At 33.9% G+C, this 141,574-nt stretch overlaps 14 protein-coding genes and 1 long non-coding RNA gene across 18 annotated transcripts in view; 3 read left to right on the top strand and 12 right to left on the bottom strand.

The window, feature by feature from the left end:
* Positions 1 to 8,077: 8,077 nt before the first annotated feature.
* Positions 8,078 to 11,953, bottom strand: LOC131179173 (beta-glucosidase 18-like). Its single transcript, XM_058145245.1, has 12 exons — positions 11,732 to 11,953; positions 11,184 to 11,253; positions 10,932 to 10,990; positions 10,310 to 10,385; positions 10,139 to 10,213; positions 9,965 to 10,052; positions 9,538 to 9,790; positions 9,296 to 9,411; positions 8,947 to 9,199; positions 8,734 to 8,836; positions 8,502 to 8,604; positions 8,078 to 8,413 (listed from the first exon to the last, which is right to left on the bottom strand). Exons 1-12 carry the CDS (start codon positions 11,867 to 11,869, stop codon positions 8,200 to 8,202), a joined length of 1,548 nt encoding a protein of 515 aa, XP_058001228.1. The 5' UTR covers positions 11,870 to 11,953; the 3' UTR covers positions 8,078 to 8,199.
* Positions 11,954 to 14,279: 2,326 nt separating this feature from the next.
* LOC110641338 (beta-glucosidase 18) lies at positions 14,280 to 23,619 on the bottom strand. 2 transcript variants are annotated; one of them, XM_058145246.1, is made up of 12 exons: positions 23,393 to 23,619; positions 22,231 to 22,300; positions 21,740 to 21,798; positions 21,070 to 21,145; positions 20,895 to 20,984; positions 20,712 to 20,799; positions 15,714 to 15,966; positions 15,508 to 15,623; positions 15,146 to 15,398; positions 14,952 to 15,054; positions 14,700 to 14,802; positions 14,280 to 14,604 (listed from the first exon to the last, which is right to left on the bottom strand). In XM_058145246.1, exons 1-12 carry the CDS (start codon positions 23,516 to 23,518, stop codon positions 14,418 to 14,420), a joined length of 1,524 nt encoding a protein of 507 aa, XP_058001229.1. In that variant the 5' UTR covers positions 23,519 to 23,619; the 3' UTR covers positions 14,280 to 14,417. The 2 variants fall into 2 exon arrangements, with proteins under 2 accessions (XP_058001229.1, XP_021648715.1); XM_021793023.2 differs by having other exon boundaries at positions 20,895 to 20,969; positions 23,393 to 23,618.
* Positions 23,620 to 27,599: 3,980 nt separating this feature from the next.
* Positions 27,600 to 28,463, bottom strand: LOC131179372 (uncharacterized mitochondrial protein AtMg00810-like). Its single transcript, XM_058146193.1, has one exon. The coding sequence runs from the start codon at positions 28,455 to 28,457 to the stop codon at positions 27,600 to 27,602; it is 858 nt and encodes a 285-aa protein (XP_058002176.1). The 5' UTR covers positions 28,458 to 28,463.
* A 9,254-nt stretch (positions 28,464 to 37,717) lies between these two features.
* LOC131179175 (uncharacterized) lies at positions 37,718 to 38,662 on the top strand. Its single transcript, XR_009148160.1, has 2 exons — positions 37,718 to 37,890; positions 38,465 to 38,662. It is a non-coding gene; the product is annotated as an uncharacterized LOC131179175 (long non-coding RNA).
* Positions 38,663 to 51,311: 12,649 nt separating this feature from the next.
* Positions 51,312 to 61,171, bottom strand: LOC110641347 (glutathione reductase, cytosolic). Its single transcript, XM_021793031.2, has 17 exons — positions 60,925 to 61,171; positions 60,326 to 60,485; positions 59,699 to 59,763; positions 59,213 to 59,282; positions 58,564 to 58,635; positions 57,858 to 58,061; positions 56,887 to 56,960; positions 56,708 to 56,791; positions 55,847 to 55,934; positions 55,607 to 55,688; positions 54,544 to 54,617; positions 53,804 to 53,911; positions 53,610 to 53,674; positions 53,087 to 53,200; positions 52,585 to 52,684; positions 51,875 to 51,928; positions 51,312 to 51,703 (listed from the first exon to the last, which is right to left on the bottom strand). Exons 2-17 carry the CDS (start codon positions 60,464 to 60,466, stop codon positions 51,608 to 51,610), a joined length of 1,491 nt encoding a protein of 496 aa, XP_021648723.2. The 5' UTR covers positions 60,467 to 60,485; positions 60,925 to 61,171; the 3' UTR covers positions 51,312 to 51,607.
* Positions 61,172 to 63,585: 2,414 nt separating this feature from the next.
* LOC110641341 (uncharacterized) lies at positions 63,586 to 79,918 on the bottom strand. The gene is made up of 19 exons (XM_021793029.2): positions 79,788 to 79,918; positions 78,610 to 79,449; positions 77,573 to 77,683; positions 77,409 to 77,465; positions 77,236 to 77,312; positions 77,042 to 77,141; positions 76,536 to 76,609; positions 76,268 to 76,368; positions 76,076 to 76,179; positions 75,009 to 75,062; positions 74,857 to 74,912; positions 74,734 to 74,772; positions 72,579 to 72,720; positions 71,294 to 71,478; positions 68,624 to 68,691; positions 66,993 to 67,065; positions 66,426 to 66,487; positions 64,879 to 66,127; positions 63,586 to 64,210 (listed from the first exon to the last, which is right to left on the bottom strand). Exons 2-19 carry the CDS (start codon positions 78,688 to 78,690, stop codon positions 63,952 to 63,954), a joined length of 2,892 nt encoding a protein of 963 aa, XP_021648721.2. The 5' UTR covers positions 78,691 to 79,449; positions 79,788 to 79,918; the 3' UTR covers positions 63,586 to 63,951.
* A 2,942-nt stretch (positions 79,919 to 82,860) lies between these two features.
* LOC110641340 (uncharacterized) lies at positions 82,861 to 86,336 on the bottom strand. The gene is made up of 6 exons (XM_021793028.2): positions 86,102 to 86,336; positions 85,844 to 85,964; positions 84,965 to 85,274; positions 83,327 to 83,452; positions 83,028 to 83,168; positions 82,861 to 82,926 (listed from the first exon to the last, which is right to left on the bottom strand). Exons 1-5 carry the CDS (start codon positions 86,179 to 86,181, stop codon positions 83,056 to 83,058), a joined length of 750 nt encoding a protein of 249 aa, XP_021648720.2. The 5' UTR covers positions 86,182 to 86,336; the 3' UTR covers positions 82,861 to 82,926; positions 83,028 to 83,055.
* Positions 86,337 to 88,467: 2,131 nt separating this feature from the next.
* On the bottom strand, positions 88,468 to 92,421 carry LOC110641349 (putative vesicle-associated membrane protein 726). The gene is made up of 6 exons (XM_021793033.2): positions 92,258 to 92,421; positions 91,814 to 92,039; positions 89,679 to 89,820; positions 89,472 to 89,592; positions 89,207 to 89,269; positions 88,468 to 88,936 (listed from the first exon to the last, which is right to left on the bottom strand). The coding sequence occupies exons 2-6, from the start codon at positions 92,001 to 92,003 to the stop codon at positions 88,793 to 88,795; spliced, it is 660 nt and encodes a 219-aa protein (XP_021648725.1). The 5' UTR covers positions 92,004 to 92,039; positions 92,258 to 92,421; the 3' UTR covers positions 88,468 to 88,792.
* A 5,740-nt stretch (positions 92,422 to 98,161) lies between these two features.
* Positions 98,162 to 101,009, bottom strand: LOC110641334 (protein SULFUR DEFICIENCY-INDUCED 2). Its single transcript, XM_021793016.2, has 4 exons — positions 100,744 to 101,009; positions 99,420 to 99,632; positions 99,012 to 99,167; positions 98,162 to 98,803 (listed from the first exon to the last, which is right to left on the bottom strand). The coding sequence occupies exons 1-4, from the start codon at positions 100,861 to 100,863 to the stop codon at positions 98,396 to 98,398; spliced, it is 897 nt and encodes a 298-aa protein (XP_021648708.2). The 5' UTR covers positions 100,864 to 101,009; the 3' UTR covers positions 98,162 to 98,395.
* Positions 101,010 to 102,567: 1,558 nt separating this feature from the next.
* LOC110641348 (uncharacterized) lies at positions 102,568 to 107,616 on the bottom strand. The gene is made up of 10 exons (XM_021793032.2): positions 107,453 to 107,616; positions 107,240 to 107,360; positions 106,464 to 106,563; positions 106,032 to 106,175; positions 105,553 to 105,611; positions 105,324 to 105,391; positions 105,181 to 105,232; positions 104,177 to 104,347; positions 103,455 to 104,054; positions 102,568 to 102,895 (listed from the first exon to the last, which is right to left on the bottom strand). The coding sequence occupies exons 1-10, from the start codon at positions 107,458 to 107,460 to the stop codon at positions 102,680 to 102,682; spliced, it is 1,539 nt and encodes a 512-aa protein (XP_021648724.2). The 5' UTR covers positions 107,461 to 107,616; the 3' UTR covers positions 102,568 to 102,679.
* Positions 107,617 to 108,955: 1,339 nt separating this feature from the next.
* Positions 108,956 to 112,935, top strand: LOC110641343 (uncharacterized). The gene is made up of 4 exons (XM_021793030.2): positions 108,956 to 108,986; positions 109,185 to 109,818; positions 110,235 to 110,313; positions 112,761 to 112,935. The coding sequence occupies exons 1-3, from the start codon at positions 108,956 to 108,958 to the stop codon at positions 110,293 to 110,295; spliced, it is 726 nt and encodes a 241-aa protein (XP_021648722.2). The 3' UTR covers positions 110,296 to 110,313; positions 112,761 to 112,935.
* Positions 112,936 to 113,202: 267 nt separating this feature from the next.
* Positions 113,203 to 119,500, bottom strand: LOC110641339 (uncharacterized). 2 transcript variants are annotated; one of them, XM_021793025.2, is made up of 3 exons: positions 118,849 to 118,992; positions 116,835 to 118,557; positions 113,203 to 113,915 (listed from the first exon to the last, which is right to left on the bottom strand). In XM_021793025.2, exons 2-3 carry the CDS (start codon positions 118,446 to 118,448, stop codon positions 113,574 to 113,576), a joined length of 1,956 nt encoding a protein of 651 aa, XP_021648717.2. In that variant the 5' UTR covers positions 118,449 to 118,557; positions 118,849 to 118,992; the 3' UTR covers positions 113,203 to 113,573. The 2 variants fall into 2 exon arrangements, with proteins under 2 accessions (XP_021648717.2, XP_021648716.2); XM_021793024.2 differs by having other exon boundaries at positions 116,835 to 119,500.
* A 4,885-nt stretch (positions 119,501 to 124,385) lies between these two features.
* LOC110641350 (chalcone synthase 1) lies at positions 124,386 to 125,999 on the bottom strand. Its single transcript, XM_021793037.2, has 2 exons — positions 125,707 to 125,999; positions 124,386 to 125,591 (listed from the first exon to the last, which is right to left on the bottom strand). The coding sequence occupies exons 1-2, from the start codon at positions 125,882 to 125,884 to the stop codon at positions 124,600 to 124,602; spliced, it is 1,170 nt and encodes a 389-aa protein (XP_021648729.1). The 5' UTR covers positions 125,885 to 125,999; the 3' UTR covers positions 124,386 to 124,599.
* Positions 126,000 to 129,459: 3,460 nt separating this feature from the next.
* On the top strand, positions 129,460 to 137,825 carry LOC110641351 (uncharacterized). Of its 2 annotated transcripts, XM_021793038.2 has the most exons (9): positions 129,460 to 129,721; positions 131,115 to 132,131; positions 132,481 to 133,114; positions 133,229 to 133,315; positions 133,835 to 134,059; positions 134,702 to 134,802; positions 136,830 to 136,926; positions 137,057 to 137,155; positions 137,248 to 137,825. In XM_021793038.2, the coding sequence occupies exons 2-9, from the start codon at positions 131,122 to 131,124 to the stop codon at positions 137,308 to 137,310; spliced, it is 2,316 nt and encodes a 771-aa protein (XP_021648730.2). In that variant the 5' UTR covers positions 129,460 to 129,721; positions 131,115 to 131,121; the 3' UTR covers positions 137,311 to 137,825. The 2 variants fall into 2 exon arrangements, with proteins under 2 accessions (XP_021648730.2, XP_021648732.2); XM_021793040.2 differs by lacking the exons at positions 136,830 to 136,926; positions 137,057 to 137,155; positions 137,248 to 137,825 and adding an exon at positions 134,960 to 135,448 and having other exon boundaries at positions 129,485 to 129,721.
* Positions 137,826 to 139,260: 1,435 nt separating this feature from the next.
* LOC110641352 (3-ketoacyl-CoA thiolase 2, peroxisomal) overlaps positions 139,261 to 141,574 on the bottom strand; it is a 3,396-nt gene continuing 1,082 nt past the window's right edge. Inside the window, exons 5-14 of the mRNA XM_021793041.2 lie at positions 141,390 to 141,488; positions 141,229 to 141,296; positions 141,025 to 141,132; positions 140,871 to 140,948; positions 140,609 to 140,741; positions 140,425 to 140,521; positions 140,075 to 140,198; positions 139,846 to 139,954; positions 139,582 to 139,665; positions 139,261 to 139,482 (exon numbers count right to left, since the gene is read on the bottom strand). Coding sequence (XP_021648733.2) covers positions 139,373 to 139,482; positions 139,582 to 139,665; positions 139,846 to 139,954; positions 140,075 to 140,198; positions 140,425 to 140,521; positions 140,609 to 140,741; positions 140,871 to 140,948; positions 141,025 to 141,132; positions 141,229 to 141,296; positions 141,390 to 141,488 — 1,010 coding nt within the window. The 3' untranslated portion in view covers positions 139,261 to 139,372. The remainder of the gene's footprint in view (positions 139,483 to 139,581; positions 139,666 to 139,845; positions 139,955 to 140,074; positions 140,199 to 140,424; positions 140,522 to 140,608; positions 140,742 to 140,870; positions 140,949 to 141,024; positions 141,133 to 141,228; positions 141,297 to 141,389; positions 141,489 to 141,574) is intronic.

Below are 141,574 nucleotides of genomic sequence, written 5' to 3'. Positions count from 1 at the left end.
AATTAACCCAAAATTAACAAGTATAAAGGAGTAATTAAATAACTAATGAAATTAACTAAAATTAACTAATAAAAGAATAAAATAACTATAAAATCTAACCTAATTGTGTAATGGCCCGGCCCACTAGTAATATTGTCCGCTCTGGGCCGAAGTCCTCACAGTTTTAAAACGCGTCACTAGGAGTTACGAACCGCCAACTTATAAACCCAGCATCTCTCCCGTGTTTTGCTGATGTGGGATTTGCCTAGGGTGTTGCAATCCACCCCCCTTATGGGACTCAGCGTCCTCGCTGAGGTTTGCCCCACCATCGCCCAAGGTTGCACGTGGAGCTGCTCTGATACCACAAATGTAATGGCCCGGCCCACTGGTGATATTGTCCTCTCTGGGCCGAAGCCCTCACAGTTTTAAAACACTTCACTAGGAGTTACGAACCGCCAACTTATAAACCCAGCATCTCTCCCGTGTTTTGCCGATGTGGGATTTGCCTAGGGTGTTACAAAATGACTATATGAAATGCATATGTCAAATATTGCCAAACTCAAATCTTTGTTTGTCCTCAAGCAAATTTTGAAATACAATGCAACTTTAGGATGCCTTGTCCAAAGAATCATGAAAATCACCTATTAGAGCAATCTAACTCACCTCTAGTCATACCAACAATCCATATACCCATCCTTCAAGATGCAAAGACTTTAATGCTTACTCAAGCCTTCACCGCTTAGCCTCAAGTCAATTAATCATTTAAAAATCTCAAAACAACTAATAAAAAAAAGAAAGTCATGCTAAAAAAGAACTCCAAAATAATTAATAGTCAAAGTGCCTCTATATAGAATGATGGAACTTGATGAATGGATGAATAAATTCTCAATCCCATAAGCACACTTTCTATCCCTATCTCCACTAATGTAGCAAGTACAATTACGAGATCAAAAGACTTTTAGGGGTATAATGGGGCTATAAGGCTCAAAATGAGGCTAACAAGAAAAAAGGGTAAAAAGGATTTAAAAATATGAGAATATTTTCAATCTTGAAAACATAAGGTACACTTCTTTTTTTTTTCTTTTTTTTCTTTCATATTTAACTTTTTTTTAAAGAGGAGAGAAAAACACAATGAGAATTTTCAAGTGCTAGCATATTTTACAAAGTGCATAGATTGAAGGGATTACTTTAACACTTTAATATTTTTATTTTGTATCTTCTTTTTATGACCGTCTCTAAAAATATCACCCCCAAACTCATTTTTTTTAATACTTGGGTAGATTTCCTCCAATTTGAATAATAACAATGAAAAGCCCATGGATACTAGCACTTTTATAGAAGATAGGCATCTCTTTGTCTCTTTTTCTTCTTCTTCTTTTTTTTTTGGATAGTGTACTAAATATTATGCATAATTATTCTCATGAAAAGGTTGGTAGTATTTGGTTCATTGGCTAAATAGCAATAAGGGTTTTCAAGAAAATTTAGATATAATGTAGGCTCAAAGGAATTTGCAAAGGTTAATTTTATTGAAGAGAAAAGGCAAAAGATTTAAAATGAGAAGGTTTAAGTCAAATAATGCTTAATCATCTCTTTGTTTAAGTACAAACTAATATTTCGCCTTGAAAGGTTTAGAAAGTTTATTCTAGGATTGGTGAGACATCACTTGACTACCTTTTGTCATAGCTCTCTCTAAACACTCAAATCTCTAAATAACTAATTGGGTGGCTCTTTGGCTAAGAAGATATAGGCAAAGGTAAATATTTCAAAACTTTGCAGCTCTTCGAAACTTTCAATCCTCAATCCCAACTAGAGGTAGGCTAAATCACTATACTAAGCAACTCTCATTACTCAAAGGACTTGGCAAAAATTTTATTTCATGAATGCATGATTTGTAAAAATGAGCAATGTATTAACTAAATATAAGAAATCTATACACAAATTTTCTATATGGTTGCTATATGAAGTATGGTATATATGTATGTGCATGTAAAATATTTACAATATGAATGTATGATGTATGTATTGTATGAAATGAAATACACTTAGACTGAAATGCTAATTTTTTAAAAATCTTATAAACAAACCCAAACTCAAAGCAGACGTTGTCCTCAATGTTAAAATAAATGCCAAGATGGGATAGAATGCAAGGAGTTGGTGCATGAAAGTGCAACAAATTTGTGAAATATAAGTAAGTACTAAAATAAATAATTCTAGAAAATGAGCCGAAAAAGCTTACTTATAATTGCAAGAATTGAAAATGTATCGTATAAATGGAATGGAAAATTATAAAGGTTTACCTTGAATGAAGAATGGAGAATTTGGAGGTAATTAAAATCTAAAAATATCCCTCAACACTATTAAAGAGAACAAACATCATAGAAAAAGTGGTGCTACGCAGGTTAGATTGCATACGCTGTGCAGGAGTTACTGTAACAGAATTTGCTCTGTGAATAATATTTTCTGCAGAATTAGTCCTGCAATAGTAAAACTACATAAGCTGCGCACTAGGTTGTGCAGTTTTCAGCAGAATGAACAAAAAGCATAAACAGTGCTGCAAACTTAAAAATGCATTCCAAAATAGCTGCTAGTGCCAAAATCTCAATTGAAATGAAAAATATAAGTTGCTTGAACTTTATTAAAACCAAAATTAAGACTAAACATGAACAAATAAACTATTTGTGCAAAGTAATAGCACCAAATTCTATTGTGTATGTGAACAATATAATTTCTGTAGAATTACACTGTAAATAGTAAATTCTACAGAATTCTCAGCTTTTTTATGAAGCAAACATCATTAACACATTAAAAATCATCTAAAAAAAATGTCAGCATACTCTCATTGAAAATATACACTGCAAAACCTAAAAAAAAATTCTCCAAATAAGAATTTGCTATAAGACATATCCATCTTCAAAAGCCAAATTCAAGCCCAACACATCAAAGTAAAAATTCACACGCTAACTCAATTCTCAATTCCACAATTAATCAAGCATTTAATTCTTTAATCCAAGCACAACCTCTCACATGAAATTAACATCAAGGAAATAAATTTATTACATCACCTCAACCACTTATCAGAATGAAAAGCAAAAGATGAACTTCTTTAAATGTTGTCCTTCTTGGCAATTTGACAAAATATGCTCAATCTACAATTTTGTATTTTCCATCTTATAAGCATTTGTGCAAGATAAAATGAGATAATTATCAAAAATTGAATTTAGGGGTGATTAAAAACAAAGCAAATAAAATAAAATTAATCAAAACAAAACAAAAGAACTTAGGATGTCTCCCAAGAGTGCAAAGTTAAGGTCATTAGCTTGACCCTTGTCATGTTTCATGGTGACTGAAATTGGAAATTGTTGCCTTTATTCCCAACAGGTGCTTCAATGAATATATACTTCATCTTCTTTCCATCACATGAGAAGATCTCTGTTGCTTTGTTTAAAAATCCAACCATTTCTTTCAAGAACATAACTTAAAGGGCCCCTACATTAGGCATGTCAATAAACTCATAAGAAATGGATTAAACTTCATAAATTTCATTAAGTTGGGACTAACTTAGTTCAATTTCATAAAATAACTCAAATATTACATCTCTATCTCCAAAAAAGAAAACTACTCACTATCCATGTTTATTACAAGAGATTTTGTGTAGAAGAAGAAATAAAATATGAAAAGTAAACTTAAAACTGAAAAATCCGATGTTTAGTATAAAGAATATGGTGAAGAAGAGCAAAAGTCCCAGCTGGTGCATGAAAAATTGTGTTCTTCCTCTTTTTGTTTCTCTCCTTTTCTCTTTCTCTTCTTGTTCTTCTCTTCGCAAAAAGTGATGTAAGGAGGCTTAAATACCTCTTGACAAAAACCCTAAGATAGCATAAAAATGGTTTGAGACGAAGTCACTGCACGTATGAGAAGATTTACTTCTTCAGCCAATTAATGAGGAAGTGCATAGCTTGAACAATACCTGCACAACATCTTGTGCAGAGTCAAATCTAGAAAGGATGAGTGAAAACGGGTTTGCATAGCCATGCAATCCCTGTGCATATTTTGGCAAGCTATAGAGGTTTTTCATGATATTGCATAGGCAGGTGCATAGGCTGTGTAGGAGACTGTGCAGGCTTCGGTAGATCTCCATTTGTCTTTCGTGATAGTGCACAAGCAGATGCACAGGCTATGCGACATCCGGTTCAACTTTCGACAAGTTTTAGCTATTTTTTGAGCTCTCACATAGACAAGTGCACAGCTTGTACAACTTTCGACAGGTTTGCAATTTCTCTATTTTTGTGGATGCGGATTGCACAGGCTGTATACCATCATGTGCAACTTTCGGCAACTCACAAAATTTCTGCTAATTTCTGCATACAAGTTGCACAGACAGTGTAGTATGTTGTGCAAATTTCAGTAGCCTTTAAAATTTTCAAATTTTAGGCTTCATTTTTAGCACTTTTGGACTTAGAATTTACTCTTTACTTGCACAATTACCTTTTTGATCTCTCAAAAACATCATTTTATCTACAAAATAAAAACAAAATTACAAATTAACCCAAAATTAACAAGTATGAATGATTAATTAAATAACTAATGAAATTAACTAGAATTAACTAATAACAGAATAAAATAACTATAAAATCTAACCTAAATGACTACATGAAATGCATATGTCAATTTCAGAGTTGGGTTATAATGTTTTAAATTAATCTGTATATTTGGATGAATTTTATTCAGATTTATAACATTTATGAGTTTTGATTCATTCCTTGTGTACTTTATTGGCTTGCCTAGTATTGGATCCAATTGGGTATAGTTTTTAATCTTTGGTTGAAGGAAGGTGAAAATCATTTATAGATAATCATGGTTTTGAACTTAATTATCTAGTGTTAGAGATGAACGAGGGATTGAGAGGATTTATTGGTTGATTAAAGTTCCTAATAAGTTTTGGGTAAATCAAATATTGTATAAGAGTAAGGTTTAGTTTTCTTAAAACACTCTTTGGTTTGCTCGAGAAAGAAATCAAAGGAGATTATAATTAGCTACCTTCAAACCATGAATTTTTTTAAAAATCGAATGAACCTAACCAAATCTCATTTGGTTTAAAGCATGAACCCTAACTCTAGAATCACTTTTACTATTAATTGACCTCTGTTCTTATGTACCCATTGCTAGTTTAGTAAAATTTTACTTAGTTTAAGAATTTATTTATATTAACCATTGCTTATTTTCTTTATTTTCTATTTAAATTATTATATTTAGTTAATTTAGTTCTTCTGTAAATCTTCATTAATCTAAATAATCAAAACACAATAATTTAGTACCTAAATATAATTCCTCATGAGAACGATGCTCTTTAATTATTTTATTTTTTATTCATTTTATTTACAAATTGTTAATTTTATCATTACTTCATTTAATAGTATTTAATTACTTATAAAATAAATTTATTTTAATAAAAATAAAATAATCACAAATTGTCTCACTAGGATAAATGATAAGTTAGTTACTTTTTTGCTTTAAAAAAAGTTAGTTACATATTAATATTTTTTGGAGAAAAGAGACAGCTCGAGCTAATTGACAAACATATTTCTCTGAAATAAGATACATGTATATACCATCTTAATTATAATAATTTTGCAATTAAATTAAATTAAATTAAATAATCTTGGAGAATTAATGTAAGGAAGATGTAGGAAATTGGACTATATGTATATATATGAATAGATAAAAAAGATTACTATAATTCTGTCGTCTGGGGATCAATAAAACCAACGTTATTTATTTTTACCATTAAGAGAATAAAATAGAGAAACTCTCGTGCATGGCTGTATTTTCGTTTTTTTTAAGCTAAGAATTCAGTGGGAAGGAAATATGGATGTTATTTTTGTGGCTTTGAATTTTGGGATATATTTTTTCATAGATCCAAATTATGATCTGACCTAAAAGTTTCGTGTTGCGACTCGATTGGGATAAAAAATGAGATCTGTGTGACTCAATTGGAATAAAAAATTAGATCTGTGATGATAGCAAATAGCACAGACAGATAGGCCCGGGCCTGAAGCCCACTATTGATCCCCTTGGGGGTGCGGGCAATGCCCCCGCGGTATGAACCACTATAAATATTGTAATATTCTACCTTTTTATCATAGAGTAGTGAGATATTCAGGTAAAATACTAGGGTTAAAGTTTGAGAGTTTTGATTGATTGTATTTTACTCGTTTTATCACAGTGAAACTTTTTCTCTTGTATTGCCCGTGGACGTAGACCTTATGGTTGAACCACATTAAATCCTTTGTTATTCTTCTTCTCTTTTCAATACTGTGTGATTGTGGGATTTGTGTGTGTGCCTTAGATTTGCGTGCTTGTCATAACAATGGAGTTTGACATGATATAGTTAATGAGTTTGACAAACCACCAGCTCATAACATTCAGTCTGATATTTTTTTCTTTTATTATCATTAATCATTAAAAAAAATACCAATATGAGGCTCTCAAATTTTATTCATATTTATCTAATAATATAGAAAATTATAATTGAAATATTAACTGAGCATACTACAAAAAAAAAAAAAAATTGTAAATTACATGCTAATTAATTAACTGATGCAGAATGAACACCATTTCCGAGTTTCTCACTTTCTGCTCAATATGCCAAACACCAGATATACTCTTCTTGACTCTGATGTCAAATAGGACTAAGTCGAAAGGTAATTTATGAATCTTTTTGCAGCTAGAAGTGGTGCAGGATCGCATTAAGCCATTCGTGAATGGATTATTTGCAGATTTATATTATTACCTATGGCTGTTTACGTTGTTGTGAAAACCATTCTCTGATTATTATGTGGCATTGAGTATGGTGGCAGCTCAGGTATCCGAAAGCATCGGTAGCTGATGCTTAGCCAAGAAAATGCAAGAAAGTTACTGGTTGATGCAAAGTCGTTTTAGGCAATGCAGGTACTGAAATGTGTAACAATGATGATTATACAACAGATTTTTAGTTGGCGGTATAATCGATTGTCATATTTTGCAATTGTTGAATATATAATTACGTTTCGTTCATGATTTGTATTGGATTTTTATGGCGTTACAATGCGACTAGTGGAGGTCAAGAACACTTTACCCAATGGATTTTACAACTGGAGATCAATGAATGAAAGGGACTATGTTTCCATCACGTATCACAAACACTGCATTGTCAAATGCAGCTACTTTAGGCCACATAGCAGAAGATGCCTGGGTATAGCATTATGACAAGAGGGGAGCATACACAATTGAATCAGCCTATTCCCTTTTATGATTAAAAAAGAAGGTGAAGCCAATAACTTGAACCCATGTCCTTTTAAGACAGCACATGATAAATTTTGGAAATCAATTTGGAGACCAAAGGCGCAGCCAAAGATTAAAACTTAGCTGCAAAGAATCTGCTTCCAACAAAGAATAACAATTAATCACATCAGAAGATGGATTGGATTCAAGAGCTCAGCCTGCTACAGGATGCATGTCCTCCAGCACAGACAGAGCCCTACCAGATAGTAAGTGGCAACCTCCTCCTCAAGGATCACTCAAATTCAATTCTGATACTGCATCAAATCATAAGTCACAATCAGTATGCTATGTTGCACTCCGCAGAATCACAGAAGTGAAATTATACAATGCAAGACAGCAAGCAGTAATAGCACTTCTCCCCTGGTAGGAGAAACACTAGCCCTGCTAGAATCCATTAGCCTTGCTCAGGATATGGGACTACAGAAACTTATCCTAAACTTTGTGCGAATCTCTCGCGAGGAAACATGATGTCTATTGGGAAATTGACGCCTTGGTGAAACACATTCATAGACAGATTGAGTTATTCCAGGCCTGTGTCTTCAGCTTGCTCAAAAGAACTGCAAATACGATTGCAGATTGTATAGCAAAGCAGTGTTTTTAGGCTTTTCTTGTAACATTCCAGTTATAATCCTCTGTTGTTGAGAAAACTTTTGATTTTGGATTCGCTCGGGAATGTAATATTATTACGATTTGTTCAAAAAACAAAAATCATTAGATTGCAAATGCGCAGAATAAACAACTTAAATAAATACAAATATTTATATAAGAACGCTGTTCTAGATTGCAACTGCAAAATGTAATATTATTATTCTTTATTCAAAAATATTTTTCGGATTGCAAATGCTACAGTGTAAACAACTTAAAATAAATATAAATATTTATACATGTGAAAACTGTTCTAGATTACAAATGCACAATGTTCTGTTGCCATTCTTGGGGATGATGAAGAGCTTCATTTTTCAGGAAATGCTGGAACCATTTGGCTGATCTTTTTGGTGTTCTCTGCATTGTTGTGCGGTCTACATGAACCAACCCAAAGCTTATGGTATATCCATATGTCCATTCAAAGTTATCTATCAGAGACCAATGGAAGTAGCCCCTCACATCTGCTCCATTCCTGTGATCATTATTAACCTTTATAAGATCACCAAGTCACCTTAAAAAAGAAAGGAGAAATATTGATAGGCAAGGATAAATGAATCTACCTCATTGCAGAAACTAGAGAAGTGAGGTAACCCTCCATGTATTCCACCCTGTTCGTGTCATTGAGCATATCTTCAATGTTTCTACTGCTAGGTTGTGCATATCCTACAATTAGCATGTATATGTTATCATTAGACTGAATTTCAAATATCTGTTTGATAGTTGCAAGATTACACAAATTTAAGTCAGCAGAAGATAACAAAATGGTAATTGCAATTTAATTTTCTGATATACCGTTTTCTGTGATGAACATGGGCGTGTTGTTGTATCTATCTTTGAAATACGCGATTGTCTTCTCCATGCTATTTGGAACAACATAGAACGTAGGCATTGCTGTCTGTAAAGACCCAAAAAGAAAACGAAAAATGAAGAAGCAATGTTAAGTACTGTTTTTAATTATCATCTGCTTTAATTGCTATTTAGATAGTTAGCTTCTGCATATCTTACCGGCTCTCCTATAAGAACTCCATCTTTTGTTCCAGTTCCATAAGTAAAGGTGTCTTTGAGTAAATCATCATGATAATTGCATGGTGAAAGCAGACAATCCTTTGCATAGAGAGTGCTATAATGGTTGATTCCAATGAAATCCAATTTGTTTGCCAGTTTCCTCTTGTCCTCCATCGAAAATGCTGGTAGCCTTAGACCTACAATTTGTCGCATCTCTGGTGGGTACTCTCCATACATAATGGGATCCATAAACCTATACACCAAAAAAAAATTGCATTAATAGGCTCATCTAAGACCAAGCGACATCTTTATATGATAAACCTTGAATTACGAGTAATTAATTACTTACCAAGCAGCAATGAAACCTAGAGCTCGTTGAGCGGCCACACGATCAACTGGAATGTCTCTTAGTGGCTCATACCAGTAGATATGTAACACAATGCCAATCTTCCCTCCTTGTTTTTCCTATTTCAAGTAATAAATATTAAGCAAACATGACAAGGGAAAGAATTAACTCTTTGTTGGTTATTTGATGATATGCTATTGTATATAATTGTTGGTTATTTGATGATATGCTATTGTGTATAATACCTGATACTTTTTTCTGTAAATTTCAGTAGCTGTGGCATGAGCTAGTATCATATTATGAGCAGCGATGTAAGGTTCTAATTCAGAGTCTCCGGCTTTGCACTTGCCTACAGGGTAAGAGCATCGGTTTGGTGGCCATATTCCACTGTAGTACCCATATTGGGCCACCATATTAGCTTCATTGAGTGTAATCCAATGTTTCACTCTGTCTCCAAATGCCTCGAAGCAGATATCTGCGAAGTACCCGAAATCATCCCTGTAACAAGATTAAGATGGTAGAGTAGATGTTAATTTTTCTTTTTAATAGTGGTAGCAACTTACATTCTTTAACTAAAATTACAAATATGATATTTACTATGCAACAAGATCCATATTTATAACTTTCGCCTTATGAATGAAGACTCGCTATATAATAAGGTAAAGAACTTACTGCATTTGAGGACTTAGCCAAGCGCCATATCGATCTTCTAGTTCTTGAGGAACATCAAAATGGTGCAATGTAACAAATGGTTCTATTCCTGCATAATTAAGGCGTCATAATATTAGAAAAAAATAATAACAACCTAGGTGCCAAAGTATTATAACGTGATTCGATGTATTTTACCTTTAAGCAAGAGAGCATTAATAAGCTTATTGTAAAATGCAATACCCTCCGAATTGATCTCTCCAAATCTACCCTCTGTGATTAAAATTAAAATTAATTAAAATATGAAAAATTGAATTAAAAAGAAAACTTATATATAATGCAAAGAAAAAAAAATTGTATAAAACATACTTGGAAGGATTCTGACCCATGAAATCGAGAATCTGTACGAATTTACTCCAAGAGAATGCATCAACTCTATGTCATCCTATCACAGAGCAACCATAATGTATAATATTTTGAATATTTTATTGTAAGTATATCATAAAGTTGAGTAAAAGTTTGGCTGTAAAGTGGGAAAAAATCTCTTGTTATTTTTCCCATTTAAAATCAGTTTGATTTGGACTGTTTTTCATTAGTAAATAAGTGAGCTGAAAAATAGACTTTTTTTTTTAATTTCAACAAATTTATTTTAAAAAACCTTAATTTTTAAAAACACAAATTCACATGTTTTATTATTTTATAAAAATTATAACTTTTATTGCTTAATTATTTAATAATTTTATCCCCCAACTATGAACAGAATCAAAGTTATTTAATTTAGCTCTGTTACTGTGATTGACAGGAACTTTAAGAGCTCCAAATAGTGGAAGAATATCAAATTTCAAGGTTGCTTATAGCTTGATTAATTAATCATCTGTCAACAATGATGGGTTATGGAAAAAAGAAAAAAAAAAAAACAATGATGGGTTCCCACAAATTCTTTAACATATTATATTGTTAGTCGTCTAAATTCAAGGAAATTATCAATTACCAAAAATTGATGATAGTGATCATCAGCTGTATTCCCATTGCTTCCATCCTTAATTTCTCCTGATAAAAACAGCAGTCACATTTATCCTCAATTAGTTAATTACCTTACATGGAAAGAAATTAATTAATCTAAATTAAGCATAAACGCAAATGAAATTTGAGCAACAGCGAACTAGATAAAGTTAATTATATGTCATGAAATTTCTTAGCCTCCAGTCATAAATAAATAAATAAGAAGAATTAATATTTGTACCAGGAGATAAGTGGGTGAATACATCCCAATTGCTGAGGCCTTTGTTGGCTTCCAAGTATGCTCCTTCAATCTGCATGAATAAACAGATAAATTAATAATTATTTGTTTTATTAGCTGACGCACATCAAACAGAATTCTTTTTTCAATCATAGGATCTAAATTGCAAGTGAAGGTGACGAGCAAGTCCTCAATGTGAAGGCTGCATCAGCATTATATAGGTGTATGTCGTTCAGAAGTAACAAGAATGGCTAGATATACACATATGATCAAAAGAAAAGAGGCAAACCGATGAGAGACAAAAGTGATGAATATATAGAATAAAAAGATAGAAAATACACCATTTAAATATGGATCAATTGATAAGAAGCTGAAAACTTAATTATTATTTTTACATAAAATTCCATTTCAGAACAGTTGCATAGGTGTAAAATATAGACCAAACGCAAATTGTGCTGCCGTTTTGTAAGGTTGTAATATATATATATATATATATATATATATATATATATATATATATATAAAAGAGAAGCATACATATACATAGCTACCTGATAAGAAGAAGTAGCAGTCCCAAAGAAAAAAGAAGAAGGGAATTGGCTACGGTTCAAACATGAACACCCACTTATCATCAATGATAGGAAGAGAACTAAAACTGAACACACTTTCTTCATCCTCCTCCTTATCATTCACCACTGATATTCTTTTTAAGTTTTCTTGTTCTGCACAGCTAATAACTAACACAGAGGTTTGGGTTGTGTTATCGCTGGGATCGATCTTCCCTTTATATAGAGAACTGGGTGGCATTTTTGTAAATTTTTGGTTACTGGTTGTTGGATCTTGCACATTAATTTTTGGTCAAATATAATACATATTTATATTTCTTAACAATGAGGAATATATATTTCTTTTGTGGTTTACTTTTATGATTTAAAATTTCATCAATAAAATATAGAGAAAATTTTCCTGTCAACAAAAAATTCTTCTACATTAAATGGAAACGTGCATGCTGAATAGTCATATGAGACAGGACAATTTCCAGGAAGCATCGATCATGCATGCATGGGACGCCTAAACTGGAACTGAAGTTTCTGAGCAATTAAGCAATGAGCTGAAACTAGCGAACTTTATATAATTATTGATAAATCAATTTTAAGAAAAGAATTCAAATAAATTCTCACACAGCTCTATTTGAAAAGAAATCAACTTTATTTGATAAATTAATACAATTCTTTTCATTTAGAGTTTTGAAAATACGAAGAACAAGAAATATTAATGGGTCTACATTATCTTATTTTTATATAAAAAAATAATTTTAATTTATTGAAATCAAAATCAATTGGGCTGCACCAGTTTAACAGTCTTCCTCCAGAATATTGTTGTATGGTCTGATTTTGCATAACATATGTGGGGTTGCGTACCCTAGAATGTGTAAAGTTTAGGCTGGTTTGTTTTGTTTCTTTAAAGAAAATAAAAAGTCGGAACATCGTTTTATATAATTTAATTAATATATTTTTGAGGTGCCATAGAATCTAAATTAAACTACTTTGGACTAACAGGGAAGACTAGTATTCTATGAAACAGGAATTCATGGCTCAGAAAAAATGGCATAGTTGTAAACGTAGAATTGAACAAGTCTCCTAAAATCATCACATGCCATAGAATCTAAGGCAATAATTATACAGTACCTAACATAGGTGACCCTACTAAAATTAATTAATACAGTCCCCTTTTAAATTATGGAGTAACCAACTTAATTAAAATAATCTTAGGATGAGAAGATAACATATGATTTTTTAATGTAATAAAAAATTTTATTTAAATTTGATATATTATTGACTTAAGATATAAATATATGAAACTCACTTATTTAATAAATATGTCTCATTATAAATTTTATATCTTAAATTTATGATAGAGAAAATTCTGAGCAATAAAGTATTGCACCTAATTTACTTGTAAAAAAATTATCAAGGAGAAAAATGCTGAATGGTCATATTTCGTGGAAGCGTCGATCATGCATGCATGGTATGACCAAACTGCTACTGAAGTTTCTAAGCAATTAAGAATGAACTAAAACTAATCAACTTTATATAATTACTAAAGAATTAATAATTAAAAGAAATGGCCACATACATATAAAATATGGTTCAATTAAGACGGCCCAAGAAATATGGTCTGACAAATTATTTACAAAATAAGGTTTATTTTATAAAAATGATAAAATAATCACAAATGACAAGTTAGTTAAATTTTTGCCCAAAAAAAAAAGTAGTTACATTTTCATATTGCCAGTAACCTGGGATATAGCCTAAAAAGCAAAGGGTTTTCATATTCCAAAAGCATTGGTGAGGCGGATGATAACATTTTATCGCATCAGAAGATGGATTCAAGAGTTCAGCCTAAAATTGTATGTAAGTCTTCCAACACAGACACAGAGCCCTACCCCTAGCAGCAATTCAAGAAATAGTAAGTGGCAACCTCCCCCTTAAGGATCACTTAAATTCAATTCTGATACTGCAGCAAATCATAAGTCACAATCAGTACGCTATGTTGCGCTCTGCAGAATCACAAAAGTGAAATTATACAATGCACGACAGCAAGCAGTAATAGTACTTCTCCCCTGGTAGGAGAAACACTAGCCCTGCTAGAATCCATTAGCATTACTCAGGATATGGGACTACAGAAACTTATCATAGACTCTGAAACTTTGTTCAAATCTCTCATGAGGAAACATGATTTGTATTGGGAAATTGACGCCTTAGTGAAACACATTCATTGACGGATTGAATCAATATTCAGTGAAACACATTCATAGACGGATTGAATCAATATTCCAGTCCCTGTGTCTTCAATTTGATCAAAGCAACTGCAATTATGATTGCAGATTGGATGGCAAAGCAGTGTTTTTAGCCTTTCCTTGAAATATTCTAGTTATAATCATCTGTTGATGAAATTTTTGATTTTGGATTCTCTTGGGAATGTAATGTTATTATGCTTTGTTAAAAAAAAAAAAAAAAATTCAGATTGCAAATGCCACAATAAACAACTTAAATAAATAGAAATATTTAATATGCGAACACTGTTCTAGATTACAAATGAACAATGTAATATGTTGTGTTTTATTTCAAAAAAAATATTTCAGATTGCAAATGCCACAAATAAACAACTTAAATAAATATAAATAATTATATATATGAAAACTGTTCTAGATTACAAATGCACAATGTTCTGTTGCTATTCTTGGGCATGAAGAGCTTCATTTTTCAGGAAATGCTGGAACCATTTGGCTGATCTTTTCGGGGTCCTCTGCATTGTTGTGCGATCTACATGAACCAACCCAAAGCTTATGGTGTATCCATATGTCCACTCAAAGTTATCTATCAAAGACCAATGGAAGTAGCCCCGCACATCTGCTCCGTTCCTGTAATTATTATTAACCTCTATTAGATCATCAACTCACCTTAAAAAAGACAGAAATTTTCAAGAATATTGATAGGCAATGAAATGTAAATCTACCTCATTGCAGAAACTAGAGAAGTGAGGTAACCCTCCATGTATTCCACCCTGTTTGTGTCGTTCAGCATATCTTCAATGTTTCTACTGCTAGGTTGTGCATATCCTGCAAGTAATATGTATATTATCATGATACTGAATTTCTAATCTTTGTTTGATAGCTGCTAGATTAAACACATATTTTTTAGATTATACAAATATTTAAGTTTGCAGAAGACAAGAAAATGGTAATTGGAATTTAATTTACTGATATACCATTCTCTGTGATGAACATGGGTGTGTTGTTGTATCTATCTTTGAAGTACATGATTGTTTTCTCCATACTATCTGGAACAACATAGAATGTAGGCATTGCTGTCTGCAAGGACCCAAAAAGAAAAAGAGAAAAAGCAATGTTAATATCATCCGTTTTAATTGTTATTTAGATAGTGAGATTTTGTTTATCTTACTGGCTCTCCTATAAGAACGCCATCTTTCTCTCCAGTTCCGTAAGTAAAGGTATCTTTAAGTAAATCATCATGATAATTGCAAGATGAAAGTAGGCAATCCTTTGCATAGAGAGTGCTATAATGATTGATTCCAATGAAGTCCAATTTGTTCGCTAGTTTCCTCTTGTCCTCCTCTGAAAATGCTGGTAGCCTTAGACCTACAATTTGTTGCATCTCCGGTGGGTACTCTCCATACATAATGGGATCCATAAACCTACACACAAAAAAAAAAAGATAATAAATGCATTAATAGGTTAATCTAAGACCAAGCAACATCTTTATAGGATAAACCTTGAATTATGAGTAATTAATTAATTAATTACCAAGCGGCAATGAAACCTAGAGCTCGTTGTGCAGCAACACGATCAACTGGAATATCTCTTAGTGGCTCATACCAGTAGATATGTAATACAATGCCAATCTTTCCTCCTTGTTTTTCCTATTTCAAGTAATAAAAATTAAGCAGACATGACAAGGAAATAAATTCTCTTTTATTGGTTATTTGATGATATGCTGATATATGTAATACCTGATATTTCTTTCTGTAAATTTCAGTTGCTGTAGCATGAGCCAGTATCATATTATGAGCAGCAATGTAAGGTTCTAATTCAGAGTCTCCAGCTTTGCATTTGTTTGCAGGGTAAGAGCATCGGTTTGGTGGCCATATTCCACTATAGTACCCATATTGGGCCACCATGTTAGCTTCATTGAGTGTAATCCAATGTTTGACCCTATCTCCAAATGCCTCGAAGCAGATATCTGCAAAGTACCCAAAATCATCCCTGCATCAAGATTAAAATGGTAGATTAAATGTTAATATTGCTTTTTAATAAGGGTAGCAACTTCCGATCAATGCTAAACATATAATATTATTCTATAACTATGTTAGAAGAAAGAATACAAGTAATGAAGGAAAGGATTGTGTATTTGTCTGTGTCTCATTTACAGAGATATTACATCTATTTATACATGAGAATATGAACTAATTTGGACAACAATAATAATTGCTATAATTATGCTACACAAATCTCCTATAATCATGCTGATTGCTGTAATTATGTTACACAAATCTCCTATAATCATGCTGATTGCTGTAATTATGCTAACACCCCCCCTCAAACTCAAGGTGGTAGCACAGGTGCCAACTTGAGTTTGCTTAAGAGATCCTGAAAGCGTGAGGATGCGTTTTGGTGAATATATCAAGGTTTGACAGAGGAGACAGGAATCAAACATATGGTGCCATGAGCAACATGATGACGTACAAAATGACAATCAATTTCGATGTGTTTGGTACGCTCATGAAATACATCATTATGAGAAATCTGTATGGCACTTCTATTATCGCAATGAAGTATTGTGGCAGAAGAATGAGTGACACCCAAATCAGTTAATAACCACCGTAACCAAAGTAATTCAGATGTAGCATCAGCAAGAGCACGATATTCAGATTCTGTGCTAGAACGTGCAACAACAGTTTGCTTTTTGCTACGCCAAGAGATAAGAGAATTACCCAAGAAGAAACAATAACCAGTTGTAGAGCGACGATCTGTCAGATCACCAGCCCAATCAGCATCAGAGTAGCCAGATAATACTAGGGAGGAGGTAGAAAAAAAGTGCAAACCATGAAAAAGAGTGCTTTTGATATAACGAAGGATTCTGGCACTGCAGAAATGAGTTGAGCGAGGAGCGGACATAAACCGGTGACCAGTGAACAAAGATATGAAATATCGTGTCGAGTAATCGTGAGATAAACAAGACTCCCGACAAGTCGCCGATATAAAGTAGGATCATCAAGAGGAGTGCCATCAAGAGGTGTAAGTTTGCAATTGAGCTCCAATGGGGTTGATAATCGTTTTGCTATCGATGATGCCCGCCGAGAAAGTAAGTCGGATGCATACTTGGCTTGAGATAGATAATAGCCATCGTAATTTTGAGAAACTTCAAGACCCAAAAATAGCCGAGAGAACCTGTGTCTTTCATTTCAAAATGTTGATTGAGATAATGTTGTAACTCTAAAATACCGGATGAATCATCTCCTGTTATTATCATATCATCAACATAAAGCGTGAGAAGAACAATACCACCGCTATTCGACGAGTGAATAATGCGTAATCATGTGGACTAGAGAGAAAACCAAGTTGAGTAAGAGTGGAACTAAATTTGGCAAACCAGCCACAGGAGCTTGTTTTAATCCATATAAGGCTCCAAGTTTGCAAACCTTATGAGGAGAATGATAACCGGAGGAGGATGCATATAAACCTCTTCTGTTAAATCACCATGAAGAAAAGCATTTTTAACATCCATCCGAAAAGTTTCCATTTACGAACTACAGCAATAGCTAAGAGACTGCGAATAGATGTTAATCGGGCCACTGGAGCAAAAGTTTCTCCATAGTCGATACCATACTCTTGAGTGTACCCTTTGGCTACTAAGCGAGCTTTGTAGCATTCAATAGTTCTATCAGAACGGGTCTTGATTTTGTAAATCCATTTGCAATCAATCAGGGTCTTGTTTGGTGGAAGATCAACTAAATCCCAAGTATGAGTTTTCTCTAAAGCCCAAGTTCGCTACCATAGCTTGTCGCCAAAGAGGGTCGTGATTGCCTCACGATAAGAATGAGGCTCATGAAGGGTTGCAATAGTAGAGTAACAATGAAAATCGAAAGATAATGAGGAGTTTCTCTTACACGGTAGAACGACGAAGAGTAGTGCTAGGAGGAGATGCAGCGCAGTAATCGATCAACAATCAGTGCTTGATTCAACGAGGTGTGTAGTTGGGCTAATATTGAGCACATCACAATCACTGGATCAGACTTGGAAACAAATTTCTTTGGAGGAGTCGGTGAAAAATAGAGAGTCGATGATGAGTGATGAAAATTGAAAAGAGAATAGAATATATAAATGTCCCAAAAGGTAACATGACGAGAGATGTATAACTTATTAGAAATAGGATCCCAACAACGATACCCTTTGTGTTCAATGCCATAACCAAAAAAACAACATAGACGAGCACAAGGTTCTAATTTGGTATGTTCATGAGGTTATAAAAGAACAAAAGAAACACATCCAAAAGGTTTAAGGATGGAATAGTCAGGAGGTTGTCCAAACAACTTTTCAAAAGGAGATAAATTATGAAGAACCAAGGTAGGAAGACGATTAATAACATAAACAGATGAAAAGTCGCTTCTCCCAAAATTTTTCTCGACATGAGGCGTAAAGAAGAAGAGTACGCATGAATCAAGAATATGGCGATGCTTGCGTTCGGCTCGCCCATTCTGTTGAGAGGTGTGAGGACAAGAACGTTGAACAACGGTGCCTTGTTGACTAAGAAACTGAAGTAAAGAAGAATCCCGATATTCCATGGCATTGTCTGTTCGAAGAATTTTAATGTCACAAGAGAATTGAGTTTTAATCATTTTTGCAAATGTGATGTAAATTTGTGATAACTCAGATCGATGTTTCAAAAAATATATCCAAGTAAACCGAGAATAATCATCAATAAATATTACAAAATAACGAAAACCATTTACTGAAGAAATAGGAGAAGGACCCCAAATGTCAGAATGAATTAAACCAAAAGGAGTGTCTGAAGTAGTATTATTATGAGAAAAAGATAATGCAGGTTGTTTTGCAAGCTGACAATTTAAACAATTAAATGACTCAAACTTAGTAGATCCTAATAATCCACGAGAAATTAAAGGTTGAATTTTACTGGTAGAAGCATGACCAAGACGAAGATGCCATTGGTGAATGGAGGAATTAGGGATTGTAGCTGCAGACACAAATCTCTGAGGAAGATGTAAAGATGTAAGCTCAAATAATCGACCCACTCTGCGACCCTCCCCAAGAATCTGTCCCGTTTGTGGATCCTGTACCTGGACACCATGGTGAGAAAAAATAACATTTAGTCCTCTTTCACACAACTGACCAACAGAAATAAGATTGAGTGCCAAATTAGGGATATAATAGGTGTCAGGGAGATGAAGATTTGAGGTAGACACATGACCAGTATGTGTGATGTTCATTTTAGTACCATTTGCAGTATGGATTGGTGGTAAGGAAGATACAGGTTTTGCAGAAGACAAGAATTTAAGATTAGTGGTCATATGATTACAACATGCAGAGTCAAAAAGCCAATAAGAATTACCCGGAGTGGCAGACATGGCAGCAGGAGAATTAGAAGAGATAACCTGTTTGAATAGTGCCTCAAGATCACTCATGGTGATGGCAGTAGAGCCCTCAGTAGCAGCAACAGCAGTGACAGAGGAAGATCCAGGCTTTGAGACATTCTTGAATTTAGAATGCCCTCCTTTTGATCTTGGAGGGCGTGTGGGACAATGTTCAAGAATATGACCGTAACCATGACAATATCTGCATTTTATGGTAGGACAATATGCAAAAGCATGACCAATTTGATTACAATTCTTACAGAGTTGATTGCCAGATTTCTGATGTGAGGATCGAGTAGTTGCAAGCGACTTCAAATTGAGGAGTTTTATCCAAACCGAGACGAGTCTCTTCAAAAATAATCTCTTGAATAGCAGTTTCCAATGATGGGAGTGGATTTCGATGTAGCGAGGGCCTTTCGAGCGGCCTCATATTACGATCGAAGAGCCATTAGAACTTGAATGAGATGAAGATGATCTTCACGATTTTGGCACGAGATATTTGATTCCAAATAGGTTGGACACGGGCAAGAAAATCATTCCGCAGTTGACTGCTTCTTGTTTGATTATGAAGAGTAGTCCTGGCCCGATAATAGTGGGCAAGTCCGGTGGTGCGATATCGATTAGCCAAAAATCCCGATTTCTTTTGCGAGTCATAATTAGCAAACCGGATGTGGATGGGCGAGGCAGGTATTGCGAAACCGGTGATGATCGATGATTTTACTATCCCAATCCTCAAGACGGTCGACAAATTTTGCATCGATTTCATCGTTCTCTCTTGTCGGTAGCGATGATATCTCCGGTAACAATACGCCAAAGCTTGCGACCTATCAAAAAACTTTTCATTCCTTGAACCCAAAGATTATAGTTAGAACCAGTCAGAACTGTTGCAATAGGTTTTGAAATATCAGATTTCTCCATTGATAACAAGATGAGGAGAAAAAAAAATGGTATAATAATAGGTATGAAAGAATGAACCAGAACAGGTTGTAGAGAGAGCAGAGAGACCCCAAAAAAACTAGAAATAAAAGCTTTATGGCTCTGATACCATGTTAGAAGAAAGAATACAAGTAATGAAGGAAAGGATTGTGTATTTGTCTGTGTCTCATTTACAGAGATATTACATCTATTTATACATGAGAATATGAACTAATTTGGACAACAATAATAATTGCTATAATTATGCTACACAAATCTCCTATAATCATGCTGATTGCTGTAATTATGTTACACAAATCTCCTATAATCATGCTGATTGCTGTAATTATGCTAACAAACTAAATTACAAATATGATAACAAGATGACTCTCCCTATTCATAACTTTGACCATATAAATGATGGCTCATGCTAAAGAAACTTACTGCATTTGAGGACTTAGCCAAGCGCCATAACGATCTTCTAGCTCTTGAGGAACATCAAAATGGTGCAATGTAACAAATGGTTCTATTCCTACATAATTGATGAGGTAAAATATAAGAAAGAAGAAAAATCTTAAACCTTCACTCAAGTCGCAAAGAATCATAACATGGGTCAATGTGTTTTACCTCTGAGCAAAAGAGCATCAATAAGCTTGTTGTAAAATGCAATTCCCTCAGAATTGACTTCTCCAAATCTACCCTCTATGATTAAAATTACAATTAATTAAAACATGAAGAAATGAATAAAAAAGAAAACCCTTATACATAATTCAAAGGTAAAAGAAATTTTTATGGAACATACTTGGAAGGATTCTGACCCATGAAATAGAGAATCTGTATGAATTTACTCCAAGGGAATGCATCAACTCTATATCTTCCTGTTGCAATACAATCATAATTTATAATTTTATTGTAAATATATCATAAAATTCAGCAAATGTTCGGTTGTAAATGTGGGCCAAAAAAATCTCTTATTATTTTCCCTTTCAAAATCAGTTGGGTTTGGACTATTGGCCTGTCTATTCCAACTTAACCTGACCAAAAATTCTATTATCATAAAAATGTGTCAAGATGAAAATTAGATTTCATTAAAAAAAATGAAATTTTTTTTAAAAAAAAGATGAAATTAAAGATTTTCAAAAAATTATTTTCAGCTAGTGAATATACATATTTTTAAAATTTTCAACAGATTTATTTTAAAAAATCATAATTTTTCCAAACACAAATTTACATATTTTATTATTATTATATAAAATTGCTTAATTATTTAATGAATTTACCTCCAACTACGAACAGAATCAAAGTTAATTAATTTAGCTCTGTTCTGTTGATTGATAAGAACTTTCAAAACTCTAATTGATGGAAGAATATAAAATTTCAAGATTCCTATGGGAATCTTTGGTGGGACAGTTATAGCTCAAACTAATCATCTATCAATAATTCATATTATTGGGCATCTAATTATCAATTACCAAAAATAGATGATAGTGATCATCGGCTGTATCCCCATTGCTCCTATCCTTAATTTCTCCTGAAAACAAAAGCAATCACATTTATCTTTAATAAGACAACAATAGAGGCAAAAAAAAAATGCATTTTTGTTATTATTTAGCAAATTAACAAATTTTATTATTAAAAATCATTATGAATTTTTTAAAAATACCTTTAAATAAAATGGGTATTTATATAATTTGAGAAAATCATGTAATTTACTGAGGCAAAAAAATCAGTCACAAAAGGGAAAAAGCTATTTCTTATCTCCAATTATTAAATCGTTTTAATAGAAAAAATAAAAATTGAAATCTTAGGATAGGACTGAGTCTCTAATCTCATGTGAAAAGAAATTAATTAATCTAAATGAAAATTTGACCAACAGCAAATTAGATAAAGTTAATTATACGCCAAGAAATTATTCCTTGGACTCTACTAATAAATAAATAAATTAGAATAATAATATTCGTACCAGGAGACATGTGGGTGAATACGTCCCAATTGCTGAGGCCTTTGTTGGCTTCCAAGTAGGCTCCTTCAATCTGCACGAATAAACAGACAAATTAATCGTCATATCAGACGACGCAATCATCCAGATTTACTTCAATATAGGACCTAAATCGCAGGTGAAGGCGACGAGAAAGTCCAAAAAGTTGCTTCTGCATCTATTTGACCCTTCCCAAACTGACCCCACAAATTAATTTAACTCCCCTTTCACGTTATGCATTTTAGGTTGAATGTGTGGGAGACGTACGTTGTTATCAAGTTTAGTAAATATATCTGTTAAAATTTTGCTATTTTTTAAAGTTGTTCATAAAATTTTATTTTGCTAATCGAAATAAAAATTTATTAATTTATAAATGGGAAATATTGTCTGCATTGTGAGAATTTGCTCTGCAAGGGTTAGAAATTTAATTACAATATAAAAAAAAACTTAAAATTTAAAATGAAATAATCTTTTGGTTGCAAAAATTACTGAAATTTTTGTTTGATTAGAAAATTGCTTTAAATTTTTTGAGCTCCATAAAATTACTTTTTTTTAATGAGAAGATTATTTTATTGATATTAAATTTTAACAAATTATTAGATACATCTGGTGTATGTGTACCTTTACTAATAAAACAGTAGGTTTCATCTTTTTATTTTTGTTGTGTAATTATTTTTATATGAGTATGCGATATACTATTTTTTAGTACACCAGATGTACTCAATAATTCTACAAAATACAATCAAAAGCTGCCAGATACAATGAAATAAGCACACAAATAAAATTAATTAATGCTATAAAAGCGAACTCAAAATTTTTACCATATTTAAAATTAATTTTATGATATTTTATAATAAGAATAATTTAACCAATAGAGATATTTGTATAGATAATTATATGTGAATTGTGAGTTGAATATATACAACATATATGGCTAGCTAGATACAGTTTCTTAAAGAAGAAACAAATGTAGGGACAATGGCGTTAAAAGAAGTTTTCTGCATATTGAAAAGAGATTATCAGCAAGCCAGAAAGGAATGCAAGTGAAGTAAGATGAATGGCTGCTGGATATACATTTATGAAAAAAGGCAAACAGCTGAATTACAGAAGGTGATGGATAATTGGATAAATATATATATATAGTTACCTGATAAGAAGAAGTAGCAGTCCCGAACAAAAAAGATGAAGGGAATTGGCTACGGTCCAAACATGAACACCCATTTATCATCATCAATGATAGGAAGAGAACTAAAACAGGACAGACTTTCTTCATCTTTCTTACTGATTTTCTTTTTAAGTTTTCTTCTTCTTCTGCGCAGCTAATAACTAGCAGAGAGGTGAACTTCCTTCTTAATTGGTGTGTTCTCGCTGGGATCGATCTTCCCTTTATATAGAAAACTCATTGGCACTTTTTTCATTTTTTTATTTCTAGTTGGATATTGCACATTAATTTTTGGTCAAATATAATATATATGCACACATAATCAAAGTTGCCGGTCAAGACCCTGCCAAGTCCACGGCAAATGGATTAGATTAAAATAAAATGGATTATTCACACCATTTTAGATGTCAATTAAAGTTTATATTTAATTAATTAATATGTTATGATATGACTTAAATTTTAGGTATATTTTTATGAGTTCAAATTATAATCTTATCCAAAATGTTTACGGGAACTCAAATAAATCATTTTATAAGATTTATGACTGTAGCAAAGTGCACGTATCTATATTTTATTTATTTCGACAAAATATAAAAATTTAAGTAAATATACTTACATTAGGGTTTAGAGAATTCTAACAATGGTAACTTATAATTCTTTTAGACCTCTTCATAAAATATCTCATATTAATGAAAAATTATAAAATAATCATGTGTAGAATGCTCTATATGAAATAATAAGTTAATAAAATATTAACAAATATATATAAATAGGTCTCATTAAATAATAACTGTTTGATAATAAATTTTTTAGAAAATAATTACTAATTATTTTAAATATTTATCTATATTTTTGTTATTCTATGTAAATGGTCTACTGAAATCGATTAAATAACACGTGTCATTATACAATTTGCTATGGGTAACACTTTTTCTTTCTTTTGTCGTGATCTTCCTATCTCAGCACATCTCTGGCTATTACAACCGCCAAAGGAATGGTAGTTTTGAGTTGCTATTTTTCATGCAAGTGCAAGATTTTTTTTTTTTAATACAATTGATTGTTTTTTAATTAAACCTTCATGATAAAAGGGTTTTGAATAATAATAATAATAATAATAATAATAATAATAACCACATAAAAAATAATGGAGATTTGATCTTTACAGGGGACAACCTAGTTAACTCCAGCAATTGCACATGCTGAAACCAGAAATTGACCAGACAGGTTGACAAGATTTTTCATAAATCAAATGTTCTTTTTCTTTTTTTTTTTTTCCTATCTGTTTTGTAGTTATCATATATAAATAAGAGCCATGTGTCATCTTCATCCAATAGTATATATCCGAACACAGATCAGCGTGTACTGGTTATAACTCATATTTTCTTTTTCCACCACGTATATGAGTCATCTCGATCATGTTAGGACTTGTTGACGTTACATCCAATTGATATTAAGTTGTGTAACCAAAAGGTATATATCTTCATCCTCAGGTTATCAAACTTACTATCTATGAATTGTAATTTAATAATATTATAGTCATTTTAAGAATTATAAGATCTCGAATTTATAAATGTGCATTATCCCTTATATTAACATTAAACAAGATTACAGCTATTTTTGAAATTTATTGTTTTGTCATTCTCTAGCTATTTCTATATCAATATATATATATATATATCTTAATCGGTCTTTCTTTCTTTCAATACACGTATATGTCAATTGGCAAAAAGGGAAAGGAAAATTTTGACAAGCAAACAATTGCTACACGACTTAATTTTATTTTCACCTTTTGTTTCCCTCTCAAGGGCACACGTTGCTGTAACTGTCAGTATCACCTTATTATTTGCTAATTGCTATTCGATTCTCTTCCCAATCTGCATCAAAAATTACATGTTGTATACTAATTTTCTAACAAGGCATTTCATTATTATACACTAACACGTTATTAGAATTGGTAGCAATCATTAACTCAAGGTTTGTGTTGGATTTAAAAGCATATTGTAGTTCCTGTTTGTTGATTATTAGTTGTAGTAAAGATTAAAAAGGCATAGAACTTTGAGGAATAAAGATTTGAGTATCATAAGAATATATTTCAAAAGAGTTGGAATTCTTTTAAAAAGTATGTAATCGCCACATGATGGAGAAAAAAGGAAAAGTTATCATTCAACGATGGTGGCCTCTATTGATCAACGTTTGAAAGGGATGTGATCTAAAGCTAAGGAAGACGTATATATGTGAAACTCTTAATAAAACCAAGGCAAGACCTTCACATAGATTTCACATCCACAGGACAATCCATACCATGATCGGAGAAATCAGGCATAAAAAAGAAAACAAAATTTCAAATTTTTGATTGGGACATGACTTGCTTTCATAGGAAAATATAAGTGAAAAAAATGAATTAGTAGTCATTAAATTTAGATTTTAATTAATAAAGTGAATTTTTATTTTTACTTTTTTTGCATAATTAAGGGTGTTTATATATAAACTATAAGGTAATTTTATTAAAATAAAATCTATGTATTTAACCAATAAAAAAATATTATGTATTTATATATGAGATTTATTATAATTTGAATTAAAATAATATATATTAATTGGTTTAATATATGCACTCTGGCATAGATAAAGCTTGCTTGAGAAGAAGAGAAAAATAAAACAGCAAGAAAGAGAAAGGCATGTTGGATTAAAACAGAACAATCAATTAATGAAGTTTAAAAAACACTTAATCAAATAAAAAAATATAAAAAGGAGCATGAAAGAGAAAGGTCCGTTGTTTTTGAAACAGAACAACCAATTAATGATTTTTTTTTTTTTTTTAAATGCATCCACAAGGAAACAACAATGACAAGGAACCGCAAGCAAAAGAGAGAGAGAGAGAGGATTGTTGTACTAAAACAGAACAGCCAATTATTTATGTTTAGAAGTTATTTCATCTAACGATGAAATAAAATAGAAGTTGTCTATTTTAACTATTTACTTTAAAATGTGAAAATATGTTCTGATTAAAATTCAAATATAATATTGCATAATTAATTTAAAAAAAAAACTTGGTTACTATTAAATTAAAATAAATTTATTGATATAAAATGCAAAAAATAATAGAATAATTAATATAAAATACTTGGAGAACGGAAAGAAAATGCATAAACTCTCTTTGGGCAATAGATATCTAAATATTTTATTGTTGTTTAGAAATAATCTGATTGGTATTTCTACCCTATAATGTGTAAAAAGATTTTGAATTCAAATATCCTCAACCACTTATCATGTTTCACAACTTTGAATTGCATTTCTCCTGGTGCGGCCATGAGACTCAGGGAAAATGAAGAGCTGTCTTGTTTTACTATCCTCCAAAAACATATAAATTATATTTTAATCAATAAAGTATAGAGAAAATCTAAATCTGCCTGTGAATTGAATTAATTTTTCGTATTAGGTGAAAACATTTTGAATAGCCATATATATGAGATAGGAAGATTTCGTAGAAGCATCGTAGTCTGCCCAAACTGGGTCCGAAATTTCTGGGCAAATTAGAATTTTCCTGCTCTGAAACTAAATTAACTTTATATAATTAGACGACTTCAATAGATAACAAAGTGAAGAAGATGTAATTTTATTAATGTTAAACCTCAATAATACAATTGACAGTATACATTCAGCTTAAATAAAAAGAATAATAACAGAGGTTGCTGAAAAAGAGGAGAAAAATAATGAAGACTATCACTTGGAAGGGAACGAATTACCCAAAGAATCTCAACCACAAAGACTCATTCAAATATACAATATTTACAGAATTCACCTTATCACTCCTTTACTCAAGCCTAAAAACACGGCATCCTTATTTCTCCTGAGAGGCGGACTCGTCCTTATTACTCCTTGAGTTAATATCCCCCCTCAAACTATGTCCAGGGTGGAGACATAGTTTGCGTCGAAATTGTGCTAGGCGAGCCTTTGTCATGGACTTCGTAAATATATCAAGATTTGATATCTTTGAGGAATGTATCTTGTGATCATAACCCCTTGAGCAACACGCTCTCTAACATAGTGATAGTCAAGAGCAACATGCTTCATGCGTGAATGTAATCTGGATTGGTATTAAATGTAGAGCACTAAGAGTATCACCATATAAAATAGGCAACGCTTGGGATAGATTTGCAAGTCCTGTAAGAGATATCCAAGCCAAGTAAGCTCAGTGCGGTGTGAGCCATGGAACGATACTCGGCCTCGGTGCTAGAACGCGCATAGCGATGTGTTGTTTCTTGGCACACCAGGAAATGATATTGCAACCAAGAAAAGTACAGTAGCCTGTAGTAGACCGTCGTGTGGTTGGACATCCGGCCCAGTCTGCATCAGAAAATGCACTAAGAACAAGTGAGGTATCTTTTTTAAAAAATAAGCCAAAATGTATTGTTCCTTTGAGATATCGTAATATACGACGAACATATTTTAAGTGAGACAAAGTTGGACTGTGCATGAATTGAGAAATATAGTTGACACTATAGGACAAATCCGGTCGGGTTAGTGTCAAATACTGTAACGAACCCACAAGCCCTCGAAAGAAGGTGGGATCAGCTACTGGTGTCGGGTCTGTAACAGCATCGTGTCGCTGAACAAGTGGAGTGGGCATCGGTTGACAATCCACCATCTGAGCTCTTTCCAAAATTGAATAGGCATAACGGGTTTGATTCAATTGTAACCCAGAGTCAGTTGATTGAATTTGAATGCCTAGAAAATGATGCAATGGCCCAAGGTCTTTCATGGAAAACTCCTTGCTTAAGACCTGCAAAAAATTCTGAACTAGAGCCATAGACGATCCTGTTAACAACATATCATCCACGTAAATTAATAAAACCAATACACCTGTCGATGTATGCATGACAAACAAGGATGGATCAGCTAAACTGCAAAAAAAACCATAATCAATTAAAAACATACTCAACCTATTAAACCAGGCTCTCGGAGCCTGTTTTAAACCATACAATGCTCGCTGTAATTTGCAAACATGATTAGGATAATTAGGATCTTTCATTCCAGGTGGCTGATCCATATATAAATCTTCATTATAAATCCATGCAAAAATGCATTTTCACGTCTAATTGGCGAATTGGCCAATTTTTCACTAAAGCCACGAAAGAACTAAGCGTATGGTTCTGGTTTAATAACAGGAGTAGGTTTGATGTAATCAACACCATCTAGTTGATGAAACCCCTTGGCAACTAGTCTAGCTTTCAATCTATCCAAATGCCCATCAGAATTTATTTTAGCTTTAAAAACCCACTTACACCCTATTATATTTACATGCGCTGGTCTAGGAACAAGTTCCCAAGTGTGGTTTGACTGTAAAGCTTGATACTCCTCTATCATAGCCTGTTTCCAACCTGGATGTGCAAGAGCACTCTTAACAGTTTTAGGCTCAGGAGGTATATCAGGAGATATAGACACATGTAAAGCATACTTTGGGTTTGGCTTAACTATTCCGGACTGTGACCTGGTGACCATCGAATGTCGAGGCTGCAATGCTTCGTCCTGAACTTGTTCAGCTGATATTTCAGCCAAAGATGATGAACAGACTTCAGGAAGCAACTCTTCTTGATCCGTATGAACTGTTGGTAGACTGATTACAGTACCATCAATCATAGAAGTACCAGGTACATGAGTATTAGTTGGAGATGACAAAAACACCGAGTCTGATTCAATTGCAGCAACTTGTTTACCAACAACGTCCTCTGCTGCTAAGGAATTTTGAACTGTGTCTTCAACTCTATTTGACAAAAACAATGGAGGTGGAGACAGCTGCTCCTGTTCAGCCTGTTCTAGATGCATCCCGTCATCTTGAACAGCATCAGAGTGTGAATGATGAGCTGCTAGTGGAGACTCACTTGTAGGATCAAATTCTGTTTCATGATCTCCTATAGTCCGATTGTCATGTGTTCTTTGGTATAGGAACGGTAATACATCCGGACTGCACTTTCTTCAGAACTTAGTGGAAAATCAGTAATCTCAGCAGATGGTAACCAAGAATCCATAAGCTTGTCAACAAACATTTTATTAGGAGATGCAGATTTATACGGAAAAACATTTTCATCAAAGCTCACATGTCGAGATATTATTATTTTCTTAGTTTTGGGATTGAAACATTTGTAACCTTTGTGTTTTTCACTATACCCTATAAAAACACATAAACAAGACTTAGGATCAAACTTATGACCTCTTGTGTCCCATATATATGGAAAACACTTAGAACCAAAGACACGTAGGGAGCTATAATCAAAATGAGTTCCATGCAATTTAAAATATGGTGTTTCATTCCCTAGCACGTAGTAGGCAACCTATTTATTAAAAAAGCAGCGGTTGAAAAGCATCGACCCACATAGACAATGGCACATGACTATGATACATCATCGTCAATCCTAATTCACGAATAAAACGGTGTCGTCGTTCGACAGCACCTGTTTGCTCGGGTGTATGAGGACACGACACTTGATGTTTAATACCTTGTGAAAGAAAATGTGAAGATAAAGCATTATTCAAAAACTCACCTCCTCCATCGGAATGGAAAACCTTGATGGTCTTCCCAAATTGTCTTAGCACAAACTGTTCAAAAGCTTTATAAGCAACAAAGAAATCCGATTTTTTCTTTAGTGGTATAAGCCAAGAGTATTTAGAGTAATCATCTACCAAGCAAGCATAATATTTAAATTTGGCAAAAGATAAAACAGGGGCTGGTCCCCATAAATCACAATGAACTTTTTCAAATACAGTGGTACTTTTATTGGAAGACAAACTAAATGGAAATTTGCTCAATTTGCCTAATTGGCAACTATCACATAAAAATTTAGAATGCAAGGAACCTTTAACATCAATAAGGTTCTTATTAAACAAAATAGAAATCGCAGAAGGTTAAGGGTGTCCTAATCGTTGATGCCATATGTCCATTGCTCCGGACCTAAATCGATTGGAAAAATATGCTTTGATTCCCGACAAGATATAAAGGTTATTTTTCCGTGGCCCTTGTAGCGATGCCCTGTCGTCATCGATCCTTAATGAAATAGAAACATTAGAAAATTCACAATTCACAGGATAATCATCTGTTAATTGGCCTACATAAAGTAAATTCTTTTTTAGAGCAGGAACAGAAAAGACATTTGAAAGTGATAATTTTTGCTTCTGTTCTATAGACGTCATTCCAACACCATCGATGGATAGAAACGTTCCATCGATGGTTATGGAATAAGGTCCATAATAGTCAGTAAGTTTATGGAATAGATTTTTGTTACCTGTCATATGATTCGATGCACCAGAGTCTGCAACCCAGTCAGTATCTACAACATCAGTATCCAATGTGAGTGCCGAAAGAGCTTGAGCAGGGCTGCTTTGTTTTTCTTGTGGAATCCACAGCAAATCTTCGCGATGTGACTATCTCTCATTGCGGTATTGACACTTCGTTCTTATACACTGCTCACCGTGGTGTCATTCTTCTACGACCAGCCGGGGGAGGTCGCCTTTGGGAAGAATACGACTCTTTGTTTGGAAAAGGGTTTTGCGTTTGCTGGTCTTGAAAACCACTCCCTTGGGAATTAAATCTAGGACGCCGATTCGAGGAATTACTGGATGAATTCGTTGATTTCCATAAAAGCCACATGCGAAATTTGATCAAGACCAGATTCGCTACGTGGAAAACCACACTCGTCATTGGTCTAAATTCTTAAGTTGAGAGACCAGTTCATTAAAATTGGGTCGCGATGGTTTAAGCATCGTCGTAGTAAACGCTTCGCATCTTGGGTCCTGCATCGTAAGGAGACAAAAGACTTTTTCTTCATCGGGTACTTTTTTCCCGATAGCGGCTAAACTGTCGCAGAGTTCTTTAAACAACGCAGATGTTGATGATGGACCGATTTTCATCTTTGCGAAAATAGGTCAATTGTCGCCTGAGGGTAAATTCCTCTCTTGAGAATCTTGTGCATATGCATCTTTTAATGCACTCCAAACAAGATGAATCGTTTCTAGTCCGATGACAAGTCCGAGTGATTCCTCACTAAGGGTGCCATAGATCCACCCACGAAGTAATCTATCGACTTTTGCCACGCCTTGAAGATGTCGATTGCTTTGTGGTTGATAGTTTTACGGAATTGGATTGGGAGGGTAGCAATTTCGATCTTCAGAAAGCCATTAACCAAATGATCCGACAATTCCTGACTTTCAGCTAAACTCAAAAGTTGTTCTCTCCACAGAGGATAGTTTGATTGTTTGAGCTTTAAGGTAACAAAATTGGCTACATTCAGAGAAGAAGCCATGGTGAGCAGATCGTTGAGGCTCTGATACCAAGATAACAAAGTGAAAAAGATGTAATTTTATTAATGTGAAACCTCAATAATACAATTGACAGTATACATTCAGCTTAAATAAAAAGAATAATAACAGAGGTTGCTGAAAAAGAGGAGAAAAATAATGAAGACTATCACTTGGAAGGGAACGAATTACCCAAAGAATCTCAACCACAAAGACTCATTCAAATATACAATATTTACAGAATTCACCTTATCACTCCTTTACTCAAGCCTAAAAACACGGCATCCTTATTTCTCCTGAGAGGCGGACTCGTCCTTATTACTCCTTGAGTTAATAATCCCATGACTTTTATTTCCTATTAAATTTTTGTGTATATATGTTTCGTGATTATCTTGGACAACTAAAAGCTATGTGTCATCTTAATCCTTAACTTGCAAGACTCAGACCATTTTCAATTACATATTTTCTTAATTAAATAAATTTTTTAAAGTTATCTATATTCATATATATATATGTTAGACCTTTCAAATATTTTGTGTATTTTTTCTCAAAGTCATCTAACATATATATATATACAGCCATTGACCCTTTGCCCGGAAATATTTTCTTTGACGTCCATTCTCTGCAAACTAGTCTTTCTTTTTTTTGCCCATTTTATTTTTTTTTTTTTTTGGTCGTTCAAAATTATAAAAGAATTGATGACTGAAAAATAATAAATGAAGCCTTGACGTGCAATTGATTCTTGCATCAATACCAACCCAGCTATTGTCTTCTAATGGCCACACAAATAAAACATGGTTTAATTACGACGGCGTAAGGGATATGGTCTCGCAATATTTAACTTTCAAGCCAAGTGAGTCAAGAAATTCCCTCGATCGTATTCGAGTCTTAATTTGTGATTATTATTATTATTATTATTATTATTATTATTATTATTATTATTTTAAATTAAATATATTATCCTTTTATTTTTATATATTAAAAGAACTTTTAAAATAAAAATGATAGTACCAATGATCACAAATTGTTTTATTTTTTTATATATAAAGAACTTTTAGTAATTAATTACTTATAAAATAAATTTATTTTATTAAAAATAAAATAATTACAAATTGTCTCAATAGAATAAATGACAAGTTAGTATCTTTTTTGCTTTAAAAAAAAAAGTTAGTTACATATTAATATTTTTTTTAGAGATCTAAAACAAAATTAATACATGATGAGCCAATTGACAAACATATTTCTTTGAAATAAGATACATGCATCTTCTGATAATTTTTTAATTTAATTTAATTAAATAAGATAATCTTTGAATGAATTAATTAATGTAAGGAAAACCTAGGAAATTGGACCATGATTCTGTCGTTAGTGGTGATTAAGATTGAACAGGTCGTCCAACAATTAAAGTATATATCCAACCTTATTTGTTTTTCCTATTAAGAGAATAAATTAAAGAATCGATCCCTTGCATAGCTGTGCTTTTGTTTTTTAAGCTGAGAATTCTATTTGAAGGAAACATGGAGTTTCATGTTATAAATTTAAGGGATAGTTTATAGAATTTTATAATGTTGAACCAACTTATTTAATAAACTTATTAAAATTACAGTTAACAGCTAATAGAAATTTAAATAACTATATATTTAAAATATGTACATATTCATTAATTCTTTATCATATGTATATACATTAAAAAAATAATTATATATATTTAAAAGATATATTTTTAATTTTATATTTTTAAAATAAAAATATAGAAACTAACTAATATATTTTTCAAAAATAAAAATATTAAGTAGTTAATTTTATTAAAATATATAAACTAAATAATAATTTTTTAAAATCTGATTGCAAATCTGATTTTCTGTTATTATCATTAATCATTTGAAAAAACAAACAATATCAGGGCTCTCAAATTTTATTCATAATTTATATTGAGTTAGTAATTTATCTCATAATATAAAAAATTATAATTCAAATATTAACACTTCTTTTTTTTTTCAAAACTTATTAAAAAATTATTATTAAAATTTTAAATTATGCGTATTGTAACTGAATCGTAGTTAGTTATCGTAATGGTAACTAAATGAATTAAATTGAATTTTAAAAAAATGATAGTAAATTAGAATAGAGTCTTGAAGTTTTATTTAATTAGTAAAATAATTTATTAATTTAAAATTTATAATTAAATGCTTTTTATTTAAATATATTTTATATTTATTTTTAATTAAAAATTTAAATAAAAATAAATAAAATATAACAAATTAACGTCATTGAAGGTGCGCTCAAATCACATCGATCAAAACTTTTTTTTTTTCTCAGTTTTCAGAATACATCTTCTTTATTCATCTTCCAATAATTACTAACATCAGTGACTGACAACTTATCTCTGAATACAAAGTCCTAGTGTAGCTTGCATTGCAGGACACCTCAAGTGACATATTATTCCAAGTTCCACCGAATAGTATAAAAGTTGGTGTTTAGGATCCACCACTTGCATATATCATCCTCTTGTGCTCAATTTAGGCATGTGGCTATCCATCATATTTAACTGGTCAACAATCTAATCATCTTTTCCAAGAAGTTCTAGCAATCTAATCGCTTTTCTTCGAGAAGTTCTAGCAGCGGACCATTGCCTTTGGTTGTGCCAGTGCTTGCTTCATTCTTGCTATTTATGCTTGAGATTTTTCTTTTAGAAAGTGCTTTTGGAATGGCTTAAACAGAATGGATCTTTTAGTGTCCTGTGCAGATTCATGTTTTAGGGGTAAGTGTGATAAGCCAAAACTGAGAAGAAGTGCCTGGCTTGGATTCTTAGGACCAAGAAGCACCCTTGTTGGTTTTTCTTGTTATTTATCTTCAAGAAATCATGAAATAATGCATCAACGTTATAGTTTCTATCTTTTTTCTACGTAATCATTAAGAGAAGTTATTATTATTGGCATATTCTGTAAGCCTAGAATGGGGCATCTGGCCGAAGGTCAAGAATCAGAATTCAAAGGCCATTTGGATAGATAGGGCAAAAGTTTTCACCTATTGACAATTATATTCAAATGTATCTGGCCTTTAAAATTAGAAGCAATTGTATCAAAAACTTATGATCTTATGATTTATTTCGTTAACCACACATTGACTATAAATTTTTTTTTTCTCCTTTTTATTATCAATCACTGCTCTAAGTGGACAAAATTCAAAATCCTAATTTTGAGATTTTGGCTATAATTATTTCCAATCTTAAAAGTTTAAAGGTTTGGATATCTGATTAAATTAGAATATAATTGTCAATTGTCGATACCATATTTTGGCCGACCCCAAAAATCAATAGATTTTGAAATCAAGCCCCAACACCAAGTCTCCATTCGTTTCCAATCTCTATTTGCTAGTCAATCACATTTTCGATCTCTCTTCAAAAGGAATCAACCAATACAAAGTCTCCATATCATTTAAATTCTTACCGATCTCTCAAATCAGTTACCAAGTCTCTTTGCCAGTCAATCACACATCCGATCTCTCGTCAAACGAAATTGAATCAACATTAGGTCTTCATGCCATCCGATCCCACTTTCATAAATATTGTAGATAGTTGTTCAATAAAGTTAAGATTTTAATCCGGCTTAATGGTGCTTCCGATCTTAAGTGTTCAGATCAGGTTTCCAATTTTAATAATCTTAAGTTTCGTTCAGTGCTTGTTCTCGGTTTAGGCCGATCTCATGTTTACAATGTTTTACCGATCTCTCATACATAGATTAAATAATTGCTTTCAAGTTATTCTAATATGTTCAGACAATCAGGCGTTTGTGCAACTTAGATACTTTCCGATCTCATCCAGTCATTGAACAAAAAGGAACTACATTTCATTTCAAATTAAAAATATATACAAGTCACTCGGCTGGAGGATCACCCCCAGCCTGTTCTACATTTTGTTCACCCCCTCTATCACCTTCAGCCTCCTCCTCGCTATCCTCTTCGTCTTGGGGAGCCAGGTCCACCATCCAGGAAAAGTCATCTTCGGGATAACCCTTCTTGAGCTCGACCAAAAGGTCCCCATGGGCGTTCACATAAGCACCGGCCTCCCTTGTCACTGCCTCTTCTTCTTTTGCTTTGAGTTCATCAGTGAGGCGAGCGACATCAGTGGCTCGGAGCGCCCGAACCTCTTCAAAAACATGAGCTTGCTCGGCCAATTTATCCTCGTAGAATTTCATCCGCCCCTCAATTTCAGCTATGTAGTTTTGGGCGGATGAAAGTTGGGATCGGAGGGAAGCTGCTTCCTGACCCACCTTCTCGATCTCCTGCCTCATACGGTGAGCCTTCTCTCGAACAATGTGTTGATTCACCAAACTCTCCACGCTCAGGCTCATAGTCCGGGTCAGGATATCATCGAGACTGTTCGGGGTCAGCCTATCCTGATCCTCCTGAAGGCAGATGGAGGCCCCCAAGACCTTAGCCAAGCCTGGATTCTCTCGAACCGTGCGGTTCTTCTCCAGCGAGTGGATTAGGACTTGAGCTCCTCGGGAAAGGGTCCTCACAGGAGGTTGGGAAGGACCCCCTTTCGCACTTGAAGCGACCGTTGGAGGTGGCGGCTCTTCATGTCGCGGAGGAGACCGAACCACTTCTACTTCAGGGATCAGCGGTCCCGAGGGTCCGGACGAGCCTCCCTGTGTCTCCCTTGGATCGTGCCTTGGCGTCTGAGAGGCCTCGGCCCGCTTCATCTCCCGCACTTTCCTAGAGACCTCTCTCTTTCGCTTTCGGCTCTCCTTGGAAGCCTCGCTGCTCGCCATACCTGCGCAAAGGAAAAGTCAGTGAGTTCGCTAAGGCCCAGAGATCAGAGATATGGAAAATACCGAAGCTGAGGTCAGAGAGCTGATGTAACAACCCAGAAAAAAAAAATACAGAACTTAAAAAAAAAACGCAGCAGCCCCATCCCCCCAATTCTCTCTCCCCGACTCCACTCTCCCCCTCACTTTCTCCCTCCCATTTTCCTCCGACCGACCAGCACCAGTGCCGGCGAGGTACCGCCGGCCTTCCCCCGTGCCGGAACAACTACCAGGCGGCGGCAGCAGCGAGCAGGAGACAGCAGAAAGAGAAAGAAGGAGAGAGGAAAGAGAGGAGAGAGGGAAAGCGCATGACTGGGGGCCCGACTTCGCGGCGTCGCCCCGGCCGACTCCGGCGGCCATTTCCGGTGATTCCAAGTGTCATGGACTCCCAAGATGATGAACTTTCAGATGAGACCAGTGGCACCCCGTTTGGTGGCCGGAGGAAAGAGAACCGGCGAGGGAAAGTTGGAAGAAAATCATATGGGTTTCTCGGTTTCCGATCACTTTTCCGGTGATCCGACCGTCGGATCGGAAATCCGAGGCCACCAATGGACTCAGGACGACGAGATCTTCGAGATAGGACTGGTCCCACTCTGATCGGACACTGTTTGAAAAAGGCGATAATCGAACGGTCCAGATCGCTCAGTGAGATTTTCAAACTTTTTCGATTTCTAAAATTTAAAAATAATTTTATGATAATTATTAACAAATTTTAGACTTAATTTAGGTGCGATCGGATTGAGGATAGCTCACCGGCGTCGGGACTGCATTTTCAGCCAGATCCGGCTGCCCGACGGCCAGTCTCAGAACGTGGTCAATATTACAGTCAATCCTAACATTTTCAGACGTTCTGGATGCGTTCCAGGTGTCAGAATTGGCATAGGTAAACCCGAACTCTAAGTTGCTCATTTTCGACTAATATCGATTTAGAATAAAATTCATAAAATATTCGTGGATGATCTAAAAATTATAATTCCTTTTGCAATAGTCTTATAATATTATTAAGGACCGCGGGGCAAAATTTTAAAATTTTTAGAGCTTGTTTGAGTGGATTTTTGCAAAATATCAATTATAGGGACTAAAATGTAATTTTTAAAATTTTGAGTATTGTCTGATTTGAGGGCCCAGGAGGGGCCATGTGATATTGATGAGATGTGATTGTGGAAATTAAGAATTTAGAAGTATTATTTGAGCCTTTTTGCAGGTTTGGTAGGTCCCAGGTATAGGGGAAACTCTGCCGGATTTCCGGCATGAATTAGGCTGTCTATTGCCTCTTTAGAGTTTTATCTTAACTTAGTACTAATAAATTTATAATTTAATTATTAGGTGATCGAGGTCAGCTATTTTTCTGCATCCAGCAGCCACAATAGTCATCGGTGTACTGTGAGTAAAATATTAATTTTAATCGTAATTTCGATATTATTATATGTTCAAGCATGCCCATGCATCACTTATATGCATATATCTATGTAGATAAACTTTAGGCACGATTTATGTTGCATTCATAACTGTGAAAGTGCCATGTATGTTGTTGTGGTAATTTGGAGCAGTGTGCGTGCGTTGGCGTGCGTGTGATGTGGTGTGGACTATGGATAGAACGGGTAGACACGGCTTGAGATCTTCGCTGGGACCCGGTCCTTCGGGGTAGACACGGCTTGAGTTCTTCGCTGGGACCCCGATTTGGTTATTAAGTGGAAGTCCGAGCTGAGTTCTTCGCTGGCACAGTTGGAATTAAGAGAGCTGTATAGGGGATCAGCTCCCATATATATTATGATTGATGTTACTGGGTGTGTGAGTGCTCCAAATTACCTTTTTGATGTTATGATGTGAAATTATTGTTGATGTTGCATTTCACTCCACAGGGTGCATTAGTTTTAGATAGTTATAGAGATTATGGTTAAAATTGATATTTTACTCTCTGAGTCGAACGCTCACTCCTGTTCAATATTTTTTCTAGGCCACAGGAGGAGTTATTTTACAGAGCAACCTGTTTTCTTCCTCGCAGGTTTAACGTCGGTTATTTAATTATTTTACTATCTTTTCTAAATTTAAAATCTAGAACTCCGCATGTGTTAGTAATAGTGTGGGCCTTGTTAGAAATTGTGTTAATTTAAATTTTTGAGATTAATAAATGAAGATTTGTATGGTATTTAAACAGTTTGTAAATGAGGTAACAGGGTTGAGCTGGGCTCCCCTAATTTTAGTTTTCTAAAAATTTCTGGGCTAAGTCGGCCTGAAATGAAATTATAACAGTTTAATTTAAATTATCTTATATGCATATTGGGTCTAAATTGTGGGCCTGGTTATGGATTGAGGAATAGTTAGGCTTACTACGGGCCTCGGGGGCTTTAAGCTGGTCCAGGTTCTAGTGCCGGTCCGGCCCCTAGGTTGGGTCGTGACAAAGTTGGTATCAAAGCTTAGGCTCTAGATTCATGGGAAATAAAATACTTGGGAGTGTAAAAGGAGTCTTGTTAGGATGTTACATGCGGAGTATAGGATTCTGTTTTATCTTTTCTGTAATTCTTTGTTTCTAGATTCTGCGTTATACCTCGGGGAATATAAAAGTGCCTCAATCAGTGTCTTGATTTTTGTAGAGTACATAGAAATGTGAAATAGAGTTAGTAGACATGTGAGGTCCATCATGAGGATATGTATTCCAAGAAATGCTATGTTTCTGTCTGTATGGGTTTAAATGGTGTGCCCATTTCGTGTAAGGCACGAGTACATAAAGGTGAGTCTTGAAAGTACAGTTGCCCTAGATAAGGATGAGGATACCATAGCTAGCAGTCATCAGTAGATGGCCCAGTCAGAATAAGTTTGTGATAATAAAAGATTCAGGAGAGATAAGAAATTAGGAGACCTAGTCTGTCAGGACGTATCGTAGTAACTATACAATGTTCTCGATGTCTGCTCTGTAAGCTGCAGATTACAGTACCGACATGAGATTATTGTGTAGAGCTGCGTGCATCCCCGTGGTGCTCCATAATGAGGGTGTTTACGGATGGCTTCTGTTTTGGTACAGTTATGCCAGAACAGAGTTCTATATCTGCAGAGGAGTTGGGGAACTCCTAGTTAGGGGTCTAGAGTTAGAATATTGAAAAGTCACAGTTGGGTGATAACTAGAGTCAGTGACTTAGTTACTCTAGCATGAGCTAGAGTTACATCTAGAGTTGCCATCAGACCAGAGGTTTCGGATTAGTTGCAAAGTAAACGTGACACTTATAAAGTGAGATCATCTAGTCTTCAGTATGGAATTTTGGATCGTTTTTGTAGTACGATAGACGTTTTGCTTAGAGTTTAGTGAGAATAGTATACCTTGTGTGTATCAGTATGGAATAAAGTACAATCCTACTACCTAGAGAAGGTCGAAATTATGAATTGATGATTTACAGAGCTATGATATGATAAAAAAGACATTAATTTGACATGGTTTTGGGCAAGGTGGTAAATGTAGTATCTTTGTTGCAGCAAGTTAGGGTATAGTCCTATCTTTTCAGAAGGGATCGAAAGTTATTACTAATAATGGTGACCAACAAAATAGTGCCCCAGATGGGACTGTAGAGTGTGGTAGAGAGAAGTTGGCTCGGGTATCCTGCAGAGGATACAAGTTTCATTATAGGAATCATATATAATCAGATCACAAGGGATGTAAATCCTTTAAATTGGATGACGGGTTTGGGTGCCCGGAACCTTAAGTTTTGGTTAATTGAGTAAACATGGATAATAATAATAATAACAAATAAATAAAATTACTGCAGAATCAGTTCTCGATGTGGTAAGGGTATTATATAAGCTAAATGATAAGAATAGAAATCATACGATAAAGGTATGACTGCAATTTTCTGAGTTCCTTTCTAACTTCATATTATTCAAAACAATAGTATAATCTAATTATAACAGTATTAAGAGAAATAAATTAGCAAAGATAAATTGTAGAAGGCCAATGGATAGAGAAAGTGCAGAATGAAGGCTTGGACAATTGGTGCCAGATGCAATATAATCTAAATGCCAGTAGAAGTACTAGCTAGAGTGGTCAAAGGACCAAATCTGAGTAGCACAGATATGTGATAACGCGGTAGAGACTCTGAAAGATATAGTTAGCAAGTACAGCTGTCATGTTAGGAAGAAGGATGGAACCAGGGATAGAATAGTCAAGTTCTATTTTGGGTAAGACAAAGGAAATAAATGAAAGGACAACCTAAAGAACGCATAATAAAAGGAATAAAGTTAAGATATAGGGTAGGCTAAGTGTTATTCTTGGCAAGGTGGATGACAAGGACGGAGAACCCAAAATGGGACCATATTAGTGGGAATAGTGATAGAGGTGTGGAATCTAGTAATGTGATACTCATAGCATGATGTAGTTGAGATTGTGACAAGGGCTAAAATATAGAGCTTGGAGTTACATGATTGGATCATACTTTATTTATTCCCTATTTCTAAAGTGAAGTGGATAGTAATGGGGCAAGATTCTTTTAACTTGTTAACAGTATCAAGAAGATTAGGCGAGGAATACAATAATAATGAGCAAAAAGTAGACGGTGTGCGATGATATTGCGGACTATCTAATTAGGCAGAGAAAAAGAAGTTAGTAAGTAGTAAGTTGAATAAAAGTTAATCTAAAGGATCGAATAGGTATGATGAGTGGAAAGAATGATAGGTAATGACACAGAGGCTTTAGGTTAGACTTTTGAGATAGTGAAAAGGTAGTTGAGGTTCATTATAAATGTCAGGCAAACATTTTTAGTGTGACAAACAGAATCACTTTGTAGTGAAGCAATAACGACAGAACAACAGTAACGGTAGAACGAGAAGTGACAAGTCTGGGTGGTTATAAATCACTAGAAAGTTCAAGCATCAAATTATTGACCATAGATAAGGGTAGAATTAGTGTTGGAAGAATCTATTAGTAAGAGAAATCTTTCAGGAATCAACAAAAGTTAAGGGCACAATATAAACGATGATAGATATGAATCATAGGTCGAGTATAAGTAAAGTTAATAAATTATAAAATATTATATCAGGAAGGACAATGGTACGGTAAAGGAGTTCATGCAGATGATGCATTAAGGGTAGAGCACAATTGTGCTAGGAGATGATGAAATTTGAAGAGAAAGACTAAGAAACATAGGTTAAACATTATTATATAGACAATCGAACGTAGTTGAATATAAGAGAATATTTTTCTTTCTTTTCAAGTTTAGCTCATGTTTTTTATTCTAGAGCGTTATATAAGGAACAGAGAATGAGGCAAGGAGACCTAGTTATTTGAGATTTTGATAGGCACCAATTCATATACAATTTTTTGATATGAGAATGACAGTAAGTACGTACCTAGTGTTAAGTATGAAAGGATGATCAGAATAGTGACAGGAGTCAAATGGAGTTAGCTACCAAGGCTTGCAACCGTTTTAAACTATGAGCTAGAGGAAGTACTATTTATGGATGAGTTTCAATAGATGAAATTGTTTCTAATGGAAAAAGTTGAGGCTGAAGTTTGGAAAGCTATAGGCAGTATATGTGATTATATTAAGGAGAATGAACACATGAAGTATTTTGTTTAGAATTAAGGCATGGCACATATTTTCCACAGCCGTGTTAATTCAGATGGAACTTATAGTTTATGGGGCTCCTATTCATCCAGGATAAGCAATATCCTACTAAGGCTGGTAGGGAATGATAATGTTCTGATAGTTAAGTTGGAAAAAGGGGATACAAGAAAAATTTTCTATGGTTAATTATAAGTGTTTCAAAAGGTGAAGAATGTGCTGGTAGGAGAAAATCGTAAGGTTAGAATTCCTGAAGTAATAGAACTAATAATCAAGATAAGACTTAAGAAATAAAATGAAAGTTAAAGTTGATGATGGGATGGACATTCTTGAAGGAAAAGGTGTAAGGATGAGATAGGATTAAAATTAAGGAATAAGTACAGCAGGTTGAAAAGATATCAACAATACCAAAAATAGGAAAGGGGAAGTGGATAAGATGCAAAGGACAGGAAGAAAGCTCGATATGGCCAGTTATAATGATGAGGATAAGGAGGAATAGGTATGCTAGGAACACACTAAGGGATGTTTAAAATAAGTTATTATGAGATGATAGATTAAAGGAGTAGTGGAGCCTCGATCTGAGTGCCAATGTGTCAGAAGTAGGCCACATACTAAGAAGCTAAAGGAAGAAGCCTAGATATTTCCATTCCAGAGAAGGAGTGAGAATCGATAAAGTCGCATGGATTGAGTTGTCAGAGAATATAAAAACTTTTGTTACCTAGAAGGAGAGACCCAGTTCACTTTCCAATATTGATAAATGATACACTTGGCCCTTGGAGGAGACTCTACCTAACTAGTTGCATAAGATGGATAGAGGTTGGTCTAAGTACCTTAGTAATGACACAAAAGAGATTGAAAAATTTGAAGTATCATGGGAGTGAAAAGATTTATAGGTATTGATCACCGAGGTCATAAGAAGAGTGAAAATCTCGAACAAGATGCATAGGTGCTAATCATTGAGGTCAAAGGACAAGTAAAGATTTAGAATAAGATGCCTAGATTAGGTACTACAGGAAAGCTACTCATAGGATACCATGGAATAAGGAACATAAGTTATGCCATTGGGGAAACAGAGATTATTGAAACAAAGAAATGAGAACTGAAATCACCAAGAGACATGTTGGGGCGTAATAAAAGTGAGGTAAGCACCAAAGTTGATTGAAGTTATGAGACATCAAGTCAAGAACAGTGAAGTGTAGCAAATACTTGGAAATGTCAGAAAAAATGGTCAATGAATAATTATAAAATAAAAGCCCTCTAGAAAGGGATGATGACAAATAGGACACTATAGTAGAATCAGAGAGCGGTAAATGTCATATATAATATACAAAGAGTTTGAAGAATAAATGTTTTACCAATCTCTGCATAGCTGGAGGGGTAATGATTGCACTTGTTCCGATAATCTTCTTTTCCATATCTCTTGTTTCTTCGAAAATTCGAGGACGAATTTTTCTTAAGAGGGGAAGAATGTAACAACCCAGAAAAAAAAAAATACAGAACTTAAAAAAAAAAATGCAGCAGCACCCCCCCCCCCCATTCTCTCTCCCTGACTCCACTCTCCCCCTCACTTTCTCCCTCCCATTTTCCTCCGGCCGGCCAGCACCAGTGCCGACGAGGTACCGCCGGCCAGCACCAGTGCCGGCGAGGTACCGCTGGCCTTCCCCCGTGCCGGAACAACTACCAGGCGGCAGCAGTAGCGAGCAGGAGACAGCAGAAAGAGAAAGAAGGAGAGAGGAAAGAGAGGAGAGAGGGAAAGCGCATGACCAGGGGCCCGACTTCGCGGCGTCGCCCCGGCTGACTCCGGCGGCCATTTCCGGTGATTCCAAGTGTCATGGACTCCCAAGATGATGAACTTTCAGATGAGACCAGTGGCACCCCTTTTGGTGGCCGGAGGAAAGAGAACCGGCGAGGGAAAGTTGGAAGAAAATCATATGGGTTTCTCTGTTTCCGATCACTTTTCCGGTGATCCGACCGTCGGATCGGAAATCCGAGGCCACCAATGGACTCAGGACCACGAGATCTTCGAGATAGGACTGGTCCCACTCCGATCGGACACTGTTTGAAAAAGGCGATAATCGAACGGTCCAGATCGCTTGGTGAGATTTTCGAACTTTTTCGATTTCTAAAATTTAAAAATAATTTTATGATAATTATTAACAAATTTTAGACTTAATTTAGGTGCGATCAGATCGAGGATAGCTCACCGGCGTCGGGACTGCATTTTCAGTCAGATCCGGCTGCCCGACGGCCAGTCTCAGAACATGGTCAATATTACAGTCAATCCTAGCATTTTCAGATGTTCTGGACGCGTTCCAGGTGTCAGAATTGGCATAGGTAAACCCGAACTCTAAGTTGCTTATTTTCGACTAATATCGATTTAGAATAAAATTCATAAAATATTCGTGGATGATCTAAAAATTATATTTCCTTTTGCAATAGTCTTATAATATTATTAAGGACCGCGGGGCAAAATTTTAAAATTTTTAGAGCTTGTTTGAGTGGATTTTTGCAAAATATCAATTATAGGGACTAAAATGTAATTTTTAAAATTTTGAGTATTGTTTGATTTGGAGGGCCCAGGAGGGGCCATGTGATATTGATGAGATGTGATTGTGGAAATTAAGAATTTAGAAGTGTTATTTGAGCCTTTTTGCAGGTTGGGTAGGTCCCAGGTATAGGGGAAACTCTGCCGGATTTCCGGCATGAATTAGGCTGTCTATTGCCTCTTTAGAGTTTTATCTTAACTTAGTACTAATAAATTTATAATTTAATTATTAGGTGATCGAGGTCAGCTATTTTTCTGCATCCAAAGAAATGCAATAGTCATCGGTGTACTGTGAGTAAAATATTAATTTTAATCGTAATTTCGATATTATTATATGTTCAAGCATGCCCATGCATCACTTATATGCATATATCTATGTAGATAAACTTTAGGCACGATTTATGTTGCATTCATAACTGTGAAAGTGCCATGTATGTTGTTGTGGTAATTTGGAGCAGTGTGCGTGCGTTGGCGTGCGTGTGATGTGGTGTGGACTATGGATAGGACGGGTAGACACGGCTTGAGATCTTCGCTGGGACCCGGTCCTTCGGGGTAGACACGGCTTGAGTTCTTCGCTGGGACCCCGATTTGGTTATTAAGTGGAAGTCCGAGCTGAGTTCTTCGCTGGCACAGTTGGAATTAAGAGAGTCAGATAGGGATCACCCCATATATATTATGATTGATGTTACTGGGTGTGTGAGTGCTCCAAATTACCTTTTTGATGTTATGATGTGAAATTATTGTTGATGTTGCATTTCACTCCACAGGGTGCATTAGTTTTAGATAGTTATAGAGATTATGGTTAAAATTGATATTTTACTCTCTGAGTCGAACGCTCACTCCTGTTCAATATTTTTTCTAGGCCACAGGAGGAGTCATTTTACAGAGCAACCTGTTTTCTTCCTCGCAGGTTTAACGTCGGTTATTTAATTGTTTTACTATCTTTTCTAAATTTAAAATCTAGAACTCCGCATGTGTTAGTAATAGTGTGGGCCTTGTTAGAAATTGTGTTAATTTAAATTTTTGAGATTAATAAATGAAGATTTGTATGGTATTTAAACAATTTGTAAATGAGGTAACAGGGTTGAGCTGGGCTCCCCTAATTTTAGTTTTGTAAAAATTTATGGGCTAAGTCGGCCTGAAATGAAATTATAACAGTTTAATTTAAATTATCTTATATGCATATTGGGTCTAAATTGTGGGCCTGGTTATGGATTGAGGAATAGTTAGGCTTACTACGGGCCTCGGGGGCTTTAAGCTGGCCCAGGTCCTAGTGCCGGTCCGGCCCATAGGTTGGGTCGTGATAGCTGAAGCCTGCGTTCTTCGCTGGTAATCAGCTGCATTGTCCAATGATGCAATTCGGCCGTCACCGCATCTAAACAGGAGAACTTCTGAGTGGCCGCCTGATCTTTCAACTCCATCACCATTATGCCCTCCTCCCTATTCAGGGTGATGCGCTTCGGAAGTAATGGGCCCTGATGCAGCCAGCTACGCGGGAAACCCTCAAAACCGCTCGGAACCTTGCTCCTCAGAATGAAAAAGCAATTCTTCCAATTCTTCAGGGAGGAGGGCAGGTCAGTAAAGAGCCCACAATGCAGCTTTGCCTGAAAGAACCAATACTCGTCGTCCTTTCGACGAGTTAGCCTATGCAGCTCGGCGAACACCTTCGCTGTCGGACGGAGCCCCTTAGCTCGGCAGAGGCCCCTGAAGGCTACCAGGATCCGCCATGAGTTCGGGTGTACTTGGGCTATGCATACTTGGTGGAATTTCAGGACTTCCTTGAAGAAATCATCAAGAGGAAACCGCAGCCCGGCTTTCAGTTGCTCTTCGTATACCATGATCATATCATTTTCTTCCAAGAAGTGATCGGCTCGGAGATCACCATGACACCTAATAAGTTCGGATGAATCGGTCCAAAGGTTATATTCTTGGCTAAACGACTGCAGATCGGTTTCTTGGAGGATTGACGGCAGCTCGTCCATGGGAAGGCTTTCTCTCCCTGAAGAATGCGTTTGCCTCGAGGATCCCACTTGACCACGGGATGGAATGGAGGATGTTGGAGGTTCGGATCACTCACTTGGTCCGACCACCTCAACTTCATCTCACGACCACGAGACGTGAACGGAAGGGGGGCTCGCCACTCTCTGACCCTCGACGCCGCTCATTTTCAAAGAAAAGAGAAAATTTAAACTAAAAAAAGGATCAAAACCCTTACCGGAGTGTGATAGGTGTCGGAAGAACTTGAGAAAATGAGAGAATTCTGGAATTGCTCGCGAGATGCTGAAAATGACATAAGGGAGCAACTGGCTGACCCATCCCCTATTTATACCCGTCTGGGCATTTAATGCTCACAGTGTCCCAAGCAGCATATCGGTTAGTGGGATTCGCCAGCCTTTTCTGACACGTCTCACGAATATTCTGAAAACTCCATAATTAAATAAGGAGAGATCGGCTAGTTCAAAATCGGCAGATTAAGGTAGATGTTTGGAGTTTCGGATCGACTAAGGGCTATTCAGTCAGGAATCGGATCGGATAAACACATCAGATATCGGAAAATAACCAATGCAATAATAATAAAATGATAATTGTCAAAATAAAATTTTATTTCCAAAAGGTTAGATTACATCATTTGGGCGATCCCCAAGAGACCGGATTACATTAAAGATCATATTACATCATTTGGGCGATCTCTAGAGATCCGATTACATTAAAGGTCAGATTACACCATTTGGGCGATATCTAGAGATCGGCAGTACATCCTATCTAGTGAAGGCCTATGTCAAAGCCTAGTCTCGTGGCTGAATCAAAAGATGTGTCTGATCAGGAGGCCGGTCATCGACATCGGATAGATGTACAGCTCAGATGGGGGGACTATGACTCTCATAAGGATAAGAGAGGTCATCGTCAATGTTATCGCTCGGAACCGAGCCGCTGTCGGGACACCCAATGTGGTGAGAAGCCAAATGAACTTCAAAGGGCAGTCACTAATAATAGGAGGGAAATTAGCAGTCTTCTCACCCGAAATCAATTCGCCGATTATATCGGTCGACCGACTCGAGATTGACACAATCGATACTCTCGATTTGGATTGGTATATTAGTCTGGTTCTCTCACTGTCATCAAATATGGCCATAGTAGTTTTCCGATCACCAGGGTCGTAAACTTTCAGTCGATAAATAAAGTAAACAGTCGGAAAAAGATCAAAAGCAGCCGCCATGGCCGGGATCGTTGCCGGAGCGGCTAGAATAGGAAAAGTGAGAAGCGGGAGGAGACAATGAAATGCAGAAGAATGTCTCATTGAAGGTATATATATAGAGAAGGTATGAGCATTTATTGCTAGCAGAAAACGAAGCGTACGCCTCGGAAATCGAAGGAATAAATGCTTTGACTGAACAGGCCCGGATAAAGGAGAAGACTTTGGAGTGGGAAAGATCGGGAGAGAGGGCCCGGCATGAGAGATCGGAAAAGGATCATATTAGAAAGATCGGAAGGGAGGGGAGATCGGAAAGCAAAGAGAATAAGACAGCTTCCAATAACTGTCGTCATAATCAGAGCCGAGGTGGTTAAAGCGTTGCAGACAAGATCAAATCTCCACCGCACGCCTCATTTGCAGAATCGCCCACATTACTGACAGGCACCAGGACGTGTCATGGCAGTCCTGTACATCTCGATCTCCACCATTGATCTTACTTGTAAGGATAGGCCCGGAGCCCTTGGATCAAAGAAGATGGCGACAAGACCGGCATTTTTTATTCCCAGCCCTCGGATCGCCCTTGACAAGAAATTTTGAGCCGTCAGATTAGAAAAGAGAAAGGACAAATATTCAGAAAAAGATCTCAGTCGTTCATTTTGATTCTCTTTAATTCTCAAGCATCAGATCATGTCCTTTAAAATCCAAACCCTCCATCTCCCTCAAAGAAAATCCTGACCCTTCATTGAGAGCACCCGTTCCCTATAAATACCTGCATGAAAACTGTTGAAAAAAAAAAGAGAACGAAGAAGAGGGTGGTGAATATAGTGGAAATGCTCTGAAACTTAATTCAGTTTTGCTACTCTGCTATTTTTAAGCTTTCGAAAATAGAAAAAACTTCAGAAACCAGTTTTCTAAAGTATTTTCTTTTGAAGGGGTATTGAATACTGAACTCTCTATTTTCAGTTCGTTTAGTACTCTGTGATACCCTCTCTTAGTTTCAGTTCTGTCTTCATTTCTACTTTCATTTTCCAAGCTCAATCTCATTCAAACTTAGTTGTTGTCATTTCGGTTTGACTGCATTTTAACCTGGTACTTTTCATTCCAAGGCGAACATTAATCCTCAGGCTATCAGCGCATAGCTCTACCATATTTTGTGGCTCCATAGTTAGTTCTATAGATTTGATTTCCTGCAGGTAAGTGTCTATACCACTGCCTTATCAAGTGCTCATTTTATTTTATTCATTTTCTTTGTGTTCATGTCCGTAATTTTCGCCAAGATTATGTTACGTTAAAAACCCCACGAAGGTGGTTATCCTCTTGAGTTTACTTTATGTTCATCCGCTCCTGTCATTTACTTTTTTTCTTTAGCCTTTATTACCTTCAAATGTAGGTGTTTTGGTCCCGAGTAACGTATAGGTAGTTTGGTGAAATGTTAGTAGTTGTATCTTAACACGAAAGTTTATTCAAAATAATAAAAGTTTGGATAATAAATCAGAAGAAAATTATGAAGTCGAACCACCAGACTAGCTCAGGAAATAATTTGGTATAGTGGGGGATCGAGGTAAGATCGGGTCCCCGATTAGTGAACGGAAGAGATCAGACATCGCCCACCAAAAGTGCTAGTAAGGTGATCACAAAGGAGATCGGAAAATTCAGTCTAGCATCCTTCCCTTAGCTATAAGGTACCAATGGATTAAGAGAAAGCCTTGTTCGGCTTCCCGGTGTCTTCGGATGCCAAGTCTTAGGTTCTTATGATAAGTAATTGTAATCAAATTTTAAGAAGGTCGGAAAAGTCCCTACCCGGCTCTCATTCAAACAAAAAGAAATCGGAGAAGAGTTCTTATCCGATTCTCAATCAAAAATTTTAATAAATATTTAAAAGAGATCGGAGGAGAGTTCTTATCCGATTTTCAATCAAAATTTTAATAAATATTTAAAAGAGATCGGAGGAGAGTTCTTATCCGATTCTCAATCCCAATTGTAATCAAATATTTAAAAGAGATCGGAGGAGAGTTCTTATCCGCTTCTCAATCAAAGTTTTTAATAAATATTTAAAAGAGATCGGAGGAGAGTTCTTGTCCGATTCTCAAATCAAATATACAGAGATCGGAGGAGAGTTCTTATCCGATTCTCAAATCAAATATAAAGAGATCGGAGGAGAGTTCTTATCCGATTCTCAAATCAAATTTTAACAAATACGCAAAGTAATCCCATGAATGAAAACCGCTACGCGACATCAATTCACTAAGGTCGTCTCATTTACTTATGTATCTGGGTAACCCGAAAATAGTGAAAAATTAAATGTTCCCTTTTATCAAAGGGATCAACATCTTTATCCTAAACCAAACCCCCCCCCCCCCTAACTATCGATTTTGATTTATGAAGAGCATAATGTTAAATCTGCTTGCCCTCATAGAGGGACGAGATGGGGTGCCTAACACTTTCCCCGCCCGTATACGGACCCCGAACCTAGAATCTCTTTCTTTGAAGTGGTTTCTTTTAATTTATTTTCACAAATGGTTTCCTTTAATTTCCCTCAAAATTAAAGTGGCGACTCCTCACTCTTTCCCACTTCGGTGAGTGTTCGTCCAGGCGACCGCAAAATAACTTGCGACACCAATTAGCAAAAATTTTTTTGCCTTTTCTGTCCCAAATAACTGGCAATTAGGGTCTGGAACTTGAGAAATGTTGTTCCTGATCATATTTTTAACTCATTAGTCTATATTGATGGGAACAATTTCTAGCCAAGCATCATGAATGCAGCCATCTGTTCATAGTTTCTTTTTCCTGGAATTGTGAAACCACGGCTTATTTTCAAGATTCACCAACTTTTCATGTGCTATAGACATTTTTGGAGCAGCAGTCGTACTTAAGTCCATGTTTAATGCTATACTCGTGTGTGCTAAAATAGAGACGCAGCAAAAGTTGTTGTCTGTTGTTCTTTTGATATTGTTGAGAGTGTCAATTGATTACGATACTGTTTAAGACAATCCATATATGTAGTGACATTATTACTTTTTCACTCTCCTGCTTACATATTCCTAACATAATCTGCTTGTTCAAATGAGTGCTGCGTGAGTTGTCAAGATTAACAGATAATATTCAAATAACAGATAATATCTGAGACATTACAAGTTTTAGAGCGGGTTCGAAGTATCAAGTACTTATGGGGTGCATACTAAGAAGCATATTGGTAAAGATTTGACTGCCATGAGCAATCTAATGGTTGTTTTATCTTTTTCCCTCTAGAATTCTGTGTTTTGGCTGCCACTGATCCAAGCTAATCCCTGAATATCCCACCAGGCGGTCCTGGCACCAGCAGCCACCTTCTGCCTGGTAACCGCACTGGAATGTGTTTTGGGCCTAATAGGTTTTCGTCAGTTAATACCCTGCCTGCAAGGACACCAGGCCCTTCAGTATCTTCACATTTCAGCATCTCTTGGGCCTTTATTTTTTTTAAAAAGAAAAAATCATCCTTCGCGACAGCGATAATCTTCCCCTAAAAACAATAGTTTGATACATCTGATGGATTAATCAAAATTTATTGTATATACGAGATCATATTGCTAGAAATAGTGTTGCCATTGGCTAACGTAACCACATCTGAGGATAATGGATGCTAATCCCAATAACAGTATTATTTTAAGAAACAAAATTACACTGTTTCCAACATCTGAAATGCTTTTAATATAAATATTATACAAGACTGCAGCTATTACTGGACTGCACATCAGCATTCTAATCATCTGCCTGATTTTTTATTGTATAAGTGAAACATTCAACCTAGGTTTCTCTCTTCCCATCATGATTTTTTTATAGGTTTGTCTTTGGTTTGCTTCCTGCAGTAATGCGCCTGGTCAATGATCGCATTGTCACGAATTCCTCGGCAGTAGAAGGGTGTATTCCCACCTGTGGGAAAAAGGTGAAAAAACATCCTTAGTCATTCGGGTTAGGGGAAAAACACCAGAGATTGCAAAAAAAATGAGATTCAAGTCTCTGGAAATTCCCTAGAAAAAGTGATGTCGTCACCATAACTATTTTTAAACCGTCACATGATAGCTCTATAAAAGAAGCGCTTACCGTGCTGTCCAATTGGGCCTTTGTTGCTCCGCACTTCAATGCAACAGCAATTCCCTGCAACAAACACAATGCAGAAGCAACAATAAATAAACTAAGCAAGGGGACCTAAAAGACGGAAAGCTCAATTACAAGGTGTCTGCCTGGACACCAGGTTTGTAGCTGATAATTGAGCACTTCAGTGGCTCAAATGATTTTTTTTTCCCTTTGATCATCCATGACTCTGTTAAGAACACCAAAGAAATATAGATGCCATGGCATGACATGAAAGGTCATTCCATATTGTGCTGCGCATGGAACTTCCGCCTCATTCCAAAGAAACCTAATCCAAAAACTACATAAAATGAATGGCAAACTAAAATTGCCACTAGTGTAGAGCCCGTCAATAGGTTTAATGCAAGCATATATAGGCAAATCATAATTGCTAAATTGTGCTCTACTTGCCTACAACAAATGTAAAAACAATTATTTGCTGTGGAGAAGAAAACTAATTGCAAGTTTTCATTGATCTAAAAAATTATATATTGTTAAATAACAATACTTGGATTATCCCAGGAATGGCTTCAACAGGAAGTCATTACCATTGCAAAGTTGAACAACTTGAAAAATCGCCAAAAAGGAAAAAGAAAACTCTATATAGCATGCACAAGATAATTTATCAGAAGAACCATCCATGAAACAAAAGAATAAAAAGAGGGGGGAAGATAAAGTACCTGTATAATTTCAGGAGCATCAGGCCCACACATTGAAGCGCCAAGAACTTTATCCGTCTCAGCATCAACAACAAGCTTCATCACTGTCTTCTCTTGCCGTCTAGAACCAAAGATAGAGTAAATGAAAATGGTGTTGAGAAACAAGTACTTGAAGATATATCTAGAATATGTAACACAAAATGAGAGACGTAAAGTTCAAAATTAACTGAAGCAATACTAGTCTGGATTAGAAAGAACATTCTAACTATCAAATTTGGATCTGTCAATGACAAATAGATAAGATATTAATAATTTCTCTTCAAGATCATCACATATTCAGATACAAAAACTAAAAGCCAGCCACATTTCCAAGTGAAGAGTTCTTCACTTAACAGCTCTAATTCTTTCATATTTGTTAGTGTATGCAACATTCTTTGAGTTTCATACTAATGGTTAGTTATTCTTTCATAGTATTATAACATATTTGGTTAAAAAAAAAAAGTTTTCAATTGATTGCACATACCCAGAGATAGTATTCTTCATAGGATTGAAGGTTGAAGTGAAAACCAATATATCATTTTTTGCTTGCTCTATTGCCTGCTCTTCACTGAGGCCTACTACAGACAAAGGTGGTATGCTGTAAAGAAGAAAATCACACATTAATGAATGGCTATAAGATAAAATGATTAACTAATCAACACAAGCGAGGTGCAGTCTGCACATACAGATATTATCATTCTCCTCGCTCACAATGTCAGTATCAGCAAAAACAAGGCTTATATATCAAGGATCCATGCATGGAAGCTCATAAGTCATAATTGGGCAAAAGACCACAAATGCAACATCAGATATTCTGATGCATGCCCAAGGTCTAAACAAAATCTATGAGTAGGACTTACTATTCTGGGTCCTTTGAAAAAGTTCAGTAACTACAACCATCTATCCAGTTTCTAATAATTCCATTTAACCAATGCAATAATTATCAAAAGTTCAAACAGAAATTTACAGGGACAAAGAAGAGCCCATATGTTACGAAAAATTGTTACCTAAATACAGCACTTGGTACATCCCTATAATCTGGTTTGCAAGGTTGCCCACCAAAAACAGTTTTCTGCATGCAATACAAACATAGGACCCTTGAACATCTGACAATTTATTTTAGCCGTATGAACTAGGAAGCAAAATAAATCCAATGGGTATTTAATTAAGAAATGAAAAGAAATCTCTATGGAACACATACTGCAAAGCATGTTCCCTCCATTAAGGCCACAGGGGTAAGATTCATTCGGTTTGTGACATCACCAACAGCCCATATGCTAGGTATGTTGGTGCGTGAGTACTCATCAACCTGAACAAGAAACCAAATGAGATAAGAGATGCAATAACATGTAGAAATGCAAAGCATATTGTATTGGAAATGGTGCATGTGCAACTTTGCAATGCCATATGGTGTACAGTAACTTGCAAATAGAGTAAAAAAAAATCCATTAGAAAAAATGATGACAACAATAAACATAACCAACAAAAATGATCTCCATGCAGCTGGATAACTTTATCAGTTGCTTCCAATACCACAACTGAATCAAGTTTCCGTGTATAAGCACAGGACCGCATCAAAGGTCTCATGCTTTTGCTAAAAAGTTTAAAATCAGGGTAGTGATCAATGTGGTTGTGATATCTATCTGCAAAATCGTTTAATAACTCACAGAACCTCCACAGGTTCACCATTCATGGGCATCCAGCACACACGTATATCATAACTACAATATGATCAAAACATTCATAAGCCTTTCACATACACTTCCCACTTTGTTGCAGAACAAAAGATTTCAACAGCTCATCCATTGAGAAAAAAAATCTATCCTTAGGAAGCCAAAACAAATTAAAGACATGACTAGAGTCTAGAAGACAAAAGCTAGTGTTGAAATTTACATCTCTTGATGTGTACTCTATCATAAATAGAAATCAAATCCTACTGACCTTAATAGCTCCAGTACTATCAAGCTCCACGCCTGCAGTCTCCAAATTTAACCTCTTTGTATAGGGTGCCCGACCTGTAACAAATTAAAGAACACTGCCACAATAACAACAATATACAAGAGGAGAGATGGGAATGGGGGGAAGGGACCCTGCAACATTGCAATAATAATATGTATGAATAAACATCTAGGGGCAATGTTGGCATGCAGTACTGAAACTATTCCATGTAAGTGTTGATCACATTATTAATTAACACATTCATAGCTCCTCAATATTATAACTGGGATTCCTTAAAAAACTCTATAGATCAGAGGGATATTTCTTGTGATCATTTCAGTCTAGAATGTTCATTCACAAACATGGAGGAGAAAGGGTATGAAATTTGGGGATGAGAGGCTTACTTTTTCTCTCCTTTTTTATCAACGATGAGAGGGCCAAAGATTATCATAGAGAAAAAGAAGAAATGGAACTATATATTGAAAATTATAAATGTAGAGATTCAAGTATCAATAGTGAAGAGAAATTACAGCAAGGCAGACGAATGGAGATTGAATTAGGGAGAAGAGAAAGAGGAAAAGGGCGGTTTTCTTTTTTTTTTTTTTGGGGTGTGTGGGTGGTGGTGAGGGCAGGGGCGCACAGGTGGAGGCCCTGCTGGTGTTTAAAAGGGTGTCAAAGAAAAAGAAGGAAATAAAATATAAGATCTCTTCAAAAACTGATGCCAATGAGGGATTTTTTTTTTAATTATTTTTTACATTTTCATTCCTTTTATATTATTTACTATTCCTTATAATTTTTGACGTATTACCTTTTTATAGTCTGCTAATGAACCCACCTATGATAAAACAAATTCAGCCCAATTTGTTCTAATTCTTGGGGCAGTTTTGCCCTTTTTTATCCACCAGGCCCCATTTGTCACACTCTGGCAAACTTATGATTTAAGGTCCAATCTTAGAATATTATTTTGTAGCTACCAAGGGCAGATAAAAATATTATTTAACAATATTGCCTGAACTCAATTTAAAAACCGTGATAATGAATGCAATTTAACAGGAAATGCTATTACCAGTAGCAAAAAGCACAACATCTGCCAAGAACTCTTCTCCATGATCTGTAGAAACTTTTATGCCATCCTCAGTTTTAATTAACTGTATTTACAGGTAATGTGATTAGCACAAGGTCAATTACAAATCAAACAATATAAATTGAAAAATACAAGAAAATATTGCATGATGCAGAAACAAATAGTATAAAATTAAAAGTAACGCATGTGACATCAACGACAAACCCTACAAACTGCAAGTACCTGCGTCAAAGTTGTCCTGGGGTGCAAATTTATTCCCCTGCCCTCCAGATTTCTTGCAACCACTGCCCTCATTTCATCATCAAAACCTCTGCATAGATAATTGTAGATAAAATGGCCGATTCAGACATTAAAGTGAAATATAAAAAAGCCAGAAAAAGGTCCTCATTTACAAGTATCAAAAAAATCAGACAAGCAACATACTTGAATGCCCAATCACTGTACATGATATGAATAAACAAAATTGCCTAGCTTCCAACTATCACACACAGGCAATAGAACACTTTTTGGCAAGCTAAAACAACATTGATCAGGGGATGCAAAGCATAATTGTCAGATACACAGAAAGAAGGTATACTTGGTCAACATATTTTTTACACTGTTAACTTCCAAGAAAACAAAGTGTAGGCTGTATCTGTATCCTTACGCCCACATTTATATGCAATCTCCATTATTATGCTACATTATGGTTTACCATCAATTATTAACATCAGAAATGGCCTAAAAGTAAAAATTAGGCATCCCAGGATTTAAATATTGCTATGAGAACTCAAAAAATGCTCAAGCTTCAGAGCAAAGGCATTTATCTTTTCTTGTCAATATTGTCAGTAACAGGAAATTGGGATTGGTCCAAATGTCCAATTCCACAATGGACTCCAAATGTCCACTTGCAGGGCAGTACTCAAAACTCAAGTTTCATCAGCATTACCTCTAAAATTACTTTTCCTATGTAGACTTGCTTAAAAAGAAATTAAGAGAGTACATGATGAATAATCAAAAGGTAGCAAATTGGAAGATTGAATTTGAAAATCAAGCCCCTTGAACATTCAAATAAATAATGCAACACACAGCCTTAATTATAACCTTAACGGAAGCTCCTTTCTGAAAACTAGGTCCACAGTGGCACCCATGCCACGCCATATTGAAGCAAACTCAACGGCAATGTACCTAAACAAGAAGAGGAAATAACCATCCAATATCATGCACATGATAAGCAAACAAAAAAAAAAATAGACACCATAGATTAAGAAGCAGAGTTTTACCCTCCACCAAGCACCACAGCACGCTTGGGCATATCTTCCAGACTCAATGCCTCATCAGAGGTTATAGCCAGCTCCTTGGTAATCAAGGAAACAATAAGACAAGCAAGCAAGAAAGGAAGAAAGAAAAGCAGAAAATAAATGCATCTTAAAAACCATGACATTAGAAACAGGTCGAATACAGTGATTAGTTTTTTACTATTAAGCAAAATTAATTTTGATTGAGTTCGTTCACCAGTAACAACTAAATTCAACATGTATCCAACCAAATAAACTAAAGATTGGGTGCTTACTAAATCATGAAACCAAAATTTCAAATTTCAAGTGAACCTGCTGCTCTACCACTATAATCAACTACTTTTTGGGCCCACCACCCATGTTTAAAACCAAGGTCAGTTGGTCAAATTAATAGAACACCATAATGAAACTACTTGTTATTCTAATAGGAAGAATTTAAGGGAGATAGAATGAGGCTTCCAATCATATGCGTATACTCATGACACATATGTGCACACAGATTGATTTAGGAATTTGAATCAGTAAGTTCACTTCTTTTTAAGTTTGCATCCAACTGCAAAGTGCCTATAAAAGAAAAATATGGTTGCCAATTTGTAATTTTATGGTATGAACCACAAAAATGGTACAGCCATATAATGCTTGTAAACCAAGACATGTGACTTTATAACTCCCTGCATACTTCATCAGATTTTCCCTGACAATTTTTAAAAGATCCTCTTAGTTGCCACCCTTTTACTTTTTTACTAATTCAAGTTAGAAACATATAAGCAAACAACAAGTGCATAGGTTAAAATCTGATATAATATAAACAAAAATTACAATAAGTTTTTGCAAAGTAATATAGACCAGAATAATAATTATAGGCAAAACCATTAACTACAATTTGGTTGCATGGTCACAGAAAACCCAACAAGCATCAGTTTCCAATAGTACATGAAGAGAACCAAGAAATCAACCTGCCCAGGAATATTAGGACGTTGAGCTCTATTTCCAGTTGAAATCAGTATGTGCTTTGCCGAATAGCTCAATTTAGTGCCATCTAATTGTGTCACCTCAACTTCATTAGGCCCAACAACCTTTCCCTCTCCTTCAAGCAGCTTAACCCCAGCATTAGACAGCAACCGCTTGTAAATTCCATTTAACCTGGTTATTTCATCTGTCTGCAATTTTGACAAGCAGAAAAGATAAACAAAATATACAAAAGCATTCACTATTCACTAACCTATTTTAATTTTATTAGCAAAAATTGGCACAAAGAGACCAGTGATTCACTATTACAGAGAAAAATCCTAAGAGAGAGTACAAAATAAATCCAAGGCTGTAAAAAATTAGAATTCCCCCAAACAGAAATATTAAAGCCCATGAGAAAATATGCATGCTAACCGTTATTTACAAAGATTTGTCCACCTGGAACCCCATAATCCACACTTTTTTATAGATAAGCTGAGACTAGAAATTACCACAAAATTCAAACTTAGAGCCTAAGTTTGTACCAATAAGCAACCAGTATTTTCATCAAGGAATTAACACCCATGTTTTCATTTGATTTTCTTCCAAAATTAGTTGCCAATTGAATGAAAGGAAAAATAGCACTAGAAAGTGATCATAGAAGATTCTGATAATAATGAAAACAAAACATCCAAAACATTAAAATCCACCTACCTTCTTCTGCAATAGCTTTTTCCAGTTGAACTCCACTTTTTCATTTATTTCCCACCCATAATTCCTGGCATCCTACAAAATCAAAATTGTAAATCCATTTAACATTCAGTCATTCCATAAGCATACAAGAAAATAAAAATAGTCCACAGCTCAAAAATACAAATAAAAGCACACGACAGTAGATCAATTCAACATAGAAGCCAAATTAGATTTCTTTATCTCCTAAAAGTCCATCCACACAAGGACAATGTTATAGGATAGATGGAGGGATAATAAAAGAGGGTGAAAAAAATTCTGCTAATTATGTGTTTGAATTATTTTAATCAAGAATATTTTCCCCTTCCTTTGAGAATGGCAAAGCCTAAAGTCCAAAAACAAAACTGGAAGAATCAATTAAACATCTAGGAAATTTCAAATGCAACATGTAAAACTTCAATCACCAAGCTAACTTAATACCTTTAAAAATTAAACAAATAGTGAATTTCAACATTATTTAACATTCAAAGCATATCAAAATGCAGTCCAATGTCTACAAGCATTCAAATAATCACAAAGGCTCTCAAAGAGAAAAGCTGACAATTTAATGAGACTTTCAACCAAACATTCAGCAAACTCAAGCATATGGTTCTAATAAATTTCATCATCTCACCTCAATATCACCTCCAAATGATGCTCCATACACTAGAATCTTCTTTGGAACACAACCACGAAGAACACATCTTCAGAAGCAAAATGCAGTAAGAACCAAAGAACGTGAGCAATTATGGTTTCAGAGAATTCAACTACAGTAAAATCCAGGATTAATTTAATATCAAACATTCAGCAAAAACTGAATATGTGCTTGAAATTTTAATAATTAATAAGATGCTTCATATAACATTAACACAAAATATCTGTAGCATGCTCACAGAATCATAGCACGTCTCTTAGCATCATATAACATTATACAACATAACAGTAGCATGTTTCATTTGCTCAAAATTCATCAACTTCCACAGCATGCAAAATATTTCTATCAACATTCTTGTTATCTTACTCTAAGAAACTGTATTTAGCAAATTTGAAACCCTTTTGTATAGTATTCTTCACATTCACTTGTGATATATATTTCAATTTTTAATTTCAATGAACTTACGTTCCACCAACTCCTCCAACTACTTCTGAGCTGATTGGATGAAAAGGAAGCTCACAAATCGCAACCTTGAAACATAGCATGAAAACAATTAATGGTCAAATAACCATTTAATACTTTGGCAAGAAAAGGAATGAAAACATTGAGCTAAACAACAATTAAAGTATGAAAGCTTCACAGTAAGGTCACAACATGAGCTAAAACATTTATTGTATCATTGCAAAAAGTAACATTCCTGTTTTTTGCCAAAAAAATTTTTTTTGGGGCACTGATTCAAAACCGGTTTGTTTTTCAAAATATCATCATTACATAATGACTTGTATATAAAGGTGAATCGATACCCCTAAGTGAAAAATGGAAATAGAAACGATGAAATTGAACAAAATTCGCGAAGCTGTCTTCATTATTGTGAATTGTGCTGCAATTGGTGCATGCTGGTGTGTCCATGTGCGAGCACACGCATTCTCATTCATGAAATTAGTACCTATTTGTTCTCTTCATAAATAGTTATTAAGCTTCTCAATAGAATAAACCAGCTAGGATTTGATTTCCCCATCCACATGGAAATCAACATGAACTTTCCCCTCTTTTTTCCATAACCACAGCGTTAAATGCTCAAATATAACATACCTTAGCTCCATAGTTAGCTGAAAACCTAGAAGCACGAACACCGCCACTTCCAGCTCCAATTACAAACAAATCAAAATCATAGTGGGACTCTTGTTCATTAGACTGATTCAGCTCTCCATCAATAAGCATCTTCCTCGCCATGATTGTAAAATAAATCGAACTGGATCCACATAAAAACAAAAACTTTATCACCAAACAATTAAGAAAAAGCAGCAATTATATATAAAAAAAAAATTGCATAAATTTAATGCTCATTTCGCTTAAAAAGGTGCATAGGTAATCTAATGCTTGTTTCGCTTTGGCTATAATAATTGCCAGTAAGAACGATTAAATAAAATAAACCGGGTCCCCAGCAAAGTATTATCGATCAAAACACGCCACAACTGTGTTTAAATTTCCCAGAAAACCGAGGGAAAAAAATTAAAAAAAAAAAATTAAAAACACAGCCGTGGAGCACTAGCAGTGGTTGAGTTAAAAGAATCGAAAAAAAAAACACAGTAGAGAAGATGAAGATTTCGATTCAGATTCATTTCTTCCATTTTCTCATTAAGCAAAAGAAGAGTGGGGAAAAAATTGAAAAAAAAAAAAAAAGATCGCACCGTTGAGTAAACTAGTCTGCTTCTTTGGAGACGGATCAGGTGAAGAGAAGAGGGGAGATTTAGGGTTTACGTGAAGAAAAGAAAGATATATTAATGGTTTGTACTTTGTAGTTTATACACCATCAACATGGCGATCGGAGACCAGTGGTCAGAGTACAGCGGGAGATTACAAGTTAGCTGTCAAGAAAGAGGGCAGATATGTAAAGAAGTGGAAGGTTAAAATTTTAATCTATATTTAATATGTAATGCACGCGGACCTCATATGAGCAATTGTTCGTTCTTCAAGGGTCTTTCTCCACATTTTTCTTTTCACTATAAGATTACGTAGGCAGGCACGCCGTCCCCTAAATATATAATTATTTTATTTGATTAATCTCTTAATCTAAATACCTCTTTTAAACTTTTTTATTTTAATTTTTATAATAAATTATATAATCTAAATAAAGTTATATTATATATTGTTAGGTTTTTTTTTAATAATATTTGTATTTTATATTATTGTGACTATTATAATAAATTTCTTTATATACTATGAAATGTTTACATAGAGAGTATTACAATGATTTATTTCATTTTATTTTTATTTTTTATTAATTAATTAAATATAAATATCTAAAAAATTATAAATAAAATTAGTGAAGTTCAACAATTAAATATTCTCTCAATTGAAATATAAATTTTTATTATTTTTTATTCACATTAAACATTACAATTAGTACATTGTGAATTTTATGGCAACTAAATATGAGAAGTTTTTAAATTTTGTGATTCATAAAAGCAAGCTTTATTCTTCATATATAAATTTTGATATGTTTTTTCTAACTTTATATATATATATATTCCTTTTCAAGTACAATAATAAAAGAGGCATAATACCTAAAAAAAAATCTAATTGTTATATTTCCATATTTACCATTAACCTTTAAAAGTGATTGCTTGCAAATAATAATAAAGAAATTCTAAAAGTCATGAGTTAATCATATATGCTTTTTTTTCTTCTTGCATTTGTTCCTTAATAAAAATTCAGGCATAGTTTAATTATATATATTTTTCCTTTTCCCTTAAAAAATTATTTTGAATTATAATTTAATTATATAAAGTTATAAATTTATATAAATATACTCTCGCTTAAAAAACGAACACTAATCTAATTAATATTAATATAAAACATATTTAACTTAACTTATAAAAATTAAGTATTTATAAGCTAATTTAAATTTATAAGTATTTAAAATTTTAATCAATTTCGTATTTAGTTAAAGTACTTATAAGTGATTAATAAATAATTAATGTGTAAATAAAAAATAATTTATAAGTATATTTATTATTAAAATAATAAAAAATAATATTAAATAAAATTCATAATAAAATTTTAAAAATTAAATAAAAATAATATAATAAAATACTTATTAAATTTATTTATAAACATCAAAATAAAAGGCTAAATATTTTTTAACTTGTAAGATTAAAAATTATTATAAACAAACAAGTCAATTTATTTTTTAAAGTTTATAAACCAATTTGATTAATTTATAAATTAAAATAAACACCCTTTAAATATAATAATCCAAATTCTAATATTAATGGTTAAATAATAAAAACTCTCGATGCCATATTATTTGTCTCATGTTTAAAAAATAAATAAAATTAATTTCTGGCTTTTTTCCAAGTGCTCTTCTTCCTTCACCCTCTTATTTTAGTGATTAAAATAACCAAAAGATTATTATGCCCATTTTACTATTCATGAATTTTTAAATTTCCAATGAATTTTTTATTGTTCTATATGTTATTTTTATGCACATCAAGGTTCTTTAATAATTTCTCCAAGGTCTCGAAGAATCTAAACACGTGCTGGACAAAGACATTGAAACTGTTTCGAAATTAAAAGGCTCAATGATAAATAAATGAACCAGGTTCGTTATTAAAGAGTTCCCCAAATTTGATTGTATCTTCCAACGAACATTCATAGTCGACACTCGACGTGACAAAGAGTTGAACTTCTAGCAAATCTACCCTTCTCTTTTCTAATTATAATTTCTGTTTCTAACATCCCCCACCTCCACCGTGGTTCTCTATCTGACACGTCAAAATCCAATGTTCATATACACCACTCATTATACAATTTGCAAAAACTGCAGCAAATGTAAGAAAAGGACCACAGGATATCTCGCTGCCCATAATGAAGAAAAGCACATAACAAGAAACCTCCAACCTTAGGCACCCTTTTAGGACCACCCCATCTATCATCCTTTACATCATTAAAGCTGGGTGACCCAAACAATAATTCCACGCGAAGTCACATTCAGTTGTGAGTAGTGACCTTCAAATCCTCTATCCTCGAGGATTTGTCAAAGATGAAAAATCAACATGCATTATCAGCATCAGCAGCGGCTTAGAGAGGCACCCCTTTTTACAACTCATTTGGGGCTGAGAATTGAGAAAAAGCATTTATAATTATGATTCTCTCCTTATACAAGCAGTATGTAACAGTAGCAATGGCTTTTTTCGAGAATCCCTCCTTTGATGAGGTCTTTACGCTGATATAAAATCAAGATTTCAAAACCATCCGATGACAACAACACAAACTAAACAATGCTCAAAATTATCCCTTTCTATGTTTAACAATAATTGAATGTCCTAAATAAATATTTGCAAGTATAATTGTACCAGGTCATCTAAACTATGGCAATTAATTTATAGACGACCTCATTCTTTCAAAACCAGGACCTCAAAGTCCTACAGATAATTAAAATATTCATCCTTTGTAATAAATAAGAAAATTAAAAATATGATTTTCATAGAAAGAATTATACAACAAATTCTATTCAATGACAAAGAAAGACCCATCAATGCCATGTAATTAAATTGACTACTAAATTACAGCCTGGCTTTTTATTGCCCCTCTTAAGAAAGAGACTTCTCCCAGAATCTCTCCCAGCTTTCTTCATATGGTAGAGAGTTTGGGAAGCTATAAAAAATTCAGTGAACATTTTTCTTTAAAGAGATGAGGGAACTTACAGTTCATAATTAGCACGCACAGTGGAACACAGAAGCTCCAAAGCACTTGGCTTTAGTTGCAATCTTTCTAACTCCTGTTTCATAAAGAGCAAATCTTGTGCTAGGAGACAAGAGAAGTCTGTCCATTATATTGATCTTTGGGGCCTCAAGGATAGCCTTAGGCAGCGATAATGCCCATTGCATGCCCCAGATTGCAAGTGGCCTCATGTAAATAAGGGAACGGAAGTGTCCACCAGTGGTCCATGCCTCTGGTGTCTGGAACCAGTATCTGTATTTGGAAGAAAAGGATCAGCACATTCTTATCGACAAAAATTAATGAAAACAAGTTAATATCCTAGAAAATACAAACTATTTGTATCAATGCAAACACACATGTGCATGCACTTCAAAAGGCAATATGTAAGAACATACTAGAATTCTCCATTAAAAGAGGGAGATGACAAAATATTTCAAGTAGCCAGACTGGTAGATGCATATAGACTCCAAGCCAATATGGGAAGAGCTGTTTAGGAATGCAATTTTGATATTAAATAAAGAACCAGATTCAACATTCATTAGAAGACAAATAGTCAGTTGCAGTGTGATTTTCAATTGAAAAACAAGATAAAAGACGAGGAACATATCCAAGTTACCAAGGACCAGGTCAAATTAACCATGAAACACGCTATTCCATGTCATGGCTGCTTTTGATTATAACATAAAAGGGGAGTGGGGAATTATCTGACATGTCAAAGAATGCTACAGAGACAATTTTGTTATGTTCAACCTTAATTTGTTTAAATGAGAGATTAAAATTTCAAGAACATAAGGCTTGTGTCTCCAGCATAAGAATCAATCACTCTTGGATCAAAGACGCAAAGAATAGATTTACCACACAAAACTATGAAGTAAATAAGACGTTATTTTCTATGATTGCATTCATTGCAAGCAACTTACCCGTAGCCCTCCTCCGACCAGCCTGCAAGGAAAATACCTTCAGCAGTAGTGAATGCCTGGTCCTCCATTCCAGCATGAATCATGGTAGCTGCCACAGCATAGGTGACACCACTCCATATTTCACGTGATTGCATACAAGTTTCATCCACCTTTCCATTGGGATGCATTCCATTTACAGCCCCCATCCTACCTCCTCGAACTTTCATTACATTGAAATCAAATATTTTCTGAAGAGAACTTCTAATCTTGACTTCATCAAAAAGTGGAGGTAAGCCTGCAGATGCTGTATACCATTGCCCAGCCAATTGATCTGCTTGTATGGATTTACTGTTACTACTTGATCCACTGTCATACTTGAAATATGAACCATTCCATAATTTAGCTTCAAATGCTGATTTTGCCTTCACAAATTTGCTTTTGCATAATTCAGCAAAATACTTGTCACCTACTTGAAGGGCCATTGCTGCAGCAGCTTGAAGTGCTGCAAGCCATAAACAGCCACAGTAAGCACTTACTCCATGAACTGTCCAGGTATCATATGTTTGATCTGGGAATCCATCATTTTCAATCAGAGCATCATCATCCCTATCAAATTGTTCCATGTATTCCATGGCAGTACGAACTGCAGGCCAGACATCAACTCCAAAGGACATATCCTGCGTTGCAGCAAAGTCTCTATACACCTGAAGTACAAACTTTGGGTTTAGATCCTTCCACTTGCTCGTATCATGTATATTGTATGCATTCATTTCATTCCATGGATCATGTGTCCCAAGATCATGAGGGATAGCTCCTCTGACCTTACGGATTCCAACATTACCTTCCGCCAGAAACTTTACTTTTCTTCCATCCTCACATAGCACAGCTTTAGCAAAGTCACGCTGAATATTGAGCTCAATTTTGGGAAACAACTCAAGAAGGGCAAATGATGCATAGAAGTGAACATCATATGTGCACCACATGATATATTCCACTCCTTCCAAGTACAGAAACCTGCCAACGTCATCACTGTCATTCCAGGGTTCCAGCAATGGGGAATGGTTTAAAGAGTGTCTGAGATTTCCCTTCTCCAGAGATACAGGTGATTCATCTTTGCTTGGATATTCTGAATGTGATGTTTCATCAGTGTCTTCAGATCTGACACTAGCCACATTATATCCATTAATTGTAGTATGATTGACATCCATGGTTTTTATTTCTTTTAACTGATGGTGGCCATCTCTCATATCTTCAGCCAGTAAGGGAGCATCTGCACAAAAAGAAAAAAGCAAGAGCAAATTTCATGCTACTGCTAGTTTTGTTTTATGACTCATAATTCTACCCCAAGCCAAAAAAGGAAAATAATAACAAAATGATATCATAAAAAAATTCTTTTGTTTTATGACTCATAATGCTACCCCAGCCCCAAAAAAAGGAAAAATAATAATAAAATGATATTATAAATGGGTAAAAAAATGTCCTTCATATATTACAAACATTGTTAGAAGCTTATTTTTTATCGCCAGTATCTTTTCAAGATGAGAAAAGAGTTGCAATGAGATGAGTACCAATCCAGACAGTTCCACCAGCAACCAAAAAGTAGAGCTCATTAAACAAGGTGAACTTGTACCTGCAAATATTGAACATGGCATTTAGGCTGAATAAAATCCGAGGGGAAAAAAAGTACATGTGCCCTCAAAATTTACAAGCATATCATCTTTTAAGCATGTAAGCAATAGAAAATAATACTGCCATGAAAATTCATTTAAATATTGGTATTTCCTGAGGCTGATATATGTTATAGTAACATTGCTAGTTCCTTTAGCATAAAGCATATAGCATAACTAAAACAATCTCTCTAGTAAGAAAAATCATTAACACCTAACTAATGCAAGAACTATTGTGGACACACATATTTACCACTACATTCTTTTTTTCGCATGTATATCAGGCTCCTATAGGACAAGCAATCAGTACTAATACTTCAGAAAATAGATTCATACAACATTTAGTCATTACCAACTTCATCCTTTCAGCAAGACAGTTTCTCATGCAACACATTCATTCAATATTCCAGACAAAATGATGCTTACTAAACTGTTAGTCAAACTGTTAATAGTTTCCAAAAGAATTACCATTCTGGTAGCCTTTCATCCTTGAGGATAGGATTTTGCCATTTCTCAATCTCTTCCTCCCACCACTTGTAATCTGATCAAGATTTCAAAGGTTTAGATTGCTTGAAAACAGAAACTCAGGAAAGATAGAAGGGTAAATTACACACATCATCCCTGAACTTAGAGGTATTAACAATGTGGTATCTAAATTTTAAATTTGTAACACAAAATTCCTTGAATGTTAATTGACTTAACAGAAAACCCCTTATGACCTCTATTAGCCATTTTTCAAGTTATAAAACTAATGTGGCATTATCTAAAAAAAAAAAACTTGAGATTACTTTTTTAACCTCTAATAAAAATCTTATCCTCTCTCATCTCTCCCTTTCTTCCCACCTACCGATGCCCTCTCCCCATTTCTTCCCTGCCTCTCCCTAACTCTAACAACCAATACAAAGAATATGCATAGCTTGCCCTTGGCATTTGTAGCTCTTGTCTCCTAGGCTCCTCCTTCACAACCTCACATCCGCTTATTAACCTCTCTCTATGCGTGTTTATAATTGGGTTCGAGCATTCAAATGCTTGTTTGTTTTCCAAATATGTAGGAAACTTAGGTGAGTTACAAATTGGATTTTACCTAAGAAATTAATACATTTGATGATGTGACAAATCATACATTTATAGTGTGTTTATTATTATTTTTTTTTTTTTTTTGGTTATTCCCTTGCTTCCATTTGAGGCCCAATTTGGCCTTGGGTGTGGATATTAAGAGTAACATTGGCCATTGCATTGTTTGCTTGTCTAAGGGTACTACAAAAGATTGGGCTTTCAAATAATTTCCCATTGAATTTTACAGTTGCTTTGAAACAAGGGGCATGGTCTAGTCCTGTTATTAACGCAACCCCAAATAGCAAACCCGCTCGGGTGTGGATAACACAAAACCCCATTTCTGTCAATGGAAAGGAGTGAAATGCCTACAACAAAAAGTGGTTCATCTAGTTCTCCAAGGCCTAAATCTCCATGGTGTTTTCATCTCCAACACTTACTCGCCTTGTCCATCTTTGCGTCCTAAATCTCCAGAACAACTCGCTCAATGCACCTTTCTTGATTTGTCCAAGCTCCTTAATCTCAAATCCCTCTTTCTCGACCATAACACCTTTACAGTTTCTTTTCCTCCAAACAATAGTGCCAAGAACTTATCTATTTATCCGATGTGTGTGTGTGTCTGTTAAGAAAGGGGTGGATAAAGATAGCAAGAGAGACGAAGAGGGTGAGAGAGTCAAGGAGAAAGAACAAAGGGTCATGGGTGGGAAGCGGGTTATTTTTATTCAATGGTATTTAGATCATTTAGTTTTACAAACTAGTGTTAGGTCAATATTTTATTGGGAAACTTCTTATCCTAGGTAACAAGGATGTTAGTGTTACTCAAATTAATGTTCAAGAGGTTTTGTGTTACAAATTAAAATTTAGATACTATGTTGTTACATACCCCCTAGTTTAGAGATGATGTGAAGGATTAAAGGAATCAAATAAATAGAAAAAGAACAATCTTAAAAATAAGATTCAAGAAAGTTTGCTTTAAGTGATTAAGCTCTCAAGCACAATAATAGATAAGTGTTAATGAAACATAAATAAATAAATAAAAAACATACGCGTCAGTGCATCATGGACCAAATTCTGAGCTGCTCTTTCAGAAGTACCATAAAATTTTGTGTATCTCCTGCATCAAAAGGAAAAACATCTATAAAACAGCTTCCATAATGCAGATTGAACACCTCACTAAAGATATTGGCATGAGCATTTTCAATCATTAATATCCAAAATATTAATAGCACTATTTAGTGATTAAAAAAAAAACTGAACTTAAAATCTTAGCCTAATCTATTCATATTGTTAACAATTCTAACCCATGTAATGAAGGGAAATGAAAATGTACATATAAACATATATAACTATATCATTTAGCAAAGGAAATACTTTTCTTTTATTTATTTGAAGAAAATGGAATTGGGTGGAAACTGGAAAAATGATTTGCATAATGTGTTTGGTAGGATTTTAGATTTTGCAGTTGATATCGAGTTGAGCAAGGATCAATTCATAAAGACAGTTTTTGTTTTTAATGATATGGAGTTTGATAATGCATCTGGAAACTTAAGGAGGTGCTATAATGAGATGGTTCAACCAAGTGAAGAAGAAATTCAAGGGATGGATGGATTAACAAAGTGAAGAAGAGTGAGAAGAGATTGTTCATCAAGGTGAAAAAGAAATTGATGAGATGGTTCAACAAAGTGAAGAAGATGTTGAATTGATTAGATTTTACTTTAATTTATGAGACATACTTATGAGAAAATCATGTGATTGATTAGCTTAAATTAGTACTTGTATTAAGGAGATATTAAAGGAATGTCATATATCTTATATCTTCCATTATAAATTTGGACTCTTATGTATTATGCCAACTACAAGTAAATGAAGATGTAATCCTTTGAGTTTCATTCTAATTCTCTCCCTTTCTCTCCCTTTTTTTCCTTTATTTCTAAAAACTCAACATGGTATTAGAGCCTGCAGAAAATTCTAGGAAATCTTCTTTCTTATTGTCCTCCTTCACGAAGCAATGGGTTTTACTCCCAAAAGCTATTTTCCTTCTTAAGGGTTTGAGTCCCAAAGCTATGGGTTTTAGTCCCAAGTTATTCATCTTCCTCTTCATGATTTAAGAGTCTAGAGTTGAAGTATCTTTCTTCATCAGAGTCTAGGGTTTGAGTCTCAGCTATTTTTTCTCCGATATTTTCATTCTTTTTCATTTTAGGCAAGGGTTTGAGTCCCAAAGCTAATTTTCTCCTTGATGATGGATCTGCAACTTTAGCAAAAATCTCATCAAGGGGAAGTGTTGGAATTGATGAGATTTTACTTTAATTTATGGCATATGCTTATGAGAAAATCATGTGATTGATTAGCTTAAATTAGAGCTTGTATTAAAAAGTGATTTAAGGAATACCATATATCTTGTATCTTCCATTATAAATATGAACTCTTATATATTATGTCAAGTACAAGTAAATGAAAAAGTAATCCTTTGACGATCATTCCAATTCTCTCCCTTTCTCTCTCATTTCTTCTGTCTTTCTAAAAACTCAACAGAAGACATTACAAAGAGGATTCATCAAATTGAAGAAGTATGTAAAATAGTAGTCAAAATATATGGGATACGGATTACCAAGTTATACTGAGGAAATTTAGGGAGAAAGGGAAGAACAAGGAGCCAAAGATATGTTTTGGAATCTTAGAAACTCATCATCAAGTTCCTCTAGGTTTTGTGCCCATTCTTTTCAAAATTTTATTTCATTTAATCCTTACATGTCAGGTTCCATGTCAACAATTTCAGTCAAAAATCTGACCGGAGATTGGGTGCATGCTAAAATTGATATGCAATTAAAAGTTTATATGACTATTGACTAATTGAAAACAAAAAATAAAAGTTTGGGTTATTTTTGAAATTTGCACTAAAGTTCAGATTTTTTTTTTTTGGTAATTAGGCCTTAATAAAATTAAAAGAATAGGACAATTTTGGAAAAAAAAATTGCAAAGTTCAATTTTTTTTTGTTATTAAGCCCTAAAAAAAAAAAAAAAAAAGAGGGTTTGGTTTAATGCACATTTTGGTGCTTCCTTTTTTAAATTAAAACATACCACAAGTGTTGTTCTTTACTTCTTTTGGAAAACTGAAAGATTGAAATGATTGCTTTTGAAAAAAAGGGCACTAAAATTATACATTGGGTCAAACCCGAGGAAGGTTTTTATTTATTTGGTAATTTTCCCTACTATAAAATGGGCACTTCTATGGCATATTAAACCTGACAACAAACTGTTACAGAAAACATTATTTAGAGGACCACAACATAAAATACCATGTAAATAAAGCCAATTAGAGCTTCATTCCCATAATTAAATATGCATGCGGACAGTACATATGACCAAAATGTACAAAAAACAGCCAAAATCAAATATGATTCATCATAACTATCTCTGCACTATTTGGGATTTGCTACATATTGTTTTGGTCTTTCGATCCCAAAAAACATAATTTACAGAGAGAACATGAAAAACAAAAAGGCCATTCTGCTAAATCATTAAGTTTGAAAGCAATGTAAGGTCAAGCTCTCCATTTGGTAAAAGAAGAAGACAAATAATAATCTCCAGAAAGCCACAATCAAATACTTGATTGTTAGCCATCACTGCACTGCCATAGGTGTGCAACCCAAGATTATAGAAAAACACAAACATGCACTGAAGAACGTGAAAAATAAAAAGGTTTATCATAGATTCACCTGTGATATGAGCTTCCTTTTGAGAATTTTATCTTTGGCGATGACCACGCAAGAGCAAATGCAACCGTACACTTTCCATGAGGTTCCACCCATGTGGAAGCAGAAACTGCTGCACAAAGTGTTTCTCCAGGTGACGAAGGCATGCTTGGTCCACAATTGAAGTTCTCCCGATCAAATTGTCCATCCTTGACATACAAGAAAACAAGTTAAAGACATACAGTTTATCTCCAAAATGCACGGTAATTAGCAACTCCAATCTTTTAAGAGTGGCTGATTGCCTGATTCCCATAATTGTAACAAACTAAGAAAGAAGACAATATTGCACTACAAGGCACTCGGAAAAAGCAGTCTTGCATATGAATTTCAGGAATTCCTAGGATCAACGTTTAAGGTATAAACAAAGTAAGGAAGTGAATTTGCCCTGTTGAAATTCAATTAGTCTCTTTGATACCCAACTAAAGCTCAAACAAGCTCTAATCCCTCTTTTTTGAGCTCAGCTCAACAAGAAAAACAAGCCAAAAAAAATGGCCTGCTTTCTCATTATTTATTCAAATAATAGGAATTTATGTAAAAAATAAATAATACTCAGGACCTGCCCACACGAAGGTTACAAAGGCTTCACTTCATAATGCAGATTGAAGGGCTGCCCCCTCATCTGATAGTGGAGACATGCAGACAGCCCTCTTATTAGTTTCATGCAAGGAATGTCCAATTCTGTCCCACACTGCTTTTTTTTTTTTTTTCTTCTTCTTTCAGTTGATCATGGTCCTATATTTTACTCTTTTAGCCAAATGACCCATTGTTATAAAAATTTTGTAATATACTACATTCTAAAACCAATTTCAACAAAATTTATCATCAGAATTATGAATTTTAGCATTCTAAAATTCATTAATGACCAACTTCTATTGAACTTCAAACAAACATAAGTGAACTCAAAACGAGCATGTTAACCAACATAATTGAGCCAAGCTCACTCATCTGTTTATTAGATGAACTTATTATTTGTGTTCAAACTCATTCATTAATCCTTATAAACAAAAATATGGGCACTTTATTAAGCCCAATCATGAAATGTTCATGTTCATCCATTAAGCCTATCATTTGTGTTCAACCTCATTCATCAGTCATAATAAACATAAATATTGGCAATTTATTAATCCCAATCATGAGCTGTTTGCTTAGAGCCCAAATCAACATATCTATCTAATGTATAAAGTTCCAAATAGATTAAAAACTTCTAATAGATGCAACATTTACCAAGACAAGCACAAGGAATTATTACCTGCAACATTTTACCCCACATACTCTTCGCTGTGGTACAACTTGCCTCAGACAGTCCAAAGGATGGCAGAACAGTCACACTTACATTCTGAGTTTCACATGCAGCAATTGCAAAAGTAACTGGAGGATTACCCTTTGCAGTCCTGCAATATTCTCATTCTTATTATCATTAGAAGTGCTTCAAATCTAGTTGTAAAGCTAACAACCTCAGAATTAATGCTCCGACATCTATGATACTGAATAAGACAAACTAAACTCAAAAACCTCCATATGTTAGCAGAAGTTTAAAATGCAAAAAAAAAAATTATTGTCCCATGAGATTCACTGTGGAAACAAAAGCCATAGGTTGAGTAAGGAACTGAAATTTAAGCATCAAGCAACAAAGTGCATTCAATTTAACACAAGTCATCTAAACCATAATGTCAAACTATCTACATTCAATAATATGGGCTTCTTTGTTCTCCCTTCCATTCTGTTCCATTTAGACTTAGCTTGCAAACAGCTAGACTGCTAGGGTGATTAAAGCTAACACTTCTTTTTAATCCGAGCAGCAGTATAAAGTAGACCCTCTTTAAGTCCACAATTCATTTTCAATCTAAGTCACCAAGGATACTCCAAACATCACATGGCATAATTGCCTAAACACACCTCCATAAATACAAACACCTATTTTCTACAGATAGTTAAGCTTTGCATCAGTAAATGTGATATTTTATTCATTTTCATGTCTCTCTCGTCTTAATTGCTCCTAGTGTTTGAATCCAGTATTTTTTCTTTTTCCTTCTGTCCGCATGAAACATGTTTATTGCCAATGATAACTCATCATAAATTTATCATCTAAAGGATAAAACCTCCACTTTTTCTATATAACACGCACAATTTTGATTTGCTCAACTCAACACTTAGCTTTAAAAAACCTAGAAACTTGCCTCAACAAAAATTACAAATATATAACAATTCATTGCTTAAAGAGCCTGAAAAAGTTTACACCATGTAAACAAGGCAGCTTTTGACACAAGCTCTTTTGGCCCTCTCAACCCAAGAGATTCAACATCAATAATTTCCCTTAATTATGCTACTTATGCCTTCAATTATCAAGGAGCCAGCTCTAAACTTGTACTTGTACTTCTTTTATTATGAATCCCTCTTCCCCCGCCCCCCCCCCAACAAAAATAAATAAATAAATAAAGGAAAGTCCCACCTAGAGATAACAAAATATGCATTGAAATCATTCAAGAAAACAAACAAATCATGTTTGAGATAGAGTTTATCAGCATCAAACCATTTTAAGCTTTGTTTTTATTACTTTTAAAACTATAATTATGGAAAACTATGTATCCACCCTCCTCCTTTTCTAGTGACTATGCATAGTTTTGAAACCTAGACAAGCCCAGCCAGTTCAAATGGAAAAATCAGGAATCGAGCCTACACAGTAATTATTAGTTAATGACAAGTGGCAACCATTTACATGACGTTTCGCACGCAATGGTGATATTTACTTCTCCAAAAGATAACTCTGAACCCATGTTTTGGACATTATCGATGTCTTTGGATAGTCAATTTTGGGGAACGACTATTTCTAAAATTAAGTAATCTTAGTTGGAGTTTAAGGATAAATTAGACAAGTTGATTGAATATTAAAAGGACATATGTTTTGTATATAAGCTAATATACTAAAAAAATTTATAGAAAATTTATTTATTAATTTAGTATGCCAATATTAAATTAATTCATTTATATATTAATATTATTATTAATTTATAAAAGATTATTTATAGAACATAAATTTAATATTTATTGAACAATATTTAGGATGAATAGCATACTGGTTCAACCCAATTGAACCTTAAACCATTAACTCTCTAACTTCATAGGTACTCAAACCAAGCCAGGTTTAAAAACCTTGGTCATTTCTCTTATTTTTATTTTCACCTCTAGTTTTAATTATTTGTAAGCACCATCTCAATTGATAAATTTAAACCTAAGGCTTTTATCTACCTTGGCTCCATCTTTTCTTTTAGATTTTTCTTTCTATTTTCTTAAAAAAAAAAAGATATTAGGGATTCTCTTGACCTTCACTCCCTATAACATTGAAACAGCCAAGAGAAATACGCAAACCAACCGTAATACATAGCTATTAAGGTTTGATGACTTGCTTGTGATGTAGAAGTACACCGGAGACTCCATCTTCACCTCTGTCAAAGAAAATAGAACATGTCAATACATGTTAAGGAATATGGATCCGCATAAGAAACAAAGGGCACATGAAATGTACTAACAAGAATGGTTCATTCACATGATCTCCTGACAAGTGTGAGACGCCTCCAATTGAATTCTGCACAAATTACACATCAATGACTTGGCATTGAACGACCTATAGCATCTAGAAACTCCCAGAACAATGTAAAAGCAATCTGGTAAGAAAACTCACTGCCCATGTGAAGAGAAGGTTAACTTTTGCTCTTTCCTTCCCAGTGTTTACCAACTGCAGCAAGGCAAAAAAAAAATAGCAGTCTTTACAGAAAACCAAATTAAATGACTCAAAAAATTCATAGGCTTAAGCAAACATATAGTCCAATTACTATATCTCAATTATAAGATGAATATGATAATACAGTTTAACCGTCTACCAATTACATTTGTCAACCTGTGATGTGGAACCTCAGCATGGTTTTAAATAGGCCTAACTACACTAAAAATCCGAAGTTTTATGTGAATTTGAAATTTAATCCGTACTTTTTAATTTTCGCAATTTAGGCCAAATTGACCAAATTGATTGCAATTTTACCAATTGACCAAATTGGTCAAAATTGAAATTAAAAAATAATATTTTATTCATTAAAAAAGTTTTTTGTTCTTTTTTATTCTCTCCATACTCTCTCTTTTTTAATGAATTTTCTGTTTTCTTTATTCAATAAAATCATTTTTTTAATTTAATTGAATAAAGTATTTTTAATTTCAATTTTGATCAATTTAGTGAGTTAGATAAACTTGCAATCAATTTCAGAAATGGGCCTCAATTGCCAAAAATAAAAGATTTGGATCAAATTGCAAATTCACGGAAAGGTTTGGCTTTTTGGTGTCATTAGGCCTTTTAAATATCAGCTTTTTCAGACCGACTGATTCCGAAATCATTTGTGATTCCGTTATTTAAAACCCTGTATGCTAAAAGTTAAAAAAAGCTAATGGAATAGGCAAGTGAATTTAATTCGTTTTAGAACAATTCAATCCGATTCCATTATTTAAAACCCTGAGCATCATTCTTAGTAAGTTTTAAGTTGATTGGGTAATCAAACTGGCTTCTCCTTATCTTAGATGAGTGAAAAGCTCAAATAACCACTCCTGATAGAGGGACTGAACTGATTGTTTTTGGTACACATTTAAGCTACAGTAACAATTATTTTTAGTCATAGGAATTTGTATCACAATTTCCTTGGGTTACTAAGTATGATCCATGTCATTTAAGAAAATATGACATTAAAAGTTGAATGAATATACCGTATAGACAAAAACAGCAGTAGGAAGACTGCTGTCTCTATAATTATGCGGTATGAACGGTGATATTTGCCTGCACGAGATTTTCAGGTCAGGGTCTGGTTCACCTGAAAGGCAAGAGTTGCAGCGTTAGAACAAAATTTCAAGAGTAATGCACAATTATCCTGCAAAAACAATAATAAACCAAAAGAATACCATCATATATCGTCCATGCCCTAGGAAATAAAGCATGATACGTAGAATGTTGACCACTTAAGTTCCAGCCCCATGATGAAATACCCTGATCACCAGCTTTCCTGGGTGAGATTAAACCAAAATTAGGGTAAGAATATCTTCTTTCCCCAATACTACATTCTTAAATTCAACAAAACACATTAGAACGAACACCCAGCTAAAAAAACAATTACAATACATGACTTCTTCATGACGACAAAGCCAAAACATCACAAAATCTTTGTCTTACCCTAAACCTTCATGTTGGCCAGGAGCCAAAACTGATGCATATTTTTTATTCCCTCCATCTCGAGATATAAAAATCTGCAGCATATAAAAAAATTATGAAATAAATTATCACAAGTGAATTCTTGGTTCAAAAGCACAAAGCACAAATCATGCACTACCAGGTAGAAAAAGGGACTCCTGGAGAGGATTATCATAACATAAAAAAAAAGTAATAACATATTGCAGAAAATATGATTTAGGCCCCATATCAACACTCCTATCAACAGTAATATTGTGAGTGTCCAAATAAATTTTAGTTTGGCTATCACTACTGGCTGTTACCCTTTTAATCTAGCTTAGGAGTTTTGATGTATGATAATTAGGTACACTCAAACATTTAATCAGTAGTTAGTTCAATAAAGACACTCATAAATAACATATAACATCACTGCTCAAAGAGATATAACCTTATCTATAAACTAAAAAGCATATTGCATATAGATGATAGGTTCAAGTGTAGAGCTTTACAGAGAACTGATTGGCCATGACAGGTGAAGCATCACATATACCAGGTACGATTTGCCACTGCCTGAATTCACCTCTAAACCCTCTAGATATGCTTCCACTTCTGTATTTTTAAAGCAAGAATGACAATATCTGAGAAATAAACTAGAGAAAACAGTGGGAAGAACTGAAGCCTCATATTTGAATTCTTTACATACCCCATTCCTCCAAGTGGAACGCCCTGAGATGCTGATGGCTTGCAACTTTCCCGCGTGAAGGGATCTATAGGTGCTTTCTACACAGATCAAGGGCAGTGCAAATTTAATACAGCTAATTTTTGCATAATGAGGGAAAAACAACAACCTCTATGTTAAGAAATTGAGAGAGTTACCCTTCCATGAGATGCCTCTTCCCTGACATAAGACCACAGTCTTATTCCCAATCGAACCTAATATTTCAAATCCAAAGACTAATTAGAGTGAGAACCAAGGCAGGAAACAAATAAAAAGATTTGTCTCCCAGACCACTTAACATCTGCTATAAAGACCATCTCACCATTTTTACTGCTTCCTTAAATGTAACACTGAATTCTTTGAGAATATTGGCATGGCTGTTTAATCTCCTTCTCCAGGCCTGCTCTGGAGGGGCAGCACTATCAAAATCCAACTACAATATGCGGAGGGAAAAATTAGTTAAGCAATCAAACTAAATATCTTCACTGAAGCCAACAGCTATTAAGTGTGTTATAGCATAACATAAAATCATGTGTAATGTCAGGCATATAAAAACCTTGATTGTAGATAGTTTTTAGTTAAGCAATCAAACTAAATATCTTCACTGAAGCCAACAGCTATTGTGTTATAGCATAACATAAAATCATGTGTAATGTCAGGCATATAAAAACCTTGATTGTAGATAGTTTTTACTTGGAAAATCAAAGAGAAGTTGATGATGGAAATCCATATGAAAATGCCAAAAAACGTAATCACCATTTGCATGATCTTAAGAAATAAGTCTATAAATTGACCAACCAGATAAAGTTTTATGTCCAAAAGGCTTGGTTTCAGTAAACTGTCATGGAAAAAAAACCAACGCCTCAATCTATAAGATTAATAAGGTTGAATTTGCCAAGACGCAATGCATCTGCTCAAATAAATTTCAGAATTGCAAATTCAAAAAGCAGCAGCTGCAGCAATGGTCAACGGTCATCATATCAGTGACAACATTCACTAATCTAAATAATCCTTTAATCCAAAACTGAACTTGCCATACACACTACGAAGATGCTTTACACAACATTTGCAGAACGCAAAAACAGCATATGGTTTTCCATACAAGAAGATGCTATAAACTCAAGGCCATGAGCTAATCAAAATCAAATCAATTCACGAGAGGGAGACAGGAAGAAGGTTCCTCCGATTACAATACTACAAGAGAAAGGAAAAAATTCAAAGTTTATTCATTTATGCACACTTCAATCTTAAATTTGACTTTTCCTTTTTCCTTTTATTCTGGTAAATTTTCTCGGCAGCCAAACAGAAACAAAGGAATAACAGAACAGAGAGAGAGAGAGAGAGAGAGAAAGCGCTCACTAATTGCAAGGTAGCTCTGCTGATATACTCCTCCGGCGGCCATGAATTCTTTCTACAGTGAAACAAATTGGTAGTAACCATCTCGATAACTTCTCTCCCGTCTTGCCTCTCAAACTAACGTCATAAAATTATATATGCAAATTCCGTTTTTCTTCGAAGCTAATGCAAAGCCAAACACTCCCTTTACCTACAAACAAAAACAAGTGTACGCCAAAATTCAAGTAAACTTCACTATCGACAACAACAACGCCCAACGCTACCTTCCTTGAAGGATTATCTTCTCTCTTAGTTCTCTCTCTCTCTCTCTCTCTCTCTCTCTCTCTCTCTATGCCCTGTTTGGAAGAGAGATGAGTGATACTGGATCGGATTTCTCGGCGTGGGCGTCAACAAAAAATCTAAAAAAATTGGGGAAAATGTCGATTGGTAGAAGGATTCTGATTGGTGAACGTAAAAACTGTAAAATATCTGAAAATTCAAATTCGACGGAGCTGTGGAAGTTGTTGTGGTGTAGCGTGCAGAGGATCAGCCGCGAGATAGACAAGTAGTGCAAAAATGAAATTTAAAAAAGAAAAAATGAATGGCGTTAGCTTTCAGTGACTGTAGCTTTATTTTCTCTCTCTAGAAAGGTAAATTGCTTTTCGGGGAGTACGGTCGCGGCAGCGGTGTGATTTTGATGATGCGCAATTGCTTGTGGATTGTCAAATAGCTGGTGAATTATTTTTTAAATTTTATTACGGCTTTGGCAGTGGCTGACTGATGGCAGATACTTTGCTTTCGCACCAAATTGGACTGTCTGCGCGGTACAGCCGTGCAGGGGCTCCTCCCCGCCTGAAATTGTGCCTGCATATTTTGAACTTGTGTTAATATATTATTCTTACAAATTTATCTAAAATCTCACTGTGTTATTAAATTAGTAGCTGAATAATCAAATATTTATATTTTTAATTTTATTTACAAGTTGATCATTCAAACGAAAAATTTTAATTTAATTATAGGCATAAATATTTATCTGAAATAAAAATTAAAAAAATGTAAAATTCATTTTTACAACATCCAAGCTTTTTTTTATCACAATATTCAAGCATTTTATGTTGAAAAAAAAAATAATTTCCTAAAATGAGATGTGACATAAAATATAAGGCTTTTATTATGTGAAATATTAGGATTTTGATTTTTACCTGCAGCGGCCAAAGCACGACGACGACGAAAGAGGAGAAAGAAAAAGAGTGTAATTGCGCATGAGCAGTTGGACAAAAGATACCCTATTACACGTACCAATGCGCTTTTTTCTTTTTAATCTGTCAAACGTTGGAGACAATGGATGGCACCGGGCGGCGAATAAAAGTCATAGTTGAAATAATAGAAGGGCAATTTACAATTACATCTTTAAGTTTATTTTATATTATATTTTATTTTTAAATTATAAAAAATTAATTATTTAGTATTTATATTTTATATTATATTATATTTTAATTTTAAATTTTATATGAGATTATATTTTGATTTTGATCATTTGAATATAAATGATTAAATAATTTATTTTTTAAAATTTAAAAATTAAATTATAACATAAAATAAAAATCAAGGATCAAATTGTAAATTTCTTAAATAAAAATACAAAAGGCAATGCAACGACTGCTATCTTTCACCACAAACCATTGTAATTTCAAGATAAATAGTTGCTTATACTTACTCTTTATTATATGATTTTAGCTTAAATATATTTCAATGGAGCATAATTATATAATTACTCAATTTTAGTGATGATAAGGAAGAAAATTCTCAGTGAAACGTAGGCCCTATGGATATACACGATTTTTTTGGATTTGATACTGGAGACAGGGCTTTAAATTGAAATTGACACATGAGGCTCCTCAATCATAATGCCAATAATAAAAATAAAAATAATAATAATAAGTTTTGGTAGGAAGCTAATAATTAATTTGCATCTCTCAAAATTTTGAAATATGTTGTTCTGTTTCCGAAAGCTTGTATGGACGTGTCATATGACAAATGGCACTCATGCGCTGGCTCCTATCTTCTACAGTTTAAGCTACTGCTTGGGAATTCAAAATAAAATATTTTAAAAAAACATATATTATTAAAAATTATGTTAAAAAATTTTAATTCTGTTATATTTTATAATTAAAATATATTAAATTCAATTTTAAATTTAATTTTAACATTTTCTATCTAATAAAAAATATATAATATATTATTTTCTATCTAATATATTTAAAAAATATTTATCTTTGCTACAACATCGCAAACATGAGCCAATAAAATGTTGATTTTCAAATTTTTTAATTATTAATTAAGTGAATCAATTTTCACAATTAATAATTAATTGTGCTTGACGTCCTCAAAGGGAAAATAACCCTAGTTTGAAATTGATTTTCATCATTATTTCTATATATTTAAATTTTTTAATTAATTAATAGTAATTATTTTAACAAAGTCAATTTATTATAAATTATACACTACATAATTAATATATTTTCCCACAAATATTCATGTACACACAATAACTATTATGTTCATAATTTTATATTTAGCCCTTTATAATTAGATGTCTAGCTCTTTATTGTCTTTATAAAATCCATAAACTCTCATGAAATTACATTTGATTATTTTAAACAGTTTGATTTGACTTAAAAATTAAAGAAATATAATAAAAAAGTTAAAAAAAAATATTGTAATGGACCAGAATTAATTAAGTCAAATTTTCATATGAAAGAGGGAGAAAATGGCATAGCATGTCTTTATCAAGAAATTTCCATGTGAGATATTACCCTTTCTGCCTTTTTCTTATTCAAATATGACAACAAAAGTGAAGGGCATTAGTCAATACTGAAGAATGCACATCTAGAAACTGGAGACATTCAATGCTGTTCTTCTTGTATTATTATGTTATATATCATAAGCATTGCTAAACAGGAAGCAGTATTCTAACATTATATTATTATTATTATTATTATTATTATTATTATTATTATTATTGGATACATCCAAATTTATAATATCATATAAATGATCCAAAAAATGGTTAAAAATTGAAATTCTCAAAATTTAATAATTAAATCTTTATCATAGTTTTTAAATTACTTTGTTTGAAACAAAAACTAAAATATCATGGTTGAATGTGATCATCGTCAATGAGCAAACCAGTTAAATAAAAGCTTGTAGTGATTAACCTACGGGGCTGGAGGAGTAGTTGGCTAGCGCTTTGGTCTCATAGCTTCTGAGTTTTCCTAAGCTCTAGATTTCGTGCCTCTCGTCCCATCTAATTCTTTTTTACTCTTCCTTACCTTTTCAAGACCTTGATAGTTGATATGCCCCTCCACTAGATGTGATCATAATGCTATCACGTTTTGTTATTCAATAACATTGCACCTTAAAACTAATCTGCATTGGCTTTTGTAATTCTATCTTTATATAATTGGAATGGGATGTGCTTTCTCTTACCTGGAGCACTTCATGATTGAAAAGCAAACTCATCAATGGGTACTTGGCATTGCGAACAGAGAAGATATCAATTTCTCCAATAAGAAAACGCTACCAACGTTTCTGAATGTGGCATGGAGCCAAACAAAGGACAATAACTTCTTACCCAAAAGCAATAATCTCTATATTGTGGAACACCAAATTTTAGATTCATTATACTTGTATAGTATACAAAATTAATGCTTCACGCTAATAATCTACCTTTTTTTTTTTTTTTGACAGAAGGCAAAGCAAATGACTTAAACTAGCATAAAAAAGATTACATAATTAGTTTGCTCCAAAAAATTACAAGTAAAAGAGTCACATTGAAGCATACACTAAGCTAAAAAGTGAGCTGCTTGATAACATTCTCTGTTAGCAAACCTAAACTTAACAGTTTGAAAAGATCTAGAAAAAAAGGAAATATTATGGAAGATTTCCGAAACTATAATAGGAATAGCACCTCCAGTAGCATAAGAAATAATGTTCTGAGCATCTCCCTCAAAAAAGACATCCTAGAAACCTTCATTCTTAGCTAATAATCTACCTTAATTCAAGAATTATGATAAGTAAAATAATGCTAGATTAAGCAGACAGTTACGATCAATATGTTGGTAAGAGTAATTAAGTTGAATATTAATGTTCTATCAACATAATTATAATTTTATGCTTTGAGATTTGGATTAATCCTTCTATCATCAACTATATACAGAGGCATTTTGATAAGCAGCGAACATTGGGGTGGATGGTTGCTTTCAAACTAAAATGTTGACGCGAGAGTTATCATTTGTGTTTGAGCTTTTTCGTTCTCTAATCCCGTTTCTATCAAACATCCTGATTGCCATAAATGAAAGAACAATTTGTTTAGGACATGGTCCAATCAAGAGATCATGAAGAGCATTCTAAAGAAAGCATTCTTTAGTATATAAACATACCATCAAAAAGAAATGAAATTAGTGCCATTCAAATTCCTCCAAATGTTGTTGAGCCCACACCTTCCCATATTTCACCGGTTCCTACTTCTTCAGTGTCAACTCCTTCCATGTCACAGTCCCACCAACCACAACCATTTGCATCTGCCAGGATTAAAGAATAAGCACAATGTTTTCTACTCTTCTTACAAACAAAGAAATTGCAAACTTTAAAAAAAATTCAATATAAAATAAAAAAGACTCCACAGATTGCGACAAAATAAAAACTTTTCATTTGCTTCCCAGTAACAAACCACACTCACAGTGATTATAGAAAGGTCTTGGTTTTTTGTTGCTAATGAACTTCTTCAACCTTGTTCTTTGCTTGGGTTCTGAATCACCTCCCAGAACTAATGAATGCTTTCGAATAGCATGTTTTTCATCTCCATCTTGAAAAACATAAAAATCAAATTCACATACTATAAACATAAGAAGCTGTAGAAAGTGCATCTCCATCTAAGCTAATATTTTGATTTGTCAATCAAACTTTATTTTTGCAGGCCTAGATTTAGCAACCACATCAACAACCCTAAAAGGTTGCATATCATCAATTGCAATTTTACTAGAAATTAAAAAATGGTAAAAGCTTCCATAGTTTCAACATATGAATCTTGCTATTCAAAAATGCTTTTAGGTTCTTCATGTTTATTACATTTCCAACAAACCATTCCCAGAGACTGACTTAGTTGAAAACACTATGCCTTTGTGTGCGCATGAGCTACTGTTAAAAAAGGTTTCCCATATTAGGCACCAAACCTATTATCTTGGTATAAGGGTCACAAAGACACCAGAAATGCATGAACTATGTCAGACAGCTTTATCTGGTCAAAAGTTCCTCAGGATGCTTAACTAACTAATATTGTAATATATTAGGTCACAATATTTCTTCAATATTCCAACACCTTAAATGTTCAAATTCCAACAATTCAGTTGTTTTTTGTATCCCTGGTTTAGGGCATCAATAAATCCGGAAATTGGACCCAAGTTTAAAATGAATAGCATACAGAGATAGTTGTATATAGACACAACCGCAGCCCAGTATAAAACCAGAACCAGATCAATATAATCCAGAATTAAAACTGAATCGAAACCAATCAAATCCAAATTGACTATAACCAATATTGAACCAGACCGAAACCAATCAGCCTGGTTCAGGTCAAAATTGATTTCTTTTTCAATCACATGAAAGGAAAAATACTAAATAAAAAGTAAAAAAATAAAATAAAAAAAAAAAACTATTGAATCTGAACAAAACTGAACTAAACCAAAATTAGGACCGAGATGAAACCTTCAATTCAGCCACGATTAGCCCTAACCCTTGAACCAGAACCAACAGTTCCTGTACAAACTGCTAGTTAGGTCTAGTTGTATGATTTGAAACTATCATCTTTTCATGGACATGTTGTATCTTATGCAATATGTTTCATAAAAATGTTTGCCATAAACCCTAATAGAATTCCAATCATTCTTAGCTGCTTGCTTCCTTCAACCAGTGGTGTGCGGTTTAATAACTATAAAATTCATCCAGTAGCATCAAGTTCATGGTCACACCTCTAGACAAAAATAGAGAGTAATTTAAAATTTACTTTCTCATCTTGAGGCAAGAACTAAGATTAAGGCTAATTAAATAGTCTTCCAACTTAAGGATATTGGTTTTGTTAGGAACAAGCGTTTTTGCTTTCTTATTTCTTGCTTTTTAGAAACTACAGCAGTTTATAGGGAAAAAAATATATGTTGTCAGTTAGGCTAAATAGAGAAAATAACAATTCCCTTCTTCGTTACTTTTATTTTCTCACAACCAGGCAGGAGGAAATGATCAGTTGGAAAGAGGTGAAAGCATAATTAAACGTGAAATATGTTATAACAGTTTGAACAAACTTATTGCACAGGATATAGCATACCTTCAAAGGGATTCCTCCTTTTTCTTGTTACTTGATCATTATTTGAGTTAGAAGTTCCTAAATCACCAGCATGAAATGAACCTATGCCCAATTGTGTGTCGGAAGTTCCTATTTCACCACCATTGCCGCCAACACCACATGAATTTATACCATCTCCTTTCTCTGCACTGGCATGCTTAAACTGCTCAAAAACCACTTCATCAATTACAGAATTCCTTTCTTTCCCTTCTTTTCTTATCCCAATCCAATGATCAAAAGCCCCACCATCATCTCTAGGACCCAGAGGTGACATAAAAGGCCTCAACTTCCCCTGCCAAAAATTAATCCCTTATCCTCAAAACCCCGCATGGTAAATTGAAGCAAATCAAATCTTACAGTTGGACAAAGTAAACTGAAAACAATGCATGCTTTGTTGCTGAGAAGCGCAAATAAAAGTAAAAATTTTGCAGAGTCTCTTCCATTCTTTGCAACGCTAAGAACATAAAACCTAACTCTGACCTGAGCCTAATTACATTCAATTGCAATTTCTTTGTAGCCAAAGAGAGGACAATGATACAACTATACAAGGTAAACGTAGAACCTCAAAACTTTTCTTTTAAACTCCAAATTCTCTGAATCTTATATCCATACAACAGTTACAAACAAACAGTAGAAAGCCAAAGAGCTCAATTTCGTTTCCAAGAAAGTTAAAAACAGATGATCAAATTACAAATCCAAAAACTCCATTAAAATTCATCTAATACAATAATTAGCTTATTCAACAACCTTTATAAATTCTCAAAATATATATATATAAAAATGAATGCCAAGCGCCTCAATTCTCATCCCATTTGATCTATTTTCGTTAAAACCAAACAAAGTCATGAAAAGAAACAATACCTTAACGATTTTGGGTCGTACGGGATCTGTGTGCAGCTTACGGTCAAGGAAATCAGAGAGTGAAATGCTTAAATCCTTGTTTGAAACTTTCTTTTGCGAATCATCCTTCGAATTCTTAGCACTAATTCCACAAAACAATATAACCAACACAAAAATCACAATGTTGAACATCAATTAATGAATAAAATTTTATTTAAAGAAAAACGCAGGGGAGAGGACACGGAAGAGGGGAAGTTAAGTCAGGCTCAATTTGCTTACAGATTTGAAGATCGAAAGGTGAATGAAGAAGGAATAGAGCGCTGACCCAAAACCCTAATTTGATTATGCTTTGAATTCATTTGAATTTGTTTGGCCTTTCTCTCCTCTTCAGTTTTGGTCGAGGTGCAGTGCAGGCGTTTACCAGCCTTCTAAAGTATTCGTTTTGGCGCCAAACGTTTGACCGCTTCGCGCTCGCGGAGCGAGTTTTAAATATTTTTTTTCCCCGGATTTTTGGCGGTAGACCCAGAATTAACCAATGTTTCATGGAAATGTTACGCCCTGTTTGCATGGGATAAGGGAAAGAAATGTAATTAATGGAAAGGCAAATGGAGTCTAAGAAAAGAGAAAAAGTAAGAAGTACTACAATAAAAATTTTCATATTAAAAAAAGAAAAATAAACTCACCTCTTTCTTAATAGAAATATATGATTTGCTTATCATTCCTTGACTTTTGTTTATACCTCTTTTCACCTCTAACTAAATATATTCTTAATAATCAAATTTAAAGAAGGTTCAGCCAAAAAACCCTTCAGCAGGTTTGAGGAGGAACATACAAGAAAATTAAATGATTTTTTTTATAGGGTAAAAGATTTTGTTAAATTTATTTGATATTATAAATGGTTTTAGAGTTAACTCTAATATTATTAAATTAAAATTTATTAATTGAGATTAAAACTTTTTGAAGTCCTTATTTAAAATAAATAAATAAACTTTTATTTAATAAAAAAATTAAAAGAGTAAAGACTAAAAGCTATCATTTAATAATATATTTTTAGTCATAAATTAAATTAGACTATGTGATAGATAAATTTTTTTTTCTTAAAAATTTCTCGCACCCATCATATTTTTATTGGAAAGGGGGAGAATGAAATTTTTGAGGGAATCAAAATTTTATTTATATTTTTAAAATATAATTTTTTATATAGGATATTTTTAAAATAGAATTAATAAGTCTATATATTAATAAGTCAATTCATTCAATTTTTTAATATATGATATTAGTCAACGTGTCAATGTGAATGAAATGATTTTGCTGTTTTTAAAGTTTTTAAATATGGCATATCAGTAAATCCACGAAAATAGGGAGTTTAAGATTTAATGTAATACTAAGATTAATGTTGAATTAAAATTTAATTGGTATTATATTAAAATAAATATTAAATATATTATAAATTTAATGATTTTTTAAATATAACAAAAAAATAAATATTATAATTAGTAATTTTATGTATTTTATAGAGAAAAATATAAAAAAAAAGTGATTTTAGACTTTGACATATAAAATATCATAATTTAATTTTTATTAATTTAATATAATTTTTTTTTATTAACAAATGTAATTCAAACAATTAATTATGCGGTGACATGATAAATCCGTCAAGTATTTTTGTTAAGCGTTTTTTTTCCGCAAAACCTATATCTATCAAGTGTCACCAAACTAACATCATGTGTTTTCCACGTTAGCACCAACTAACAATTTGAAACATATTAATAAATTTATAAAAATTAAACTATAATCTCTCATATATCAAAATATGAAAACAAGTAATATTTTTTTTTATATATACTTTTCCCCATTTTAACATGTAAATAATTTTCTTAAAAGTAATTTAACACTTTCAATTTCTTATGCATTATATGATATTATATTTATATATTATATCAAAATATTTATTATATAAAAAACTACTTGATTTTATCAAAAGTAATTGATTTTTTTTGTAAAAAAAATAAGAATTTAACATAATTTTATAAAGATTTTGTAAAATAATTCTTTTTTTATAAATAATTAATTATGAAAAAATTTTTAAATTAAAAAATTTATTATATATGATTCATTTTTATTTTTTTTAGAAAAATATATTTTTTACAAGAAAAATTTTTATTTTTTAATTAAATTAATAAAATTTTCATAATATGAAAAAATAAACATCATTGTAAAATTTTAAAAATTTATCTTATTTTATATAACAAATTAATTTTACTTTAAAATAAAACCAAATAACTACAAAATGCACCACCATTTAATTGCATTGAATTGAAAATAATTACATCAGATGATATTCAAGAATAAAAAAATGTGTAATTTTTTATCTTACAAAATATGCAAGTAAATAATTGAATTACAAAAATTAAAAAAATTACATTTTATTTTATTACCATAATTAAATTATTTACATATACCCTTGAGGTTCAAAGGAATCAAAAACCTAGTAATTCTCTTGCTGGAAAAAAAAAAAAAAAACTCATTTGTTCTTTAGTTGCTTCCAAGGTGTCTTGACTTGTGAAAATCCACATAAGTGATCTCTTTCTTGATTTGAAACATATAATCAAGTAGAACTAAAAAAAGTTTGATAACAAGGGGTATACAAAAAGACGATACATAATAGCATTCCAGAGGGGTAATCCAAACTGCAGGCATTAGGCATCTTCCATTACATCTTGAGCAAATATTATAAGGGCAAGGAAAAATATCTACCATGGGAAGTTCAACATAAACCTATACAACCAATCCAAAATACAAACCTTCTCACATCCCTAAAGGCTAACATGAAGGGAAAGGTGTTAACCTAAATGACCCCATAGAGAGAGATCTGCAAGATGGATCCTCAGAAGAAAGGCGAAAACAATTTAGCCAGACAATCCTGTCAGCTTGCCAGCACAGATAGCATCCGATGAAATTCAACAGAAATTAACATTTGAAACCATGACAGACGGATAACACTATGATCAGAATCAAGGCAATGATAATACCCAAAACAATCAATTTTATCTTCATATTCTGAATCCACATCTTCCTTCTCATCTTAGTTCCCTGTTGTCTGAAATCTTGTGCCTACACATTTCATCAGTTTAAACAAACATTATCAGTGCATCAGATAGAAAACTGCACTAGGAAAAATAAACAGATTATGACAAAACCAAATTTGATCCCAATTCCCATTTGAGCACTAAAAAGTGCCCTGGTTTTGCACCCCATTCAGCATCATGCAGGTGATGTCTGACAAGATTCCAATAATTTTGAAAGGCCATTTGAAAGAAATGGAACAATTCCCTTAACCAAAACCAGATTGCAAGAAAAATAAGCAGGCTACATTGGACGAACCTGTGAGCGAAGGTTCTCAGTTTTATCCACCAGCAGCTCAATCTTTTCACCACGATCAAGAACCTGCAAAAAAAGTTTTTTTTTTTTTTATTACAAACTTCCAAAATAGTCATCTCTATGCTCAATGTTCAAAATGTTATCCTCTTTAGCAATTACACATTTACTTGCAAACATGCATGAAATGAAAAAATAGGATCCCAGGTTCTTTTAGCCTACAACCAACTTTTACAAAAATTGGAAGAAAAATCCAGCAGTTACTCTGTACCTTCTCAATGTTTTCCATCATCACACCCTTAACTTCGGAAACTTGAGCCTTCACTTTTGCAAGTTTGCTGATCTCTTCAGGATGATCCACACAATACTGCATGTGCTCCTTCAGTTTGGACCTATAATATGGGCAATAAGTAAACAATGATAACAAAAGAAATCTAAATTCGTTAATATGAAAAAAATCAGAAATAGACGTACATACCCAAACTCTCTATTCAGGCTCTTGGCCTGAGCAGTTGCAGCTTTTCCTCCACCATATCTCTTGTTGAAGTCTTCCTTAACTCGCTCCAGAAAGGCAATTGGAATTTGTCTTCCAGCAGATTCAACTGCAACCACACAGTAGGCTGCACCATCCAATATAAACCAACAGAGTTAACACAAAATTGGGTTATCATGAAAAAGGCAGTGAAGCATTCTAGTTTCAATGTGCAAAGGGTTCAATTAAATCAAGCATCATGAATAACTAAACAAAAGAAATGGGACCCAGGGCATGCCCAGAGGGGGGATGAAGGATTCAGTTAATTTGCCTAGTATCACCATGATGCAAAGTTGCAAACTGGATTCAAAATTTGAAAATTGCAAACACTGGACACAAGCATCATCATAATCATCCTAATAAGAAACTGCTAGCAAAAGCTATAAAGTTAAAAATTAGAGCCCATGCAATACATAAATTGCTTGCCTAAAAGCAGCCTTAAGTCTCCTAATCACTTGTTCTGCACTCTATAAGTTCATTCATTCAGAAATCAGTGTCCACTATCATTAAGCAACATAAAGAAACAAGGCATAAAATTAACAATAGAAACAGTTACATATGGAGAGAAGCAACAGATTACAATAAAGATACATGCAGCAGATTTGTTACTAACTCTATCCTCATATCAGTATATCACATTATGTAAAATCCCAAAAAAAAATTCACAAAGAAGAAAGAAATATAATCATAGTTCCCTACAATGTTAAAAAATGTTTAAAAAATGTTAAACGCAACCAAATAATAATAATAATAATAATAATAATAATAATAATAATAATAATAATAATAATATTTTTTCGAAGAAGTGACAAAAAAATACTTACTAAGCATTTACATTTACTGCACACAAACAAGAACATAATACAGGTCTAGTTACGGAAACAACATCTTCATTCACTCCTAAAGCTGCTCCCAGAAAAAGAAAAAAACTTAAAAAATACAAACAATAATGACAGAAAACAATCCATTGAAATATTATGATAAGTAAAATTTCATGATTGACATCGTGTCAGACTAATGATGGTTGGTACATAATAGGAAGAGAATATATTAGGCTCACAAATATATTGTAATTATTCAAGACACTTTCATCAATTTCATCATGGACTCATTATTTATACATGCACTCATGGAAAAACCAGTAATCCCCCAACCCAAGAAAGAAAAAAAGAGAAAGAAAAGGCTGGGGAAAAAAAGGGGAGGAGGGATTACTCCAGTGATCATCCAATGCCGCAGGTTAGCAACCATAACAATAACATAATAACTTCCTAATTTGCTAAGCAACATGTACTAGTCCTTGTAAATGTTATAAATCTCAATACCTAGACAATAATCATTCTCAGGCGTCAATGATGCAATCAAATGATGTAAATACAGAGTTGGTATATGAAATTTTAATCCCAAAAGGCTTCTAATATATACACTGGCCACACAATTAATTGCTAGTAAAAGTCCAGGATTACAGAAGGAAACACATTTACATTTCAGTTCTTCATCATTTTTTAAGATCTAGAAAGTGATGAAGAAAAACCAATATAACGTACGAGAACCAAAAGTTTGAATCCTTCTTTTTTAAACCAACAACCAAACAGAGCAAGACTTAATGTGTAAGCGCATAGTATTCCCGTCAAAAGCCAACACAGACAAACATGAAAAGATCAATTCAAAAATTAAATCGACTCAACAGAAATAATAACCAACAAAAAAATATATTTAGGGAAAAAGGAAATTCATGTCTAGATCAAAATTCAAAATCCATATAAGCCAGTAATTTCATAATCACGAGACGCAAGGGCATTCCAATTCCAATGAAATCACACCGTCAAACGCACAGATCCCCCAAATAACAAAAAAGGCCCAAAAGTCAACGAAATAATAAACAAGTCCAAAATGAAGATCTAAAAAAAATTTCAATGAAACAAAAGTATCTCGGCACACAAAAAAAATCAGCAAAGACATTTCTAACGAGACATTAAGCTGTGATCCAGATCAGATCAGAATTCAAAATCAAAAAACAACACAAAAATAGATACAGGAAGGGGGGAAAAGCGTGCAGATATAGGTGGACGAGAGAATCTTACTAAAGCCGTTTTCAACCAGGTAATTGAAGGTGTGGCCATCACAGTTATAAGTGAATTTGTTGTTAGAAGAGGGGAGTTTCTGGAGGCATTGAGAGGCGATGCTGGTGAAATTCCCTGTGAACTCCGTGTACTCCGCCAGAATCACCGTGCCTCGAGCGACGAAGCTGTAGATCAGCGACTGTTGCCCCATCTCTGTCCTTGTTTACCTACGAGAAACAGCAAAACCCTAGCCCCAAAGATAAATCAGACAGAAAGGAAGGGAGAAAGGGAGAGAGAGAGAGAGAGAGAGAGAGAGAGAGAGAGAATGGGATCGGATAAGAGAAATTTGGGGAATTTTGGGTTTGTGGGTATTATAAACTAATTATTTGTATTGTGTGTGGTTTTGTTTGAATTATATATATTGAGTTATAAACAATGGAAAAAAAAAATTATGGAGAGAGCTACCTGGAAAAGGCTGAAATGGAAAATGGACGAGAGAGAGAGAGAGATTAAGGGAAGGGAGAAATGTTACAAATAATTCTAAAATGCGGCTGCTGCCACGCGGTATTTTTGTTTTGAAATTTTGAGATGTCAGGAGTTTTTCAAATAGGAAGTTTCTATTTTGACCCGACCAAATCCAGTGGACTATATTATTAAAAAACTATAATGGTTAATTATGTGGTATTGTAGTCGTATTTATATTTATGAGTTATTTATTTTAAATTTCAGTTAAAATTAATTATTTATATTTACAATATATAAAAGTATGAATGAATATGAGTTTTTTAATTGATAAAATATTTTTATATATTTAATTTTATTATTTTAAAAATATTTATAAAGTATTTATCTCTGCAACCTAATTTATTAAGGTCACAATCAAATTTATAAACAATTTCTAAATAAAAAATTTTATAAATAAAAAATATTTAAATCTACTTTAAAATAGCTCTTTACATTAATAGCATGTATATTATCTCTTGTTTCTATTTTTAGATGAAAGCATAAAATAAAAAATAATACTTTTTTATTTATTTAATGATTTTCAAATATCTAAATATTATACTCTTTGAAAAATAGTTAGTTTTTATCAATATCGATCAACTTATTTTTACATTATATTATATTATATATATATATATGAATATATAAATTTATTTAATCAATGAGTAATTTATGCTAACTTCGTCTAAGTAGTTTACGCTTAACCGGTCCCAAGCCCAGATAAAAGAGGAAGGTTACGTTAAGTGACAACCAGCGTAAAAATTTTATTACACCTTATGATATGGATTCAAATGATATAAACGCTGGGGCGTCCTCTACTTACGACGCACTACATTGGAGCCCGAGTGTAGCGAGAAATATGCAAGGTGTAGGGCATTCATCGAAAGCGATGCGCCATGCCGGCGCTCGGGTGTGGTGTTAAGTGAGCATGGGTTTCCACATCGTGAATTGGTGTGGGTAAAGAAGTTAGTCTATAGGACAGATAGTAGAACAGATAGTGGAATAGAATAAAAGATAGACATAGAAAACAATACAAGATATCATAGAAGGAAACCAATTAAGAAGGAACAGGATAGGAGGATGATCAGGGTTGGTACTTTGAATGTTGGATCACTTACAGGAAAATTAATGAAGCTTGTGGATACCTTGGAAAAGAGAATGGTGAATATTACTTGCATTCAAGAGACTAAATGGGTAGGAGAGAAAAGCAGGAAAGTGGGTAATTCAGGGTGCAAACTGTGGTTTACCGGAAATGAGAGAAATAAGAACGGAGTGAGCATAATCATAGACAGGACATTGAAAGATGTTGTAATAGCTATGAAAAGAGTATGAGATAGAATTATACTAGTAAAGCTAGTAGTAAAAGGAGAAACAATAAATGTAGTTAGTGCTTATGCCCCACAAATAGGACTATATAGTGAGTAAACAAATGTTTTGGGAAGATATGGATGATTTAATGCAAAGCATACTGAATGAAGAGAATGTTTTCATTGGTGGAGATTTGAATGGACATGTAGGAAGTGATAGGTAAGGTTATAAGAATGTTCATGGAGGTTTTGGTTTTGGCAGTCGAAATGAGGAGGGAAAAAGCATTCTGAATTTTGCTATGGCATACGACCTAATACTAGCAAATAGCTACTTTATAAAAAGAGAGTCACATTTAGTGATTTTCAAAAATGGACAATATAGAAGCCAAATCGACTTACTCTTAACTAGGAAGACAAATAGAGCTCTATGCAAGGATAGCAATGTCATTCCAGGAGAGACTTTAACAAGTCAACATCGGTTAGTGGTATTGGATGTCAAGTTTAGGAACAATTCAAGTAAGGTCACAAGAAATAGTGTAGTTCGAACAAAGTGGTGGAAGTTCAAAGGAGCAAAGCAAGTAAATTTCAAAAATGAGCTTCTCGAGTCAGAAGTATGGAAGCTGGATATGGAGGCCAATGATATATGGATATAGATGGCATCAAAGATTAGAGAAGTAGCTAGAAAAGTACTTGGAGAGTCTAAAGGACACGGACCACCCTCAAAAAAGAGATGGTGGTGGAATGAGGAAGTACAAAAGGCAGTGAAGATAAAGAGAGAATGGTATAAGAAATTACCTAAATGTGATAATAATGAGACATATGAACAGTACAAGATAGCAAAGAAAGAGGCAAAAAAGGCAGTTAGTCAAGTAAGAGCATAGGCTTTTGAAAAGTTATATGAGAAACTTGAAACTAAAGAAGGGGAGAAAGATATTTATAGATTAGCAAGGAGGAGAGAAAGGAAAGGTCAAGATCTCAATCAAGTTAGGTGCATTAAGGATAAAGAAGGAAAAGTATTGGTGAAAGATAAAGACATTAAATAAAGATGGAGAAATTATTTTAATGATCTCTTTAATAATAGTCAAAATGGTAATAGCGTGAATATAGACTATAGAACAATAGAAAAGAATGTGAATTATACTATAAGGATTAGATATTTAGAAGTAAAGGAAGCACTTAAGAGAATGAAAGTAGGTAAAGCTTGTGGACCCGATGGAATAACAATTGAAGTGTGGAAGTATTTGGGAGATATGGAAGTGACATGGTTAACTAAATTATTTAATAAGATTCAAAACTTAAAGAAAATGCATGATGAATGGAGGAGGAGTATTTTTAGTACCTATTTTTAAAAATAAGGGAGACATACAGAGTTGCTCAAACTATAGGGGAATTAAACTCATGAGTCATACTATGAAGTTGAAAGAGAGAGTTGTGGAGTATCGACTACGTTATGATACTTCTATTTCTCTCAATTAATTTGGCTTAATGCCTGGTCGTTCAACTATGGAAGCAATTTTTCTTATTAAAAGCTTAATGGAGAAATATAGAGATGTGAAGAAAGATCTACACATGGTTTTTATTGATTTGGAAAAGGCTTATGATGGTGTTATAAGAGATGTCTTATGGAGTGTGTTAGAACAAAAGAGGGTATCTATTAGGTACATATAAGTGTTGAAATATATGTATGAAGGAGCAACTACTATTGTGCGCACAGTGGGAGGGGACACAAGAGATTTTATATCTCAATTTGATTATACTAAGAATCAGCTATAAGCCCTTACCTTTTTACATTAGTTTTAGATGAATTGATGAAACATATACAAGAGAGTATTCATTGGTGCATGATGTTTGCGAATGATGTTGTTATAATAGATGAGACACGAGAGAAAGTCAATAGAAAGCTAGAGCTTTGGAGAAATACGAAGACAGAATACATGCATTGCAAGTTCATTGAAGGCCAAACTGATAATAGGGAAGGAGTTAGTTTGGATGGAGTGGTTCTGTCCAAAAGTAATCACTTTAAATATCTCGGCTCAGTCCTTCAAGTAGATGGAGATGTGAGGAGGATGTTAGTCATAGGATTAAAGTCGGATGGTTGAAGTGGAGACATGCCACGAGAGTTTTATATGATCGCAAGATTATCAATAAGTTGAAAGGAAAATTTTACCGTACAGTCATTCGACCTGTTATGTTATATGGTAGTGAGTGTTGGTCACTGAAAAAGTCGTATGCGTCTAAGATAAGAGTTGCAGAGATTAAAATGTTAAGGTGGATGAGTGACCATACTATACTAGATAAAGTCCATAATGAGAGTATTAGAGAAAAGATAAGAGTGGTGCCAATTAAGGATAAGTTGAGAGAAGGGAGATTGAGGTGGTTTGGTCATGTGAAGTGCAAACATATGGAGGTTCCAATTAGACAATTAGAGCACATTAGGTTAGAGGATAACAAGAAAAAAAATGGATAAACCTAAATTAACTTGGAGGAGAGTAGTACAACGTCACTTAGAAACATTAAACATTTCTGAGGATTTAACCCTAAATCGTTTAAAGTAGAGAAAGCGAATATATATAGCCGACCCCAAATTTTTGAGATAAAGATTTAGTTGAGTTTTTTAATGAGTAATTTATGCTAACATGGATGAATTTATGCTCTTGTCTTTGGGTAAATTGGAATGAGTATGATAGGGTGACTTTTGAGCATGTTGCCGCGAACTCTGCTGCGACTGTCAAGAAACTTATTTGAAGCCATTCCGATCTCCATTTTATGCCATTGATAGCAATATCCTCCGATCAAACTCCTTACCTACAGGTACTCTAAAATTGAATTGTGACAATGCTTGGACAAAGCGAGAAAGCCTCACAAATGTAGCAGTGCTGGTTAGGAATGTCAATGGCAAGTTAATTGATGGTACAGCTAAAAAAGCTGTTTGTTCCTCCTCTTTGACAGATGAAGCTCGTGCAATCCTTTAAGGAACTCTTTTAGCTCAGAGCATGGGATGTTCTTCGATTATTTTGGGTCATACTCTTCTATTCTTGTATCTGCTTTGCAAAGTTCTCATGGCACTATTGATTGGGAAATTGACACTTTTGTTACATCCATTTACTATTTTATTTCGAGCTTTTCGTCAAAATTCTTTAAACGGTGAATAGAAAAGCAAACAGTTCAGCAAAATTATATTTAGTAATTTACTGCTATGTAATTGGTCTGTACTCACTTCTGTTGTTTTGCTGTCTTGTATGCCTTCTGGTAGCCCTTTGGCTTGTTTAATGCAATATTGCAGTTAAAAAAAAATTTTGTGTAATTAATAATTATGTGACGTTTATTTAAATATTTATATTTTCATTAATTTAATTTTTTTGAAAAACTTTTTAAAGGATTATTTAAAAAAATATTTCCTCACGAATGATTACATATTTATTACTACTAAAAAATAATTATATATAAAATAACGAGCGAATAATACATACCTCTGTAAAAGTCTATTATTAACATTTTTTTATAAGTATTATCATTTTATATTTTTTGCAAATTATTTAACAATAGTTGATAATTAAAAAGAAATAATTGAAAAATTAACTTATTTGAAGAATTATCAATTTATGGAGAATAAATGTGCAAAATTATTTTTTTTAAAGCTATAAAGTTTTTTTTAGTTTAATTAAATTTTTTGTAATAATTTTTTGTTAAGTTTACATTAGTAAACTATAGAAGATATAGAAGATAAGTATAGCAATAATTTTAAATAAGATTGTCGTTTTTGTTTTATATAACTTATAAATGAGTAATATTCAAGAGTATTTTAGTCTCTTCGTACTTTAGTTGTGGCTCTAACATATTGAGCTATGAAAATAGTGGCTCTTATATATTAATTAATTAATTAATTAATTAATATAAAAACCTATTCTTTCTAATTATATTAATATATTAATTCAATAATTAAAACAAAAAGAAATAAAAATTTAAATTGAATAATAATAATAATACCAAAAAATGTGCGGATTGGGTGTGAATTGGCTTGTGAATTACGTAGGCACTATGGATTTGGGTGTGAGTCGTTTGTGTCAGCCTCCTGGGCCGCGGGGGGGGGGGGGGGCGGCGGCGGCGGCGGCGGTAGGCCCAGGGGCGGGAGTGGGGTTTGCAATGGGTAAATCTATAATAAGGCGGGTGTCTCTTACCCCATAATAGTGTCTTATGCTCTATATATATATGGCTGTTTTGCCCTCTCGTTTTTTCTTTTGAAAAAAAAAAAATCAAAACAACGTGAGAAAATAAAATAAGTATTCAAAACAATGTGGGAAAATAAAATAAGTATTTTGACGAAACGATATTTTTAGCCCTTATAAAATTTATTTTATAATTCATAAAATTTATTAATAATAATAAAAAATTATAATAAAAAATAATTATAAATAAAACAATTTTGACCCTAATGAGATACATACATAAAACTTTTTGACAGAAATTTTCAAGCCCATTGAGCCAACAAAATAACAAGAAAAATAGTATCCTTGATTCCTACTTCATAACAGGGCTTAAAGCCTTAGACTTCTGATCATATACAAAATCTTGGAAATTTATTGTTTATCAATTATGAGTCTTCCATGACAACTTTGCTACTTATATAGGTGTTCGAGTTCCATTGCAAAAAACACTAGAAAAGTATACACTGTACAGTTCCTTTCAAGTGCAAATTTGTTATACAGGAACTCTTTATCTTAATCCCAGTTATTCGCTTCCATACCATCCATTCATCACATCGTTCTATTAAGAAAGATCTCAGAATATAAGATCAACAGGCTAATTGATCTCTGTGTGGATATATCTCTTCAAAGATGGGAAGTCTCCTTGATCTATATGGGTTACACTGGTTCATCAAATGGTCAAGTCCTTCAACAAAAGCATCTTCTAAGCTTAATCCCACTGATTTTGAGGGTAACAGTGTCGATTGGCACGTTTCTAATTCATGAAGCAACTCTTTAACACGGTTTTTGGACTTGGGATCATCTGATCGTGAAAGCTTACCCTTCAATACATCATCAAGGACTGAATGCGCCTCAGCATATCGTCTCTGCTTCATAAGGCACAAGCACAAGTTGCAAGCCTTGTTAGCATCAGGATCAATTGATTGAGCCTTTTGGTACACAACTTCCGCTGCCAAATAATTTCCTAGCTGCATGTATGCCCAACCCAAGTTTCCCTGTAGGTGATTGTGAAATCAGCTAAGTTTAAAAGCAGGACAAAATGGAAAAATATTAACAATAAAGTAGGAGCCGTTGATGTTTCCATTTATAAAAATGACAAATAACAGATAATTCAAAGAAACAAAGTGAAACAAAACAGCTCATGTAGTGATCAGAACATGTGCAGTAGTACTATAAAAAGAAGAGACTAGATCAGTTCAGTACCAGTATCCGAGACACCTCTTGCCTGATGGTAACCTGGAACTTCCTCCCATGGGAACGGGCTGTCTTAGTAAGCTTTCCATTGAAGGCTTCTCCTTCATAGATCATCCGAAGCTTCTGCTTCAATAGTTCTATCTGCTCCTCAATTCTCCCACATTTCTGCATATAATTACCAGTGAAAACTCACCAAAAGATAACCGGACAATGAACTCACATTTTAAAAACAAGAGAATCTAGCTAATCTCGTTCAATTGTCATACTTCTATATTGCCATTGACAATAATGACATAGTGATAAGAAGCATGATGTATTCAAAGGTTAGAGAAAAGGCAATGGACTTCATATCTCATACAAAATACAACCAGATTATCTGTTGTAATTTCTAATCAAACTTTTGTACCATATGAGTACCTTGTATAAGTCAATGAGGACATTATCTAGTGATTCTTGGGCTTGCTTGGAGCAGCGATGCCTAAAAGATTTTACAGCTTCAATTGCTTCCTCTGCTCGATCCTGCTGTTTCATAACTACTGCCATGTCTTTGAGGGCACTATCTACTTTATCTCCAGCATTCATTGCTTTCCAAAACAAAACTATTGCCGCTTCTGGATCCTTTTGAACTAGCTGCATTTCCATAAAGAGGGATTAACACAAGTAAAAAGAACCAAAATAAATTTACAGAAGACTGCAGTTACATACTGAGTTACTGAAAAAAAAGCCATCATTTACTGACAGAGGCTGCAAGCAAATTAGTCCACCAAGAAAAAAAAAAATACCATATGTGCATATTATATTGAAAGCTTTACAAAATTACATTAGCAGGAAGTCTCAATTGCCAATAGGATTCTCAAAGGCGTTATGGCCAGGTAGAATCAAGTTCAGTTTTGATGTCAACTCCATACAATCTTGTGATCAATGCTAGTTTGCCAATTCAATCAAGATCAGTTCGGAATTGGAAGTACTTCGAAATTTCAGCAAGTTTTCACTTTTCATTGATTACAAAGCAACCGAATGGTGGGCATGTCAATAAAGCACAAATCAAGAACACCAGGTATGTAATTGCAAGCTATAATAAAAAGGTTTCCAAATTGAGAAACAAACAGAAAACCCAGGAAGAGTGTAAATACGTTTAAAATAACACAGCGAAACAACATCTGGGATTCCAGAAAATAGCGTAAGCAAAAAAAATTTCGTCAACGGTTCGGATCGATCCACCAGTCAAGCGCTAACGCGTGAGCTCACTAATCAGTGGTCAACATTTCATTTTTATAAAAGAAAATTCTATCGCCACTTTATTTTTTAAAAAGTAAATACTATTTTATTAGTGGCATAAAAAAAAATAATACAATAAAAAAAATTCTCCCCGACTTCTGTTTGTTTCGACGGAAACTATTTCCATAGTAAATTTTCCGAGAAAAGGAATATATATATATATATATATTCTTCAAGGACCTTTCAATACCTAAAAGGCTAAAACTACCCCATAAACCTGTTTTACTCAGAACCAAACAAAATCCAGAAAATCAACTACTACCCAGCGAAAATCCCATCGTGAATAAAATGTTAAAAACTAATTAAAAGATGGATCCAATAAAATCCCAATTCAATACAGGCAATAAGCAACAACATTACACAAAAGGGAAGATTACCCAGTTACGTATATCTAAGCTAACGAAACCACTGACATAAAAAGGAAAAAGAAAATAATGAAGAAATCGATATACCATATATATACCTGAACATGCTTGGCTTTAACATAAGGGCTATCACCAGGAGGAAGCTTATGAATGACATGGTAAGGAGGCTCTTGATGATTATTATGATGATGATGCTTCTCTCCTTTTCCGGGGTTCATCTTTCTTCCCCTTGAACCTCTTTTTAAAACACTTCCTTCTTTAGCTATACACAGTCAGGACTGAGAACTGAGATGGAGAGACCAGAAGATTTGAAGATGTTCTGCTACAGCAAATATTTGGAGAGGGTGGGTATTGAAGGTGGATGAATCTGGACGTACGGAATGTAAAAGTTCAATTCTTCCTTCTCGTGGGACATGTTCTTTCGAGATTTTGACACGTGGCATTTTTTTATTTTTTTAAAAGTAGACGGCCCATGGCTCCATGGCATCTAGCTTTTTGTTGGGATGTGAAATGGCTGCTATTTCTTCTCCCCGTCTCCATTTAACGATTCCACCCTTCATTTTTATGAAATTTAATAATCTATCGTTGGATTAATTAATTAATTAAAAAATTATTTTTTTATAATACACACTTTTAATTTTTACTATTTTTAAATTTTAAAAAATTTTATTGAAATAATTTAAAAATAAAATGAAGGTATTTATTTTTCTAATGTGTCCTTATTTATATATTAAAAAATATACAAATGGATATTTTGAATTTTCAATACAAAGCTTCATTCTTGTAAAATCAAATTAACATTAATTTATTTCTTTAAAAATAATTTTATTTTTGTAAAATAAATAAATATATATACATATCGAAGGCCGTGCATAGTGATGATACAGAAATGGCAGGCCACCAGTCATGTCATGCCAATTGCCCGCACCTCAAACATTGGATCAGGTCAACATGCCATAGGCTGCAATTGGATACCACATCGCCAGCTGGTTTTCAATTTATTATTTGCTTCACTCAATTCTTTTTTCAAAATATTTTCCTACAGTAGCATTCAAAAAATTTTTGAATTTCCTTCTGCTAGAAATTATGGTAAGAACTTTGAATTACACCGACAGACAGATTAATTGAGAGCTATATAGGATGGCAACACTTGTGAATTGTTTGTGCGTAGACTTATTTCTTACATCTTTTTCTATTTCCAGAGGCTTCTCACTGATGAATCCCCTCGTCTGAAGGAATGCTTTACGCTATACAATTTATGGAAAATCTGGTGTTTGTAATGCTTAAAGATTCATCGATGACATGCAAGCCTTTGAGAATTTCATCACTGCTGCAAAAGAGTGGAGGTGGAGAAAATTTGAATGGGGATATGCATATGGCTGAGCCTGCTATTCTGGAAAATCAAACAGCTTATAACTTCCCTGGATTTCCATTAAGTGCATTTTATCGTTAATTAGTGGCCATTGCTCCTATACTATGAGGTTGGCTGTACGTGGGTATCTTAAATGTCTAAACCTTGATGCAGATAGTAAAAGGTATTGATGCTGTTACAAGAGCTGAATGATGCAGATTGTGGAACCTTTATTTTCTTATCCTTGTTTTCATCTTCTTCTGGGCATTAACAGGATGTGAACGTTGCTCAGATCACATATGAGCTGCTTCCCGTTTTACCAGGCATCTCAGCCAGAGTGCCCTCTGAGGTGTTTTAGGAAAATTCTTGTCTCGAATTTGTTCATCAGGACTCAAAACACATTATGTATTGTGGGTTATACATATAAAGCAAATAGAACCCGCACGTTTGGATAATCAGTTCTAAGTTCATTTTTCCCCTAAGCCTAACGGGTTACATAGGTGTTAAACATGGCAATAAGTGAATTTTTGTTAACTGATGGTTATCACATGCGTCCATATGTACCGTTAAGTAGACAATCACGAAGGGAATTTAATCTTCCGCAACATTCAAATAGTTATATTGTACAAGATGTGGGGAAATTTTCATTTATTATGGTGTACATATATCAACAAAATTGGTAATTAAGAAAAAAGGGGCAGCCTCTGCTCCCCTGAGGCATATGAGATGATGCTCCTCTTAAGCGGTGATATGTGGTGTGCACCATGAAAAGCAGCAGCACGCAATATATTTAATGGCCCAAAATCAACCGAGTATGCCTTCTGGAAACCATCCAAAATGGCCATCATAGTCACATTTGCTGGTTTCCTCTCCGCTTCATATTTTTTCAACAGTGATACCTACAAAAAAATCCATGAAGTGTGAGCAAATCATCTATCGGTGCATGCAAAAATGTCCAAGTGATGTTAAAATGCAACTATCAAAAGAACCAATCCAGTACACATTTTCTCATGATGCAAAATACAAACACCATCTCAGACTAAAACCTTAAAAGAACATTCTTATTTCAGGATCAGGAAGCAACCCCACTCCAGTGGCCCAAAGGGCATAATTAGGATGTGAAATCCCCATATGGCTAACCAACCTCATCAGGTTGCTAGCAAGAAATTCAGAGGCTATAATTAATGCTAATAATCTGTAAGCAAGTCAACTGAACTAACTGCAAAAGAAGATTAAAAAACCACAAAAATGGAATGCATTTTATGGATTCATATGTCTTCTAAATGAAACAGGTAACCAAACTAAATACTAAATAGAAGTTCCTGATCTTGATGTGAAAGTGATAGATGTTCTGGATTGTTGAACATTAGGTTGTGGTGGTGGATATTTTAGCAATACCAATTAGAACAAAAGCAGTTTTTGTGGTCATATAATTAAGAAATCTAGAAGATGGCATACCTCCCCTATGTCCATGCCTACAGCAATACCCTCAGCAATGATTCTTGAAAGGGCAAATGCATCTCCGAAACCCAAGTTAACTCCTTGCCCAGCTAATGGATGAACTGCATGTGCTGCATCACCAATTAGAACAACACGTCTTGATGCATAGTCCTTCGCATGCATTAAGGACAGTGGAAATGCCATCCTAGCAGAAGCCAACTTGACCACTTTAGGCGGAACTTCAAAAGAATCATTCGCTGAAATTACCAGATTTCCTCCAAGCCATGAAAACATGTCTGCACTGGCCAATAAACTTGACTTTGGATGAGGACCATATCCATAATCTAGAGCATGATTTACAGCTTTCACAAAATCATCCTCATTCATTGATTTACAATCTGCTGCTTCCTTTGGGTTCATAGTCCAGACAATATTGCTAAACTTATCACCCATTGGCAAAAGTGCAATTGGACCTCCTGGTAGAAAACGTTGCCATGCACACTGATTTTCTACAGAATGCTCTACAGTGCAAATGACTGCATTTTGTGAGTAGTTCCACCCAGTTGTTTTAAATCCTGCTAACTGTCTAACTTGTGACTTAGCGCCATCAGCTCCCACCTGTTTATAAGTATCAGTGATGCATTTTCTAGCAGCTCTCATCCATAATTAAATTTCTAGATTATCTCATTTAAATTATTTTCAGAAGGGGTAAAAACTCCCGTGGCACAAAAGTTTATTACCACCAACTTTGCATATAGGCTGCTGCCATCGCTCAGTTCCAGCTTTGCTAAACATCCATTAACGTATGATGCTTCCGTTGACGATGAACTTTCCACTGTAGATGAAGAGCTTGGATGTAGAGACATCAAAGTTAATCGAGAAGGGTGGATTGTCTTTTGGAAATCAGTATCCTGTAGGATTAACTTCTTAGTTTCTGGAATTGCAAGCAATAAAAAGAACAACACCTTTATGGTATGCAGAATTATGGGTTCAGTTTGTTGATGCATCAGCAAGAAAAGTAGGAGTTCTGTATCCATCAACTGTTCACCAGAGGATAACACACAATACAAGGGAATATGCAAGAATATGGACAAGCCTGCAATACGTAGATTATTATCTTGCCATTTAATAATTCTCATTGATTATTATCTGGCTCAGGAAGAGTTAATCATATACAGAAGGTTTTAAGATAGAATTCACAAATGAAGATATGACTTTCAGGTTTGCACAATACAAATATATTACACACTGGAGGAGCAATATGAGAGTAAAGGAATTATAAGGAAAGATCCAAGGATAAAGAGATTCAAGAAAAGCACAACTACTTGTCACACAGAATGATGTAACTTCACATATTTGATGTGTGATGAGATCTTACACAAACATGTAAGCAGATAATAATATGTTTAATACTTATTTTGGTCCAATGATTCGGCTATATTTCTGGAAGTAGTCTTCCTCTATCTCATAAACTCCTACACCACCCTATAGTTTATAATGTTTAATAATTTTACTTATGAAGAATAATTAAAATAATATTACCAACAATAAATCTGAAAAAAAAAAAAGAATAATTCCTTGGCAAGAAAACCCCAAAACAAATGTAATATAGAGTCCAAGAAACAGACACTTGAAGTAAGGAAATTCCCAAAATGAATATAATTCTATGCAAAAGATAACATATTCTTCCGCAAACTCTAGAAGTTTCATCAAGTATAATGAAACAGTTAATCAAGTAGAATACCTCAACACGTGAGAATAGTGAACTGTGAAGCACTTTATTCTCCACTACACAACTGGATCACGAGCACAAATCAGCATCATTGACCATGAGCGACCAAAGCATTACGAAATGATATTTTGTTACCTCCCCACTTGTGCACTTACCCCAAGACATCTTTATTTACATCTTTTGCATAGTACTTCGTGTATCCTAAGCCAGTGTAATCCCAAACCTACAAAAAATAATAAATTATGCAAAAGCAACCAAACTTTACTTTGAGACTTGATTGGTCTTATTTAAATATGAAGGATATAGTGAAAAGATAAAATGTAATATGCAGCTTTCTGGTGCAGATTTCATGCAATAGAATAAAACTAAGCAAATATATATCACCTGCAATTTATCAAAATATGCATGCCGATGCTGTTGTACATATTGCCAAGCACCTACATCTGCAAAAATATCATTGAACCGCAAAAAGTACATCAAATTTCTGCTTCCATGTCAACTATATAGCATTGTCTATTTGTCCATGCTTGATATTTCAAGTCTGATACACAAGTGGGAAATCTAGAACAAAGGCACCGCCAGTAAGTTAAAAGTTACCCATGCAGCACATAAAATCAAGAAGAGTAGAACATCTGCACAGTGCAAAAGTGTTTCCCTAAAAATCTGTCTGGAAATTTCAACAAGATAAAAATTTTATGGCTTTTGGGTAACAATAGTTGTTAAGAAAATTTAAACGAGTTCAAACCAAAAGCTCAATTAGATGACATCAAACCTTAACTGTGAATTATAATACCATTGGAGCAATGATATACTGCTAAGATCAGCAAAAAATAGATGAAGAATGAACAATGAATATTCAATACCTTTGAAAAGAGATATAGTTGCTGGTGTGACTGTACTAACCCTTGGATCAGGTGGGTCCTCTTTCTTGATGCTTACTTTACTCCCTAAAGCAGGATTGCTGTCAATGATGGCAACATTCAAATGCTTTGTCAATGGTGTGGTTGCTGCAAAAACAAGGTCAACATGATAAATACAAAATTCAATTCCATCACTCAGAATATGCTGGATGAGTTTGTTAATACTAGAACCATAACCTTGGATAGGAAGATGCCATTAACAAGAAGGTTCCCACCTTGGCATTTACCATGTTTATTAAAAACCACCTTCCACTAGATAAGTTGTGGGAATAAGTGTGATCTAGCAGTAGGATACTAATACCACACTTTATATACTCCAAGAACAGATGCAAACCAAGAAATGGACATAAATAAATAAATAAATAAATCACACACCCAAGGAACAAGCAAGGGCCATGCCAACCATGCCTCCCCCAACAATAGCAATGTCATATGGGTGAACTGTATGAGTAAAGCTCTGCTTGTCCTCATGTATCTACAAAGTCAAGGAATACAATTACATGCAAGATTGTACTTCTCCCAAAAGAACTGAAAATCCTTGAAGAAAGTAATAGCACCAAGAGCATAAATACAAGCAGTAAGCATTTGTGAAAGGAATACAAGCTACACTAAACTCTAAACATAACTGGAAAAAAGGGAGGATCACTCATCATTATAAGGAGCTATGGCATAAACAAAATTCACGAACAAGAGCTAGAAAACTATAGCATTGCTGTAAAGAAGGGGGAAAAAAAAAAGTATTAACTCCTAAACTCACCTATTGCAACTCTATCCATTATGCAATCCTCTTTTTGTGACTATGGCCTACATGTAACCTTTCCTCATAGGACTAATCTAATGCCCATTTACCACCTCATTTAGTAGTTCAAAGTTTAAAGGCAAAAAATAAGCCCAATGGTTATTCCACAAACAGGAAGAATAAAGAATTGCCTCTATTGGAATAACAAAATTACACAGTTATTCATATTTGGTATCATTATCTCAGAGTCACTTGTTAACCTAATCTCATGATATGATGAGATAAGCTCTGCCTCTACAAGAAAACTCTAAAAAATCAGATAACCATCATAAGAGAAATGAAATCAAGTTTCGGCCTAGAAAAAGAAGCAAGAGCACCAATTCCAGCCGAAATTTAATCACAACAGAATTACATGGTTGTTAATCTGAGTAGAGGTGGCAGCAGATGCATTTGCTCCACCGCACAAGTTCTTCCGCAGAACTTTCGATTGATAAGCATTAGTAGCAGCAGCAGCAAGTTTTCTAGTGATTGCTCTGTGATGGATTAAACGAAATGAGAGAAGGAAGCTTATATTGGCCGATTGATGAGAGCAAAGCGCTTAGTTTTAGGAATTTGAAATGCGTACCTGTTCATTGTTGCAAGCGCAGGAGATCAGACCCAAGTTCCCAGAGAGGCAGAGAAGACGTTTAACTCCTAGTTGGCAACAACACTGATATGGGTCTAGAAGAGGAGGGGAATGGATCAAGGCTAGGGTTAGGATTGGGGCCATGGCTGCTGGTTGGGCTTTTCAGGGAAGTCTTTGTTTTTCTCATTCACCTTTTTCATAACAATAATTTTATTATCATTATTATCATTATTATTATTATTATTATAAAAAACCCAATAAATTAAAAAAATATTTAATTTAATTTATAAGTTAATTAAATTTATTTAATAAAAAATTATAAATAGATTAATATTTATTACACTCTTTTTCATCTACTATTATATATTATCTAATGAAATTGAAGAAAAATTTCATAAATTAAATCATAATTATTTCATTCAAATTAGATTTTAAAGTTAAAATTTCACAATTAGTAAGATTAAATTAATTCTCATTATATATAATTTACATAATTAAGCCCAATTATATATTATTTTAAAAAATATATTCAAAATTAATATTAAAGTGTTTTGTGAAAATTATATATAAAATTAAAAGTTTTTAAATAATAATTTAATAATAAAATGCATATTTTCTTTTTAAATTTTTATTTGACGTAATAGAAAAATATTTTTTTATTATATATAAATATTAATATTTTGAAGAAACGTAATTTTTTTATTGAAAAAAAAAAAGCTAAATAGATGTAAATGTAAAGATCCTTAGAAGATGAATAGGCAAAATGAAATCAATTTCAGGACATCACAACAGATAGCGATAATAAATTATTAGGGTTAAAAAAGGGGGAAAAGGGTAACTAAACACAATGATTTCATTTAACCTTTAGCACAATACATGCACAAATTAAAACCCTTCCTCACAGACAGCAAAAAAGAAAAGGAAAAGCCATTGATTTAGTAGTACGAGTGCCAGCTTTAAGTGCGAGGTGATGCTTTAAATCCTATCAATTCCAATTTCCTTTAAAAATTTTCAAACTACCATTAAGAAAAAAAAAAAAAAAGAAATCAATTTTTTTTTTTTTTTTTGCCCTTTTTCTTACGTTCATACTCCTGGAAATGGTAATAACACAAATCGGCGCAGAGGTCACTTTTATATTCCCACTCTATAAGAGATCAAAGTCGGTATGAGTTTCTATAAAGAATTTTCATTTTTTATTTTAATTTATTATTATATAATATAAATTTATTTATTAAAAAATAAATTAAAAATTGAAAATATAAAAATACATAACAATAAATTTTTTAATAAAAAAAATATATTATTACCAACACAGAAACATTTTGTTTTCATTCTCACCTCATACACTATTAAAATTAAGTGTAGATGAGTTTATTGAGTTCAAAATAATTATCATCGCTAATACTTCTCTCCACATGTTTCATGCCCAATGCCAGGAAAAGCAAAACAAATCACCAAAGTGAGGGAAATATGGATTAGATGCTCATATGGACTGTAACGGCAATGAACAAAACCTCTCTCAAGGGCTCAAACAGTTAATATATATATATATATATATAAAAGGAGCAACCCATCTCCCCCAATTTTGTTTTGGTTTCACCTATTTAACCACTAATCATTGCTTAGGCACAAGCGAAAGAAAAGAAGACAAGTGTAAGTGGGTGGAGGGCATGTCCATGATTAGCAGTTTAGCACCTTCTTCTAATATCCAACCGTCTTTCCCCAACCTGAGAACCCAACACAACCCCACCTCAAAAAATAAGGTCATCTCCATCCGCTTTCTTAGATGCAAAGCGAAACACTCATAATCATTTGGAGATAACCCACATATACCGTTTTAACATTATACAGATTCTCTCCATTGATTTCATTTGTTTGATCTGGAACAAACCAATCCAATATTGCACACATAGCTCCAAGAGACTGTTCATAGTATCAAGAAAAGGAAAACCATATATCGATAAAGAGAGTTTAAACTTGTTTACCGTACTCCTGGCGGCCTCGGCGCAGAATAGGTGCACAGCTCTAGTGCGCTCGTGCTATGTACCTTCAAGGAGCTTTAGCACTAAAGGGGAAGAAAACAACAGAAGCAACAATGCCAAGAACCAAATTCTTGAAGAAAAGACAGATGGGGTCATGGAAGAAGTCTCTAATAATCATGAATCACAAGGTCAAGAAAAGAGCAATGGTGGGAGTAACGGTAGAAGCGGTGGGTCTAATGGGCCTCACATCGAACCCCCAACTCTCAAGAGTAATCTCAAGAGAACCACAACAGTGGAGGAAATTAATCAATCAAGAAAGAGGAAAGTGAGTTGGCCTGATGCTCATGGCAATGATATTGCTCATGTTCATGAGTTTGAGCCAAGGTAAATTCTGTGTTCCTTCTATGATATAGGTTTCATTTTAGTGGATGATTAAAGACCCAACTTTATATCATACAAGAAATCATCAACCCTTACCAGTAATAAGGGTGTTTTAATTTGCTATTTTCGTACTAGAAAGAGTGGTTAGGCTTAGACGCTTATGTGTTGCATATGGCCTATGGGACAGGCTTGCATAAGTATTGAGCAACTTGGAATGCAAAATCATGAACTCTTTTCTTGAATGAAATCATCAATGGCTTGTCTTTGACATATGCAAGTGATGATAGGTGCTAAATTCAAGCTTTGAAACCAGAAGCCATTGCTAGTTCTGTACAATACCTTGCATTTTTAGCTTAAAGCTAGTTGTAGCATACTAAAAAGCATGTACTAACTTTCACTATATCTTTCGCTCTCAACAGCTTGTCTGAAGACGGGGAACTCGAAGGAGTAAGAAACTCTTGTATTTGTACAATTCAATGAAGCAAGAATTCCTCCAAGGTATGGCACCTTGCTTCTCAATTTTAAGTTCCAAAATTCTTGCAGTTATAGTATATTTGTCATTTTACCTCGTGTAAAGATGATCATTCTCATATATAACGCAGACAATACACATTGCAAAATTTCAATGGGAAACGGGCACATAGCATTGTTGAGATTAGGCTAACATTCTTTATTCATATAAACGTTATCTGCTCAAATAAGGGTGGAGACCTGATTTGAGAAGCATATATCCACAGTTACCACTGTAAATGGTCATTACCAGTTTAAAAGAGTCTTAGAACATGGGACAATATGTAGGTAGAAACCCAAAAACAGGAACAGCCAGGACAGGGCCCTAGCAAGGGAGCATGGGGGGTTTGCTAAAGTAATTGCAGCCAGCATTTTCAGCAGTGACCATATGTGTGCATTATCATGTCATAAATGGTGGGCATGGTGCATATTCTCAAGTGGCCCCTTAAAGAATTGAGCAACTAAGTTCAAAATCATAAGAGGATACACTATCAAAAAGTGGATTTATTCAAGAATAATGCACTTTATTGTCATCTTAAATAAAATTTGGAACCTTTTGAAGCATAAAATAGTTGGTCTAAATGCCACCCATCATCTTGAAAGATGCCAAAGATCAGGGCTTGGCTGTGAAGTTTGGTTTAGATTTTACTCGCTTCATATACTATACACATTCATTTATAAGAATCTATGGGTGAGAAAAAAAAAATTCCTAAAGTGCATCAAAATACACAAAAGATCAAGCATTTAAATCAACTTGTATTATTGCATCCTTAAAGTTTTAAATAGGGATATTGGGTATCCCAAAAATAAAGGTTTAGCCTCAGAGGAAGAGAAGCCATTGGTTCATGGGTGCATGATTTAATAACATCTCTCTGGGTGTATTTTTATTTTTATATAAAAATGAGTTGAAATAATTTTTAAATTAAATATTTATTATGAAATTCATATAAATTAATTAAGATATATATTGTGCATTATAAAAGCATGCAAAGTGTTAAAAAAAAAAAAAAAAGTAGACATACAAAGGATAATATTTATGGTTTACCCTCTCTGTATAGGTTACATCCACAAGCATCCATATTCCATTATCAATAAATATAATCAATCAATTACAAATTCTAAACTATACTGCTCATCATTTTAATTACATCTAAAAGATTACAAACTAAACTGTTTATGGTAAATATATTAGTTAGTCTCCTTCAATCTTCTCTAGACATAACTCAAACTTTAACTATTACATCACAAAAGTGTCTTCAACTTAATGGGCAATAGCCTTTTTATTTTTTTCCATATTAGGTCAAAATCTCTCCAACTGCAATAGACAGGTGTTATTTTCTTAATTACAAAAGCCTCTTTTTTCTTAGGCAAAAACTCCTCTCAGCAATGGGCAAAAGTCATTCTCTTCCATTGGCAAGAGCCCCCTCTCTACAATACGCAAGAGCCCCTTTTCATGGGTAAAGTCACTCGTCAACAATTGAGAATACCCTCTACAATGAGCAAAAACCTTACATCATGAGTTGAAAATCAAATAATTTTTTTACTATTTTTCTATTTATAGTGTTAATTCTCTTAATCATAATCTAATTAAGAATTACACTTAATTTAGAAATAACAATAAAATTTATCTATCTAAAATTTCGTTATATACTTTTGAGACATAATTCTAACTGTATACATATAATTAAAATAATAAATATATTAATTTTATATAAATTTTATAATTAATATTTAATTAAAAAATGGTTAAACTCGTTCTTATATAAAAATAGATAATTTATTTTTTAAAATAAAAAAAAATAAAAATGCTGCTTATTATTAGATCATCCTTCAAAGGGTATGACATAAATGTTGCATCATCAACTGATGGATATTGATGCGATATTCAATTTGCACCTGCTGGTCCATTGCTTATTATAATACTTGCCGCATGCTTCTGAGAAGTCTAAAAGCCTGAAACACTTCATAATTTAAAGCATTTTATCTTCCAGAAAAGAGAAGCTAAGCCAGGGATCGCCTGCTCTAAAGTAAAAACTAAGCAAACTTTCATTTGGATGGCCAACCCAGCCGAAAGTTTTCTAAACACAAGTTGTTCAAGTATATATCTCATATTCACATATTATCATCAGCTTTCCCACAAAGTGCTGGTTATTGGCAACAATTTCCCACCTGGCCACCTCCAGAAACTTCCCGTGCTTATATGCCAAATGCCAAAAAGTTCATAAATAAATATATGTTACTTCCACCAAAAATTGTATTCTGATTGAGGAAAGAGAGCAGGCAAGGTGACATTCATTGAAATGTTTTCAATGTTTAAATTTGTTTTGCTGTATAGTGTTCTCAAAATTATTTCTCTTTTGTTAATATATTCTCTCTCTCTCTCTCTCTCTTTCTCTTCCTAAATTCCTTACGACTATAATTTTCTCTTCCTGCAGGTGGATAACATTTGACAGTATTCACATTCTAGCCTCCTGCTGCAGTCACACTGAAGTCCATTCAATTTAGCAAGCTCCAGTACATTGAAAATAGGAAAATTGGTAGAAGTAAACCAAAATGTAAAGAAATCATTAAAATGAAATTAAGTCTAATGGTGTGCAAGTAGTAGCTGTTTCTTCTTTCTTTCTCTGAAATAGATTAAAAAAAACAAAACCTGCAAAATGCGATTTTTTAGGTAAACTTATTTTGACTACTGACCAAGGACATGCATGATGAATCTCCAAATAAACCTGGCCTGCGGTCCAATTCAGCCGTTTTAGGGCAAACCGCCAGTTTTAATTTAAGGATTAACAAAGAAAACCCGCAATCCCCTGAACAAACACGTAACTTGTCAAGATCATGAAATTAGCCGAAGAAGAATGACATGAAAATGTGAGGCTGTTAAGAAAATGAGAGAAGGTTCATAATATATACATTTTTTGTCAGTAACTATTGTAAGATTTAACGAATCAGTCGCATATAAGAAGGAAATGAATCAAAGCAATCTCAATGGTGTACACATCTACCCATCAAGGCGAGCAATTGTCGTAAGAACTACAACATTCCTTTCTTCCTTTCTTTCCAGCCAAACCCCACATCCACACACCCACAATGATATACCAAATATCCCTCAATGAATGGGATCAATATTTTTCCGTTACAGTGTCATAATTTTCATGGTGTTGTGAAACACTATTGCCTATTTGGTACCTGCTGAGTTCTTTGCACAAGCTAAACCTCTTTAACATTGTGGTTCGCTCGCAATCCCAACTTCAATGATTCTGACTTTTTGCCTTCTTTGATTTGTTTTTCTCCTGCATCTTCTTTCTCTTTGCTTCAGCTGAAATCCATGTATAATCAGGAGGAATAACAAATGGGTCCTGAATGTTCCCTATCCTACTGCTAGAACCACCAGCTGATGAGCCGGGGCGGTGGTAAGGAGCTTTCATCCACTGAAACCAGGATGAACTTGAGGACTGTATTGCTGCAGGACTTTCTCGTCCGGTAGCTGTAGGACTTGAAGGTGGAGTTGCAAATTCATCCAGTGGCTGTAATTCTTCGAACTTGGTAAATGTAACCAGTACTCTGATGGTGGGTACCACTGGGATAGCAACCTGAAAGTAATCAAGTAGTGGTAAGAAAATATATTAAGAAATAAATAATAAATATAACAGAAAGTTCCTCTCTTAAAAAAAAGAAAGAAAAGAAAAGGAAGTTATGACATTAGAATCAACAACAATTTTATGAATTGTAACGCGAGTTTTTCTGAAAAATCACAACAGCAAGAAATAAAAAGACTCAGAGAGGCCAAGGGAAGACAAGTTGCAGAGGTTTTCCCCATCACTCAATCTTGCTGGAGAAACTATCATCAAGTTATCTTCCACTAAAGATTAAGTATTTGGTGTTTTCTAGCCAAAAGACAAGATTCATTGATTCAAACCTATGAATCATCATATTTGGTCCCATTTTCTCCTTTGTAACTTATCAGAATGAGCCAAACTGGTCAAACTGACCAAATTTCAGCTGAGTTTAGCAATTTAAATGAATTTGTGTCAAGCAAGTCTTCACAAACAAAGAATGGGTATGCATCTGGTTCACAAGTACCTACTTTGACCAGCGGATCATAGAGGTTTAATAACTGTACTTCTACTTTTGCAACCAAGTTTGAAGAAAAATGAATGACAGACTAAGCAAGCCAATCAACATTCACAAAACCCCAAGTAACTTAATCACAATGATGTTGACATGATATATTTAGAAGGTCACTTCAGTATCAATGAGTAACCCCTAACTGTTAATTAGCTGGATCCCAATTCACAAACAGAACCCTAAGCCTAACTAAGCTAACCAAAGGACTTGACATTTTATTCAGCCATATGATTGAATAAGGCAGAATTTGAGGAGTGCAAAATTTGAGGGCATAATTGTGCAACATTTTCGTTTTGGATACTGACATAGGAACAACAACAACCACTAATTGTTTTCTGGGCATTGATTTAACCTTCCCCCCTGAGTGAAAATTTATTCCCAGTCTAAAGTCTTAAAGGGAAGAATTCTTGAGATTCTCTCTTTCTTCTCCAAGCAGCACACACATCACACTGGTAACAACAAAATTTAGGCATTGTGCATAGCAACAGAGAAACTTGCCATATTTCATGATAATAAATCCTTATCCCTGAAATAAATTCCCAGCCAAAACCATATTAACATTTATTGAAGATTTAAGTCCAAGAAATGCCACCTTAAATATGTTGTTTAACAGTCTCAAGCCATTTCCTATGAAGTGCATTGTACCAACTCACTCTATAGTCATTGAACAGGGGCCAGCAATTGTTTGGGATTAGGCAGTTAGCAACATCAATCCTGTGTTGTTGTGACAACATACTGAACATAACATATTCATTTAGAACAATATATATTCTGCATATATCTGTCATTCATCATGGATCACATAATCTTAGAACTAACCCAGGCCATCCTCATTGCTCAAGTAAAGCAAAGAGAATCTGCTTCATTTCTCTTAGGGGGAAAAACTAACTCAACTACACCTTAATAAAAAATCAGTCAGGTCAATTCTCACAAGCTAGAGCCTTTATGTCTTATGGATCCATGAAAAAATAGTAGTTATTATTTATCCCATTCCAAAACCTCACATACTTTAGGTTGCAATGACCACCACTACGAAAGTCCTAAAATTTTTTTATCCTTCATAACATTCAAAAAGCAAGATAAGGATTAAGCCCCATATTTTCCTATGTTGTTTGAAATGGATAAAAAAGCCAACCTTCAACAACTCCTTTACCATCCTAGGAGGCAACCAAAAAAGTAAAGATCAAAATCCACAATTCAAAAGCAACCTGACAATGCACAAGTAAATAATCAAACACTTCTCTCCTCATTCTGACACAAAACACACCTACTAGCCAAAAGAACTATTTCTGCATCTCCGTCTTGCATTTAGTAGAAGGTGGCAAGTTGGACCAGACTTGACAGTGTCCAAGGCCATCACTTACGGAAATTAGCATGTTACTAATAATTAATTCACACCAGTAAATTTCTCCTTCAATTAAAAATTACTTTTGACAACTACCTCTAGAAAAGGAGGGGAATACATGTTTCAGGAAATACACATCAAGTTTATATGCATGCATATAGATTCTTAGGTGAAAGTGTTTAGCACACATGCATAAATAAGCAATAGTACACTGCTAATTTTCCCAACTCAGCAAGAAGAGATAATACAAACAAAAATCAACAGAAATAATGGTGCCAATTATCTAACAAGGCAGGGTAAAGAACAAAAAAAGAAAAGAAAAGAACGTTTGGAACTTGAGTAAATCATAAGTCAAAGTTGGCAGTCAAGACTGAAGAGAGCTTGAAGTTTTGAAGGAAGATGACAATCATGATTGATATTAGAAATAACAACCAAATTCAACAAACTGCCAGTGCTATATGGTCTTGAGTGCTATGTCTAAAAGGAAAGTAAAATCTTGAAGATTTTTCTACAATCCAACTCTTAACTTTGTCACTACTATTCATACCGAGGGAAGTGATCAGCAATTAACTCCAGCCAAAGAGGAAGATGAAAAAATTATCATGATCAGACATCACTATTTTCATGACCATTCAAAATTACAAACAGGAATACCAACTCCCGGAAACCAAAGAAGCATCATCCTTGAATTACCCAAATATTACAGCCAGAGTAAGAAACAAAGCTAGTGCACCATCTATATAATGAAATATATGCACATCTTGAAAATTTTGATCCTACAGCATTTTTATTGCCATCGAAGCTTCAAAGAGAGCAATCTTTTTCAGGAAGTTCTAGAGAAGGCAAGACACCACCAAACAAAGCGTATGGTTGTTTAAACTCATTGAGAAGATCAAGGTGCAACCAAATCAAACAGAAAGAAGAAAAGTAATTTGACACTAAAAAGTGGTTAATCAAGCAATAATCAACAGATAATTAACTAAACTAACAAGTTCCTTGCACTAAATCAGCTAGGCTGTGGGAAAAGAAAGCAACATACCTTCACAGGAAAGGTTCCCAATGGAAGTTTGGTTGTAAGCAGCTCTCTTAAACGACGAATTGCCTTAACCTTATTTGCAAGGATGTCAAGCAATGGAAGAAGTTCCTCAGTTTGTAATGGGAAGTTTGGTGAAAGCCAGAGAGTAGGCCTCAATCCCTTTTTATATTCATTCTCACGACTTCCTTCCTTGCGCCGATTACTGCTCTCGGTACTCAAAGAAGCAGATGTCTTAGTATCTCTTCCTTTCCGGTGCTCCTCCCTCACAACAATCTCAACAGAATGCCTTCCTGGTTTAGTCTGACTTCCAGATGGAGAGTCCCCTAGTAAGTCACTCACCTTCTCTTCAACACAAAGGGAATTTCTTGGTGGAACAATTTTCTTCTGCCCTTCAACTTTAGAATCCCGTTTCCTCCATCCGCCAAACCACCCTTTCTTTTCCTGCTTAGTCTCTCCATTTCTACAACTATTCCCATCTTCAATAGGAATCTCCCTATGCTCATAACAGCTATGACGATGAGCAATAATCCCATCACCATTCTCATTAGTCAATTCCGATGAATCCAATTTAAGAGCAACTTCTAGTTGCCTTCTTTCTTCTTCGGTCAAAATGTCATTGAGCTCCTCACTCTCTGTTTCATTCTCATTGCAGGATGAGAAGAACTCATCATCTGTCATAGCCCCTGGAACCCTTCTAGATTTGATGCTAACAACCACATTGTGCATATCATAGACCTTTGCTTTCCATGGGCCCACCAGTTCTGTTTTTTCCTGCCGTCTCCAAGTCAACTGTGGCAAAAGAACTGCCTGGGTGACATCAATTCCTGGCCTGAATATGTTAGTCTGAGACATTGCAGCCACCTCTTGCCGAACCTCCTCTTCAGTTGCTGGAGAACCAGCACCATCCAAAGCATTCATCACCTCCTTCTCCTTATGTGAGATCATGCAAAGTGATCCAGGAGGGACTTTCTCATCCTCAGACCCATCGCCAAGGAACAGGATACTCTGATCTGAACGCTGAATCCGAAAACCATCAAAACCAGCCAAAGTCATGTCTGCCCTCAAATTTGCACCTCTCTTCCAAATTTTGTACGTATCTGAAGGTGCAATCCTGGAAATGAAAGGTATGACAGAACTCTCAAAATGGAATGTAATTTCCATATAGAAGTCTCTAATCCTTCGCATGGTCCCCACCAAACGGGGCAACCTTCTACACCATTTTGCCCAAGCCAATGGCTGGCAATGCCTTACTATGATCATTGCTATCCCCTCTTCTCTATTGCAAATGGCTTCTTGAAGTGCACTCCAACCCTGATCGTTCTGCAAGCTCCAATCAGCACCAGCAACCATAAGCATCCCGGTTGCATTCTCATCACCCAGTTTGACAGCCAAGTGAAGGGGAGTATCACGGTTTGGAACATCACGCCTATCAATGACTGCAGAGATAGTATCAGCCTTCTCTTCCTCAACCAATGAAACTGCCTCTGTCCGAATCTCAGCAGGGTCACAAAGTCGTGGAAGGCCAGCAAGTATCTTCCTGAGGGTGGCATAATCTCTCGTTGCAATGGCCTTGTGCACAGAACTATGGACATATTTTGAAATATCAATCCCCGCCATGCCTCAGGAGTATATAAAGATGAAACCAGACAATAACATACACAATCAAAACCTCAATTCTATCATCCAACGTTGAATATGATTGCTAATCACCGCCCCAAATTATAACCTAAAAAAACAGGAGGTAACATAATCAACACCCATCAACCATTTGCTCGCATGAACCACTTAATTTTTAATAGAAGAAATGGACCCAGTTCAAAAACTGGCTGCCAAGATGACAATATGAGAAATAACTAGCAATCTTCCCGAAAAGAGAATCAGACCCAGTTCAAGTTTCACCCAGGTAGCACAAGAAAATAACACAGTGAGAAAACTGCAGCTATCCTCAAGAAGTACAAGCAAAGAATTTTGCTTGGTCCAAAGCAGGAAAAGGATCCAATAGGCCAAGAAATCTCACCTTCTTCTTCTCAAAGATGCTGCACAAAGAGACTCGAGCACCAAAATCCCACCACCCCCTCTTCCCCTCTCTGAAGATAGATCCTTGTGATCCAATCCAGATCAGACGAACCCAATAACATGCATGTGGGGGTGTTAAAAAAAAATTTTTAAAGGAACTAATATTTAAAAAAAAAACCCGAAAAGGATTTACGATGGAAAAACCAGAGGTGAAGAATCTGGTAAAGAAATAGAAAAGATACAGAAACAAGAATGGAATACAGGAAAGCAACAAAACCTCATCACCCCAAAAAACGAAACAGTGTTTTTTTTGCTCATGTATTGCAAAAAGTAAAAATCCAGCAGAAGAATCAAAAGTTAAGCCACTGCTACGGCCTACAAGTATTTCACAGGCAGAGAAAACCAAATTTCCAAAGAAATAGAGAAAGGGAAGAGTAAAAACACAAAATGTTGAAGCTAAAAGCCTAGAGATGGTAAATGGCTGATCAGTTGAACATGAATGGAGCTGGAATTAGCAACCAAGAGATGATAAATAATTACAAAAAAATAAAAAAAGGTCTTTCCTTTCCAGTTTAAAAATCTTGCCTTTTCTCTGAGTTTTGCTTATCTTTCTTTCTTTTTGTACAATTGGCTTTGGATGTATCAACATCACTGGAATAATGTAATAATTTACTTTTTTTAATATTTATTTTTATTATATGAGAAAACAATAAATAAATAGTAATAAAAGGATAGAGAGGGAAGGAAAAGTAAGGGGGAGACTTCAGACTTGTCCATCGCAGCCTCATGGGATAGAGAGAGAGAGAGAGAGAGCTACTGGGCAACGGAAGAGAAGAGTCCAAAACGCTGCTTGTGGGCCCCAGGAAATAAGGAACTTGCTTTCCTTTTTCCAGGGAAAAAACAAACTTTTCTTTATTCCGAATTAAAACAACAAAACCACTGATTAATTGAATATATAAATACTCTGCAGTTGATTTTGTTTAAATATATAAATTAATTCAATTATGATAATGTAAAATTATTGAATTTTTTCAAATTTGTACGAATAAGCTGCTGTCCTTTTTCAAAACGGTTGCTTTTTTTTTATCGAAGACATTTTATTAAGACTTTAAAATAAGATAGATTAAAATACACAGTTTTAAGGAAAAAAAAATACAACACAATTCCATCCAGCAATTGATCTATATAATGAGCTTAAAGGTTAAATAATCCAAGGTTAAAGACCCAAGTTCAAACCACTCAAACCCAAAAGAAATCGGATCTTAACTTGAGTGAAGCACAGCTCAATGATCACTAAAGCATAGCGTCACACAACTCAGTAAAGAACTTTTGGCGGGACACAACCAGCGATGAAGCCGGCATTTTAATTTAGGAGTTAATTAAAATATATAATTTATTAATAAATTATTTATTTACATATTAATTAAAGAAATTAATTAATTAAAGATGATAATAATTTTATAGTTATAAAATAAAAATATTTAATAAATATAATAATAAAAATAAGCATTTTAATTTTTTTTTTTAAAATTAATTTGTTAAAAATTAAATAAAATTACTATTAGCTAAAAAATATAATAAATAATTAATATTGTGAATCACTAAAATTAAAATATATTGATAGCTTAATATTAAAAAATTTATTCAATTTATCTCAAATCTATTTTTTTAAAATATAAAAAGTAAATTTAATTAAAATTATAGACTAAATAAAATAAATAATATGATTTAACTTCTAATATTATAAAAAAAAACTTTAACTTGAGTACGAAGTTATTTTAATAATAAATAAAATTTAAAAAAGTAATGGGATTATAAGAAAAAAATTACTAATTTAAATACTAATATTTTAAATTGATGAAAAAATATGAAAAAATTATATTAAATTTTTTTTAATGATATTATACAATAATTTATATTTTAAAGAATATAAATTAGTAAACGTAGATTTATTAGATGATAAAATAATAAAATAAAATTAATTCAAAGTATAGGATCAAGTGACAATAATGATTTATATTTTTTTTAATTTGAAGATTTGTATTTTATTATATCATTCTTTTAATAAAAAATTTAGAATTTTTTTTATATAAATTACTATTAAACTCACTTAAAACTTTTAAAACTCTCAAGTTTTCATACTCATTAAAATTTAATATAAAAATAAAATTTTTTTCTTTTTAAATTATCATTAAGTCCTCAAAAATTTTTAAAATTTCAGGAACGCCTAATTCCCCCTTGGCCTCTAGCCGGCTCCGCCCATGGACACAACACCACATTTGACAAGGGAGAGCACTGCTGGTCTCTGCTCTTCATAGCAAAACAATGAGGGAACCATATCAAGCGGTATCTATTTACTGGAGGAATATTTGAAAGTAAATAGTAAGGTCAAAAAACTAGCAGGCTAAAGACAAAAGAAGCCATTATGGATAGCAAAGGGAGGAGATGGAAGTTGGTGTCCTAATCACGCCTTTCGGGTTAGCCATACGTGAGAAACCTCCATTAACCACTGCTTCCTCACACCTTTTATCTCAGATAAATCCTATGAGACCAATTAACTCTATCTAACCAAAATCTCAAGGCAATAAATTTATATGTTATTTTCATTTATATGTCTCTCACTCATTATATCTTTGTTCGATGTGGTAATTCCACACTTGTATATTCCTAACAATCTCTTCCTCAAGTGTGAATTTCTTATACGTTGGGCTTAGTGAGCCTGCTCTCCCTTAAACAAAAATCTTTTTTTGCCTTAACTCAAGTATTACAGTGTCACCAAGAGCCCCAATTACTCCACTCAATCTGCTATTCTCCATAAAAGTGCCACCTGACTCTTTCATCTACGTGTCAGAGAATCACGAGAATCATTGACTACCATTTTCATACTCATTCCTTGTCAAACTAAAACTCTGATACCACTTGTTACAGATCTGGAGAGTCCAAAGTACCTGAAAATAATCCTTCTTGATGGGTCTTATAAAAGAACATACTCATAGACTTGATATCACATCAAATCCAAAACTTTAAGGTAATAAGTCTATGAGTTCTTTCAACTTATATATCTCTCACTCATTCCATCTTTTTTCGATGTGAGAATTCCACACTTATATATTCCCAGCAATAACCATGCCATATATGTTGTGAAATGTAGCCATTACAAGACCTGCGAAAAACATCGCACAAATACAAGCAAATGGAGCAAAGCTTCAGCAAATCATAAGCTCACACAAGACAACCACAAATAATCTCTCAAAGTTAACGCTTGATTGCTCAAAATTTTACTGAAAATATCTGCAATCCTACTCGGGGGAAGAGAGAACCCACACACTAGGTAGGAGGGAAGCAGACAATCTCCCTCTAGTCAAAGGGGTAGAAAGAAGTTGCTGAAGACACAACAAAAAAGAACTAAAATCTAGAAAAAAAAAAAAAAGTAATGCAATATTTAAAAATTGTTACTAGATCTCGCTAAGTTATACTTTTATGGAATGTTATTACTTGCGAAATTTGAGTATATTGAAAGAACATAATTCTGATAGAAAAAATATTGGAAGAACATAATTTTAATATTTTTATACTTATATATATATATATATATATATATATATATTTTTTTTTTTTTTTTTTTTTTTTTGTGAGAAATAAATTTTACAATTATATACTTAATATTATTATAATTTTTTTTAGTTTTGCCATGCAATATAAAGTTTAATTTAACTCTTAAATTTATTGTAAATATTAAATATTTTCTAAATTTAACTTTGATTAAATTAACACACAATTTTCCCATTCGTTTAAATTCAAATTACAATGCATGCATGAAAAATAAGAAATGCGACTGTTTTCTCTTCTTCCTTTCTTGCATTTTCTCAATAACTCGTAGTAAATACATAAATTTTTAATTCTTTTTAATAAATCATTTCTAAAAAAAAATCATTATACAATCATATATAAATTTTATTTCTTTTAAAATGAATTTTTATTTAAATTAAAATAATCAGATTTTTCTATTTCAAACATAAAAATTAATTAAAAAAATTAATTAAACTAAATTCTTGAGATAAATTAAAAAATCACAAAAAGTTAAAATTAAAAGTCCCTTGTCTTGACACTAAACTAATCGTTAGAATCTGAACCCTCAATGGAGAATCCATCAGAACCTTAACTATAACTGGAACCCCTCGTTCACCGCAGTCGTTGTCCTCTCCTCTCCCGATCATTACCCAAGTAAAGAAGTGAGATGGCACCTGCAATATGCTCCTTTGGTAAACCAGTCTCCCTTTGTAACTTCACAATACTCAAATCTATAGTAGGAATTGTGGGAATCTATTAAATAAAATTAATGTGTAATCGAAATAAAAATAAAATTGAATGTGCATTTAACAAAAGTACAAGGATATCATATAATTAAAAATTAGACCCTTTAATATAAGTTAATCTATGAATTTATAGAATCAAGTGATTAGTGATTATATGTATTAATTACTTAATTTGAGTTTGGTTTTAATTAAAATTGACTGAGTTTAAAAAAACAAATAGCCTAAAAAATTTATTTCTATTTCCTAGAAAACAAAGAAAATAGGTGTTGGAGTTGAATTCAACTATGGCAACCAGACTTTGTCTTTCTACCCTACTCACGTTTTATTTGAAAACCATAGCCATAAGACCACGAATTTTATTAAGATTCGTTTATTATGTACTCAATAGATAAACATACGAAAGTCTTATATTTAATTAGTAGATCTCACCATATGTCTTATATTTGAAATTTGTAATAAATTAGATATAAGTAAAAAAAAATCTATGTTAAATTTATAAAATTAGATAAGTTGGTCTAATACACTATAAATCTTGCTTATGAGAAAATATGCATGATCATAGTAATTTGTGGTTGTTAAATTATTATTGGATTATTTTATGTAAACAAAGTTTATTTGGATTATTGAATTAGTGGCTTATTAATTAAATATTTGTTCTGCAATACATGACGTTAATCATTTAAATACATTGTAAGATAAAATTATTTAAAACCCATCATTATAATAATTATTTTATATTGTCAAAGAAGTATTCAAGCTAAAAATAAGAATAAATAATAAAAAATAATAAACCAAATATTTTGGTAAACATATTTAATGGTATAAAATATAAAATACAAACAAAATAATATTTAATCAGTAGCTAGTTTATAATATTAATTTCTAACATTTATAGATAAATAATTTATTTTTTTGATAAAATAATATTAATTAAGTAATTAATTACAATTTGAAAAATAAAGTTTTTTTTATTATTATTGACTTCAATTACTATTTAAACTTAAAATCTTATAGTTCTAATCACATTTCACAATATTAATTATGGATTAAGATTGAGTTTTGAGAAGCAATTCAACTGATTAAATGGATAAAATTATGGCACGACTTGTGGAGATGTGAGAAGTTAATTATAAAATTTCTTTTGTGAAATAAAATGGAACATTATTATTCACCATATGAGTTTTTTTTTTTCATATATATATGAATTGGAATTGCCACAAGGTAAAAGTTGAAACCAAACACAATCATTGCATCACAGTCTTCACACATTGCATAACCAGTGTCCACCATGACACCCTGATGCAGACACCATCTAAGACTGGAAAGAGCCCAAATGGAAGCGAACAAAGCCAGAAAGAAAAATAAAATAGACCCATGAAAGTGGAAATGATAAAAGTTGACCATGCAGGTCAACATCAGCTCAGCTGCCTCTCTAATTAAGTAGCCACACTGTGGAGCACCACAGTTTCAACAGTGAGCCCAGGCCCAAAACCAAACAGCACACCCCACTCAAGCCCTTCTCCGGTAGATTTAAGCCCATCCTCAGCAGACTTCTTTCTCATCTCATCCAAAATAAATAGCACACATGCGCTGGACATGTTACCGTACTCAGAAAGAACGTGCCTTGTGGCCCGCAGCTTTTCAGGCTTCAGCCCGAGCTTCGCCTCTACTTGGTCAAGAATTGCAGGGCCACCAGGGTGGGCAATCCAAAACAGAGAGTTCCAATCTGAGATGCCCAGTGGCTGGAATGCTTCAACAAGACTTTTCTCTATGTTCCTTGAGATAATCCCAGGAACATCCCTAAGCAGGTGAAATGTAAGCCCAACTTCCCGGAGATGTCCGTCTATAGCCCCGTCGCTGTTAGGAAGGATGGTTTGTGCTGCAGTGACAAGTTCAAACAATGGCTTCTCGACCTGGGGCACTGGGTCTGAGCCCACTATGATAGCTGCTGCACCATCACCGAACAAAGATTGGCCTACAAGACTATCAAGGTGTGTGTCGCTTGGACCACGGAATGTCACCGCTGTTATTTCGGAGCAAACAACAAGAACACGAGCACCTTTGTTATTCTCGGCGAGGTCTTTAGCGAGGCGGAGAACCGTTCCGCCGGCGAAACAACCTTGTTGGTACATCATGAGCCGCTTCACGGATGGGCGGAGACCCAAAAGCTTCGTTAGCTGATAATCAGCACCAGGCATGTCCACACCACTAGTCGTGCAAAAGACCAAGTGAGTGATTTTGGATTTGGGCTGGCCCCATTCTTTGATAGCTCTGACGGCAGCTTCTTTGCCTAGCTTTGGTATCTCGACCACCACTATATCTTGTCTGGCATCCAAGGAAGGAGCCATATATGCACAGATATTAGGGTTTTCTTTCAATATATCCTCTGTCAAGTGCATGTAACGCTTCTTGATCATGGATTTGTCACCTGAAAGGCATGACCAAAAACAGGTTTAGCACTTGAAAATACAATCCCTTTTTTCCAACTAAATTTTCGTTGTAAAAATGAAAAAGTATGTATGTATATAGCTAAGCTAACTTACACATGCGTTGAAACTTCTCTTTAAGCTCCGTCTTGTGCTCACTATTAGTGATGCGAAAGTAGTAATCAGGGTACGTGCTTTGATCAACACAATTGGGCGGAGTTGCTGTTCCGATGGCCAAGACAGTGGCGGGACCTGCGGCCCGTTGAGCCTTGCGTACTTCCTCTACGGTCACCATTTTTTTTCCTTGAGGAAGTTGAAGAAACGATTAGAAGGTGATAAAAAACTGCAGGTGGATGAATAAGCTCTCAAGAGTTGCGAATGAGTCTTGTTTATGCCACAAACATATTTGAAGGCGTAGTGGCTTTATACACAGAGAAACGGTCAAGGGTAAGACGTAAGAGGGAAAGTTAGCTAAACATCACGTGCATACCATAATACATAGCTCCAACGACTGGAGATTAGAGGGCCTGTTGGCACGTGACCAGTGGGTTTGGTAAGGTTATATCCATTAATATTATTAGCTTATCAAACCCCACATGACTTGAAGTTGTGTTGGCCTCTCACTTACCACAAAAATAGGAAGACCCATCAAGAAATTTGCAATTTCAGGTGCAAGGTTCGCAATAAATGGGTGTGGGAATTTAAATGCCGCCAATTATTCAGTATTTTCAGGTGTATATATACTTTTTTTTTATATATTTACATAAAATTCATTTACTATCTATATTTTAAGTAGAATTTAACTTATTTATAAATATATAATTTTTTAATGTGTATCTAGTGTATTTTTATGTTTTTAAAAATGTTTATATTTTTATTAAAGGAAATTGAATTAATTTTGCGTAATCAGATATTTTGTTGGTTAGCTAGAGTGCTGTGGCCGTGCATATTAGCCATGGCTTGTGTGCCCTGAATTCGGTAAGATATAAGTGGAAACATTTTCAAGCTTTATCCCCAAGCAGCTGCTTTTAAGGACTGCATAAAGATTCTGTACGCTTAATTACTGAAAATTAAAAATTTTATATATATTCATTTTATCATGAATTTAAAATTAAATATATAGATTTTATTTATTTTATATATTTTTACATAAATTTTATATTTCGAATTCACAATGTATTAAATTTAAAAAAAAAAAAATCAAATTAGTGAATTTCATTTGCGTAAATGCTTACAAATTCAGACTGCTATGGCAAAAGGTGACACTAACATTTGTATGCTATAATCCTAGGGATATGATCAAGTTATGGATATCTTAGTCACATTAGGGTCGATAATTAGCATACAGGTATTGAAATTACTTAAAAAATCACATTTTTAGTGTTATTAAGTGATGTTATTAGGTCTTATTACATTGCAGATCAAAGACATGTTAATCATATTCATAAAAAAAGAACAACATTATTAAGATTTGATAATATTTAATTAAAAAAAAAAGATTTAATAATACTTAATAGATATAGTCCGAACTCATCTTTTTTATTAAATTAAAATTCAATTTTAATTAAGAATATTTTATAATTATATATTCTGAATATACCAAGGTTAATGTATAAAAATACATTATTAACATTGTTCAAATAAAAAATTCAACTTCTATATGTAAAAACTGATCCGAAAACTTCATATATATATATATATATATATATATGTATATATATATAGTTAATAGTATTTAAGTCGCCTATAAAACTGAAAGAATTTTAATTAAAGTCCTTGATGAAAAATGGGCCTACAGAGGATGGGCTAATAAAAAACATATCAATGGGCCTGACTTGCATCTACCTTCACCTTCTGGTCCATGACCATCGCCGCAGCAGCGACCATCGACTCGACCCTCAACATCACCAGAATTCGCAACTCGTTTTTCGGTTTTTTTTTTTTTTAAATCATGCAATACTAAATTTAGAAATTTTCGATTTTATAATATTAATAAAAATCTAATAATATATATATATATATATATATATATATATTTATATATTCTATAATTAATTAATATATATAAATATATAAATGAGAGGATTAACTTTTGAAGAACATCTAGAACGTAGAATTAACTTCCAAGAGATGTGTGACTGATGAGTAATAGAAATGATGTGAATTTAGGACTTTAGGGTGGAGTGGGAGCACAAATTTTTGCTTGCTACATCCGTTATCGTGACATCGGATAAATCATTTTGAGGAGAGTCGGTTCCTCCTTCTTTAAATTGGATAGCGGTTCGATTACGTGATCTGATTCTATTCAAATCAATTTTTTTTTTCTTTTTCTCTTATTGACAATCGAATTGTGTCAAATTAAAATCAAACAAGAATTGAGTTGAAATTATTGAAACTGATTGCCTTTAAGCTATCCTCATGCGATTTCGTTTAGGGCCTTTCAAGCCCATGCATGGTTCAAAATCAGATTGTAGCCGAATCAGGTCTATTTTGCATTGACGGTGAAGTAAATATTAAGACAATATCTCTTCAAATAGGGGATATTTTTTTTCTTTTGAGAATACGTGCACACGCTAGAATACAAGATTTATTGTACTAACACTCACACTCAGACAATTACCGATTAGGAAGAGCCTTGACAAGACTTATAAATCCACGCTTATAAATCCACGCATACACACATCTATAATCGATGTGAGAGTCCAAACGTTTAGGCCTAATGGGTGTGCCCACTAACTCGTGGACCTCATTAAATTATTAGACCACACTGTGAATCAAGCCTCACCCATCAGAATTTACTTTTTTCTTTATAGAAGACATGCATATACGAGAATACAAAACTTACTGTACCAATACGCATATCTAGGCAATTACTAATCGGAAAAAGTCTTGATAACGCTTATAAATCCATACACACATCTATAATTGATGTGAAAGCCTGAAAGCTCAAATAGAGGATATTAAAAATTAACTAGTTCTTTCACTTGCACATTACGATTATTTATTTGTTTTTTTTATTTTAATAATATAATTTAATATTTTTTATATTTTATGGTTTTAAAATCATATTATCTTGTTAAATATAATAAATACAATTTAAATACTATTAAAATTTAAATAATTTTATATTTATCTAAGCCAAATTAAAATTTATTTTTTGAATAATTATTAATTATTTTCCTTAAAATATTATTTTATTATAATGTAATAATATAATATATACAATATAAATGCAATTAGAAAAACATGATGAATGATTTAAAAGAATACATTTATAATGGCGAATATAAAAATTATAAACATTTATATTTTATTTTTGGTAAAATATTTGTGTTGACCTTTTTTTATATAATATTTATTTCTTATTGTATTAACACATGTTTTATTTATATTTTTATATATTAAAAATCTCATAATTTAAATTTTTTTAAAATATGTAATAAATATAATATTTTATTCATATTAACTATATTTCATATGTACTATTTATAAAATAAATTATTAATTTATTATTATATATTTTAAGATAAAATTATTAAATTAAGTATTATCTAATGTCAATAATTAAATTTATAAAAAATATGTTTAAATACAATTTTAAATACTTTAAAATTTATAAATTCTAAAAATTTTAAATTTTAAATAAAATTATTATTTTTAATTATGTGAATGTTAATTAATTATGCATCCCAGCGTCAAGTTTTTATTTTCCATTTTTTAGCATTTAATATGAATATGTATATATATTAATTTAAGATTAAATTTAATATATTTAGTATAAAAATATTAAATTAAATTATTTTTTAATAGTGATTTAAAATGATGATTTTTCTAAAAACGTTTTTTTTTCGGCGCCGCAACTTAAAACAAACAGGCCTTAATCAAAATTGGGCATTGGGTCTCTCTGATTTTGGGGTGAGCTTGGGCTGACGTATGAGGCAGATCCTAGATGCTATTGAACCGACCCAAACCCGAGCCGCTCGATCCATCGCGCCTCCGAAATCTGAATAGAATGACGGAGGGAAGGAGACAGGTATAGGACACACGGGCGCATGGAATTGTTTTGCAGAGTTGCTTCTCTGTGATTGAGATATGTTTTGAGTGTTGGATTTTAAAATAACAACGATATCAGGTAAATATTGCTTTTGTTAATTGATTAATCCAATTTCTTCATTTCTTTAAATAATTTCAAGATTCAAAATCTCTCTCTCTCTCTCTCTCTCTCTCTCTCTGTGTTTTTACGTTTTAGCTGTTTGATCCAATTACTATCTGATTCGTTGTTCTCAGATATATATATATATATATATATATATATATATATATATATATATATATATATATATATATATTTTTTTTTTTTTTAATTTGTGTTTTTTAGGTTAATGTTCTAATGTTTAAATTTGAAATTTTTTTCCCTATTTATTTGTATTTTGTTAGCTGTTTTAAATTTCTTATCAGGCCATTTCCGGATTGATCATAGATTTGGTTGATGGAGTTGGAAATTAGCGTCGGTTTCTCATATCGTAATGATTTTGCTGTGAATTATTGTCTGGTGGTGCTTTGGTCATCAGAAATAGCTAGCTTGCTTGCCTTTTTTTTTTCTTTTTTTTTTTCCTTTTTTTTTAATGTTAGTAATTTACTTTGAAGGTTATATTTTTCCTTTTTCCCCAATTAAAAAATGTTTGCTTTTACCTTTTTCTCCTTTCCTCGGAATTGGTTATATTGTGGGCTAATTATCAAAGTAGTATTCTTTTATCATTGACTCACTAATTTTGGTGTGATTATGTAGGCAATTTCTTGTTTTCACTTGGTTATATCCCTTGTGATTTAGTGGAATTGTGTCTGCTTAATACTGCTTTAATGCATTGTAATTTAAATACTTTCCTGGAACTACATTTTATGCTTTCTTTGCATCTCTTTAGATACTAATCTAAGGATTTTAAAGCCTTTAAATTGTATAAAGGAGTTTTCTTGTTGCTGTTGTACAAGTTTCTTTCCCAAATTTACCATTTTAACTAATCAAATTAAGGGCCATTTTGTGCTTGCATATCTATAAGGGCATTGTGTCTGCGTCTGTGCCTCTGTGTGTTTAAATGTTTATCAATTAAACCTATCATTCAGTACTCTTCCAAATCACACTTCTGATGTTATTGGGGTTTGCTCTTCCATTAACATTATGAATGTATAACTGTAGATGCTATTACATGTCTCCTAAATAGCTTCTGCGATGGGCATGTTGAGATTAGTTGGTGTAGGTCTTCTACAATACCTTATTTTTGGGCTAGTATTTGGCATTTTTCTTCTGCAGGATACTGCAGCCAATCAATGGTTACTTTACTTTCTGTATGTCTGAATTTGTGGTTTTTTCTTATATTTATGTGTACAAATATGTGTTTGGACTGCAGTTTCATAAATTATTTAGTTGCCATTTAGTATTTGGATTAAGAGTTGTAACTGTCGTCGTTATTAAGTTGCTCGTTCTCAATAAAATAAATGCTTATTCCCTGGACTCTCTTTTTTAACAGACAAAGCATGGAGGAGATGGACATTGAACAGGTTGTGGATATACCTGATACTCCTGATAGGTTAACTGCACTACATGTCAATAATGCACAATCAGGAAAAGAAAGTAATTCATCTGTAGTCGGTCCTTCAAGAACTTTTGATTTTATGGATAAAGAATGTTTCAACCAGCCAAGGGCGAAGAGCAGGCTGATAGGTGAAGATGGGTATGATAGAAGACTTCGCTTAAATCCTCAAAGAATTGCTGTCATGACGAATGAATTTGGGCCTCGCAATAAATCTGTTGCTTTTTCTTCATTAGAAAATTACTATCCTTCCCAAAATGCTCCTCTATTTAGAAGAGTAGCAATGGCCAATAGCTCCAAGCCTGGAACTCGACTTTCTATTGGAATGCAACATATGGACAAAGGGAAAACTGAATGCACTGAAATTCCTTTGAGATCAACTGTATGTATAGAAAAGGATGCTACATTTGACATGGCTTTTCCATGCAGGGCATCAAAAACTCTGCTGGCTGAAGAGACAAGAGATGTTCAAGTATCATCTAATGTTGGCTCCACCCTACAATTTGCCCCTATGACATCCAGCAATGCCTTTAAGGGGAAGGAAAAAATAGTTGTGAATGCATTTAATGGTTCTGGTTCAACTATAAATCATGGAAAAGGGATTGATCTCACTGGTGGTTCTCAACCTAAAATTGAAAAACAAATTTCTGCTTCTCATCTATCTGCTACCTCACCAAGAGTAATGGGGCAAAAAGCACTGGTGCGAAATGGCTGTATTTCTCCGCATTATATATCCACTAGGGCACCAAAATTGGCTGATAGTCACCAAGTTGGTTCCACTGATGTTGGAAAAGATCACTCTAGTACCATGGTTTCTGATGGTCCATCTGAGGTAGATATCAGGGAAATATTCAATGAAGAGAACAATTATCATAGAACTAAAGGAAAAGGGCTGATAATTCATCCATCTTCGTCAATAAAGCATAACGAGAAAATTGTTCATGCATCCACTAGGTACTTATATGCGGTGCACATTTTGGTTGGATCATGGATGCCTTTTTTTTTTTCCTGCCTCATCTAATGGACTAATTTATTTAGTAATCAGCTATCTTAATCTTGTTGACTTGATGTATGACACTATCCCCTGAAACTTTGATACATTATATAGGTGCTAGAGAATATTCTGCTGAACTTATATTATTATTTTACACTTTTTATTGCTTTTCTTTTGATCCTTACATCTCTTCAGATTATTAACTGGTGGGTATCTCTAGCTAAATTTCTTTGTGGTCAACTTTGGCGGTTTGTTCTTTCAGAATATTGATATCCTGAGCCTTGATAGCATATTATGTCTCTGCTGCAGTTTTGGGACTAATAATAAAGCAGCTAATGAAACCAGCAATGCCAGCAGAGATGCACTATTAGGTGATTGGAGAAATACGCACAACCGTGCAAAGAAAATACATCAAACAGAAGGTGAAGATGTATGCTTTATTGATGAGCTGGAAGAAAACAAAGTGATAAGAAGAAATAATGGGAATGGAAATGTTACCAAGAATACACATGATTCTGGAGATCAGGGTGAAGGCCAAACAGCTTCCAGGCTTGCATCTGTTCTCAATCAAATAACTCAACCCCATCATATTGGGAATATACATAGTAAAAGGCAGAAGAAACATGGATTGACTTCAAGAAATCACAATGAATGCTCTATAATGGTTACTGATGACCCAGAAATCTTGTTCCTTGGTTCATCTGAGGAGCCATCTAGCTCAAGATCATCCAGAACATTGAATAGACAACAAAAGGGTATTTTTGAACCAACCTATGAAATTGATGAGTTGGTACCTGAAATGAGAAACAACTCCTCTCCAGGATTAGGTTCCATTAATGATGAATCAGATGCCAGGGCAAGACAAGTAGAAGCAGATGAAATGTTGGCTCGTGAACTCCAGGAACAATTGTATCATGAGGCGCCAATAATTGGAGGCAGTGAGGTTGGTTCTCTTTTAAATTGATTCCTTCTTGCCGCTCTTTTTGATGTTATATGATTACTCTGTAACTTTTATGCTTTATTGTCAGCCTGTCACATATATTGACCTTTTTAACAGATTGATGAAAATATAGCGTGGGTACTGCAGCAGGAGGAGGATACATTCCGCACTGCTTCTAATCAAAATCAACCTAGGCTACGTCTTGTAAGTATGCCTTTTATCAGTGATTTTGCCTAGCCTTAAAACAGCTTGCATCAATGATTTTATTTTTTAAAACAACTAAAAAAATTCTGCCTGTTCTTGGATTGTTGTTTTCTAAATGATGTGGTGCAGCTGGGTATAGCTTTATGAATGAAGAACAACTTTTTTATAGGATAGCTAGAATTTGAAATAAAATAAAAGATAAAAGATTATAAGCATCATAAATGGAGTTTCTTAAACATCACACCTGGGGTTTGAATTGCGTCGACAACTTGGGAAAATTGAACAATAAATCATAACAGGCTTAGGTATTATAGACTCAATAGTAATCCTAAACCCATAAGTGCTTAGACTTCTAGTCCATATAATTTCTGACTATTTTAAACTCATCCAAGCAAAATTTTAAATTGCAAAAGTTTCCTGCTTCTGCTGTTGTACTTTGAAAAATAATTTGCCAAAATTATTAATCTAATCTTATTTGCAGTCTTATTGAATGCATCACCTTAATTGCATTTTATGCAGAGGAGCTCATCATCTACAATGCACGCAAATAGACAACCCCAGCCACTGTCCTTTCAGACTCCTTCAAATAGAAGAGGAGCCCAGGCTCAAGTTCCTGCTACTAGAATATCACAATTGAGGAATCGCTTGTTGAACCTATCTCCTTCCAGAGCCAGGAACCACTCTCGTACAGCATTATCTAGGGCCAGGAGTTTCCAGTTTCCTTTGGACATGGACTTAGACATGGTATATTTTTTCACCTTATTAACTTTTATTGTTAGTGTTTTTTGTTCACCATATATGATGTGCTGCATTTTGAAAAGAGTTTTTGGTTTTGATTGATCTTGATGTTGTTTACACTTTACACTTTTTTTTTAAATATTTCATGGATGTTTAAGTCATTTGGGAGCTTAAATTTTTGTTAGAGTTTGAATATTTTATAAGTTGTGTGTTTCAGATATGGTAGTTTGTTCACCATGACACCATGGGGATAAATTTCATTTATCTTTCAAAGGAATGAATTAAAAATATTTTAGGCCTTTTGTACTTTAGATAAGATGTTATAAAATGTTTGGTTTAATAAGATGTCTTTAATTTGATTGCAATTTCTTATTTATTTATTTATATATCATATTTGGGTCCTAAACTACCCCCCTTGGGTTTATGGTCCAAAGATTATTTACAAAGGAAGTGGTCCAAGCATTCTAATTTTGGTCTAAACTCTTTTTTTTTTTTAAAAAAAAAATTCAAGTTATCCTTTTATCTTTTACCTTTGTTCTGTTTTCCATGTTTTATTAGTGTGTAGATCAGGTGGTACGATTAGTGTGTATATCAGGTGGTAGGCACATTGACTTAACAATGAAACTGATTTCTTGCTTCTCAATGCAGAGACTTGATGTATTGGAAGCATTTGAGGATGCAGTAGGGGAATTCAGTGATATGAGTGTGACAGCTAATCGCATGCTTCAAGTTCAGCGTGATTTCAACGAGTAAGACTTTCATCTCTTTATTAACTAATTTTTATTCAATGACAATTTAGAAGCATTTGGAAAGAAGACCCACTTTATTATTATTATTATTATTATTATTATTATTATTATTATTATTATTATTATTATTATTCATTCTGACATAGCATAAATTCAGAGGAGTCATCATGTGAATTGTGAAGCATGTCTACCGAGAGAAATGCTAACTTGCAGTTCTGCTTTTTGTTTTGAGCCTTCACCAATGTATATTATGGTGGGCCTCATTGTGGGTCCTGCATGGGGACCGCTTAATGATCGGCTGCAATGGCAAATTGGCAACGTGCATGGATGCATCAAGCAGTGATTTTCTGCCTAAATATCGCATTACTTTTGTTGCCCATTCAACTAGCTTGTTTAAAATCCTTATATTTATTAGCATTTTATAGGATTGAATGGGAAGTTGATGTCTCAATTCCTGGTTTATTATTATTATTACTTCTCTCAGTTTAGGGTTCCTTTCCCATTGCGTACTATGTTGACCATTGTTTGGCATGAGTACATGGCATGTTTGGTTGCTGGTTAGAGTGGCAGGCAGTATTGCTGTTTCAGCTGCTAATACCAATATTAGTATTTAGTGAATGATCTGAAATTGATTTGTTGTCTGCAATCTTTTTAGCTCATTTCTGTAGGAAAAGCATATCTCTTAAACATGTACTCCTCAAAGCTATTATATTAACCACCATTGCATTTGTCTGTAAATAATTCTCAAACTTAATACTGTTTGCTGGTGTTGCTCATCTTTTTATCCTTCATCAGTCCCTGTCCCTGTTATAACTTTTTGAATGAGAATTTCCAGTCCAGATTTACTTATACATGCTCACATTGCAACTTAGGCTGCATTTATTTTCCTGAATAATGTTTATTGGTGTTTCGGCCTTTGGGGTGCTTAGGAAAATCATTTAATGGAAAAACTAAGTTATTTTATTTTCAAGGAAAATGACTCTCTCTTTGCCGTTGACATCCATATTTTACTATTTTTGTTTAATTTTTCTCATATTCATTAATAAATCAAAAAATATGAAGTTTATGCAGGTTTAAACATTTTCATAGTCATGAAAAGAAATTTATATTCTCCAATTTATTCCAAATGCCAACAATTAATTTCCAGTTGATTTTCTGTATGGAAACCAAACAAAAAAAATTATTTTCTTAGAAAATGTTCTCTTTGGAAAATATTTTTCACAAACAAGTTAATTTCCGTGAAACATATTGAGCTTAGAAGCATAGTTATTAAAGGCTCAAGGCGCAATAAGGCGCTAAGGGGTCCTGGAGCCTAAGCGCAAGGCGCAAGGTGAAGGCACACGCCTGAGCGGGATGAGGCACAAAAAAAAAAAAAACAAAAAAATGAATATTCCATTAAACTTCAAATAACATAAAACTAAAAATAATAATAACAAATAAGTATTCAAGTACTAAATTATTAAAACTTTAATAGTCTTTTAATCTTTCATAACTAAAGTTAAGAAATTATAAAGTAACTATTTCTTCTTCATCTTTTTCTACACCTTCATCCTCTTAATATTCATCTTCAAAATCAATATTTTCATCATTTTCCTCACCTTTAAGAACTAAAGGAGTATTAACTTTTTTTTTTGAAAAAGATAATGAGTGGTAGTGTTGAAAATGAAAATATGAGAGGTTTGTAATCCTGAGTATGTTAGTTTGATGAGATTTTGGTGACTAGTTATCACCAACAATACTAATTTTGAAAACTTCTAGATCAACAAATTTCGAGTTGGATAATAGTGTTTTTTGTCAATGGAAGTACTCGCCAAATGTAGAAATAAAAAAGGCGCGCCTTTCTAGCCTTGCGCTTGGAACAAGGCGCACGCCTAGGAGCATAAAGCGAGAGCCTGGTGAATGTTGCCTGCTTTTTTCCTGTAGAGGCGCTAGGACTGGAGTCTGGTGAGCTTGGAGCTTGAGGCGCGTCTTTAATAACTATGCTTAGAAGATATATCACACATCTTTATTTCTTTTTCTCTTTGCAGGAATGATTATGAAATGTTGTTGGCCCTTGATGAGAACAATCACCAACAGGGCGCATCGGTCAATCAAATTAACAGTTTGCCGGAGTCTGTGGTACAGGTACTTAAATATGAGTGCCAAATGCTGTTGAATTAGCATAAGCATGTGCTTGAACAAAAGTGGAAAAAAGCATTGAGATGGTAATGGGGACTGTTTATGTTGATTATTATGTTGCACTCTGTTTACGCAGACTGTTAACTTTGAAGAAACTTGTGCAATCTGTCTAGAAACCCCAACCATCGGAGAAACTATACGTCATCTTCCTTGCTTGCACAAATTTCATAAAGATGTAGGAATTCTCATTCTTTGCAATTTAAGAAGTATTTCCATTTATTTTATGCCAATGATATTTGACTGTTCAATTTTATATTGTTTTGCCAGTGTATTGATCCATGGCTCAGCAGAAGAACATTATGCCCAGTTTGCAAGTCATCCATAACTTGATGTGCGCTAGAAAATGTCAGTGCTTTGATTGTCATATGCTTCTTCAGGTCAAGTCAAAATATGGAAGCCATTTTTTTCAAAGGTAATCATAAGTATAGTTTCTGTTAACCAGCCCTCTGGAGCATCACATAACAGAAACTGTGCAATTGTGTTAAACAATAGATTTAGTCAATGTGTTAAAGGAGTAATGAATTTTTAGCATAGATGGTGTTGATGACATTTCCTTCAGTAACTCTGTTTGATTGATACGTGTGTTCATGTTGAGCATTGTCCTGGTAATTCACAAGCAGAACCACCGACCAATGGATTTCTGATGAAGTGGTTGAGAATTTGGGGCAAAAAGAAATATGGAAGCAAAGTGCAATCTTGCATGTCCCTGTTTCATTTTGTGCCATGTCTTTGGTCTTCTCCAACCTCGAATTTCAAGCAGGAATTATTTATGTGCAAGGAACATCCACAGCCGTGTATTTATTCTTTGTTTCAATGCATGCCTCTAGACTGCCAAAAATTGAATATGATTAGTGCCTTTCCTATGCACTCTTATTGAAATATTTGTCATTTTTCATATAGGATAGATCATAGAAATAAATATACGCATCTTTTACTAGTAGTTAAAACATCTGAGAAAGATGACGTGAAACTGCCTAGACTAGAGTGGAAGAACATCTAGGATTTTAAACCTGAAATCAATGGTTGATTCTGAAACCTTTCGTATGTAGAGCCCAAATCTCCTTGATATTGCGTCTGATGTAGCCAAGTGGGATCCTGTCTTGCTAGCTAGTTGCTAAGCTAGTGGAAATTTTGAAGGTAAATAAATTGGGAAAGCTTTGATTTGCTCGCCATGGTCCAGAAAATACTATATGCAGGGGCTCCATCTATGGAGGAAACCTCCCATTTTTATGCAGGGTACGATTTAAGAAGCTTGTCGGAGCTGCTACAAATAAATTTAAACCAAAATTAATGATTTTATGCATTTAAATATTAGTTGTGAATTTTCAGTTTGAATTTCGAGTGAACATAATAAATAACCCGTACCAAATGCGTATTCCAAATTAAAATATCTACTGTTTGCCTCTCTCACGTGCATATATTATATTTTTATTGGCACTAAATTGTATTTTAATTATTTAGTTTAACATGTACATGAGTGTTAAATCGACATCTGAATTTAATTCTTTTTATCGTGAAAATCGAAGATATCGACTTTATGATTTACTGTGTTGATTCACATTCAAAATCGGTTTGATTGGTTCAGTTTGAATAAATACGTATATGTTAAATCTGACCAAATCAACTCATGTAAAATTTTATCAAAATGGCACTTTGAGAGTTTATTAGAAAAAAAAAGATATGAAAAAAATCAATTTAGGAGATAAGCACGATGAGCTGTTCAAAGAAGAGACTTAAAAAAAAGAATAAAAAATAAAATAATAAAATATGATGGAAAGGAGTTTCTAAAAAGAAAGCAGAATCTCAAACGCAAGAGAAATTTAAGTAAGATACCTTGTTAGTTCTGTGTCAAAACCAAAACAGGCGAAGATAATTCCGTTACAACTGATTCATTTTACAAGTTAATAGTAGCCTAATTACTTAAATTCATCCTAATTGAAAAGGTTAGGATAATTATTAGTTTATTACTTATGTACTTAATATTTTGACATACCAACGTCGTCAGTTAACAGGCAAGTGAGTTTTAATGCGGAAGAGAATAGGGGAAGTCGGAAGAAGAAAAGAAGAAAGAGGAAAAAAAGTATTATTATATATATATATATATATATATATATATATATATATATATATATATATATCAACTTCACGAGAAGATGGATCGTCGAATGATGCATACAAGCCCATGCTTCTAGGGGCTCCAGGCGCACAAGCAAACGCCGAGATGAAAAATCCAATAAATATAACCAATTTGATTCCTGCATTTCGGTTCTTCTTTCCGAATAAAAAAAATTAAACCGCTTTATTATACTGTTTATCAATAGTTGGAAATTCGGAACTCCCCAATGTGATATTATTTGATAGTTCTACGATAAGGAAGAAAAAAAGCATCCGTCTACATAGCATCCTTGGATAACAGGTCATTGGTTTCTACTCTCCGGGCATTGCAGAGATCATCAGCAGCGTCCCCTCTTTCAAAAACAGCCGCTGCTCCCATTCCCGTGCCTGCATTTGAGTTGCATTCATTCATCATCAACCAAATGTTCCACAAAAGTACACACATGCATGGGTGCGCAAGAGAGAAATAGAGAGAGGGAAAAGTACCTATGCACATGGACACCACCCCAAAGCGACAATCTCTACCCCGACGCTTCATCTCATGCAGTAGAGTGGCTACACAGCGGGCACCTGTAACAATAAAGATGTGTCTCAGATGACAATCAATGATAACCGAATACTCCATATGTATTTAGTTCATAGATTCAAGGATCTTCTAGGAAAAAATTCTGAAAGAGATGGCCTATGGTCATGTTTAGCAATGCAAACACAAGTACACCAACATCAACTTTACCGAAGTGGCACAAATACCTGTTGCACCTAGAGGATGCCCAATGGCCATTGCACCTCCATTGACATTGATCTTCTCCGGATCAAGCTCCAACTTCTTACGGCAATAAACAAACTGAGAAGCAAATGCCTGCAAAAGAAAAGTAAAAAATTGTTAATACAAAAATTGGGAATAATTCATGGATTCTAATTCTGGAAGTTACAGTTACACAGACAGTCAAGGCAGGAATTACTAATCATGTTTTTCTACCTCATTTATCTCAAAAAGATCAATGTCAGCAAGTTCTAGTCCAGCAGCCTTCACTGCAGCTGGAATTGCTACAGCCGGACCAATGCCCATGATGGCAGGATCCACACCCACAGCAGCAAAAGTCCTGCATGAGCAAAAGAATACTTCATTGGGAAAAAGAAAAAGCAGCAGTAAAATTCCTCTATTTATGCAAAATCCTTGGCCCTGAATGAGGTCACCACCCTTAATCTGGTGAAACAAATTGAGATCAGAGGACAAAAACTATGTGCAGCTCCAGTAATTTCTACTTTCAGCACCTTAAGAAAGATAAATTATCACTATGAGTAATTAAATTTATAGGAGCTGCATACCTGAACACACCAAGGATAGGTAGCCCTTTACGCATTGCCACACTTCTTTTCATGAGCAACACAGCCCCAGCACCATCAGTTACTTGGCTAGAATTCCCTAAAGAACAAGTGTCACACCATAAATGGCATGAAATAAACCATTCAACATAACAAAATGAAAAATTCACAGGCTGTCATTGCTTACCAGCGGTAGTGGTTCCATCTTTCTTAAACACAGGCTTCAGTTTTCCTAGCTCTGATAATGATGTGTTAGGACGAATTCCATCATCAACGGAGATGGTGACAGGTTTCTCATGTCCAGTTTTTGGGTCAACAATCTTCAAATATGAAATTTATTCAATAGTGTGCCAGCATAAATTAGGTGTGCATCTCCACACACAGATGCAAGCAAGTGAAATGGATAAAAGATGCATACTTTTGCTAAGAAAGCAATGAATAAAATATACCTTGGTAGCCACAGGGATTATCTCATTCTTGAATTTGCCAGAAGCAGTAGCAGCAGCTGCCTTCCTATGAGACTCAACCTAGAAACATAAATTTGGCAATCAATATGTAGAAGTACTCAGCAACATGTAGCACTATCAGATCTATTCAACTTACTGCAGCCTGATCCTGCTCCTGTCTAGTCACCCCAAAACGATGTGCAACATTTTCTGAAGTAACACCCATGGGCAAAAGGCAATTTTGGGCTTGCTCAAAGGCTTTTACCTGTCACAATTAACAAAACCTCAGAGGTCCCATAAAAAAAAACCATTTACCCACAAACCTCATGAAACAAAAGAAATATGAGAGAGAGAGGCATACTTTTGGATTCACATCTCCATCCCAAGCCATTGGATTACTCGTCATGGATTCCAAACCAGCTCCAATGCCTAAAGCAACAGGATTAAACAGGTGTGTCAAGAAAAATAACAACACATTACGACAGGAACATGCAATACATATAGGATTATATATTCCCTTACCAATGTCATAAAAGCCTGCTTTGATAGCTGCAGCTACATCAGCAACTGCCTGAAGCCCAGACGAACATTGCCTGTTAACAGTCCTAATAGGCACAGTTTCTGAAAAAGACACAAGATCCGTGCTTGTAAGCAACAAAGCAATAAAACCAATAAGACTGATCAAGAATCCTCAAGAGAAGCAAAAA

Source organism: Hevea brasiliensis, chromosome 4 (genome assembly GCF_030052815.1).
Source record: "Hevea brasiliensis isolate MT/VB/25A 57/8 chromosome 4, ASM3005281v1, whole genome shotgun sequence".
NCBI lineage: Eukaryota > Viridiplantae > Streptophyta > Magnoliopsida > Malpighiales > Euphorbiaceae > Hevea > Hevea brasiliensis.
This window is presented reverse-complemented; position numbering and strand designations above follow the sequence as displayed.

What these genes read in the sequence shown, in the direction of transcription:
- LOC131179173 (XM_058145245.1), bottom strand. Translation starts at nt 11,869, where the DNA reads ATGATAAGGAGGAGGATGAAGAAAGTGTGTTCAGTTTTAGTTCTCTTC. An exon ending in CTGCTACTTCTTCTTATCAG is followed by an intron (nt 11,254 to 11,731) that starts GTAGCTATGTAT and finishes TTATTCATGCAG; the next exon opens with ATTGAAGGAGCATACTTGGA. An exon ending in TGGCTAAGTCCTCAAATGCA is followed by an intron (nt 9,791 to 9,964) that starts GTAAGTTCTTTA and finishes ATCTTGTTACAG; the next exon opens with GGATGATTTCGGGTACTTCG.
- LOC110641338 (XM_058145246.1), bottom strand. Translation starts at nt 23,518, where the DNA reads ATGAAGAAAGTCTGTCCTGTTTTAGTTCTCTTCCTATCATTGATGATG. An exon ending in ATGGGTCAGAATCCTTCCAA is followed by an intron (nt 20,985 to 21,069) that starts GTATGTTCCATA and finishes TTTAATTAATTG; the next exon opens with TAATTTTAATCATAGAGGGT. An exon ending in CATGTTCATCACAGAGAATG is followed by an intron (nt 14,803 to 14,951) that starts GTATATCAGTAA and finishes TATTACTTGCAG; the next exon opens with GATATGCACAACCTAGCAGT.
- LOC131179372 (XM_058146193.1), bottom strand. Translation starts at nt 28,457, where the DNA reads ATGGATCAGCCACCTGGAATGAAAGATCCTAATTATCCTAATCATGTT.
- LOC110641347 (XM_021793031.2), bottom strand. Translation starts at nt 60,466, where the DNA reads ATGGCGAGGAAGATGCTTATTGATGGAGAGCTGAATCAGTCTAATGAA. An exon ending in GTCCTAATATTCCTGGGCAG is followed by an intron (nt 56,961 to 57,857) that starts GTTGATTTCTTG and finishes TTGATTACCAAG; the next exon opens with GAGCTGGCTATAACCTCTGA. An exon ending in AGGCCCAATTGGACAGCACG is followed by an intron (nt 51,704 to 51,874) that starts GTAAGCGCTTCT and finishes TTTTTCCCACAG; the next exon opens with GTGGGAATACACCCTTCTAC.
- LOC110641341 (XM_021793029.2), bottom strand. Translation starts at nt 78,690, where the DNA reads ATGGTTACTACCAATTTGTTTCACTGTAGAAAGAATTCATGGCCGCCG. An exon ending in TGTGGGGTAAAATGTTGCAG is followed by an intron (nt 71,479 to 72,578) that starts GTAATAATTCCT and finishes TTGTATGTCAAG; the next exon opens with GATGGACAATTTGATCGGGA. An exon ending in GATGAAAGGCTACCAGAATG is followed by an intron (nt 66,488 to 66,992) that starts GTAATTCTTTTG and finishes CAATATTTGCAG; the next exon opens with GTACAAGTTCACCTTGTTTA.
- LOC110641340 (XM_021793028.2), bottom strand. Translation starts at nt 86,181, where the DNA reads ATGAATTCAAAGCATAATCAAATTAGGGTTTTGGGTCAGCGCTCTATT. An exon ending in ACCTTTCGATCTTCAAATCT is followed by an intron (nt 85,965 to 86,101) that starts GTAAGCAAATTG and finishes TTGTGGAATTAG; the next exon opens with TGCTAAGAATTCGAAGGATG. An exon ending in TACGACCCAAAATCGTTAAG is followed by an intron (nt 85,275 to 85,843) that starts GTATTGTTTCTT and finishes AATTTTTGGCAG; the next exon opens with GGGAAGTTGAGGCCTTTTAT.
- LOC110641349 (XM_021793033.2), bottom strand. Translation starts at nt 92,003, where the DNA reads ATGGGGCAACAGTCGCTGATCTACAGCTTCGTCGCTCGAGGCACGGTG. An exon ending in AGCCTGAATAGAGAGTTTGG is followed by an intron (nt 89,593 to 89,678) that starts GTATGTACGTCT and finishes CCCATATTATAG; the next exon opens with GTCCAAACTGAAGGAGCACA. An exon ending in CTGAGAACCTTCGCTCACAG is followed by an intron (nt 88,937 to 89,206) that starts GTTCGTCCAATG and finishes TGAAATGTGTAG; the next exon opens with GCACAAGATTTCAGACAACA.
- LOC110641334 (XM_021793016.2), bottom strand. Translation starts at nt 100,863, where the DNA reads ATGAACCCCGGAAAAGGAGAGAAGCATCATCATCATAATAATCATCAA. An exon ending in TTAAAGCCAAGCATGTTCAG is followed by an intron (nt 99,633 to 100,743) that starts GTATATATATGG and finishes ATGGAAATGCAG; the next exon opens with CTAGTTCAAAAGGATCCAGA. An exon ending in TCCTCATTGACTTATACAAG is followed by an intron (nt 99,168 to 99,419) that starts GTACTCATATGG and finishes AATTATATGCAG; the next exon opens with AAATGTGGGAGAATTGAGGA.
- LOC110641348 (XM_021793032.2), bottom strand. An exon ending in CTACTCAGATTAACAACCAT is followed by an intron (nt 106,564 to 107,239) that starts GTAATTCTGTTG and finishes TTGACTTTGTAG; the next exon opens with ATACATGAGGACAAGCAGAG. An exon ending in CATATTTTGATAAATTGCAG is followed by an intron (nt 105,392 to 105,552) that starts GTGATATATATT and finishes TATTTTTTGTAG; the next exon opens with GTTTGGGATTACACTGGCTT.
- LOC110641343 (XM_021793030.2), top strand. Translation starts at nt 108,956, where the DNA reads ATGAACAAAACCTCTCTCAAGGGCTCAAACA. An exon ending in CTCTCTCAAGGGCTCAAACA is followed by an intron (nt 108,987 to 109,184) that starts GTTAATATATAT and finishes CCCCAACCTGAG; the next exon opens with AACCCAACACAACCCCACCT. An exon ending in GTTCATGAGTTTGAGCCAAG is followed by an intron (nt 109,819 to 110,234) that starts GTAAATTCTGTG and finishes CGCTCTCAACAG; the next exon opens with CTTGTCTGAAGACGGGGAAC.
- LOC110641339 (XM_021793024.2), bottom strand. Translation starts at nt 118,448, where the DNA reads ATGGCGGGGATTGATATTTCAAAATATGTCCATAGTTCTGTGCACAAG. An exon ending in TGGGAACCTTTCCTGTGAAG is followed by an intron (nt 113,916 to 116,834) that starts GTATGTTGCTTT and finishes GATTACTTTCAG; the next exon opens with GTTGCTATCCCAGTGGTACC.
- LOC110641350 (XM_021793037.2), bottom strand. Translation starts at nt 125,884, where the DNA reads ATGGTGACCGTAGAGGAAGTACGCAAGGCTCAACGGGCCGCAGGTCCC. An exon ending in AGAGAAGTTTCAACGCATGT is followed by an intron (nt 125,592 to 125,706) that starts GTAAGTTAGCTT and finishes CATGCCTTTCAG; the next exon opens with GTGACAAATCCATGATCAAG.
- LOC110641351 (XM_021793038.2), top strand. Translation starts at nt 131,122, where the DNA reads ATGGAGGAGATGGACATTGAACAGGTTGTGGATATACCTGATACTCCT. An exon ending in ATTGTTCATGCATCCACTAG is followed by an intron (nt 132,132 to 132,480) that starts GTACTTATATGC and finishes TCTCTGCTGCAG; the next exon opens with TTTTGGGACTAATAATAAAG. An exon ending in ATCAACCTAGGCTACGTCTT is followed by an intron (nt 133,316 to 133,834) that starts GTAAGTATGCCT and finishes CATTTTATGCAG; the next exon opens with AGGAGCTCATCATCTACAAT.